The following is a 144,179-nucleotide window of genomic DNA, read 5'->3' as shown; positions in this document are numbered from 1 at the left end:
TTGATCCCGGCCAGCTGGCTACAACATCAAAAAATTCCAGGTTGGGACCAGAGACTACCTGAAATAGTTTCATTAATGGTTAAGGATGATGTGATAAAGCAGCACACTACATTGGATGCACATCACAATGATATGGATATCATTTCGCATATATGCCCATTTCATTTTACTCTTTCTTCCTACAGTGTTCATAAATCAATCATACACAGAACATATGTATAACCCTCAATGCATTGCGATAGATTTGGTGCCCGGGCAAAGTTTAGGTTCTAAAAAACTACCTGCTTATCTGGACATTAATTGAAAAGGTTCCTTTTCTGTTGCGAAATAGCTCCGCCATTTCTCCACCCGGACTTGAGATAGAAACGTGCGTGCAGTCAATGCACCCTGTTACTCCAGGGAAGCCAGCAATTGCGTGAAATCTTGATCTCACTGCTGCCATATCACTTGACTTCGAGAGCAGCACGAATCGCTGGCGCAGGTTAGCGATTGCACTTGCCATTATAGCGACGCACCGGCTCACTGTTGGTTGGCTTACATTGACGATGTCGCCATCCACAATTTGGAACGACCCTGTCGCAAAGTAGCGAAGCGCAAGCAGTAATTGCTGCATGGAAGGAAACGGGCTACCACGATTGTCTATTTGCTTCTTGAGTTCAAGCAGTTGATAGAGTTCGTGCACTGATGAGTTCGTTAGTCGGTACCTAAGTCATATGAAATCGCATTTGGAACCATTTGCTCAAGAACAGCTTTTCCAAAAAGAATCCTCAGTCACACTGGCAGAACGTGAACAATGACGGACAGAAAGGTGACCATGGGCCAGCAAATTCTCTAGCCTCTATCCTCCGCGGCATAGCTGGGCGGCCTCACTCATGAGGACGCCTCACCCTCACCTCACGACGATGAGGTGAGGGTGAGTGAGGCCAGACCACGCTGAAAGTTCCTCATGAGGACAGTCGTGAGGCATTGTCCCTCATGAGGCTCACCGTGAGGGCCCTCATGAGGCCAGTCGTCGTGAGGCCATCAATACGTGAGGGTACAACGTATTCCGGGAGTTGCCTCACCGATGAGGCCGTGAGGCCCTTTGTGAGGAGACTCACCAATGAGGCCGTGGGGCCCTTTGTGAGGAACCTCACGGATGAGGCCGTGGGGCCCTTTGTGAGGAACCTCACGGATGAGGCCGTGAGGCCTTTCGTGAGGAACCTCACGGATGAGGTCATGGGTTCATTCGTGAAGAGTCTCACGGATGAAGGGGAAGCCACTGTATCCCCTCGCTTGGAGAAGGTGTGCGTCAGATGACATCACTCTGCGCGGAGGGCCAATGGAAATTCGAAGATCTTCGAGGATCGCCATGTTCTGTTCTTAGGTTTCATTCCTCCATATACAGGGTGGTCCACCAACCATGATGGAAATTCATAGTAAAAGACGTTGGCACCGGAGAGACATGCGGTCAAGGGATTTTTTTTCTGCCAATAACTTTTGCCACATATTGGTAACATTTTTATTTCATTTTAATTGAAGGAAAGTTAATTTCTTGAATTGAACTCCGAAATTTTCCAAGGCAACATGACGTTTTCTTTGCGGAAATCGGTTCCCCGTGGTGATTTTTCTAAGTGTAGCACATAATCCCACTCGTATTGCAATGGCAACTGCTGAAATAAATTCGATTAGATGAGCCGTTTGCTCCGCCTCTTTTTTGGCGGCTCTAAGTTTGAGCGCAAAGCTGCGAAGAAAGGAGGTTACATTGACACGCAACACGAGGGGGGAAAGGGTTACAATCCTTACCCACGGAACAAACACCCGCGGTGAGTGCGGGAATCAGAGCTATCTTATCAGAAATGAGGTCATCCGACGTGTTGACAGGTAGGGAAGGAAATACATTTTTGGAGCGTTTTGCTCTCCGGTCTCAGTGAATGCAGTGAACAAGTAAACGGCAGCGATGGCAAGCACCGTGTATTCCAACCAAGAAAAAACAAGGATGATCACTGCTCTGGGGGCTGCAGGTATGGACTATGACAGAGCAGTCCTCAAATACAGTGAAATGATTCCAGCAACTAGAGTGGTGAGCTCTTGTACCATAAGGCGTGCATTTGTGAGACTGTCCATAACAGGAAGTTTCCATTCCGGTACCCAGAGCCGGTCACACCCAATCTCTGCCAGTGAGTCGACACAAACAGACCAGGCCCTGAAAGAAATCGGAGATGATCTCCACGTAAAGTCTGCGCACCCTGGTAAAGTGAGTACAGACATCAAAGTCAAGTGTGCTGGGGATACTACACAAGCACAAACTCCACCCGTACTACGTGAGCCTTCCTCAACATTTCCAGCCGGGCGACAACCAGAAAAGACTGGATTTCTGTAACCGGATCCGATGTCGGACCCAGGAAAGCAGAAACTTTGTGAACAGGGTTATTTGGGCTGATGAGGCCCACTTCTGCTAAAGCGCTCAAGTGAATCGACACAACGCGCATTATTGGAGCCAAACAAACCCACACTGGCTACGGGACTGCAAGCATCGGTACGAGAGGGGATTGAATGTATGGGTCGGGATTTATAACGGAGCCATTATTGGGCCAATCTTTTTCACGGGACCCCTAAATGCCAACCGCTACTGTAGCGAAATTTCAGATGCCCTGTTCAGCTTTATTGATGACCTGCCCCTTGATGAACAGACCCGCGTGTGGTTTCAGCACGATGAGGCTCCACCTCACAGCGCCCGGCGTGCAGTACAGCTGCTCCGTCACATGTTCCGGGAGAAGTGGGCTGGCCGATTTGGTCCAGTGTCATGGTCCGCCAGGTCTCCTGACTTAACGCCGATGGACTTTTACCTCTGGGGTCGCATCAAAGAGTAGTATACTAAAACGAACCACGATCGCCGGCTGACCACCAGGGGAAAATCACTGCTTTCTGCTCGTCGCTTTCCAGATCCGAAATAAAAAGGGCCGTGGAAGATACAATTCGGAGAGCCCACCTGTGCATTGCAGCAGATGGCGAACGCTTCGAGCGCTGTTACGCTAATGATAACCTAATCAAAGTACACAGGAAGTGTGTTGAATGTGAAGAAATCCGTAGCATGGTTGAAACAAACGAATTGAAAAAAAGAAGAGAGCTGACAGGCATACAACTCTCTCTCTCACACACACATACACAGGTTCATGACAATAAGGTGGTGCAGAAAAACTACGAGACCGCTATCAGCGGTCATAGTGAAAACAGTCGCGTACGCACCCAAAAGCAAACAAACACACTGAGCAAAACACGAATAAAAGAAAAACAGCCCGACCCTGAAACTGACGTGGGCAAACCTGGCAGCGGAACTCTTCTGTGGGTTGGGTTTGTAACCCTTTCCCCCTCGTGTGGCGTTTCAATGTAACCGCCTTTCTTCGCAGCTTTGCGCTTAAACTTAGAGCCGTCAAAAAAAGAGGCGGTGCCAAGGGCTCTCACTTCCACGATTTTCGGCGAATTTATTTCGGCAATTGCCATTGCATTACGAGTGGGGTTATACGCTATACTGAGTAAAATGACGACGGGGAACCAATTTCCGCAAAGAATACGTTAGATTGCCTTGGGAAATTTCGGAGTTGAATTCAAGAAATTAACTTTCCGTTAATTGAAATGAAATAAAAATATTACAAATATATGTGACAACAGTTACTGGCAGAAAAAAAATCCCTTCACCGCATGTCTCTCCAGGGCCTACGTCTTTTACTATGAATTTCTATCAGGGTTGGTGGACCACCCTGTATGAAGGCTACCATGAAGAATCTCACTTCAAAGGAGCATGCGACTTTTTCATTAGTGACCTTACAGATAAGTCATGACTCTCTTAGGCGGTCATTTTATGTTGTTGCATAAGATAAAACCCCGAGAATAGGGAACACGATTTCGAAGTCGTGTTTTGAGCGCCACACTACCTCTTGTGGATTCGTTTTTCTGCCTGTTTACTGGAATAGCAGCCTCGTTTGGAGAGGCCCTGTACCGCGTTTTCGAAAGGCAGCTGCTTTCCCCCGCTAATTTCGAATGATTGCAACTGGACACACGCGTGCTGTGTCGTGCCAAAGGTGCCATGTGCGGTGTTTTTGTATTTTCTTTTTAAACAAATGTTACCGCTGCTGGGAATGTAACGAGGCTTTCTTTTTATTTTAACATTTCTTGTTCTTAACAGCATAAAGCTCAATATAAAGCAGCCTTTACCGGGGTCCCCAAACTCTATGCGACAGCAATAATGAAGGAAGTACTAAGGAAGGAACTAACAAAGCAGAACAAACAGATAACAATCAAAAAGATCTAGAAGAGACGAAAAACAGACGTTGAAATTGAGAGTTTGTGTGCATCGTCTGTTTTTCGTCTTTTCCCCAGTCTCGGGTTTTTCATCATGGAGTTGTAAGAATTTTCAAAATATTTCTTTGTCTCCTCAAAACAAAGCCAGGAAAACTGGCATCTCCGTGACTGTAGCGCGCCTTTGAAATGTAAAAGAAGAAGAAAAAACAACAACAAAAAGGCACGACCTGATTGCAGGTGCGATTAAGTACCATCGTTGTGCCCAATCACTTCAGCTGTGAGCGTATCCTCCGATTCTGGCAGCAGCGTCATACGGTTCTGAGAATCGAGTACAGGATCTCTTCAAGCACTATTCCCCTCCACCACCCGATCATTTCCGTAACGGTACATCTGCACTGTAGTATTTCGGGCTCAACTTTTCTGATGCGAAACACTAACGTTAAACCTCACTGTGACAGTAACAACTGTCAGCACATTTATCCAAGCACAGCAGGAAATCCTGTAAACAGTTTAATGCCGCGCAGTATCATTAGTACCAACTACCGACACAGTAGATAAACGTCGACGTCTCATGTGAACATGGCGGAAAGTTCTTTTGAGGCTCACGTACATGTCTCCTAGTGACTTGAAGACACATGAGGCCATGTGGGTCCTCATGAGGTGAAGGTACGTGAGGCCATGAGGGCTCTCATGAGGTGAGGGCACGTGAGGATGAGGACACGCGAGGCCATGTGGGTCCTCATTCGGCGAAAGTACGTGAGGCGCCGTGAGGACATGAGGGCCCTCATGAGGTGAGGGCACATGAGGGTGTGGACTCCTGAGGCCATGAGAGCCCTCATGAGGTGAGGACAAGTGAGGATGAGGGCCCTCATGAGGTGAACATACGTGAGGCCATGAGGGTCGTGAATAGCCTCATGATGTGAAGGCACGTGAGGATGAGGATGGTGAGGCCTTTCGGGATCCCGATGCACTGAAGTGAGGTTCGTGAGGGAAAAATTTGAAATGGAATGTGAGGGTGAGGGCGACTGAGGTTAAGTTACTGGTGAGGAAAATTTGGTGAGGGTGAGTGAGGCTGATAAAGTCCGTGCTTCGTGAGGTGAGGATGAGTGAGGCCGCAGGAAAATGCCCACCTATGCTTAGGATTGTCGATGTCTGATGCGACATAACGGTGTGACACGTTCTTTTATTATTATTATTGCTAAGCCGAGGAATGTAGGAATGTTTCCGAAGTCGGATCGTCACGGAGGCATTTACGTGAATCACAAGCGAATGCGGCGGAATCACCGGAAATACTCAAACGCAGCAGTGCGTGAATATTAATTGATTAACAAAGATGTATGAATTAACAAAATGTTCCTGTGGCAGGCTACCACACGCGCTGCCGGAAACACAAGGAAGAGGTAGAGTGCAGAAACAGTACGGCGTACAAATTCTAAAACGCGTACTGAAATGTACGCAGCTTCGAGAAAAGTGAGAGCGCGCACAACATAAAGGGTATTTAATTTCGTGCCTCTGATTTTCGACAAATCGGGCACAAGGCATGGTGTTCAGATTTCACAGTATATGCTGAGTGCACCGTGCAGTTGGAAAAAGGCAAAATTTCAAAGCAAAGTCCTTCTTTAGTGCAATGTTTTCATTTACTCAAATCTGGATTTCAAAACTCCATTCAAAACAGGGAGCACATACAATGGGTTCCAAAACAGGATGCCATTAAGTTCCCAAAAAATAGTTCTTACTTAAGAAAATTATCCGGCTACTTCGAATGCACTCATACAAACTTTTGCCACTGATTGGGGCCGTTTGCATTCGTGTCACACATTAATTAGGTTAATTTTGTTAATTGAACTAGCCCAGCAAACGAAGCATTTTTCTGCATTAACCTGGAAGCGCATCCCACTAGCACAAAAATGCATTCAAAATCGCGCGATTTTTCACAAGGTTTCTACAGAAATTTGGCAGCCGCTATTGGACGAAGGGCGATCGCTGGTATTTACGTTTGCCGAATTGTTGGCTCTGGCTCCGTTCAAATACCCTTCCTCCTGTGCAAAAAAAAAAAAAAAAAAGAAGAAACCACTCCATAATCGCACGTATACCCTTGTCAATGTGTCTGTCCTCAGCCACCAGCCACTAACAATGCCGGTGACGAGACCCTCGATCGGAATAAAACTTGTCGCTCTTTTCACTTTGTCGCGATAAAGGGGGAGCCGAGAGTTCCGCAACCACAAATTACACTGACCATACTTCGCAAAGCAACGTATCTTTGACTAACAAAATTCTGTACGAATCTTGTGAAAAGCCCATTGAGTTTGACTGGGATAGTGTGCTGTGGCGACAGGCTTCCAAATCCATGCAGGAAAATGCTACCTTTCCTAGACTAATTCGCGAGTTCAATTAACAAAGTTAGATTAGTTAACGCATGACACGAATTCAAAGAACCTCATTCTGAGGCAAAAGTCTGTATGAATGTATTTCAAGTACTATTTTTGCTTTTATTTTTTGGATCGGCGCAACCGAAAAACCGAACGGTTAAATGCAGTTAATTCCCAGTGTTGCGTAACAACCACAGAAACCAATAGTGGCGGGTTACGAATTTCGAGTTCACGCAAACAATATAGATACAACATTAGAAAATTTCGGTCTGTCGGTAGAAAACCTTTAATAGGTTTTATACAGAAAAAAAAAAAAAACGGCCCAAACCCAAGCCACAACCCGGGTTCGGTAGGCCTGGTGTTAACCCGATCCACATCGACCAATGCCAGCTTCGCTTTTGGTCCGCGAACTGAAGCTGACTAGCTTGTACTGTCCTGATCAAAACCTGGGTGTTCCGGAATCCGGGACATTCCGGTTTTCTTCGGGCAGGATAAAGGCAGATCCAGCCCGGAACCAACTGGAAGAGACCTGAACGACCCCGGATTTCTCTTGATCCGGCCTGATTAAAACCAGATCCGGGCTGATCAAGTTTGATCCGGAATTTTCGTACGGGAGGTTGTTTGACAGAACTTGAACAAGATTATATAGCACACGATAAAAGTAGAGTGAACATAATGTGCAGAAAAAATGGCTTCAAGCAAGCGAGCTGGTGAAGATGATGCATATGTAAAACCCCGAGACTAGGGAACACAAAGGGACATGTTTGTGTCTGTCCCTTTTTACCTTACCTTTTTACCTTACATGTCAAGCCAGTACCACACCAGTATCCAGTGTGAAGTTGTGACAAATAAATAGTTTCCATTTTTCTTAGCTCTCAGAAAACAGACAGTGAATTAATAAGAGTAGACAATGTTAACATGAATTCTGGGCTATTCTTCAGTTAAAGATTCACAGATAGTAAAGGCACCTTCCTCAATGGACGTTGATGACCCTGAAAATTCTAAAACGTTATCAGAGGCGACATCAGCTTCGGTATGTCAAAGGATTGTATGTCTAACAGTAATCCAGCTAACAGTAACAAAAATGTGCAAAAGACAAATTATCTGAACTAATGTAACGTACCTTCTATATCAGACAGTGAAGCTTGTAACACCCCATCCACAGGAACCAGTGTCCAGACACAAAAGTGCTGGAACTGGGAAATAGCAGCTAATCGGAATGGCAACATTTGGTTTCCACCCTGAAAGCACAGGTTGTAACTTTGAGGGCAGATTTAAAAGTGGTGTCAAGATGTCTGCACATGAAAAGTTGAACATAGATGAATACTCAAATTATAACGTCACATTGTCATACCTGTTGGTGGAGGTGGACTAACGTGTCAGCGATTTCTTCATGACCAGATGCAAGCCAGATCATGCTTCATTTCCGCCTTCAGCGCGCACCTGTGATAATTCAGAAGTTAGATTATCAATAGTACTATTGTGTTGTTTATTCGTGGTTATATCAGAGTAAGCGCAGTAGGACAGCTGCACAATCGATTCATTAAGCTTGCTATTTTTTATATCTGAACCTCGACTTACCTTTTTTTGCTCTCGTTTTTTGCCTTGATCCTCCGTGGCACGTTCAAAACGTTATGCGTCGGGCACCTCAGATTTTCATCAGACGATTTCGTGCCGAGATTCCAAATTGCCGAAGGAATCGCGCGTAACCTATGATAACATTCGTGGACGAAATTCTTGCAGTGGAAATTAGCAGGCACCACTGTCAGCCAAGAGCTTCGCACTGCTTGGTCTTTTGGCAGCTTATAATAGGTAACACCTGAATGCTCCGATGAATTGTTCTAACAGCGTAGCACTGTCGCATCTTCGACAACTTCGCCGTGGCATATTCACGAATCATATCGCTCCAGCCCATAAAAGGCAAGGTCAGAACAAGGAAGTGCACTTTCCAAACGACGATGTGCCAAAAAAAAAAAAAAAACATTCACATGCTTTGTTTCCGGCTTAGCAACAACATAACAGCTGTTCGCTTATGTACGATGCACAGAGGAGGAAACGAAAGAAGCCAAGCAGCCAAGCCAAGAGTCCATGCCAAGCCAAAGACAGATAAACCGAGAGCAGTGACGTCGGTGCGCCCGTGCGCAGGGTTTGCCGACGGTCTGACGGCCGGGCGTGGGAACTAAAAAAACTGTTTTCTAAAAAACTACGAACAGTTGGAGCAAGATATTTCGCACACATATTCAGTGTTCGGTAATGAACACACAGCGCGAGTATTGCTCAGTTCTGCGGCACTTCAAAATCGGCATATCTGACCTTTAAGACTACGTACCCCTACTACACACAGCTGCAATTACAACTTTACGGCCTCAATTTGACGAGGGCATTTTTCTTTGTATATAGCTCAAAACAAACCAAGTCAATTCTTGTAACCCGGAACGACGCATTTTTAGCAGAGGTGATCCCTACTTCCTTGCGGTACTCTCTGAAATTAGGAAGTGAGATAAGAGAGGCGTCACATTTGAACGTCTGTGATTATTTAAGAGTCGTGCAAGTGCAATAAAATATTGGTGAGAGACTAACAATCAACTTTTCTATGTTCACATTACTAAGAGAGCCAGTGTGAAATACTGCCACAAAAGAAGGAAGGGAGTTGCCTCAGGACAGAAGCCGCCGATATCTCGAACAGAGACTGTTCTTCTTCTGGGCACCGTTCTCATCATTGGCATGGTATTTAAAGGGTTAGGTGTGACGTGTTTAAAGGTTCATGCGAATTGTGGGTCAACAGCCCGGAGGGAAGAAAGGTTCCGTACGGGCTTTGAGTGAATGGCTGCTTTGTTAGAGTGTGGAGGGGATTATGTGAACGTAGTGATCTAGGCTACAGACCGGTTACAGAAAAATGGAAGGTTCACGAACACGTGGACGAAACGGGACAACAGGCAAGAATTGGCAAGCATAGCGAAAGATAAGGAGGTTAGTGGTTACCTAGGGAAAATTCCAGAGCCAGCAAAGTTTTTTTATTTATTTTTTATTTAATATTTGTAATGCAAAGTTGTGACATGCAATAAAGAAAGTAGAAAGCAGTGGCCATGCAGAACATAACAGATGATAATGGAGGTAGAAGGGAGAGGCATATTTTATTTGTGAAGTGTTTCTCCCTAGGTGCCTTGTGATTTGTTGATACCGGACGGGTGAAGAGCGTTGAACTTGTATATGAGATAAGACTGCCTATCACGTCTGTCACGTGGGGATCTAAACCCGGTTTCTAGAATATATAGTTTAATGTTGTCAAAATTGTGACCAGGAACGTTAAAGTGTTCGGCGACTGCTTTGGGTAGTTTGTTGGACGTGTCGGTTCTGTGTCCGGTAAGGCGGTTGTTCATTTGTTGGCCGGTTTCATCAATGTATTGCATAGAGCAGTCGCCGCATTCAATGCAGTATATGACATTGGAGCTTGTGCATGTGAATGCGTGGTTAACGGGGTGGGTGTAATTGCTCGCAGTGCTTTTGATGAAGTTAGCGTGTTGAACGTGCTTGCATGTTTTGCAGCGCGGGAGGTTGCAGGGTCGTGGTCCCGTGTACGGGGTGCTTGTTTTGCTGATTTTGGCATTGACCAAGGAGTCTGCCAGGTTTTTTGCGCGTCGGTATGTCACCTGTATGGGATTTGTGAATATATTGCTAAGTCGGTCACTGCTTTGGAGGAGGGGCTCGTGCTTCTGTAGAATGGCTTTGATGTTTGGAAGTGCGTTGGAATATCTTGTGATGAAACTTATTTGGCACGCGTCAGGATTTTTTCGGTTTTCCAGAACCTCGTCTCGATCGAGTGTGAGTGCTTTGCGACGGAATTCGGTTAGGAGGGAGTCTGGATAGTCCCTTTGGGTAAGTGTACTGCAGGGTTCGTCAAGATTCTCAGCGTAATCTGTGTCGTTTGAACAAATTCTGCGTAGTCTTACACTCTGCCCATTAGGAATTCTAACCTTACAGTGACGCGGGTGGTGAATCTTGAAGTGAAGGTATTGTTGTTTGTCAGTTGGCTTTTTGTACAGGGTTGTGATGAGGTTGCCGTTGTCTAGTGATATTGTGGTGTCGAGGAAGTTAATTAAGTGAGTTGACGGTTGTGATGTGAACTTTGTGTTGCTATGCGCGGTGTTCAGTAGGCACTGGCATTTTTGCCGATCTCGCAATCGACAGCCTCTTTGTGGAGGTACTGCCCTTCATGTCTCATAATATACTATTTACATTAACTGTCGCTTTAACTTTTGGACTTTTCACTGAACTTTTTCCCCGCCCCTGGGACCCCTCCCGTGTTAAACGGTGGCATGACCAGCACGGCACCTTTGTCATCAAATGTGGTCTTAATGGCCGGGAATCCCTAGTCACTAAGTACGACGTCTCCCGGCAGCACATGCGCCAGAAACCCAGAGTCACGTGTGATGAAAGAATCAGAATGTCTTCCCCCATACGGCTTAGAAAGAAATGCAACTGCCCCATTTGGTATGATCCCTACAAGCCACTTCAACGTGTAGCCCCCCTTCTAGTGCGAATAGAGGTAATGTTGTTGTTCAAGGTCAGAAGGAGTCTCTGTCCTGACCTCTGCACAATCAATTATAAATGTACAGTCTGGATAGTGGCGTTGAAAGCATGGTGGCAGTGTCTCTTTGATTGTCTCACGTGGTGGCACGAAGATCCACTCTCTGGTCACTGCGCTGAGCTGGTCCAATGTTATGTGGAAGACACGGCATGCTGTCGATTTAGTCACACCAAAGAGTGCTGCTATTGCCGTTAAGCTTACTCCAAGCTTCAGTTTCATGAGGAGTATAGCCAGTCTGTCTTCGCGAGAGACATCAGAGGCACTCTGGCGTTGTTCGGGAAGGAGGTTCAGAAGAATGGAAAACACTGTCATGGTGACACCGCAGAGATCCTGCAGGGCCTTCTCTGGACTGGTGAGCGTTCGAAAGCCTTCAAAGCCGCACTTCCTTTTCCATGATCCAACTGGTGTCACCTTAAAGAAGAAAAAGAGGAACATTTCGTATAGCAGTAATTACGCAGGTCACAGAGAAGCACATCTGAGGGCCTGGCCCTTAGCAGAGAGCCGAGGCATGACCTGCAGGCTTAAATTCACTCTGTCACAAACCTGTTCAGCTCCACAGGGATCATTTTCCTCAGTATCACAACGGTCGTGGCTTTCTGAAGTATGTGTGCTTGAAGTTCTGGCAGTATGCTCATCAGCGTGCTCAACCTGGGTTTCACCATGCTGACCGTCACATATCGAGAGAAACAGCTGCAGGACTCCAGGCGTCTCTGTTTCTTTCAACGCTTCTGTCTGTGTTGCCTGCAATTAAAAAAAATGCATTAGTCGTCCTTGCCAGAGCTAGTTAGCACTATATTTACGCACTGCATCAGCATGTGTTGGTAGCTTTAAAGCTCCAGCTGCAAGGCCAGAAAGGAGAGCAAGTTCAAAATCGTCTTTAGGCATGGGCTGTTCAGTAACATCATCTGCCATTCCCGAGGCACAACTGCTTCTAACACAGATACACTATCTCCACCGTCATGTTTTCTTTCATCGCCTGGCGCTTTTGCCACCTGCGTTGAACGTACAATATTTTAAGTTCCATGAAAAAGTCACGAACAGCTACTCCATCGTGCCACTCATCAATGTAGTACATATGGTATTTACGTATCTCAAAACATTGTTGTGGTGGTGGCTAAAGAAAACAAAGAAAAAATTTGAGACTTATATCAAAACGAGCGCTGCCTGTTACCTTAAGTCTCTCGTAGCATCTGGTGTTTTCTTCCTGTACACTTCAGGAAAGATAGTTGGCGTGTACGAGGGGCTCGACTGGACGTTGCTCACATGATTTCCAGCGAAGTGGCGACTGCAAATGACGGTCCTCTTGGTTGGTTGCCATGGAGTACCGTCCGGACTTGAAAATAAACAAGGAAAACTGGCAAGTTGTTCACAGTTGTCAAGGCAGTGATGTCTGCTTTCGCAGCCGTACTTACTTTACACGACGAACCGCGACTATCCACGCTTGCCTCCTGTCCTTCTCGTACCATTTGCCAGGAAATGAATGGCATGTCACTGGAGGGCTCAGTCCTACCTTATTCTTCACACTGTTGCTACAGTTTACGACACAGCAGTAAGCCGATCCGGGCCTATGCTGTGATTTCTGAGCTTTCGACATAGGCCAGCGGGTTTGCACATACACGAACAGCCGTAAACGATACGTACCGTCCCGCCAATGTGCTCGAGAGAGGTTTGGACGCCCACCGCCAGGGGAGAAACACGGCGCTGGTATCGCCCCGACAAACTCCAGCCAAACAGGCCTATTCTCCCAATCCATACAGGAATCTGTGCTGCCGAATGATTGGAAAGTATGGAAGATTGTTCCAGTCGTTAATTCAGGCGACAGCCTAGTTGCCAGTAACTACCGTGTAAAGGAGGTGTTGTTCCTCTATATGAGTCCCGACCGGCGATGATGGTATGCCACGGAGAGGGATGACGGTGGCCTATCTCCATGGCCGCGCCGGTGGAACCACTGATCTCGATTGTAAAAGGCTGGATCGCGGATAGGGAGCGCGAGCGTGAAGAAACCGGTCGCCATCTTACGGTGCCCACAACAGTCGCCGCAGCGATCATGGCAACTTCTTGCAATTACGGTCGTACCAACCGTACTGGCAAGGTCACAGGGCCTAAATTTATACAGGTGAGTCACTCTTCATCAAGGAATAAATAGGCGTCCATTCTGTATATTTAGTTGACCATTATGAAGTGTTTTTTTTGCCCAGAACGAGCACTGGATGCAGGTTGCTTGATCGCTCTTCCGACGTTCAATCGAGCACACTTGCATTTTACCCGGCGGCAAATACAGTTTGAGTGCATAATATGCTTGAAAGAACATGTTACACTACACAGGTAGTGTTGTCATCAATATATGTGCGAGCACTCGAGCGCTTTTTTTGCATGCATTGCTAGCATGGTACACGGTGTTCTCTGCGGAAGCAAGTGCCACATTCATTTCTTTGAATTACCTTCGCGCACAAGTTCGGTATTACGTCATAATGAGACCACGATTGTCACCTTTTTTCATGTATTGGTATTGTTTTGTGCCTTGGTTTGATTTGTGACAAAGAATCCTACGTAACGATGGTGTGGCGCGACTTGAATAACGCCTTTGTCTGAGCTGTATCGTCAGCTTGTTACGATAGTAATAATTTGTAGCGTGTCGTGCTATTTGAAGCAGTTTTTAAGGCAAAAGTGGTCTCTCAATACAGGTTTCGTCATGAGGGCTACCCAGTGAATAATCTGTGTAGTGTGATACGGCTGGGTGTACAGGTAAGTATCACGTTCCTCATCCACTGGTTTCTACTTTACAGGAAGGAACAACCTCAGTGCACGCACTGTGGTTAGCCTCTCTCAGTTTTGCATATTTTCTTACATGTTCACATCAGAAACACACCTTACACTTTGGGCTCCTTCACCCAGCAATATAATAATTAGAGATTATAATTCTTTTTAGAAGAGTTCCCCATATTCTTTTTAGAATAGTTTTTCATCTTTTTAATTTTTAGAAGATACAGGGATTGTAAACCGTGTTTTAAACTGATGTTTTAACATTTGTCCAATGCATTTATTAAACAACATATTCATTTTTAACTGGTTGCACCCAAACCAATGTTCTGATGTATTATTTCCTTTGTTGTCGATGCACCATAAAAATTGGAATAATCATCATCAATGCAGGTTACTTGACAGCTGCCTCGACATACTCAAGAAATGGGTGCAGAACCTGGGTAATGCCCACAAACTTTGATTACCACAGCACCTCCAGAAAGTATGTGTCACATGGGATTTTTAAATGTATTCACAGTATATGATACCTTGTATTAACTGTTGTAGATCTAAGCCGTCTCTACAGTACACTCTCAGAAATTAAAACCGTGAGAACCGTGATAATTGTTTCAGTTAATAGGGCATGCACATATATGCTATCAGAAGAAAATTATTTCTTGAGAATGCACTTGTATGGCTACTGGTGTTGTTTACATCTACTTGAGAATGCACTTCTCTGGCTACTGGTGTTGTTTACATCTACTGTTGATCACATTCATTTATCACATATTATATTCTTATATATATATTATTATATTAACACATATTTGATCACATTAAATTCGAAATTCATCATATATAATAAAATACCAGGAGGGAAGTTGCTATTCATTGCTCATTCTAATCTAAAATTGAGTGCTACAAATTTAGAGAGAGTACCTGTTCATTGTCATTCCTAAAATATATATTGTCATAGTAGCAAGGTCATAAAACAATAAATGTAGTCTTTTGTGACCTCCCTGCACGTTCATCGTATCCTGAAACGCATAAGTGCAAGAAATGACTTGAATAAACTTGATGTTGTATAAACTTGATATAAAATGTTGAATAATATAATGTATGATATAAAATGTTGAATAAACTTGAACTTGTATATTCTCTTTACTCACCATCAGTGACCTTCTTTACAAAAGCATATCGTGTTAGATTTTTTTTGTTTACGTTTCACAGACGGGGTACACAAGGGCCAAAATGACAAAATCACAACTGTTTCAAGCTCCAAATCGTTCTGCTGCAATTATCCTGTTGCAGACCATACGTGAGTAGTGCAAGAAGGCCCTTGCACATCAAAATGTAAGATGGGAGTCACAGTTAATGCAAAGTGGTTCCTATGAGAGACTTCGATGCTGAACTAAATTGTGCAAACTGCGGAAGGTGCCATAGAAGATATTCAGAAAGCGTGCTGGTCTCACAACGGTGCTACGACGCTCTCTTTTAGATGACGATGATACTCATTGGAGTTTCAGATGTGCAGCTGCATTTTTTCGAACGTGCTCCACATAACAAGCATGACAAAGTCAGCCCTGGATAGCAGGCCCCCGTTCCTAAGCAGCTTTGCTCACGCTGTAGTTGTATTCAGCAAAAGCATGTGAGTACTCGAGAAGGACATTCAGTTTGGCACAACCGCGCCTGCAAATAATCAGAACAAATGAAGGAAGAAACAAACAAACATAGAAGGGCTGTACTTCAAAAAGAGGTAAATCTTGTGTCTCAAGGAGGTGTTACCACTTTTAAGTAACTTAATTGATTAAGCTTACATCACTACCTGATTAATTGTCCTAACGAGCGTGTTCTAATTGCGTGAAGCAATTAAATCACGCTCACAACGTATTTGGGCTGCTTCGGTGTGTCCATATTTGCGAGGCAAAGCACCGCAGTCGTTCACTAAAAGACACTTTCTGCGGCGGTGCTTGATATAAATCATACGAAACCGATACACGGCTAAAACAACGGCTGTGATTCTACAGAACGATCTCTTTCTGCCATGCGAGTATATCCTTTCCCGGACCGTTCTTTATGGAACAATTTTTGTCCAGAACGCAGCACGGGATATTACATACATGGTGGTTGTTAACCTCACATCGTTTCTTGTTGAAATATTGGCTGGGAAACGTACTGTAGTACAATCCCCAGCCCTGCACTGCTGTGACGGTCTAGTTTCGGAATGCAAAACATAACGTAATTAAGAATCGAACGGCAGGACACCTGTGAAACACTGTTAGGATACATCAGTATACTGGCACCTTACAAAATTGTGTGATGACAAGCAACGATCAACGCCTGCAGCGCTATAAATACTCACAATCTCCGTTGCCTCCCATTGTTTTCTATGGGCGCACACTGCGCTTTAGGGCCTCCCAACATGGCGGCCCGAATGCACGCCTCTCCCCCGCGAGCCCCTCTCCCATGCGCCATCCAGCTTTTATAGATAGAGATCAGTGGGTGGAACTGAGAAGCGGGTGCTCCATGCGCGTGGCCATCGTTGTCGTCGTTGTCGTCGTCCAGCGTCCGCTACAGGGGTCCCCCGGCCGTCAGATGCGTTGCGGACGCATCGCAAGAGCTGGAGTCCAGGAAACGCGTCTGGGAAAAGCTGCAGTGGAGGGCGACCGTGATGGACGTGCAGATGTGGTGACGTGTGGTCGAACAGGGGCACGGCACACGTTGGCGGGATTTCACAGAGGATGAAGACGGGAACAGCGATCCGTCAGGTAGAGACGAGCGAGAGAGAGTGAGACGCTCGGTGGCGTGGTCCTGGGGTGCCGCGACCGGCACGGGAGCCGAAGCTCGAGAGTCCCAGGTGGAGTGAGTGAGGTGCCGAGACGGGCTGAAGCGTGCCAAGGCTTTGGCTGCCGCGAGTGCCGCAACCGGCAGGTGAGCGCAAGGCTCGAGTGTCGCGGCCGGCAGTGAGAAGCGTGAGAAGAGGAGTGAAGAGTACCGAGATGCGGTAGGAGTGGAGGCGGCTCAATCTGCGAAGCGCGTGTGTGCCGGAGGTAGTGCTGCTCGATGGCGTCGTCACAAAGTTGGGATGGTGAAGGGCCGAATTGCTCCGGACATGATGTTCTTCGTCCGGGTCACCAAATGTAGAGGAGGTGGAGTTCCTCTACATTGGGTCCCGACCGGCGATGATGGTATGCCACGGAGAGGCGATGACAGTGGCCTATCTCCATAGCCGCGTTTCCATGAATACGACACTAGCGTATCGTATCCAGTTGTCGAATCGAATCCACCCATGTAAACGCGTCAATTTGCTAGGAGAGCGTATCGTATTCAATTCGCTAAACAGAGGTGGACCGAGACGGTGGATGCGCATTCAAACTGTGCATGTAAACAGACGATGCGCATCAAGGCAAGAAGAGAGGATTATGGGAAGCGGCGTTCGGCTGCGGGCTAGTTGCGTCGTCTGCTACTCCTAGTCGGGATCACAAAATGATGATATTAGGGAGTTCGCAGCCACGCTTCGTTTTGGATATGTAGCTTATAGTCTACACTAACAGAAGCAGCTGGGCTTGCAGCCGTAGTGCAGATTTCATTCTGAAGTACGCTTGAAAATGGGGCGTAGATGCTACGTTTTCGACGTTTCAGCGTTCGGTGCGAAAGTAGCGGGACACCGGAAACGGCAGTATTTGCGGAAGTGCGCCTCTAACTTTCCGATATGACACGGCGTGGCGCCACCTCCGGTCTGGGCTCGATGCGCATTCATGTAAACGGTGGCGTATTGTCTTCTCTCCGGTTTCGACTCGATTCGATACGCTTGTGTCGTATTCATGTAAACACGGCTCATGGCCACGCCGGTGGAACTGAGAAGCGGGTGCTCCATGCGCGTGGCCATCGTTGTCGTCGTCCAGCGTCCACTACAACCGGCCGATCTCGCTGACCAGTGTCTGTTGTAAATTATTGGAGCACATTATTTACTCTCACGTTGTGCAGTTTTTAGATGAGAGCAACTTTTTTTACCCGCTACAACATGGCTTCCGCAGACAACAGTCTTGCGAGACACAGCTTGCATGCTTTCTTCACGACCTCTTCATGAATGCGGATATCCGCTCACAAACTGGCGCCATTTTTTTCGATTTTCGTAAGGCGTTCGACAATGTACCTCACCATTACCTTCTCGAAAAGCTCCGCGCGACACATATCGACTCTAAGTCTTACAACTGGATCCGATAGTTCCTCACTAACCGTTCCTCCTTTGTAATGTGCAACGACTGTCCTTCTTCGTCCTTTGCTGTGACGTCTGATATCCCCCAGGGCTCGGTACTTGGTCCCCTTCTTTTTCTAATCTTCATCAATAATCTCCCTAAGAACATTTCCGCCACTATACGTCTTATCGCCGATGACTGTGTAATCTATAGGAAAATCTCATCACCTGCCGACCAGATTGTATTACAAAATGACATCTCTCTAATTCACTCCTGGTGCCTGACTTGGGACAGGCCTCTTAATCTTGATAAATGTAACCTCATATCTTTTCTTCGTCACAGTCCTAACCAAATGTTTTCATTTCCTTATTCGCTTGACAGAAACTTTAGTTTTCTTCAGCGGAAGTTGACCTGCGATGTTCTTGTCAGGGTCGACTCTTACAAATATCTCGGTATTCATCTTTCGCATGTTTTGTCTTGGAACAAACACATCGAATCAATAATTAAGAATGCTAATCGCTCCCTAGGGTACATTAGACGTCACCTTAAAGGGACTATGAAATTTCCCGAACCCCCATACTTTTTTTCGATGGAAACTGTTCTTCCCGCAGAGAAACTAATATGCCACAAATTTTTCCGGACGAAATCGCTCCACTCTGCGAGGAGCGCGCGCTGGAAATGTCTCCTCCGCGTTCCTCCTCTCTCGCGCATATTTCCCTGCCGATGGTGTAACTGTACGGACCGCTCTTCGGTTCCCCGTTCTGTCACCGGTGTTGCACAATGGCAAGTAATGCCGCGAGCTCGCGCTGTGGCTGCCGCCACTGCCGAAATCTGCCGATCGCGCGAAAGCTGCTGTCATAGAGATTTCCACTCCCGATGAACGCATACGCGGGATCCTACGGCGCATGCTCCTGGCGGGATTCCTCGGCTCGGCAACACGTCACGATGACGTGTTGCTGAGCCGGCCGTGGTCGCGTCAAGTTACCCGTTGTGTCTCCACTCGGCAGCTCGTCACGGCGCGGCGCCAGCTGTCCTCCCTTCGCCGCTCCGTTTAAATTCGCTCCCGAGAAATCCGCTCGCACGACGAAAGTAAAATTTCGGTTCTAGGCTCAGAAAAATGTCTTCTTTCGAACGAAACGAAGAAAAAAATCGTTTCATAGTCCCTTTAAGTCGGCCCCACAGGGTATCCGAAAAATAGCACACGTTTCTCTAGTTAGGTCCAAATTGGAGTATGGTTCAGCTATCTGGGATCCCTCTCAGCGGTACTTGTGCTCTGCTTTAGAGGCTGTCCAGAACAGAGCAGCTCGTTTTATTGTCAGCGACTACTCGCGAAGTTCCTCGGTAACGGCAATTAAACAGCTACTTGAGCTCCCTAGCCTGGACAGTCGCCGAACCGTCGCAAGGTTATCACTTTTTCACAGATTCGTCCACAGTATCCCACCTAACATTTCTCCGCTTACCCGCTCTACAGTTATATTCCCACGTTTCGACCATCGATGCGAAGTAAATCGTTTTCAATGTCGAACAGACATCCTTGCGAAATCATTTTTTGTCGAACCGCAATTAACTGGAACGATCTTCTCTCTGACCTAGCTGAGCTCGTTGACTACGATAATTTCCGTGGCCAACTTTCCGTTTGATGTTTGTATTCTTTTTATAATGTACTATTATGTTTTTCTATTGTATGCTCTACTTTTCGTGCCAGCCAGGCAATATGACTGGTTCAGTGTTGTGTACTTTTTTTTTCTCTCTCATCGTTTTTGTGTTGCTGACATGCATGTACCATCATACTCCCCCATGTAGCGCTCTGGTGAGCCTTTGGGGTACTTTAAATAAATAAATAAATATGGGAGCAGCAGTGACTAACATTTTTATTATAAACGCATCCGCCACACCAGCAAAGTTGGATGACTGGTGCTGATGACATGTAGCGGTCGCCGGACCCGAATTTCGCGTTAGCGGTGATCGCCGTGGTAACAATATATGCTTCGGGGATGTGACATGGCGACGACAAGCACGAACAGCAATCCTTAACGTGATTTCACAAGCAGGAGTTGGCATTGCACTAGTTCTAGTTTTAGTCCTAGCTTGTTGAGATAGTTATATGGGAGCCAATCCTTGTGACTGGTCTTCCGCCTCGATGCCAATACACTCCGGGGATGACAATCCTCTCCGGGTGACTAGTCCCCCGTTCCCCGTCCATGGGCTGGCTAGATGCCCGCCGCGCCAGTTTTCAGCGGAAGTTGACCTGCGATGTTCTTCCTCTTCGTGAGCGACTACACCGTTTTCACATCTCTCGCTCTGATGGTTGCCCGTCCTGCGGGATGTGTGAAACCGCAGAGCACTGTTTCAGGCGTTGTCGTGTTCCTCTTTTGCTGTGGCGCAGAGTAACCGAGACATTTCAGCTGTCGACTGCCGCCTGAGCCACCGTACAGTTCCTGGGACCGTTGCCTGTTCCGCGTAAACAATTGGTTTCATTAATTACCGAGATCAACTTTCAAATCTGGATCCGTCGTTGCCGGCTCGCTTTCGGCGGCCCAGACGCAGCCATATTTCAGGCTGTCAGGGCAGGGCTTCGTAGCCACATTGTCCGTGAGCAAGCACTGTATGGTGTTGTGGAGAGCTCTCGCCGCTGGCTGACGTCTACTAGTCTTTTCCACCACGTTCAGGGTGAGTGGCAAATCATGTTATAGCCAGCTCGTTCGGACCGTACTGAACTCTGCAGCGGCTCTCCCGTGTTTGGATCGTTCGCTTGGTATGGTCAGTACGAAAAGCAAACTCTCCAAGAGTGTTGTTATCTAGCTTGTAGGACTGTAAACTAAATTAGTGTCTGTCCAAAGGGGACTACCTCCATAGGTAGCTCTCCCGCTTGATGACAATACAATGGTACAGGAAGACGACGAGGCGGTAAGATGATGTGCATTGCTCTTCGTTTTAGGGCGAGAGCAGTAGTATTTTTGAAATGTGATGTGGGCAAGCTTTCGTTTGTCCCATCCTACAGTTGGCAATACGAAGACGTGCTCTACTGTTAGGCCTAGCGGAATTTTTTCTTTCACAATTTGTTTAACTTTTCGTTGCTTGTAGCTGCAACTTTTTTATTGAATAACTGGGTGCGAAGCCGTGTCTTCCTGTTGGGACACCGGCTAAGCTAAAATGTGCTACAACCAATATGATCGCATGTTGCTGTTCAAAGTGCGAGTACCGCAGGGTTACTTTGGAAAAGATGTGTTGCATGCTTGTAAACGCGTCGAGCCTGAGCCAAAAAGCACAGCATGGAATGAGTGTTTCATCTTTCGAAAGCAGAGGTGCACCCACAACAATCCTGCGCCATATCAATGCTTCAGAGCAGCACAGCCTAGTAAGAAGCCTCAGAAAGGTTACATCAAGTGTAACTGGGTTCATGAAGCTGAGGGCTCTGTGGGTTGAGTAAGAAAGCATACGTGTTACACAATAGCTACGAGAATGATCGGATGCACTTGCATGGTTTTCAGTGCGTAGACTTAAAACTGAAAAATAAATGTGCTAACCTTGTTTAAAGAACTTTTCCGTCAGAAACACAGGAAAGCGCACTTGGTTTCTTTAGATGAAGATTCGAAGAATTCAACTGCAGCATTTGCAGTACATTATCAGGTCCCAAAACTCCTTTGATATCCAGAATTTCGCAGAGGCGAGTGACTGCCCTTGCGGCTCGTTGCTTCGCGGCTGATCAAGAACAGTACGCTTCAATGACAGGTAAAACGTTCAGAATATGGCGAAGAACTGCAACACCAACCGATGACCTGACTAAGGCAGGGTGAGCCGTGAATCACACAAGTTCGCAAGGTCGTCATATGGCATCCATTACAGCTGACCAGATACGGAACCATATGGAACGCCGTACACAGATTGAAAATACAATCGTAGAACCTACTGCAGGTGTTAAATGCATGGTATATTTTTCTTTATGGGACTGTAACGAAAAACATATTATCATATATATGCCATTTCACGAAGGAAATGGACAGGGCATAGCGTGAACACGTGATGAGTTTAAGCCAATTGTGAGTGTACCTAGTGGCCCTCATGTCGACGTCATTTTGAGGGTGGACTGAGGTGGATACATACACGTGTGTTTTCTCACTTTCACGTTAGGCATGCTGCACTCGAATGAAGTCGAATGTTTAAAATTCGAGTTTAGAGAAACCGCAGGGTTTCAATGCGCGAAGTTTCGCCTGGAGTGTCCTTGTTTGGTATTTTATCGACTGCGAGCACGAAAGAGCTCTCACAACTTCTGGTCGGAGTCCCTTTAACGGAATGCGGTACACCACATTCTGCCAGGCGTTTTCTTGTTCTTCATGGTCATTCACATGAAGTATTCGATTTGTCGGATATGGCTCTTAAAGGTCATCCTGACCCTCTGCAGGGTATACTTCTCGGAGGTGGCTTGGCCTTCCATGGTTAAGTTCCAGGAAGAGGGCTGAGGGCTCCCACACAGTCCGCGCCTATGGTTGCAGGTTCGGTGATTGTCATTTCCCTGCAGTCCCAAACATTTCGTGCCTCGAGTATAAATGTTTCGTATCAATCGAACGAGAAACTGACCCAGAAGCGAACGCACTCAGTAAAAATGTAATTTGACTAAAGCGCGAAATACGCGTTGATACACATCGAGGTAAAACTGGGCTGGCATCCTGCCTCCCAGAAGGAGAGTTAACGCGCCATAACTGCCGACACAGAAAGGGGCGACGCGTCTCGAAGACTCCAGTACATTCCGTTGCATAAGGGTGTAATGAGAAAATGTCATTGCTATTAAGATAGCGTTCTAAAAATTGTATATTTGCGAAGCAGACATTTAGCGGACCAATGCAGTGTGGCAATAGCAGTGATGGCCAGTAGTTAACTACATGTAGTTAAACTACTAGTTAAACCACCAGATTGTAGTTAGAAAGTAGTTATCAACTACTTGCAGAAATGTAGTGGCAACTACTAGTCAAACTACTATTTCAAGTAGTTAACTACAGTAGTTAGGTTATTGAAGGCGGAAACTATACTTCCGATTTTGCCGCAAGCTTTGCGGCACGGTTGTGGTTCCGACTTTTACCTTTAGCTACTTGTTTGATGAGAACGGAGGTGCAGAGCATTTGTGTCGTGCATATGTACTAAGTCGTCACTTTTAATGCTTGTCCAGCAGTGTTGCGGATTTAATGAGTCAAATCGGATTTAAATCAAATCCATGTTTTTCGGAACACCGCAAATCAAATCCAAATCAAGTCCGAATTTAAACTTGAGGCGACAAATCAAATCATTTTAAATCCGGATTTGTTTTTGGTGTGCTAAATCAAATCCGGTTTTAAATCAGGATTCATCAAATCCGTCAACGAATCCGGGGGCTAAAGTTCCCGAAATAACTGTAGCATGCAGCTGACCATGTCCACAAGGTCGTACGATTACTGCATGCATTCGCTGGATAAGACCGTGACATGGTATAAACCCCTATAAATCTCACCTGCAGCGAAGAGTATGAACAGCCAACATAGCGATGCCAACGTTGACACTGACATTTTATTTTCACGTGGATATCGGAATAACATATTTGTCAAATACGCTTACTCGGTACATATTATAAAGCCAACTGCCGGAAATTATGTTGTGTTAAATGTGACGGCTACGTGCTGCGCACCGCAGTTGTGTTATAACAAACTCAATAATACATCCGCCCAACACGCGTAAGCAGTCTTATTCTCTCAGGTTCTTGTTTAGAAAGACCAGCTGCTCCAATGTAGCTGGCTGCAGCTTGTTCCTTTTCGCGGTCTTGATCAGGCTGGCTGCAGAGAGCACTCGTTCAACTGCTCCAGAACTTGCAGGTACTGCAAATACATGTTTCGCTACTTCCGAAAGCAGCGGGTAGCGGGCCACTACGGACAATAAATAGCAGAGAGGGGAAACAACATCATCCTTTACTGTACACTCGCTTAAATAGAGGATTATTCCGTCGTTCGTTCTTGCGGTACGAGTTCTGGGGTGGCACCAAGTTGGCCATAACCCAGCAAACCACTAATATCCCATGGACGTCCAGAATAGGTCGCGAACGTCTCGAATGTCGCAATGTTGTCCGCACGTCCAGTGGACATCCATGACATGATCCCAAATACGTCGCAGACGTTCCAAAATTTCAACATCCTATGAACATCCCTGGGACATCCCGGACTATGTTAATTATGAATAAGAATTGTTTATTTTGCATTACGTACGGTGAATTTCTTCCTTGATCCTAGTGTTATGCGTGAGTACATGTGCAGCAGTGGTGATAGATATTTCTGGACTTGGTCGAGAAAGGGAATGTGGCATCACATACTCTTCTGAGAATCGCCGATATATTCCTGATATTTTTTTCAGACCAACTCTCTGATCGTTTTGTACACAACATGACTGAAGATGGCCTCCGTAGTCCATTCTTCGTTCGTAAAAGTCCCATTTGCACTTAACCACTAAAACCTTCGGTTCATTCGGGTTTGCTTGAAGACGGCGATAGTGCGATATGCGTCGATTACGTGATCGCAAAATGTGTTGGTAGGTTTATTACATACGAGTACACAAAAGTCATCAGTTTCCACCGCTTACCTAACGCTTTATTAGGCAAGGGGGCGCAAGCTACCGCCGCCACAATCCACTCTACCGCTTTGGAGCGGGATGTACGATGTGTATATATTGGTGCTCGTGGTTGTGCTTCTCAAGAATCCATTTCCGTTTGTGCCAAACAAGAATGAATCCTGCAGCAAACAATGTAAATGTTCCTCTCCACAGTTGTGTGTAAAACAAACTAGGAATTGTGTGTGAGCTATGCAGATGAATTGTAATCCGAAACTTTAGGCCTAACGAACGTCCCCGCAATCCTGCTTCCATATTTTCAAAATCTTACGTGAAGTGTGTTATTAGTTCTGTTATAGTTACGCTTTATTGCAACAAAAGTGGAAGGGAACGGGAAGTGAATCGGGAACAGGGCAATTCTCGTTCCGAGCGGACAGTGAGAAGCTGAGCGTGACAGGATTTTGAGTTTCTGCACCCGTAACTATGTTAAAAAATGTTATACGATACACTGCAAAAAATTATGTTTGTGGTACAATAAAAAATATGTTACAGCATATTCTTGTTTCATTTTGGGTGAATGTCAGCATAAACAACTATAAATATTCCAAACGACAAGAAGCATGCAAACGGGAATATCCTCTGAACGTCCGAATATCCCGTCGCGATATTTATAGGACGTTCTTGGAACGTACAAAAGCGGGTCTTTTGCTAGTCCTATGGATGTACAAAGGACTTCTACGGGCTTTCTGGGCAAATCCCTGGGATATCCGAACATCCACGCCGGGATGTTACTGGGATATCGCTGGGATATCTGTGGCTTGCTTAAGCAAGCCACTATGAAAAAGGGCAACCAACATTCATATTCCTGTTCCTGGACACAATGACCTCATGCGACTGGTTCTCATGTGGACATTTCGGGACTTATTTTAGGAATCTCTGGGACACCAGAACAAATAAAACAGACAAAATACGTGTATGGTAGTCCTTTTCTCGAACGCACATTTCCTGAGCTCAGTGCACCAGTGGTGTGCTTTCTCCAATGCGTTCCATTTCTAAGAAATTATAGAAAGCTGTGATACCGTTGTGAATTAGGCATCGAACTACCCATGTGATTATGTGTGAGAGTATTGCATGACGTACCTTTAGTGCTCGGAAGGGAAGATGGCTATAGGCCCTCCGAGGTGGTCTATCTGACAGACAAACCAGCTCTTAAACTTGAAACAGTCTGTACAAACAGTGTCCGTAGACTGCTTCACGCAATCAAAAAATCATGGGATTTCTTTTTAAACGAAACACAACTTTTGGCGGGACATTGGGAACCGACATGGCGGGATGTAAGGCAAGCCATCTCAAATCCAAACATTTTTTAGAACTTCTCGTCACTAAGAGTTGCATTGCATCATGTGTAAACATATGTGAAATGCAATTCAGCCAAATGTCTTGTAAAAACGTAATTACAGAGACGGCCTCAGATACGACTGACAAAGAATCTGCCCGCCCGTCAACGTCAAATTTCGCAGCAGTCAAAATCCAACTATTTTCCTTCAGGAGCTTGACAAAATACACATCAAATTCCGTCGAAAAACACGTGATTCAATCCAAATCCAAATCGTCGCCATATTTTCCTCGTAAACCAAATCCCAAATCAAATCCCTGAGCCCTTTGATGGATTTAATTCAAATCCCCGGATTTAAATCCGCAACACTGTTGTCAAGCCTCATTTGCTGTGAAATAATTATGCAACTTAGTTTATCGCGTAGGCATAGAAAGAATCCCGCCGCAAGCTTTGTATTTGACGATCGTAGCAGTGGCTTGAGCTAAAGTTTATCATTGCGTGTGATTCATATTTAGGTGTCCAAGAACACTACAAGGGATTGGTGTTGATGGATAACGTTAAGTAGTTATATGTGTAGTTAAACTACATTGCAGTAGTTAAAGAAGTAGTTTTAACTACTCCCCTGAAAAGTAGTTGGACTACTAGTTAAACTACTCCATCTCGAAGTAGTTAGTAGTTATAGATAAACTACTGTAGAAGTAGTTGGTGGCCATCACTGGGCAATAGTTCTTCATTGTCAGTTTACCTGCTTGTCTTCACGTTTAGGGCTTCTGTTCAGATCAGAATAACAACGCATTCCTGTGACTCTGCACTCTCAAATTTTATACACCTTCTTGGGTGTAATTGGATGATGCCATAACTGATTACTTTGTTGGTGTAAATCAACACCTTAAGATGGAAGTACACCTCTCAGGACATGTGCTAATTTGACACCATCTGGGGCGTAACTAAAGTGGTACCGTAACTGATTCTATTTTCGGTGTAAATCAACACTCTTAAACAATGACGTAAAGTGTGCAGCTTTGTTTCCAGAGAGAGTGCATCATGCGAACCAACCAAAGTAAATGCATAACATGAAAATTTAACGCATTGTGGACAAATTCTCCCTATAGCAATTCCGTACAGGAGACATATTGGACCAATATACGGTCTCCTATGCAGATAAGGGTGTACGCGCTTAAAATTAGTGATAAATTTGGAACATCACATAAATGGCATAACTAACCAAAAGCACGCTTAGAAAGGCATTCACTTTCAAAAAGAAAACATATATTATGTACATTGTTGGTCATACGCGCGTCTGCAAGTTTGATAGCCCTGCTCGCCTTCCAGTCAAACTGAAGGGGGAGGTGTCGATGTTTAATTTGGTTATATGCACAAAAAAACACTGAAGTGAGGAATTCATTGGAGTATCAACTCAGCATCAAGATAATGTCTGTTTTTCTTACTGGTTTTGGTATGAGGGAAAATTTAAACTCAGCGTACACGACATTCATATTCCAGGACAATGTTAAACAGTTTCCTCAGTTACACCCTTTTCACACCAGTAGCCACAGATACACCCTCACGGTCAGGCTCCGTAACTACTACACCCATATAACGCCCCCATGCAAACTTTTTTTTTGCCCAGAAGGGTGTAACAGGGGTGTTCACTGAACCGTTCAAAAGATTCGTTTTTTCGTTCATCTTTCCGTGACGTCATAACATCATGTGACCGATCTCAACGGCGAACCGGCATCTACTTATGTGCAGCGTTGTAGGTTGTAGACAGTAACTGAGTAAGTTCTGTTTTGTGGGCGAGTGTGTTCCATGATGGGGGGGGAGGGGGGTGTTCGTACAACACATTACCGCGTTAAATCTGACAGTCACCTGCCGGCCATATTGGTCATATGTTGCGATAAGCGAAAGCATGTTTATGGGACCGTCTTTCGCTGTCATGAAGAAAATAAACAATTCATTCTGCCGCACTGTAATTCTCTCGTAGTTTACATTTTCTTCAGTCCATTTTCAGCTTGCTTCCGCCTCTTGGCAGGGCTTTCTTTGGTCACGCAAATTCACTTTCATAGTTACTTTTTGGTCCCCTTCATAGTAGGTCCATTCTTTTGTGACCAGTTTTGTGTTTGTTTTCCTCTTTGTTCTTTTGTTTTTTCTTTTTGTTTATTTGTTTTTCCTTTTGTTTATTTGTTTTCCTATGTTTGTTTGTTTCCCCTTTTTCTTTGTTTTTCTTTTTGTTTGCCTTTATTTTTTTTTCCTTCCTGGGAATAGCAAGCCGCCATAGCGGTGGCTAACCTTTCCCTCTTAATTTTTTTTGTATAATAAACATATCCCCCCCCCCCATTCTTTTCGCCTGCACCCCGGCCCTGAACTAGTTCAAGCAGTGCAACCCTTTCACATTCTTTTCGCCGTGGACCTCTCATGTATTTAAGAACTGGTGATGGACCTGTGCAGCACTTTTCTTTCGAAAAGAATGAACTTAGTCTACGGGAAACAGCGAGACTCACTGCGACCTGCTAGTAAGAATCGAAAGCCACCCACGATCGAGCTTACTTCCGCTCGAGGTAGTGCTAGAGTAACTGTACCGGGTACAGTGACTCTAGGTAGTGCCGATGCGGGCGCCATCTGTTGGCATCCCTCTGAAGCTTGAATATGACAGGCCACGAGCTCGATTGGCCACACTGAGAGCTTACCGGTTTGTGATTGGCAAAGCCCCACGATCTGGGATGAATCGGAGAGCACTGAAGGCGAATCGCAAAGCCGGGGATCGAAGAACGATAGAGAACCTGTTCTTCACTCATGATTAAGGCTATTCGGAGTTTATTTCAAGGCCAATTCCAAGTGTAATCGTCAATTATTTCTTGCACATGAGTTAATATTCAAAATACATATATTGAAAATAGCCGCGACTGTGATCGGAAACGGCATTGCAAGAACGTGCGCATGTTAAGCGGCACGATGTGCGGAGGCTGATAGTGCTATGTTTCCTTGCAACCCGTCTGGAATGTTCATTAGGGAATGTAGATAATATCGTAACAGATTAATAATTAAACGAGTGTTTTCTTTTTTTGGTCCGTTGAATACGACATGCAACATGTTATTTCTTTTACCTCGTCGGGTCTCAACTTTGCCGGAAACCTCTGAACTCGACCGACATGAACGCGTTGGAGAATATGAGACAAAATGAGATAAGTTACTTAACGCTTGCCAAGTCGCTAATTAATTAATCGGACTCGAGGCTGGGCTCTTCGCACAAGCCTCGCTTGTGGTACTAAGTATCTGAGTGATCTATATCCTCTCAGCATAATAAGCAAACTTAGATTTTTTGCGGATGTCTTCGTGTACTAGCTGTCTGGATGTCTGTTTAATTGAGGCGCGTGTACTTCGATACCGTAACCTATGACTGCACATGTTGCCCACTGTACCCTAGATCGCTTCTTGTTGATTTGACGTGCGACGGTTTGAAATTAAATATCTAGAGGGTGCATTTTCTGAAAGTGAAAAATAAAATGTCACCCGTTGCTTCTAATTGGGTCATTCCACGCCAAGTGATCCAGGGATTGTGCTCGACCAGCGCCGATCTGTATGATGAAAAAAGGAAAAAAGAAAAGAAGAATGAAAAGAAGAAAAGAAAATACTGGTTTATTAAGGTGTTACATGTATACCAATTCCGAAACCTTAAAGCAGCACAGAAGTCATTTTTAACACCCTGTTTTCTTCTTATAAAACTGTTTAGTAGGCCAGTAAGATGCACCGTGCGAAGTAATTTACACTACAGAGTCATAATTATCGCAGAAATTGAATTTAAAATACGCAGCAAGAAGCGACCGTGCGCAACTGTGGTGAAGAGCAGTACCAGCCTGTGATCTGCCTGGAACCTCGCGCTGACACCATAAGGAGAACGCTCGCTGATTGGCCTAGAGAAATGTTGTCTGCTACTCGGCTGTTCGGGGTTCTGATAAAGCCTTTCTCCTTGTTCGGTAATGCTTCGGCTGCTCTTCCTATCTCCAATTCTCCGGGAGAACTGGCAAAACAGGTTTACGGCGGCAAAGGGACAAAGGGACAAGGCGCTGACCCCCACTGACCGGTGAACCAGAACAAGTTCTCCTTATACCGTCATCGGTGACGTGGCATCATACCTCCTCATCCTCGTTATAGCTGGAGTGGCGAGTTAAGGGAGAACGCACGGAGCTATGTTCATGTGAGTTTTTTTCTGAGACACAAATTGCACACATCAAGACATTTCGCGCTATCTGGTATAATGACACACACACTTTCATCAGATGTCTTAATCTGAAATTTTTTTGGATGGCCCTCTGTACCCCTTTAAGTCGAAATACCGAAACGTTGTGACGCTCGAGGACGTTGAGGTTTGTGCTCTGAAGGAAAACCATGCTCCATTTGGTGGAGCGTAGTGGGCGTTCTACTGAACAGAAAAAGTGCGAAACGTTAAATGGGTTTTCTAAAATGTTATAACGCAACAGAATGACTGATTATCGTGGCTCCTTCGCAACATGTAGGATTTGCCAAAGTCCAAAATATGCGCAAGTCTGAGATTTTTCTGAAAATAACTACAATATTTACAAAAGTAACTCTTTTCAGCTCGTGAGCCCATCAGTACTACTTCGTAATAAGAAAATATTAACTTTCTCGTCCGCGACTTGGGTGAGGAAAAAATCGTATAACGGCAGGAATCCTCGAAAAGTGCAGCGCATATCAGGGCAGAAAGATGCGCTTCACACAGAACTATAGAACAACACCTCATTTCTGGGAGAGGAAAAGATTGGCATGTCGTGTTCATACAATTAATTTTTTAAAGCAATACTTGCGACGCAACCTTTGTAGCTAAGTCACGGAGTACGAGCGAACGCTACTCCTGGAGGTGAAAGCGAAATTTGTGCGAAACGCAAACTGGAATTTGTTCTCCAAGTGAATGGAGACAAAACTAAAAATGCGCATTTCGCTATAGAGCTGTGTCGGCCATATCGACACCGGGGCTCAGGTGACTCGCCTTTAGATGCTTTCGCACGGCGGGATCAAGGCTCACACGTCGCGTCTCATGTTCGCTGGCGCGTTTCTTTCCGGGTGTGGTCGCACTTAGTACTCGTACACGGAACACATATTTTATTGCAGCAGCTCCACTGGGTCTCTGCCCCGTTTTGGAGTCAGTCCCACAATGTAACACCTTATGAGACATGCAGACCTGCAGACGTATAATTTGTGTTCGCGGTTTATTAAACCGCTTCTTTTTGGTGGTGGTCACCATTGCGCTACCGGGTGTACCCTGTTACCCACTCTTAATAATAAAACTTTTGAAATCCACGCTAAGAAATCCACCTTTCAAATTCCAATCCTTTGAAATTCAAGCTGTCAAAATAAATCACAATGGGTTTATGCAGTCCAGTGTTAAGCATGGTTTTACGTGAGAAAATCGGTGTTTAAGAGGGTCACACTCCAGAAGAACGAGTCTTTATGCAATTCTGTGTCGTATTCAGCATGTATCTCTCAGTTATTCATTAATTTAATTAAGTTACAGGCGTAAATAACTACGCGTATGAGTACTAGGAAAACAATGCTTCAGTGGTTCGGCCGTTCGGCTACCATTGAGGACGAGGCTATCTGAGAAGATGGAGTAAAGACGGAGCCGTATGGTGTTGCGCGATGTGCTGCATAAAAAGGATAATCACTGCAAGCTCTAATAAAGCATATGTTTCTTCTGCCGATTTCGTCAGGTATATATTGTTCAGACGTGTAGCGACTTGGTGTGCCAACTCGTGCGTGCAACTCATGAAGGAATTCATGGGTGAAGTGACATTGATGCAGTCGTAGCTGTTTTGGACAGGAAATCGGGTAGCGAAAAATGTCCAGGATGAGCAACATATACAACGTACCGCAAAACTGCTGTGTCGACCATTTGCCATGCCGGTAATCACATCATGTAAACGTCTCTTGCTTTCCTGGGCCTCAGCCTACGAAGAACTGCTAATGTTATGTTTGATAAGAGCCGCGAAAAGTGGTTCAGCAAGGTAAAACTGTGCCGGGAACACCGTCACATGAGGGAGGTGTTTAATTAAACCACAGTGAAAGATAGCAAAGGACTGTTACTGGTCATCTAGACAGCAGATCTCGTTCACCAACACATCAATAGATTGTATAAATAGTTCTCCTGTCAATGGACAACTGACATTTTCCTCCCGTCTATACTGAGCAATGTTGACCCAGAGCTTGGTTTTTGGATACCACAAAACACTTCTCGCCAAGATAGTGCACTGTGACTCATGGACTGTGACTCAGTGGGGCATTTACAGCTCAGTGTCATTACCATCTGAGGCAAGTTGACTCTCTCAGATACTGTCACTGCAGTGCTGTAGAAGATCCAGAGTATATTCTGTGTCACTGCCCACACTACCAAGCTTTCCAAACAGCCATCTTCAGATAAACTTGCTTGACTTATGGCTAAATCGAGCATACGAATGCCTGCTTTCAAAGCTCTTTTGGCAATTTTGGACTCCATGGGACATTATTTCCTTCCTCACACCACAAGCAGGTATGGGGTAGAGTATCGCCCGAGGCAATGAAACTCCCTGTCCATCTCAAAATAAAGTTGATGAACAACATCTGCAACTTCTGCGAGGTGGTTGAAACCACTCTTATAACTACATGTTATATAAACAAAATTCCTAGGTTACACATAACATGCAGTTGAAGTGTATACGAAGAAGGGAGTCAAGTCCTGTAGATCACATAAACAACATACAGAAACCGACACTGAAGATTTTTGTTTAAGTTTAATTTGTACAAGCTTTCGCATGGAGGTCCATGCTTCCTCAGCCTCCATGCGAAAGCTTGTACAAATTAAACTTAAATAAAAATCTTCAGTGTCGGTTTCTCTATGTTGTTTATGTGATCTACAGGACTTGACTCCCCTCTTCGTATACACTTCAACTACAAGTCATGTGTAACCTAGGAATGCTGGTATATGGGTGGAGTGGCTAGTTTGCCACAGAACCACAAATAGGGACACAAATGGCTGATAAATCTGCTACAGAATCTGGGCCAAGAGGATGAGCACTTGGAATCATCACGGTTTTTAGTACCATGCAGAGGAAGATAGAGTAGAGCACGCTCAAATTTTGTACTACTTTTTCTGAATTACTCGTAATTATGCTGCAGCTACATAGGTAGCAGTGCAAATGCTACTCACAATTGCCAAAACTTCATGCTTGCACTCAATTCTTTTTACAAACTTTGGCTTGTGATGTGATGAATGTTTCGGTGAATTCCATAGGCCTGGTTTCACCAACTCTGGTTAACTGAACCAATATCAAGGGTTGCCAATTCTTGAACTTAACAGACACTTCTTTTTTTCCATCGGTGATGTGGTGAATATTTCAGTAATAACTCCCTTAGTGAAGCAGATTGTTTAATGACCGTTGATCTTAGCTCAGATGCTGAAAAGGTTGGTGAAACTGGGTCATTATGTAGCCTTTGTGTTCTGGTGCTGCGCAATGGTTTTTCGAGGGATTCAAACTACAAAAAAGGTTAATAATAAAAAAATGTCTTGGCATACCTACCTACATACATGTCCCGGACAGCACGTAAGAAACTCAACAGAATATAAATGTCATCATGACATTAGTAGACAGAGTGATACCGAAACAAATCGGAAGGTGAGGGCTGGGATCCACGAATGGGCATTTGTTTGCTGCCTCCTCTTGAAAGAAAAGTAGGACCGAAAGTCACGTGCTCTCTCAGAGACCACCGTAATCCCCCCAAGACCATGCCTTTTAGATGCGAACTCGTCCCCCCTAACTTTGAGCGTAGCTCAACTGTACAAAATTGGTGTCTCTGTTGAACAGTGCGATGTCATTTGTTTTTATGATGAACAGTATGATGTCATTTGTACCGTTTCTAAGGCACTTTGTACAAGGGTTTTGTATGCCAGCAGCGTAGTGTCTACGAAGGTAGTTTTCGTGTCCACTGCAAGAAGACTTTTTTTTTCAGAGGAGAGGATGTGTAACTACTGTGTGATTTCCACTAAATATCACAAGAGAGGTGCACACCTAAATACCTGAAACCCTCAACTTAGTTAATTGTAGGATCAAAATTACATGGCAATATATATTGAGGTTTGTCTTGTTCACAAAAGATATCATTGCACACTCTGCAATGTTCATTCGTAGCTGCCATGGCCTACATCAATCATAAACACTGCAAACCACTCATTGAGCATAGTCAGTCCGCGGTACGCAAAGTGAAAAGCGTCATTGCTCATTGTGAAAATGGCCATGCAACAGTGCTTGCGGCTTCGTATTTCTCACTAGTTTCTTTTATGAGATGACTAATGCTTTGCCAATTCAACACGAACATCCTTTGTAACAACTACTTGGAACTTTGGAACAACTTTGCAAAGAATATGTACTCGTATGCACTTCCTTTAATCGCTTCAGGAGTATTTCTCCCGTAACATATCCGGACAGATGTAGTATGTCATGTAGGTAACACAATTTTGGCGCAGTATTTGCTTGATATGTCCAACAAGCAGAGCTATCAAATCTTTGTGCCAAAATGGTGTGCCACGAGCCCGTGTAAAGACGAGTCGCTTAGATGGAATAGGTATAGCATCTTAATGTTAAATGCAAGAAGTTAATGTTTGACAACATAAATAGAGCAGTATATCATACACATCAGAAGAATGCCAACACTTCAGTGCTTTACATTTACCTGTTGTCCCAATGTTTACTCTCCCTTCTATTGGAATTATGTATTTCAGAATCATTTTTGTATTACTGAATTTTAACTTTGCAATCCTTTCCAGGGGTGGAAACCGGAACTGAACCGTAACCGAAAACCGCAAAAAAAAAAAACGTTATTTTTCGCCGAACCGAACCCGAGCCGTAAACATTTTTTGTCTCTGCTTGAACGAACCGGAACTGAACCGAAAAAATATGATGCGGTAACCGGTTCGCCAGACGGTACAAACGCCTATACCTGCCGTCGACTGCCGCGCACCAGCTCCCTGCATCACTCGAAATCTTGCCGAATTTATAGAGCGGAGAAATTGATAAACCAAGAAGTGGTGCGCCCATGCACCTCCTACAACCTCACCTCCGAAAGGTTCACGACATCCCTGTACATTTTTGCGATTCGAGGTGTAAAAAGAAAGATGTGCTGCACGACAACTACACTTTGCATTGTTGCCTCGGCTGCTTCCTTTCATTCAACGTCACATTGTGAAGGCGACGTAAATTTTAATAGTCCACAGTGATATCCACAAGCAATGCAGATCTCTAGCGACGAAGGGAAAGGGGTTGGCGTGTGGTCCAGAGCATGGAGGAAGAAAACACAGGAGCGGCCTCTCTCCCTCTTTTCAACGGGGATCAACGTGCCGGCCTGCTCATGGGACTCTGGGGTACTCCTATCTACCATGAGACTGCTTTCTTCCCTGTTTTCCTTTGGAAATTAGTGATAGCCTTTTGCAATGGAGTTTAGTGGTACGCTGTGTGCCATTTCCCAGCACTTTTCGCTACAGTAAAGGATGATCTGCTGTCGTGAACTGCATCATGGCTCTTCGTACCTGTGAAGTGTAGAGGTGAGGGAGTAAGAGGATGGAAGGAGGAGCAAGCCATCGCCGGAACCTGATATTACCACTCACATGTCGTACACTGATTAGCACAGCACACGTAAACCGGTTCGAACCAATTAATATCGGTTCAAACCGTTATTTTGGTTGCTCTGAACCCAAACCCGAGCCGAACCGATAACCTCGAACCGGAACTTCAACCGAACCACAAAAAATAACGGTTCCGAGCCCTGATCCTTTCACATGTCTTGTGATAGACAGGTTAGCAATGTAAGCAGTGTTTATGTGCCTTTCATAACCTGCATCTTTATGCAAAAATACTCCAAAAGCCGGGAGACGACATGCCTAGACAAAAAAGTAGAGAACTCTGACTTAACATAACAACATAACAAGGTTTACTCCGACGTTTCATCCGTCATGCGACGGACATCATCAGTGCCAAACTGAATGAGGGATTGTACAACCGGTCGCTATTTAAGGAGATGGGAGTTCAGGGGAGGGGCAACGGTTTTTGTTACAAACCGAGGGGTCACTGTGTATGTGCCTAGACTCTAGAAGCTTCCTTTGTCCCCATCTTTGTTCTCTCTTGTTATGTTAAGTTGGAGTTCTCTACTTTGTTGTCTGCATTTTTATGTCTGAGGGTGTTTTTGTGACAAGAGGGCAAGGGTGCCGGCAACATATGGCACATGTTCACAAAAATGCAGAGCCAGAGAGACACACACAAAAAAATGTATAGCATAACACAGTCCCAATCATTTTGTCGTGTCCTTTTTGATGTGTCGTCTGTTCTACATTTGTTTTTTGTTTTGTTTTTCGTGTGTAGTTTCGGGATTTTAAGCCCAGGAGCAGTTGCTGTAGAGGACGCTGAGAACATGTGAAGCATACATTTTCTCATTCTCACATTATGCTGTAAGCAGTGTGAAATACAACTCAAAAGGAATTTAATGAGAGACAACTTGTCACCAAGATCAGTGTGGGAACATTGCAAAGGAAAAATAATTCTAAACCATAATGGATTCCTATCCTATTTAAAGGAGTACAAAGGGCCTTCCAAAAAAATGTCAGATTAAGACGTTGGATGAAAGTGTGTGTGTCATTTTAGCTAATAGCGCGAAAGGTTTTGATGTGTGCAATTTGTTTCCCAGAAAAAAACTCACATAAACATAGCTCCGCGCGTTCACGCTTAACTCGCTACTCCGGGTGAAACGAGGATGAGGAGGTGATGATGACGTGAAAGAGGGGGCTCGTTCTGATTCGTTGGTCAATGGGGGTCAGCGCCCTGTCCCTTTGCCGGCGTAAACAAGTTTTGACAGTTCCTTTGGAGAATCGGGGATGGAAGGAGCGGCCGCAGCAATGGACGACTTCGAGGTCCCGCCAGAGTACCGGTATCTAATGCCTCTTTCCCCTTGGGAAATTCGCAAGATTCGCGGTGTTCGCGGTGTGCGGCACAAAAAACACGGCCGTACGGCGATACCCCTGTGATGCCGGCACAGGTTCAGATTGCCGGCGTCCGCGACAGCGACCGCGCGGCCGCCGCTACGAAGCGAAAACGCCGAGACAGCGCGGCCGAGTGGTAAGTCGACGTGACATACGTGCATTTTATACTGGCTTATATGCAATTTCTCATCTCCGTCACAGGTGCACATGCGGTTCGTGCCGCTCAATGGACACGGGACGTGAAGACGTCTGCTGTCGGGACGTGCCGGCAGCAATGCGAAAAATGCCCGTGGGGTAAAACAGCCGCAGAATTTCAGGCGTCGTGCCTCACAGAAATTGTGGTGCAATTAGCACTGCAGATGCTTGAAAACCAGGGAGTTTTCAGGAACACCCCACTGCATGAGTAAGTTCTCAATGTAAAGTAGGTTGCTCATCTTGCCATTATGATAGGATACTTATGTTGTGCTGCTGTCAACATCGTTTTCGCTTGTTTAGATGCATAAAGTCAGATCAAATTTCCCTCTAAACATAATGCCATGAATTATATGAAGGTTCATAGATATTTAGCTCGTAGTTTGAGCACAAGAGACTATTGACTTTTATTTTTTTATTATTGCTCCTAAAGCCTACTTTGGCTTTGTTACACTATCAACAAACAAAATGTACCATCATAAGGTATGTTTTACATCAAGCACATTAGAATAAATTCAACTCCAGGTGATAGTGCAGGTGATGCCTTGCTGGAAGACTGCAATGTCAGGGATGTTATGATAGAGAAAAGTGGAAAACAAAATTAGCAGTTTCCAATATTTGCCTGATGGGGGGAAATGCCATTGAGTTACCTTTGAGTAAAGTTTGCTCTTTGCTCCTCATCGGTGGCAGTATGCCTTTCTCCAGGCAATGCAATGCTCTTCCTTAGTTGCAGCGACACCTGATGAAATCTGGTATTGATAATCATAAGTCTAGGGACATATAGTTGCACTGCCAAGAGGAAGCGTAACAAGCAACTTGGATGCCTACCCCAAAATAATTTGGCACAAATTTGGCACTGATGCCTTGCTGGAATTCTGGGACTCTTACGCTCGAGGAAAGTGAAAAACAAAATTAGCAGTTTCCAATATTTGCCTGAGGGAGGAAATGCCATTGAGTTACCTTTGAGTAAAGTTTGCTCTTTGCGCCTCATCGATGGCTGTATGCCTTTCTCCAGGCAATGAAATGCTGTTCCTTAGTTGCAGTGACACCTGATGAAATCTGGTATTGATAATCGTAAGTCTAGGGACATATAGTTGCACTGCCAAGAGGAAGCGTAACAAGCAACGTGGTTGAAAAGTGCCTACCCCAAAATAATTTGGCACAAATTTGGTACTGATGCCTTGCTGGAATTCTGGGGCTCTTACGCTCGAGGAAAGTGACTGGGAAAGGAAAAGACTGCAATGTCAGGGATGTTATGCTAGAGAAAAGTGGAAAACAAAATTAGCAGTTTCCAATATTTGCCTGAGGGAGGAAATGCCATTGAGTTACCTTTGAGTAAAGTTTGCTCTTTGCTCCTCATTGGTGACTGTATTTATTCTTTGAGTTGGTCACTATGCAGTCTTTTTCTTGAGTTGGTTCTTGAAGAGTGAGTGTGTCAGCATGAAGTACAATTTCCCTCTTCACTGAGTATCCGACTACCGAAGCGATCACTCACCTTACATGTCTTATCTCAAATTGTGCTGCTTCTTGTGTGATTGTCAAGCACTTTCCTTGCTATAAAGGAAACAAATTTGTTGTTCACCTAATGATATGGCTTTTTCTTCATTACAGGAGATACCGCCATGTTGCCTACAAACAATGCACATCGTGGCTTTGGGGGCGCCTCGAAGAGGGAGATAGGCGTGTGCTGCCATCCTGCGTAGTGTGGGCCATACGGGACAAGTTTCCGTCTACATTTTATACCGGGTTCAAACCTGCACAATAGTAGCTAGGATGTATATATAAATATATACTCTAAACCTATTCAGTACAATGTTGCTTGTTTTTGGCTCATACCTGGAGTTTCGCAGCACAGGCAGCATGCACAAGGCCGTAAGCGGTGTTGCCTGGCCTCTATCAGTGCCTGCTTATCCATGGGGGGCTGGCTGCTTGTCAGGCTGGGGAGCTCCTCAGGAGGGTTTGCAGCCCATGCTGCATCAAACGTAGGCCACCTATCGCACAGCTCTACCACTTTCTTGAGAAGCTTGTGCACATAGTCTGAAAGCAACAAGAATGCATGGTTATGTATGGTTTACATACTGAAGGTAGGCTCCTCCTTGATGGGCAGTACAACATACTCTCCAGAGTACACCTTGGACCGTTTCAGAAGCTAGCGTAGTTCCTCGTCCTCCGTGAAAGCATGCGCCCTGGCAGAGTTCTCATTGAAATGTAGGATTGCGAGATATGTCCTACACATTAACAACCAATAAACATTCTCTGATGATGCCTACATACCTGCACTTCATGGTTTTGGGGCCATACCCAACAGACTTTGGAGCAAACCTGATGAGGAGGCTGTGGAATGCCTCCAAGCTTGAAGTCTGCACATCAGGAGAAGGCTCGGGATGTCCTTGAGGAGGTACTTTGACAATGTTATACTGGCTAGCTTTTTCTGCGGCTGTGATCCTTCAAAAGAGCATACACTATATTATGGCTACTGCAGAAAGGAATAAATAGTGCCAATGCGCAGTAATTTGATAGCAAAATACTCACCAGGAATCGCTTGGTCGCTTCGTGTCGCCGAGGAGAGGGCGCAAACAGCGTGTATAAGAACACTCGTGACCCTCATGGACATTGCAAACATGGTTGTTGAGGCTCTTCCACATTGAGAGAGCTTGCTCTGTGTCCCCTTCACAGTGAGTGACACAGAAGTAAAGGTGGTTGACAACGGGCTTTGTCCACAGCTCAAGTGCTTCACACCCCTTTGTCTTGCTCGCACTCATGAGCTTCTTGCGGATGCCTATATTTCAAAACTAACAGAAAATACACTGATCTCTCAGCACCATTTCAGTACACCAGTACCCTAAGCACCTACCTTTGGAGACATGCCAAACATCAAACTGATGCTTCAGAGTTGGATATGATGTGCGCATGTCTCACACTGGCATGCCTGTCTGTTGTTAGGGTGTCTACCGCAACATTGAAGTTTTTCAGCCCTTCCAGCCCACGTTTCAATGCTTCCAGCTCCATGTGGTAACTTGACGCCACTTCATTTGACTGTTGATTATTTTGTCATTAGCTACTTGTCACACCAAATACTCCAGACAGATATTTACAAAGCAGCCACACACCTGGACCTGGACAGTGTGCATGACTTTGTTTAACTCGCAGTTGTAGAAGTTGTAGGAAAGGTATTTTGCATTATGTCCAGGTGAATCACACCGTCCGTCAGCAGCTAAGTTGATTCTCCTGCCCTGCATCTCAACCAGGAGTGTGGCTTGGTGTTGTATCCATACCTGCAGCAGGTAGAAAGCACATTAGTAATGGGGCTACTTTTCATGATATACAAAATCCGTGAAAGAACAAATATTAACAGCGCATACCTCTGTTATTGCGGGAAGAAGGTAGCCTCGATGGTAGCAGAAAAATTAGTTGTCACAGATGGCCTAAAGGGTAAAAATAACCGCTAAACTTTGTCTAGATACATCTAGTTCCTAGGGGCAGAGTATGGACATACCTTGACATTTATCAGTTGAAGCATACGCAGTGTTGGTATTGGGCTGGCTCTACTGAATAGAATGGCAGCTGACAAAAGCACATTCCCAGCAGGCTTATTGGCTATGTACGGCTGGCTTTCCCAACAGAAAATGTGGCCATCTGGACAGTAGCACTTCACTCGAAGCAGGGATCCGACACCGCTGAATGACGAAGTGCATGGACTCAAACATGTGGTACATACACGAAAGAGTTCCTTCAGTTTGCTTTCAAACACTATGTATTTTGGCTCCTCCTGTGGATCCACAGACCGGTATTGAAGGCGGTCACTGCAACAAGTTGGCATGTAACATATATAAATATACCCAGAGAGAAACCCAAGATATTGAAGTACAACTGTAATTACCTGAAAACACTGTCGTTACTGAGTACATATGTAGTGTCTGCTGGGTTTTCGGTATCACCGACACTGTCTCTGTCACGTCCATAACTGGTGTGGAACAACGCTTTGGTTCCCATTGCACTGCGGTGTCTTGTTGGTTAGCTTGATGGAGCTCCTCACTTGTCCGGTTGCACGATGTTTGCATCGACTGCCAAGGAAGTCCACTGTCCTGTAGCTGAGTTTGACAAAGCTCTTCACTTGTCTGAGTACATGATGTCTGCAGCGCCGCAACATTACGATTTGCTTGTGTGCCTAGAGGTACAAAATCCTATGAGCCACATGTTACACTTATGTCGTTATGTTGCTCATACCAGTTGTCCTAGTCTTCATAAGTACTTTTTGGGTCCATCTTGACTCCTTCGGTGGAGAATACTGTGCGCCTTTCTCTTCGGTTGAACGTGTGCTTTTGAGCTGCTTGCACCCACAGTTCATGCACTCCAGGGTGTTTGGAGGGGTCGTGTCGAGCTACATTGAAGAAATGTTGAAGAAACACAATGGCAGAAACCGTGCTAATGTACATTACTCGGAACTTCCAACCAATCTTCCATTACCATGATCTCACTCCGATAAGGCCCGACTGGCGGTGAACATCACAGACTGTATCGGGTCTGACACAGTTCTTTCGAGGGCTGGGTGTTGACATGGTGTTGCTTGTTGTCAAGACATGTGGAGGCAGACTCAACAGACAGATTCAGCACAGGCGTCCCGAAGATTGCCCCAGATTTTATTTTCTGTTGAGATTATTTCCACACACAATGACAACAAGCTACAGCATGTCAACATCCTGCCACTCCTCGAAAGAACATGGGTCAGATTCGGTACTGACTGCAGTGTTCTCCGCCAGTTTTGTGCTGGTGCTAGCATTGGAGCTAGGTCATGGTAATAGGAGATTGGTTGGAAGGTTTGAGCCCTGTACATTATGGTATGACATCTCCATGGTAAACCAGATTATTCCTTCCCGAATCAGGATAGGAGTAATTGGGGTTGAACCTGATTTCTCTTTGGAAACCATGTATCACATAGAGTCACATGTTATTTGCAGTACTTTGTGACAATTTGCATGCATATGTCATATATAAGTAGTATTGCAATGTAAGAGTCGACACTCACATCGGGAGACAGAAATGCAGGGGAACAACAACAACATAGATGAATGGATGATGATGATGTGGGATGTTTCCCTGCGTTGAGTGCAGGACCCTACCCCATTCCAAAAGGGTTCACATGAAAGGATGACGAGGGAAGGAAACCCCTACAGTTCGTGAAGGAGGCCGGTGGCCCTCAGAAAGGAAAGAAGAGCGCCAAGTGCACGGCACTGGTGTCCAGGGTTACTCCATGGGCCGAGAACTTTGCAGGGGAAGCACGCACTGTTTCAGATGCGTGGCTGCTTTCTTCGTTACCATGTTGGGAAGCCTGTAAATAATATTGCGAGTCGCAGTGCAGCATCAATAAATGTTACTGTAAAAGGCATGTGTACCTGCACATACACACAACATGCACTCTTAGATCAGGTAACGTCTTGCACACGGGTCTTGCAGAATACCGTTCAGTTACCGAACAGTGTATAGGTTATAACTGAGCACGCTGGAGCACCGTAAACTTGATAAGTTGGTTACATTGGCAGACAGAAGTGCAGGGGAAGCACACACTGTTTCAGATGCGTGGCTGCTTTCTTCGTTACCAGGTTGGGAAGCCTGTAAACAACATTGTGAGGCAGTGCAACATCAATAAATGTTACCGTAAAATCATGTCTCCTACAAAACCCAATGCCACCATATACTCACAAGAACCATGGAGCCAGTCCATGCAGTCTTACCATCACTAGCTTGGCTGTCACATCCTTCTGGGATACACAGGCTGGCCTGCATTAGAGAAAGTGACTGACACAAAGAAGGCTCAAACCCGCAAGACAGAAAACATCCGTATGTGCATATACGTACATATACGTATGGGGTATGGGTGTGTATATTACACGACACGTTGTAATACGTACCTTGTTTTTCTGTTGCACTGCATGCTGATTGCCCGTCGGCAGGTTCAGCGACGGCGTCGCGCCAGACGTCAGTCTACCTCGGAATCTCCCAACTCCGGACTCGTCCGCGAGTGCCATGTTCAATACGTAATCGTCCGATCGGAAGTGCAAATAACAGAAGGAGATTTCGAAGTTCTGTGGGACGGCATCACGTCCTATCAACCTCAGCCATGTGGTCCGTGCGGGTTCGTTCCTTGGAACCTTGTGGTAGCGAATACCCGGTCCCTTCGTCCACCAGAGCGGGATTCTTTGGTGTTTACACAGCCAGGAACGCCGCACACACCACATCAGGGTTCAGAAAGGCTGCTAAATGCCGAAGGCCGGCACAAGAAAAACGTGTTTGTAATGTTTTTTGTCCCGTTTCGGTTCAAGCGGATATACTTTTTTGTGCTTCCTTCCTCTCTTTTTTTTCTTTTTTCTTTATTGTTTTCTACTGTTGTCGGTTCGTTCCGGAGCCCTAGCTTGGAAAGCTGCTCCTGTTTAGTTTCGGTATAAATGAGAATGTGGGGGCAGAGTGAACAGTCCACCGCTCCTCGAGTTTTCACGGTGCTGGCACGGTGCAGGTTTTCCTCCACTCGCATACGCGTAAGTGCGAAACTAATGTACACGTAGTCCTAGTTGTTTTATTTAAAAAAATCTCTATTAAAAATGGCTACGACCACGAAGTACGCGTTTGTGGCACCCCGTTTATTTTGTGTGTGTGTTTCAGCTTGGACAAATTTTTATAAAAAAGTCACGAGAGCACGTCATTTTCACAGTTGAGTTCTACAGGCGTGTATCTTTTCCAAGAAAGACTATAATGACTAATAAGGATGACTAATAAATTAAGTTCATTAATTAACTACAATAAGGACGTCTTGAACAAAAGCCAGATACCGATATAACAGACTGTCCTAGTTAAAATCCACACCATGTTTAAAAATTTTGAAATACGTACGTGTATTAAAATAAACATACCTGAATTTTGACATGCAAATGGACCAAAACCGAAACCGTGGCAACCACGTTTGGGGTGGTGGTCTTCACGGTACGGGATACTTCTGTATGTCGACTGCGCTCGCAACCAGTGGCGTAGCCAGACCTCCAGGGTGGGGGAGGCTCGATACGACCCCCCCCCCCCCGCTGATCCTGTGTCGACAAACAACACACACGTGAGACAACACAACACAACGCAAACTGAGGATTACAAAAAGGAACGAAAATAGTTGATTTAGACGTTCACGATACGATTACATGTATAGGCTGTCATGACCAATGAGGTGGTGTCTCGAGATTGGAAGTATTTTGAAAAGCTCATACTTTGAAAGCCATTCAAGAGTCCTTCTTAGATAGACGCCATGAACCGCAAAAACTTTCGCGATCGTCACACTGGTCCCCCCACCCCACCCCATACATTATGTTCTCGGATTTGCACTATTTGTGTGGGTCGGTCCGTGGCAGGTAGTGGGGGGGGGGGGGCTCGTGCCCCCCTAGCCCCCACGTGGCTACGCCACTGCTCGCAACTATAGTGTCTTGGCTCAGAAACCGTATGTTTCTGGAACGTAGAGAGGGACAAAGGAATCACAAAACACGAATATACTTCAAGTACACTTCTCCTTAGGGAAGCGAGAGATTTATTGACTCTACGTTGCACTAGTGTCAGCGCGCTGAACAGTTGAGCTGGAATTGGAATTAGAATTGGAAACGAATCAAAAATAATAATAAGTAATATTAAAAAGAAAAATAATGAAAAAAGCGTTATCTGAGCTCATCGAGCTTGGTTCACTCTGGAAATTGTTGCGCCGACGACTGGCCCCACGTTCGAACTTACCTAAAATTGCTCCTCTGTTGAAATGTCCTTCTCGGCTCGCATGGCCGCGCCCATGAAATCAGCAATCAGCTGTTCTCGTTTTGTGGAGTGTGCACCAAACTGTTTGTAGTTCAAGCTACAGGTACTTAATACGAGTGGGAGAGCTTCGGCAGTCTTCCTGTGGATTCGTGGGTGCATCAACAAAGATGGGCATAGCCTTCGGGATGTCTGTATGTGTGACAGCCGGTGTCTTTCTCCGTCTGCTACGTCGCGAGACAACTGAGATCACCGTCTGTGCGCGTTCAGGAAGCTTGAAATATGCCCTGATACATATACAGTAATATATACCTTCAATATACGCCGATACAAGTAGTATATGATCAGCTCAACTAGCCCACAACTCACACAGTGGCCTGGACGCCATTAATGAGCAATTAGAGCTAATTGGGACCCCCCACATTAATCAGGATAATTCAGGGAGTCATTACACTAATTGGGGACAATCTAGGACGTGTCCAGACCACTGTGTGAGTTGTGGGCTAGTTGAGCTGATAAAAATAAAAAAATAGATAGAGATAGAGTGGAGAGAAGGAGTTTAGTTGAAGATCAACGACGCCATCTTGAAGGAAGCCGTCCGGAACGGCCGCTGACTGTCGCTGGGCGACGGAGCACGAGGGCAGGTTTCAAAGCATCGCAGCTGTGAACACCAGTTCCGGACATCCTGTGACGTCAGCTGTGACGTCATCATGGCATGTCTGGGCAAGTTAGGACAGCTCTGGACATGCAAGGAGAAAAACACTCGTAATACAGAGGCTGGGAAAGCAAGAGTATGCAAACCATCAATAGCTAACAACAAAAAGAATTAGTTACACAACAAACGAGCCCACCAGAACAGGAGCGCAGAACCATGCGACTGCTCCATCCGAGAGGCAGGCAGAAACTGACTCGTAATGCTTTTTTTTTTCTGCTGTATATAGCCCCACAGCTGCACCCCCTAGCGGTTACTTTCTCAACTAATCTCACAACAAAATTATTAAGAATCACGCCAGCGCTACTCCCGGTCCCAAGGCAGAAGATGATAGAAAATGGCAGGAATGCCCGGACAACAGCAACCAGCACCCGACGTGCACGGGCACGAAAATCGCAAACAAAGCGGGAACAAAGTTGGCGAAGCATTAGTTACACAACAAATCACCTCACCACAGTAGGAGCGCACACCGATGCGACTGCTCTCCGTGACAGCCAGCCAGAAACTGAGCGAGCGCGGGGAGCGCACGTCTGCTTTCCGCGACAGCCGGAGAGAAACTGACTGGGGCGCCGCTCCGCGGCCGCTACGCATACGCGCTCCTAGCGCCCTCTGGGGCGACCACCTCCGAGAGGCTAAGAGTGAAGAGCATTCCTGCGCCCCCTGCTGGCCATTCTCATTGGTCGTGAGGCTAAGAGAGAAGAGCATTCCTGCGCCCCCTGCTGGCAGTTCACATTGGTCCAGACATCATCCTATTGTCTCAGGGCTACACTGTTCTTTTCCACTAATGCTCCTTTGGTCAATCTGCAGTGAAGCCACGGTATGACGTCATCATGCACCTGCGTGGCTCAAGGACGCGTGCGCTCTAGACAGGGGACCTATTATTTATTGAGTCACTACCCCAAGGTTATTTCCTTTATTCTTCTATAACGATTGCATAGGAAACTATTGCAGAAGAGCACCATGCATGAAAACTGATCGTAGGAATTCCAAAGTCTTACTAAATGAGACTTGCAAAAGAACAAAATATCCTAACATGTAACTCCATCAATGGCTAATAAGAGGACTAGGCACTCACAAATCAACGCGCGCAGAACTCAGGGCAGCACTATCGTCAAGACGACAATGTTCCTTGTCAAAAAAGAAAAAATACAAAGCATTAACACAGGAAAGCATGCATATCGGAGCACGTCAGGACAAATTCGCACGACTGTTGGGCAACAGAGGAAAACGAACACTTGAACAGAGTGAAAAGATGCTCACCATCATTTTTCCCGTTCACAGCATTCCCTCATTGTAAATCCGCTCGTCACAAAATCCACCTGCATCGTCGAACACCATTCACCAGTGACGAACCACAGATCCGCACCCCATCAGAGGCAGACAGAACCCCACCTAAGCTATGCTCTTCTACTGACGATCAACGCAATTGCCAGGATCATAATTACCGTGTCTACACCCGCCAGTGTCCAAGAGAGAAGTGAATCCTTGCGCCCCCTGCAGGCCAGTCTCATTGGTCGTGACAGCATCCTATTGTCTCAGGGCTACCCTGTTTTTTTCCACTAATGCTCCTCTAGACAAGGTCAACCTGCAGTGAAGCCATGGTATGACGTCATCTTGCAGGTGCGTGGCTCAAGAACGCGTACGCTCTAGACATGGGACCTGTTATTTATTGAATCACTATCCCAAGATTATTTCCTTTATTCTTCTATAACGATTGCATAGGGAACTATTGCAGAAGAGCACCATAGAAAAGAGGAGATTATAGCATTTCATTCCCAAAGTCTTACTGTACAGGGAAAAAATGGTGCAGCAAGACATGTTCATCCCACCCGAGAGCCAGGTAGATAATTGAATAATGATGCTTTGTTCCTCCTGAATAAAGTCACACACCTGTCCCCCTCGCGGTTACTCTCTGAACTAAATGAATCGCAAAAGTATTAAGAATAGCACTATTCCCATTCAAGGCAGCACTATCGTCAAGAATATTCCTTGTACAAAAAGAAAAAAACTACATGTAGAAGGAAAGCATGTCAGAACAAGCCCAGGCATGTCAGCGCATGTTTGTCAGACAACAAGGGGGAAAAAGCGAAAAGAAACAAAGAAGGAAACCAGCATCAAACTATTTCCAAGCACACGCACTCCTCTTGTTCAAAAACAGTGCTCATCATAAATCTGTCCAGGGGAATACACACCATTTTGCTACACTTTTTTCAGTAACAGTCAACGCATTGCTACAGACTGCGTGACATCATCACATCCTGTCTGAAGAAGACACCGGCAAAGACTCCTATTAATTATTGAATCGCAAGATTATTTCCTTTGTCCTACTCTGAATGACATTGATTCTCTCATTAAAATTCAACAAAAAAGCACCCTGCATATTAACTATTTTCACCCCAAAGGCTCATCATGGTCATTAGAATTACAGTAAACTACCACTGCTCCTTAAAATAATAAGTGAGACCACTCAACGTCACCTCCAGGCTTATGTAATACATGACCCTTTCTATGCTCATACATTCGTTGTCTGAGGCTACACCTGCGAGCAAAAACGCGCGGAAGCCGGGTGGGCAAAGTTCCATTCGCGCATCGCGAGCATAAAGGCGGGAAAGCCTGGGAGCAAAGTTCTATTCGCGCACTCCAAAGCACAAGACAGAACGCCTTTACGGGAACATGATGGCATTCCTATACTATATTAATGATTATTGCATTGCAGTTTCGAAAAGCTTCTACAAAACTATAATTTTAGGAGCCCATTAAAATTCAACTTTCTATGGAAACTATAATTGCCCTATTACTTGGATCGCTACTAATGAAGCGCTCCAATTTTTTCTCTCTTCCCATTTCAGCCTTGTCATGCAGTGAAGCCGACTCATATCCAAAATAATTAATTTACACTGAGGGTGCCGTGCTTCAGGAATTCCTATCCTGCGTTCAGATGCAAGCATTTCTTCACGGATACCTTTAACAGCTGACTTCCTCAACATACCGAGCTCCTAACAACATCTAACAAACAATCAGAGAAACCCACTTCTCAGCTGCACCATGCGACTTTCTTCTGCGTAAAATCGGTGATTTGAGGAAGAGAGCAGCAAAAATTGCGCGCACTTGTGCTTGACTTAAAAAACCTGAAGCATATGCCAATAAACTAAGAAAAAGACACTCAGGTCTGGTATGTGATAGTGCCACATACGCAGACGCATTGCCCTTGCGTAAAGAAAGCACAGGACAGGGATACACAAATTTCCTTAGGTGAGCAGGGAAAAGGCTTAAGACCTCAGGTCACCACACATCGCCACGCGGCTAGCACAACATGACACCAACAAGATACTAGCAGCGGGAAGAACTGCAACACTGCTAAACAAGTCCAGACATGCCACGATGACGTCACAAATCAGGAGAAAAAAAGCACACGCATGCACGCACAGAGGACAACGCATTAAACACACGGAGCGCTCAGGAATAATCGTAGCGTTACCGCACATCGCTACGAAGCTCAACATCTAACACAAGACGACAACAACAACAAGATATTAACGAAGGGTAAAAATTGCAACACTGATCAAGTCCAGACATGCGACATCGCATACAAAACACTGCTCATCGGGGAAAGGGCCTAAGCCCGCGGCGGATCATCATAGAGCATACACAACTTCATTTTTCTACTTCGCGTAAACTAAACGCGGTCTGCTTGGAAAACGACGTACACATTTTCTTAAGGAGCAGAGAAATATAGAAATTTCTACTCCGTGCTCAGATACCAGCATTTCTGCTCAAAAACCTGCAAAATTAAGCACTGCTTACTTCGTCAAGATATCGAACACCCAACAAAATCAAACAAACAACCCCACTTCCACTGGTAGAACACTATTCAGCTTTTACGCAGGAGGCTTTCTTCTACATAAAAGTAGAGAAAATAAGAAAAAGTGCAGCGAAATATTACACGCACTTTTGCTTGACTTAAAAAACCTGAAGCATATGCCAATAAACCAAGAAAAAGACACTCATGTCTGGTATATGATAGTGCCACATACACAGACGCATTACCCTTGCGTAAAGAAAGCACAGAATAGGGATACACAAATTTCCTTCAGTGAGCAGGGAAAAGGCTTAAGCCGTACCGCCTAGGAATAATCGGAGAATCACCGCTTATCGCTACGCGGCTAGCACAACATGACAGCAACAAGATATCAGCGAAGGGTAAAAATTGCAGCAAGAAAGACACTACTGAACAAGTCTAGACATGCGACATCGAATGCCAAAACACTGGTGATCGGGGAAAAGGGCTAAGCCTGCGGCGGATCATCATAGAGCATACATAAGATCATTTCGCGTAAACTAAACGCGGTCTGCTTGGAAAACGACGTACAAAGTTTCTTAGGGAGCAGAGAAATATAGCAATTTCCACTCCGTGCTCAGATACCAGCATTTCTGCTCAAAACCCTGCAAAATTAAGCACTGCTTACTTCATCAAGATATCGAACACCCAACAAAATCAAACAAACAACCCCACTTCCACTGATAGAACATTATTCAGCTTTTACGCAGGAGGCTTTCTTCTACATAAAAGTAGAGAAAATAAGAAAAGAGCAGCGAAAATTACACGCACTTTTGCTCGAATAGCAATAAGAGAAAAAAATAAATTAAAATATCGACACACACGCTAATAAACTGTGACAAAGACACCCATTTCTGCTATCAGATAATTATTGCATAATGCTAAATACTCATTTGCATTGTCCCTGCGTGAAGAAAGCACAGGGCAGGGATACACAATTTATCTTAAGCGAGCAGGGAAAGTCACTTCTACTCGAACAGCTTAATACAATAAAGTCTGAATTTTTGCAAAGCAAATAAAGCTTGAACAGCGCTACGAACGTGACAGACACAAACAAACAAACAAACAAACAAACAAACAAACAAACAAACAAACAAACAAACAAACAAACAAACAAACAAACAAACAAACAAACAAACAAACAAACAAACAAACAAACAAACAAACAAACAAACAAACAAACAAACAAACAAACAAACAAACAAACAAACAAACAAACAAACAAACAAACAAACAAACAAACAAACAAACAAACAAACAAACAAACAAACACTTCTATTCATTTCTATTGATAAAGGCGTAAACCACACTACAAGAACAAAGCACGCGGCTTCAGGAAAGCGTATCAAATGCATCGCAACAGGACCGGCTCTCATAAAATAGCCTGCCCAAAACGAAGACTTCACCAGGTTCGCGAGGTAATTCCATTAAAAACGCTCTCGGTCTATCCTACAGATAGCAATGCAAGCGCTGCTTCCCTTATTTTTTAAGCCACTATTCCACGCAATGGTACATAAATGTATCACTCGTGTCACATGGGTCATCACTTACTTGTCAAGTGGGATCCCTGGTTCACACATACACAGACACACACTCATATTTTCACACTCACAAACACAAAGTCTATTCTCACAACCACATAAATCCATATTATTCCTCAGGTCAATAATTATCCTACCATCGTCAAAAGATGGCTCACTCTTGTATGCGATCGCAAAGCGATAGGTCCTCGTTCCGGATGCAATAGGATATCGCCACTCGGCCGACGCGAACCAAAAAAGAAAGAAAGGAATGCGCGTTCGCTATACCTCCACAAAGAAAACGGTGCCGTGCTTCTACGCAGCGCTCATCATACAGGAGTGAATTGTCTTCTTCGTTTTCCTTTTATTTTCTTGCACCCATATATTTTGCAAGAATACTATAGAGCAGAACGGACAAATGTGAACATCATTCGCTACACACTGTAGCTCTCACCATTTTTAAACCAAACCACTTAACATGTGTTCATAGGTCTTCACTAAATAGGTGAGCCGATAATGACTCAAAATGAAATGAAATCAAATAAAATAATCATTCCAGCATCGCTGGCTGCAAGCTTGGGTACCCTGCTTGGGTCTGCTGGCGCTATGAGAGCCGGTCCTGTTGCGATGCATTTGATACGCTTTCCTGAAGCCGCGTGCTTTGTTCTTGTAGTGTGGTTTACGCCTTTATCAATAGAAATGAATAGAAGTGTTTGTTTGTTTGTTTGTTTGTTTGTGTCTGTCACGTTCGTAGCGCTGTTCAAGCTTTATTTGCTTTGCAAAAATTCAGACTTTATTGTATTAAGCTGTTCGAGTAGAAGTGACTTTCCCTGCTCGCTTAAGATAAATTGTGTATCCCTGCCCTGTGCTTTCTTCACGCAGGGACAATGCAAATGAGTATTTAGCATTATGCAATAATTATCTGATAGCAGAAATGGGTGTCTTTGTCACAGTTTATTAGCGTGTGTGTCGATATTTTATTTTATTTTTTTCTCTTATTGCTATTCGAGCAAAAGTGCGTGTAATTTTCGCTGCTCTTTTCTTATTTTCTCTACTTTTATGTAGAAGAAAGCCTCCTGCGTAAAAGCTGAATAATGTTCTATCAGTGGAAGTGGGGTTGTTTGTTTGATTTTGTTGGGTGTTCGATATCTTGATGAAGTAAGCAGTGCTTAATTTTGCAGGGTTTTGAGCAGAAATGCTGGTATCTGAGCACGGAGTAGAAATTGCTATATTTCTCTGCTCCCTAAGAAACTTTGTACGTCGTTTTCCAAGCAGACCGCGTTTAGTTTACGCGAAATGAACTTATGTATGCTCTATGATGATCCGCCGCAGGCTTAGCCCTTTTCCCCGATCACCAGTGTTTTGGCATTCGATGTCGCATGTCTAGACTTGTTCAGTAGTGTCTTTCTTGCTGCAATTTTTACCCTTCGCTGATATCTTGTTGCTGTCATGTTGTGCTAGCCGCGTAGCGATAAGCGGTGATTCTCCGATTATTCCTAGGCGGTACGGCTTAAGCCTTTTCCCTGCTCACTGAAGGAAATTTGTGTATCCCTATCCTGTGCTTTCTTTACGCAAGGGTAATGCGTCTGTGTATGTGGCACTATCATATACCAGACATGAGTGTCTTTTTCTTGGTTTATTGGCATATGCTTCAGGTTTTTTAAGTCAAGCAAAAGTGCGTGTAATATTTCGCTGCTCTTTTTCTTATTTTCTCTACTTTTATGTAGAAGAAAGCCTCCTGCGTAAAAGCTGAATAAAAGCTGCGTAAAAGCTGAAGTTGTGCCAATATATAAGGCAGGCGATAAGGAAAAGGTCGAAAGCTATAGACCGATATCTGTGCTTAGTGTTATTAATACGTTATTTGAAAAGCTGTTGTGTAAACAGATCAGCCGATATCTGAAGAAATATAACATACTTTGTGATGCCCAGCACGGATTTCGAGCTGGTTTGTCAACTGCATCTGCAGTCTTGGCTGTTAGTGATGTGATACATCAGGCCTTGAATGATTCACATGTGGCTGTTGGTCTTTTTGTCGATCTGCGGAGAGCGTTCGACACTGTTGATCATTATATCCTTCTTTATAAGCTTTATTGTTACGGCTTTCGTGGTTGTGTATGGCGTTTCTTGAAAAGTTATCTTTCTTCACGCACTATGTATACGAGTATTGACGACGAGTATTCTGTTCCTATGCCAATTGACATTGGCGTGCCCCAGGGCTCTGTTTTGGGCCCTGTCTTGTTCTCTCTGTATATCAATGACCTTCCACAGGTGTCCGATATTTTGTCAACCTACATGTATGCCGACGACACATGCTTTTTGTATAGTTCCTCAAACACTTCTGATATAGGCCCTGCAATGTCCTATGAGGCCAACAAAATCGCTCAGTGGTTCGAAGCGAATCGTTTATCTTTAAACACGAGTAAGACGAAGTTTGTAATCTTCTCTAGATCATCATCTATCAGTAGTACTCAGATTAATATTACCGTTCAGAATCAAGCTGTGGAACAAGTGCATGAAATTAAATATTTGGGAGTGTTGCTGGACTCATCTTTTTCTTGGAGGCCACATATTGACAAAGTCGCAAAAAATATATCGCAGTCCTGTCACGCTTTATTCCTTGCTAGACAGTACTTCCCCCTGTATGTGCTGCGTCAACTGTACTTTGCTCTGGTCCAGTGTCACTTGACTTACTGTGTTACCTCATGGGGCAATGCATTTACAACATACCTTGAGCGTCTATTTAAACTACAAAAGAGAGCTGTCAGATTAATAACATTCTCTAATAGTCGAACCTCATGCGTTGGGTTGTTCAGTGAATTGAATATTTTGCCTTTTCCCGATCTGATTCGTGAAAGATGTACCTTGCTTGTCTTTTCTATTGTAACGACAAATGTGCCCTACAATAGCTCTATATTTAAAAAATGCAACAGGAGCAATCGAAGTGTTGCTTTACAAGATTACATTTTGTATAGGCCAAAGAATGCATATGGAACCCGTTTGACTGTGTGCTTTGGTACGAGCCTGTGGAATGCCTTACCGTTCGATGTGAAAACTAGTCATTGTTTCGCCGCGAAGTTGAGACAGCATATACTTGCCTCATCAAAATACTTGAAAATTGTTTAGTATTTCAGTTACCGCTTCAACGTTGATGTTTTTTAACTGTGTGTCGATGATGTTTTACACTGTGTGTCGCAGGAGTCTCCACTAGCATGCGCTACTGACCCTGTACCGCAGTATTTCCTTTGGCTGCAATGCCTTGTGTTTTTTTAAATAAATACAAATAGTGTTCTACCAGTGGAAGTGGGGTTGTTTGTTTGATTTTGTTGGGTGTTCGATATCTTGACGAAGTAAGCAGTGCTTAATTTTGCAGGTTTTTGAGCATAAATGCTGGTATCTGAGCACAGAGTAGAAATTTCTATATTTCTCTGCTCCTTAAGAAAATTTGTACGTCGTTTTCCAAGCAGACCGCGTTTAGTTTACGCGAAGTAGAAAAATGAAGTTGTGTATGCTCTATGATGATCCGCCGCGGGCTTAGGCCCTTTCCCCGATGAGCAGTGTTTTGTATGCGATGTCGCATGTCTGGACTTGATCAGTGTTGCAATTTTTACCCTTCGTTAATATCTTGTTGTTGTTGTCGTCTTGTGTTAGATGTTGAGCTTCGTAGCGATGTGCGGTAACGCTACGATTATTCCTGAGCGCTCCGTGTGTTTAATGCGTTGTCCTCTGTGCGTGCATGCGTGTGCTTTTTTTCTCCTGATTTGTGACGTCATCGTGGCATGTCTGGACTTGTTTAGCAGTGTTGCAGTTCTTCCCGCTGCTAGTATCTTGTTGGTGTCATGTTGTGCTAGCCGCGTGGCGATGTGTGGTGACCTGAGGTCTTAAGCCTTTTCCCTGCTCACCTAAGGAAATTTGTGTATCCCTGTCCTGTGCTTTCTTTACGCAAGGGCAATGCGTCTGCGTATGTGGCTCTATCACATACCAGACCTGAGTGTCTTTTTCTTAGTTTATTAGCATATGCTTCAGGTTTTTTAAGTCAAGCACAAGTGCGCGCAATTTTTGCTGCTCTCTTCCTCAAATCACCGATTTTACGCAGAAGAAAGTCGCATGGTGCAGCTGAGAAGTGGGTTTCTCTGATTGTTTGTCAGATGTTGTTAGGAGCTCGGTATGTTGAGGAAGTCAGCTGTTAAAGGTATCCGTGAAGAAATGCTTGCATCTGAACGCAGGATAGGAATTCCTGAAGCACGGCACCCTCAGTGTAAATTAATTATTTTGGATATGAGTCGGCTTCACTGCATGACAAGGCTGAAATGGGAAGAGAGAAAAAATTGGAGCGCTTCATTAGTAGCGATCCAAGTAATAGGGCAATTATAGTTTCCATAGAAAGTTGAATTTTAATGGGCTCCTAAAATTATAGTTTTGTAGAAGCTTTTCGAAACTGCAATGCAATAATCATTAATATAGTATAGGAATGCCATCATGTTCCCGTAAAGGCGTTCTGTCTTGTGCTTTGGAGTGCGCGAATAGAACTTTGCTCCCAGGCTTTCCCGCCTTTATGCTCGCAATGCGCGAATGGAACTTTGCACACCCGGCTTCCGCGCGTTTTTGCTCGCAGGTGTAGCCTCAGACAACGAATGTATGAGCATAGAAAGGGTCATGTATTACATAAGCCTGGAGGTGACGTTGAGTGGTCTCACTTATTATTTTAAGGAGCAGTGGTAGTTTACTGTAATTCTAATGACCATGATGAGCCTTTGGGGTGAAAATAGTTAATATGCAGGGTGCTTTTTTGTTGAATTTTAATGAGAGAATCAATGTCATTCAGAGTAGGACAAAGGAAATAATCTTGCGATTCAATAATTAATAGGAGTCTTTGCCGGTGTCTTCTTCAGACAGGATGTGATGATGTCACGCAGTCTGTAGCAATGCGTTGACTGTTACTGAAAAAAGTGTAGCAAAATGGTGTGTATTCCCCTGGACAGATTTATGATGAGCACTGTTTTTGAACAAGAGGAGTGCGTGTGCTTGGAAATAGTTTGATGCTGGTTTCCTTCTTTGTTTCTTTTCGCTTTTTCCCCCTTGTTGTCTGACAAACATGCGCTGACATGCCTGGGCTTGTTCTGACATGCTTTCCTTCTACATGTAGTTTTTTTCTTTTTGTACAAGGAATATTCTTGACGATAGTGCTGCCTTGAATGGGAATAGTGCTATTCTTAATACTTTTGCGATTCATTTAGTTCAGAGAGTAACCGCGAGGGGGACAGGTGTGTGACTTTATTCAGGAGGAACAAAGCATCATTATTCAATTATCTACCTGGCTCTCGGGTGGGATGAACATGTCTTGCTGCACCATTTTTTCCCTGTACAGTAAGACTTTGGGAATGAAATGCTATAATCTCCTCTTTTCTATGGTGCTCTTCTGCAATAGTTCCCTATGCAATCGTTATAGAAGAATAAAGGAAATAATCTTGGGATAGTGATTCAATAAATAACAGGTCCCATGTCTAGAGCGTACGCGTTCTTGAGCCACGCACCTGCAAGATGACGTCATACCGTGGCTTTACTGCAGGTTGACCTTGTCTAGAGGAGCATTAGTGAAAAAAAAAACAGGGTAGCCCTGAGACAATAGGATGCCGTCACGACCAATGAGACTGGCCTGCAGGGGGCGCAAGGATTCACTTCTCTCTTGGACACTGGCGGGTGTAGACACGGTAATTATGATCCTGGCAATTGCGTTGATCGTCAGTAGAAGAGCGTAGCTTAGGTGGGGTTCTGTCTGCCTCTGATGGGGTGCGGATCTGTGGTTCGTCACTGGTGAATGGTGTTCGACGATGCAGGTGGATTTTGTGACGAGCGGATTTACAATGAGGGAATGCTGTGAACGGGAAAAATGATGGTGAGCGTCTTTTCACTCTGTTCAAGTGTTCGTTTTCCTCTGTTGCCCAACAGTCGTGCGAATTTGTCCTGACATGCTCCGATATGCATGCTTTCCTGTGTTAATGCTTTGTATTTTTTCTTTTTTGACAAGGAACATTGTCGTCTTGACGATAGTGCTGCCCTGAGTTCTGCGCGCGTTGATTTGTTGAGTGCCTAGTCCTCTTATTAGCCGTTGATGGAGTTACATGTTAGGATATTTTGTTCTTTTGCAAGTCTCATTTAGTAAGACTTTGGAATTCCTACGATCAGTTTTCATGCATGGTGCTCTTCTGCAATAGTTTCCTATGCAATCGTTATAGAAGAATAAAGGAAATAATCTTGGGGTAGTGATTCAATAAATAATAGGTCCCCTGTCTAGAGCGCACGCGTCCTTGAGCCACGCAGGTGCATGATGACGTCATACCGTGGCTTCACTGCAGATTGACCAAAGGAGCATTAGTGGAAAAGAACAGTGTAGCCCTGAGACAATAGGATGATGTCTGGACCAATGAGAACTGCCAGCAGGGGGCGCAGGAATGCTCTTCTCTCTTAGCCTCACGACCAATGAGAATGGCCAGCAGGGGGCGCAGGAATGCTCTTCACTCTTAGCCTCTCGGAGGTGGTCGCCCCAGAGGGCGCTAGGAGCGCGTATGCGTAGCGGCCGCGGCATCCGCCGGAAGCTGCCGTTTACGCAATGGTCCAGGGAAAATGGCGGGCGCCCAAACCACGTGATCCCCAGGAGCCACTCACAGCGTCTCCGCTGGCCAGCGCGGGAAAAAAGCTGGGGCCCAGTGCGCATGCGCAGATCGACCTCCTTTCCCAACCTCCTTCCCCTTCTCTCCTCGGGTTTTTCGTCTCTCCTCTCGTCCCCCTTATCCCCCCAGCCTCGTCCGTTTGTCTTCGGCGCTTGCTGTCTTGCTGTAGAGCAACGATCATGCTGTCCCAAAGCAGACAATCCCAAAGTCCCAAAAAGCGATGGTGTATGACAAATCAACTTTATTTGTCCTCGGAAACTGCCTCTAAAAAGCTACAGTACATATCTTTTTACATCTTGTAACAGGCTTCACTGGAGCTTTAGGTGCTTCGACATCGAAGGGCAGTTCAAAAGCCAATGCTGGGCTATGTGCGTCGTTTTTGCCGATGGCTGCGGGATAACTAAAACAAAACAAAAAATATTTTGATGGTCCGTAACTCTGCACGAAAATCACTGCTATGATAAGCAATCGATCTTGATTTCGTATTTGAACACCGAGGCATTTGTCACGAATGTTCGTAGATCACAGTGAATGAACGGCAGCGACGTGCATGAGGGGCAACTAGCATAACCACACATAATTTGATTAACGGCATATCAGAAACGTACAAGTTACGGCAATGCACTGCACAATGAAACGCCGCTAACGTACCGAGTGACTCGTAAATGTTGTACGTAATGCACTTAACGTGATAAACCTGCATTACTTCCTTCAGTCACAAAAAAGTAATCAAACTTGTCTTACCGTTTACCTGCAGTACGTCGGAAAGAGTGCAGACTTCCTCTCTGACGATTTCTGCGTCCTTTGGAGGTGCAGGGATTCCATCACATGTTCGTCTTCCCGCTGTTGTGATGATGAGGTGGATGTGCCATCCGTTCTCACATTAGCAGTTCGCCACAATCTAAATCTAAAGCATTAAAAACCCTCAAACTACCCCCTAGCGTCTGCGTGCACAACGGTTGCAGTCCGAGAGAACACGCGTGGCCGAAGTCGAACAGACGTGATGCTCCGATTCTCCTCCGTTCAACTGCTTCCGTTGAGCGGTTCGCGCGTTCGGATGCTCGCTCCTCAGTCAAATGACTCTCGCCCAATCAGCGCAAAGGAAACTGACGCCAGTTTTTTAAACCAATGAGCATCCAAATATTTATACATATATTGCGCAGCCAATCAGAGATCGTTAGCGTACGCGCGCCGGTGGCGACATTATTTTGGAGGCGGTGCGTTTCGCTTTAGAGCCGGCGGCTGGCCGCGGAGCGGCGCCCCAGTCAGTTTCTCTCCGGCTGTCGCGGAAAGCAGACGTGCGATCCCCGCGCTCGCTCAGTTTCTGGCTGGCTGTCACGGAGAGCAGTCGCATCGGTCTGCGCTCCTACTGTGGTGAGGTGATTTGTTGTGTAACTAATGCTTTCGCCAACTTTGTTCCCGCTTTGTTTGCGATTTTCGTGCCCGTGCACGTCGGGTGCTGATTGCTGTTGTCCGGGCATTCCTGCCATTTTCTATCATCTTCTGCCTTGGGACCGGGAGTAGCGCTGGCGTGATTCTTAATAATTTTGTTGTGAGATTAGTTGAGAAAGTAACCGCTAGGGGGTGCAGCTGTGGGGCTATATACAGCAGAAAAAAAAAAAGCATTACGAGTCAGTTTCTGCCTGCCTCTCGGATGGAGCAGTCGCATGGTTCTGCGCTCCTGTTCTGGTGGGCTCGTTTGCTGTGTAACTAATTCTTTTTGTTGTTAGCCATTGATGCAGCATTACGTTTATGATGCGGCATGATGTTAGCATTACATTTAATCTATCGCATGTCGTTCCACATCTTTCACGACTAACTCATGCCACGCAGCCAATCCTTGACTTGGTTTTAACCTCCCATCCTGAGCACATCACTTCTTTGCATGTCACTGATGGTCCCAGTGACCACAAGGCCATTTTCTAAGATATCTCTTCAAGTAGTCCAAATGTTCATAACTTCAACTATAAAACCATATACGACTACGCTCGAGCTAACTTCCAAGCCCTCAACGAGGGTCTTGAAGCTCTGTATGAAAATTCCTTTCATGTCACCTCGCCTGACTCCATTGGGGATAACTGGTCCCTCTTTCGTGACAACATAAATTACCTTACCGAGTACAATGTTCCAAGGATAAGAGTGAAATCTTATGATCACAATCCTTGGTTCACGAAAAGTCTTAAAATCTTGCTAACCAAGGAAAAGCGTTTATTCAGGAAGGCAAAGCGTCTTGGCGACGACGTATCATGGGCTAAATTTCACTACTGTGAACGGGAATACAGGCGCTCGATCAAGGAAGTGAAACATAAGTTCTTTACCATCGACCTCCCGTCTCTCTTGACGAATAAACCAAAACAATTTTGGAAAATTTGATCTCCGCCAAATTCCCACCTTATCAGTCTAACTGACACCCGCCGACAACAACTGCGCCAACGCTTTCGCTTCCTTGTTTTCATCCGTTTTCAACACCGATAACGGGTACACCCAAACTCCATTATCAGTAATCGCCTCCTCACCTATGGTCCCCATCCATATCAGCACTCATGTCATTTGTAAAATCATTGTGTTACTTAAGCTGTCGTCAAGTGCTGGTCCGGACTCTATTAACCCGAAGGTTCTATACAACACGAGATCTATTTCCAGCAAGATTCTATGTTGCATATTTACTCAGTCACTCCAAGATTCTGCTTTACCGCAGGACTGGAAGACGGCGAAGATTGTCCCTATTCACAAATCAGGCAACTGCCACATCGTTAATAACTACCACCCCATTTCACTCACTTCTATAGTATGTAAAATTCTCGAACGCATACTCCAACGTAGTTAAGTACCTTGAAGAAAAATGCTTCTTCTATCCCTTGCAGCACGGGTTTCGAAAGCTCTTTTCGTGTGAAACTCAAGTAGCCATGAAAGATGAGAGTCACTGAAAAGGTTAGCCAGCTGTAGGACTCGAACCCACATCTTCTGGATTGCCGGCAATCCAGAAGATGTGGGTTCGACTCCTACAGCTGGCTAACCTTTTCAGTGACTCTCATCTTTCATCGTTAATTTCTTAGGCAAATTGAGGCTTTGTATGTATTTGTCCCTTCTATGTTGTTCCAGCCTCAGTACCTCAGTTCTTTCATGTTCAAGTAGCCAGTTTTGTTCACGACATTTTTCTCCACGCGGACAATAATCATCAGACTGACGCCGCTTTCTTAGACTTTCGCAAGGCCTTCGATATGGTGCCGCACTCTAAGCTTCTATACAAACTCTATCTGCTTAACCTCGACCCGTATGTCGTCCGTTGAATAGCTCAACTTCTGACTAATTGTACGTTATTTGTTACTTGCAACAACCACCTATCTCCAGATGTACTTGCGCTTTCTGGTGTCCCTCAGGGATCAGTCCTCGGCCCTCTCCTTTTCCTTATCTATATAAACGACCTTCCTTCAGGCATATCTTCCACGATTCGTCTCTTTGCTGATGACTGTGTAGTGTACAAGCAAATCCTCTCTCCTTCTGACCAACTAACCTTACAGAGCGACCTTTCACTAATCTGGCGTTGGTGCAATGAGTGGCAAATGCCTCTGAACATTGCAAAGTGTCGCATTTTGTCGTTTTCGCGAAGATGGGTCTCCTGTCTTCCTGCCTTCCCCTACATTCTAAGTGATATCACATTAACCCGAGCAGATTCTTACAAATATCTTGGAATCCACCTTTCCTCCAACCTAGCTTGGAACGAGCACATCAACCACATAATAACCAGAGTTCGAGGTAACTAAGTTCCTTTTATTGGAAACTTGTAACTTAACTCGGTACTTTTGTGCCGTGGTAACTTTCAGAGGAACTCGTTCCTTTTTCAGGTAACTTTGCCAAAGTAAGTTAAGTTAAGTTCCAAGTTACTTTTAACTCGCTTTCCACTCACGCCCACATATTTTCTTGCTTTCTCTCCGGTTCCTTCGTGGCATGTTTTTTGCCATAAAACGTGATATTCAATCAATGACAGTATTTTATTCAGGAAGTAAGAACCGCTGCCACTGAAATGAAGCTGTACCATTGTGCGCCCACAGGGAGTAAGATGCAAAGTGTTCGAATAGACCTCTACCAGGGAAACGTCATCATGACATTGGTAGACAGACTGAAACCGAAACAAATCGGAAGGAGAGGGCTGGGGTTCCACGAACGGGCACTTGTTCGCTGCTTCCCATTGAATGAAAAGCAGAAGCGAGGGTCGCATCCCTTTAAGAGATCATATCGTAATCCCTTCAAGACCTTGGCTTTCGGGCGCGACCTTGTTCACCTCTAGCTTCGAACGTACTTCAATTCTACCAAATTTGTGGCGCTGTCAAATACTACCACGCCATTTGTTTACAGACCGCGAGAGTTTTATTATTACATAAATGAAAACGATCTAAGCGTGTTGCACTCCTCCGCAGGCAACCCAAGGTCGAACTCAACTGCTCACGTGCGCTGCACCTGCGTAATGCTATTTTGTGTCCGAAGTAACTTGTAAGTAACTCGTGTAACTCGTTCTTTTTTTAAGTAACTCAGTAACTGTGAGTTACATTTCAGCCTGAAGAACTTTGTTATTAACTTAGTTACATTTTGCACACGGTAACTTGTAACGAGTTCTTTTTGACGGGTAACTTCTCAATCTATGATAATAACTAACGCTTTTCACACCCTAGGCTTTGTTAGACGCACCCTCAGGTTGGCGTCCTCCATCTTAAGCTCCTAACCTTCACGGCTCTTGTACGAAGCTAGCTGGAATATGCATCACCTGTTTGGGACCCTCCCCATAAGTATCTCTGCGATGCCATAGAAGCCATCCAGAATCTGGCTGCCCGTTTCATTTCCAACGACTACTAATTCCATACCTCTGTAACCGCATTAAAATCAAATCTTAATCACGACTCACTCGAACGTCGTCGCCGTCTTGCCAAGTTAGCCCTCTTCCATTGGTTCTTTTTCATCTTGCCCCCGCACCAATCGCCCATCACCTGCCCGAGTGTCAGTTTTCCTTGCATCGACCACGCTAATAAGGTCGCACGCTTTCATTGTAATACCAATGCATTATCCAGATCATTCTTTTGTTCAACTGCCATCGAATGGAACAACCTCCCATCATCTCTCGCAACTATTATCGAGCATACAGTATTTTGTAACAGCCTCTCTCCCGTTCACTCCACCCACAAGACCACCACGCTTGTATGTCAGTTGCTATGAAATTTTTCACCTCCCCCTTATCATATTTGTTAATCATCTGTACTTATGTGAACAAACTCCCTGTTTCACACTTTAATACTTGTTTTCATATAAGTTTGTCCTGTCGTCGTTTCTTTATTTTCCTGTTTACTTACTGCTAATTGTGTTGTTCCTTTTTGCTTGCTTGTTTGTTTCTATCAAGTTGCTGTAAACGTATCTTACGCTCCAGTTTCCACCCCCCATGTAATGTCCTCCGGACCCTTGGGGTTCTCGAAATAAATAAATATGAATGTTATACTAGTGCGTGCAAGTAGCGTCTGATGTAGGTCCACGGTCTCGTCATGATACAGTGAGGAATACTGCGACACACTTGATTGAAAGCATTGCTGCGAGTTAGCTTGTTTCCCGACTGATTGTGCGCTGAACTGAACTTGCATTTTTGTAAAACAACTTCAATATAATGCAGTCGTAGAGAGATAGTTTCCTTGGTTTTGTGGCATATTGCGCTCACTTCATCTGCTTTCTCTTGGGCCCCGTTTGGGCTATCGCGGCCCCAATGGGGGTCCTGACACATGGTTTGGGAAACACTGAGGCATACTGTAGATTGTTACATGTGACATGTTGAGTGTACTGAAGCCAGCTTCACTGTTGTATTGTTTCTTCGCATGGTTACTTCTTCAACTTTACTTGAATGAGGAATGCGGAGAATGAGGAAATGTATGCCTTGCATGTCCTGGATGTTCTCTAATTGCTGACCCTGCTGTTGGGCTAAAATCAAGCAACTACACAAAAAGATTAACAAATGCAGAACAGGAGACACAATGACATGATTGAGATAATGATATGCTGTCAATTTTTTTCTGTGTCTCTGGTTCTACATCTTATGAACATGCGCCACATTGCCAGCACCCTTTCCCTCTAGCTACGAAGAGAGCCTCTCAGTAATAAAAATGCAGGTTGTCAAATGCACGTAAACAGTGCCTACATTTTTGGGGGTCTTCGCTCATATAATGTTTATGGCAGAAAATGCTCCTCTAGTTCACATGGCATACTGAATATGAGTGTGCTCCACAGCCACAAACTACATTGTAAATTAGCACTACAGTATGTTAATCGGTGCATCATAAGTGCATCATGCAAGCTCATTGATTCTGATGCTAATTGCTCACAAAATAACCTGGGGTGGGGTGAAAGACACTGGAATCACATGTTGTGTCACTAGCAGTGCCGTGCTCACTCAGCACTGACATCACAAGCAGTGATTTTTCACTGAAGCCTGCAACTCAACGATGTAATTCGCATCTTGATTGCAGAAAAAGTAAGCACATGTTTGTTATTACTTGTTATTATTGTTATACAGTTGAAACTTGTTAATGTGATGATGGTAATTCTCGTTGATTTTGGCAATGAAAACATTTTTGGATAAAAAAAAAACACCTGTCAAGGTGTAAGCTATGAAAAGTAGTAAATTGAGTGAGGAATTTTAAATTGCCTTTTTTTCCTTTATATTTTCAATGCTGACATACATCAGCTTGTGTAACCGTCAACCTGGGCTATTCCAGCCAAAACCTGCCAGAGATGTAGCTTGAGACCCTCTTAAATATCACTGAAAAAAACTGTGTGCATTTTTTAGACGATGCATATATCGAATGTAAATCATCGTTTTGTTTTCGTGAACAATGGGGGCGCATTAAACTGTGCCGAAATATGAAGTTGTCCCTTGCGAGCTTCCTTCTGACATCTACATATACATCATTTGTGCGCTTTCCTTGCCTGGTGTTAGAGGGGAAGCACGGGTCTGCCATCCCAAAGGGTATGTAGGCCATCCCAAATGCAACGTCGGTTTCCCTATGTGCCCCTATTGTTTTCAAAAGTATGCTCGTGACCATTTAGTGCGAGCACGTGGCCCCGAAATAATGGTTGTCTGAGAGTAAGTCTTGGAGCGTTCTTTTTGCCTTGTCACTTGAACGTGAGAATTAAAACAACGCTACAGAACTGCAAGCAGCACATTTAATGTAATGGCGCGGGATGCAAGTTTTACAGTGATTTCATATTTCAGCACAATATCTATAAGCTGTAAAAATAGGTGCAAGGGTACCATACAGTGAAGTAGCTGGTACCGTAAATTTTAGACCTCTTCTTGGCGTGGGTGCTTGGCATAAAGAGTGACCTGCTAATAAACGTACTTCGGGATTGTGAAGATCATAGGAGAGAAAGGAAGGCAAACAAATACAACATAGGGTGCCATTCATTTCTCGCACTTCTGATTTCAGTTACTTATTGCGCTTGGTTTTCTTCAGTTCCGACATTTGATAACCAGAATTTGTACTGTATATCCACGTGAATAAGAAAGATGCAAAAATTTCTGTGAGAAAATTTCACGGTATTTAAGAAAATGGCATTCTTAGGTTCCAGGGTATTCAAAGAGCAGTGAAAACAAAGTGCTTGAAGTATTACGTCTAGATCATCTTTTGCAGCTTTTGCATGGCAAATCGTTGTCTAGGAAGGTGCGCCAGTCAATGTGGGTGTTCCTGATATTAGAATCTTATTTCGTTACACTTTGAGACTACCGTAAGCTGGCTACAAAAAATTAGGGCACCACTGCTGACTCAAGTTATTCATCCGAGAGAAAATAGTTTTTTCTTGCAAGCAAACAAACAATTTCTTCACATTCATATGCAGCTTATTTGCAAAAACGCATTTCGAGAGTCTGTCCAGTACCTGTTCCCTGGGTTTATCAGAACGTAGGCTCACAAGGAAAACCACAGGGAGGTTCCGATTTCACGATTCTACGGTTCTGAGGCTGGAACACACACAAACACATACAGACGGTATCGGAATCAGGCTTTTTCGTCGATCGTCACTTTTCAACGCTACGACTTCACAACCAAGGCAGCTGCAGGAGAATGGCGATGTTCGCGACAATGTTCATAAAATAGCAGGTGTCCACCATAGCTGGGACCAACACCGGGAACTCATTTGGTGACACTACACGAATTCAGAGTTCGACATACTCAAATTTGACAGGCGAGCAGCAGAAGAAATCATTAACTGCAGTGTCAACAGAATCCTGATAGCCGGCGGAGAATACAGTAAACGATTCGTCCAGACTCAGTACTCTCGTTCCCAGCCCACCTCACCCTGCGAGGAACTATTTTGAGACGCGGGAGCCAAAAGCCTTCGCTGCTCTGAGGCTGCCATGCCTGTCGACCAATCGGAGACGATTTATTTTGAAAGTTTGAATCTGAAGCGTTTGTATCGCAAAAGTTGATTTTTACGGCTTTATCTTTACACCGTGGATTTTTTCGTGATTTATTTCGAGGAGTTTATTCTCGAAGTTTATTTTGCGAAGTGTAAACCAGAGTGATCCCGAGAATGTGACTCTCCAAACTGAACCAAATACTGAAACCGACACTGAAGATTTTTGTTTCTGTTTCGGTTTCTGTATCTTGTTTATGTGATCTACACACAGGGGTGGCATCCAATGTATTGCTCCGTAGACGAAAGCGTGCTGGGCGAACGCAATGCATCCTGGACAGGTCCTGGTCGCACGTCACAGCAAATGTCAAGGCACACGTGACCTTAAAGATGGCGGTGCCCGTGATCGGCGGCCAACAACAACAACTTTATTTTCGGCCTTGGAGAGTGGGGAGTTTCATCGCAACAGGCGATACTCTACCCCAGTGCTTGGTGGAATGGGGAGAATAAAATAACGAGCCCCTTTACAATAACGATCGAAGTCCGATGGTGTCCAGAAATGTCAGAAGAGCTTTGAGCGCAGAGCGTTGCTGGGCTGGATTGGGCCAGGGACCAAGCAATTTCGGTAGCCAAACAGTTTGTAAACAATGCGGTTGTTGTTTCTGGACGATGTTTTGGATGTTTTTTGATCACGGTAATTATCTTTATCCGATAATCTCGCAATAAAACGCGCAGTTTGACACATAAAGCCTCGTATTGTTGACAACTTCCAAAGGTGTGATGACGATTGCGCGTTAAGACTTACCGAGCCGATGCGATGTACTTAAACTAAGGTGAAATGGGCAACCATGTTGCGGAAGAAGCACCGCATAGTTTACGCTGGCAAAATACGGTCATCTCTTGGTGTTATGACGGCGAAAACATGTCTGTAAGTGGCAAAACGACCTGTAAACAAAGTCACATGACCTCAAAATGACGTTTTCTATGACGTGCGACCAGGACAAGATGGCAGTTTTGCCAAAAACACCCGCTTGAGGGTAGTTACAACAATGGCGGGTTTGTGTCACCCCTGTGGATCTACAGGACTTGACTCCCCTCTTCGTATACTCTCCAAACTGAAACGTAAGTTAAGAAGTAGGAAATGCATGGTTCACCCCGCGTGCACTTAGTTGAACTGTGGGGTACTACGTTGCGACCCGCGAATGTGCCGTTTGATGGAAAAAAGGGTTCCCTTCTTGCGTAGGTCGTTCCACGTAGTTCAACGCTGATATTCTGAACGAAATCGACGAAAATGGTGACCGAATATCAGTGTGGTGGGGGTCTCCCGACAGCGGTTTTTGTATCTTGTGCAACCAGAGCATCAGCTGCAGGCAACAGGGCGTTGCAGCCGTCAAACGCCACACAGGCTCGAAGCGACACGTCGAATGTGCCAAGCAGCACTGGGACGACTCTGGACGGCCGAAGAATGTGCAGCATGGCTTGGACTTCACGTGCAACAGAGGCGCCCTGTCTGCGTGTGACCGCGTCGCGCAGGTGAGACCCTCTTCGTGTTGGCAATGACGCTAAAAGGGGCATTCCTTTAATAGGCGTCACCATTTGAAAGTTGGCTTCACCTAACACTTCCCTGTACTGCGGGCCAGCCCACTGCAACGAACGTTGAGTGTTGCTGAACTCTTCCTTTCCTCGTTGTTCAGCGTGATTTTGCTGACTGTTTCCCCAATTTTGGTACTAACCAAGTTGATGATGTCTTGGGTTTGTTTAGTGAAGTTAGGTTTGATTAATTTGGCCATGGCAGCTTGCTTTGCCCCCCCCCCCCCCCTTCTCTCTCTCTCTGTATTGGCATCAGAGCGAAATACCAGCCACACAGACTGGCTCCCTCTAACGTTTCACACGGACTAAACTAAGGCTACGTAGATGCCAACTCTAGAGCAATATGATCTCTAGATTAATATGTGTGCTGGACGTCACCATGCAACGAACGAATACTCGCGGAAAGCTGCGAACGTGACAACGGCACACTGTACTTGGCCACCTAAAAGTGAAGCACATACGTATCTCTATCATCTTCAAAGAGGACCGAAGATGTCTGCCACCGTCTTGCAAAGTGCACAGCTCCCAGCACAGCTCTCTCTCTACGAAGAGCGCGACGAACCCCTGCTCGAACAAGATTTAGCACTTCTGCTACACTACGGATGCGGCCACCTTGTGCTGCAATGCAGCGAGAAATCCACACCTGGTAGTTAATCTCAATTGCCAGAAGGAGGAACTGTTTCCTATCGCGATGCGGGACGGGAGGCTGAAAGAGCGTTTGAATGACAGCCCACCGAATGCGTGACACACCGAACAGGACTTCAACTTTGTGCCATAGCGTATCGGGCACAAGGCAATGATGAAACGCATGTTCCGCAGTTTCGTGACAAGCACAGAATGGACAGAAAGGGGTGGTGACTCCGTACCGAGACAGACGGTCCCGAAGCGGTAAAACGCCGTGTGCCAAGCGCCATTGCAGGCTAGCCCGACGTGCGTCGAACCAGCCCGCGGTGACAAGACGCCAAGCAACCTGCCGGGGCACACCAAGGGCCACAGCCGCCGGAGGCATGGGAAGAAGCTCCAAGAGAGATTTGTACAGTCGCTTCACAGTCCAGGTAGAAATGCGTTCACCTGGGTAGGACTCGCGCAGGCGCCGCATGGAGGAGGCACACTCCCTGAGGTGGGGTGCGACAAACTCAGACCGAGGCCTACTCAGCGAAAAAGCCGAAAAAAACCTGACATCAGGACCCAGGAGGAACTGTAACAGATCATGGGCAGGGTGGCACGGCTCCATGAGCGCATCAAAAATACCTTTAAGACCAAGGGCGAGACACTTGGTCTTCATATGTGGAACCCATAGGCCACCTAACTCCCGCTGCAAGCACATGCGGGCGCGTGACACCCATTCCACGCTGCCACCCCAGATGAAACGAAAAGCTGTGCGAGTAGCAGCTACCAAGATCTGACGAGGGGGAATAAGGACACTGCCATGGTACCAGTACTTACTGAAAAACCATGAGGCGGCAAGACGGGCTCGACACGTGATAGGGAGCACCAAACCTCTGAGGTCAGCGAGAACGGGGACACTGCGCTGGTGCACCCTCAGCCATGAGGACGGCGACAGTCCGCAACTATTAAAGTTATATCCTAGTATGCGAACATCGTCTTTAACAGGAATGCCAAAGGGCGCAGGGCACGAAGGAGTAGCATTAAGGAAGAGCAAAACACTCTTCGCCCGATTAATGCGCGGCCATGGCAGCTTGCTTTGCCCCCAAATCCGCTTCGATAATGAAGTCGGGAGGTCGAGGCAAGCTGCAATAGCCCCACTAACCTAACCTAACTGATCACTAAACAAAGCCTATGGTGTCCTAGGTTAGCTCAGTGAAGTTAGGTTAGTTTAACAGGGCCATGGCGGCTTGCTCTGCCCCCAAAGCAGCTTCGATAATGCAGTTGGGAGGGCGAGGCAAGCTGCAATAGCCGCAATAACCTAACCTAACTGATCACTAAACAAAGCCTATGATGTCTTAGGTTAGTTCAGTGAAGCTAGGTTAGATTAATAGGACCATGGCAGCTTGCTTTGCCCCCAAATCCGCTTCGATAATGAAGTCAGGAGGTCGAGGCAAGCTGCAATAGCCCCACTAACCTAACCTAACTGATCACTAAACAAAGCCTATGGTGTCCTAGGTTAGCTCAGTGAAGTTAGGTTAGTTTAACAGGGCCATGGCGGCTTGCTCTGCCCCCAAAGCAGCTTCGATAATGCAGTTGGGAGGGCGAGGCAAGCTGCAATAGCCGCACTAACCTAACCTAACTGATCACTAAACAAAGCCTATGATGTCTTAGGTTAGTTCAGTGAAGTTAGGATAGATTAATAGGGCCATGGCAGCTTGCTTTGCCCACAAAGTTGCTTCGATAATGAGGTTCGGAAGGAGATTCAAGCTGCCACAGCCGCACTGACCTAACCTAATTTATTACTGAACAATGTCTATTATGTCAGGTTGAAGTTTTCTTTCCCGCAACACAAATAAAAGAATCGAGAAGTTCCACAAAATTTACAGACATAATTCCGCAACAATAAGGGTTTGTTGAAGTCTGCTTTCCCGCAGTACACCGAAGTATTAGGTGAAGCCAACTTTCAAATGGTGACGCCTACCAAAGGAACGCCCTAAAAGGAATTCCGTACTCTTGGACCGATACCGCCTCGTCCCTTTATCCGCTAATGTTTCCGGACTCGGAGATCGCCAGGCAACTTTCGGGTAAACAGAGTAAGGCGTCGTACATTGTGTCTGATGGCCTCGGGCCTCACTTTAAGAAGCTTGTTGTGCAAGAGCTCAACAGACCATCTATCTTCTACGCAATCGCCGTGGACGAAACACCCGTAGTGGAGCAGCCGTGCCAATAGCTAGATGTTGTTGCAAGGTTTTATTATGATATGAAAGAGGTGGTTGTTGGACATTTGGAGTCCTTTCTGCTGGGTTCCGCGACGTCTAATATAGTGCTCAACGAAATCGCCAAGGCGACTTGGCGGTTTTAAGAATCATCGGCAGTCCATGAGTAGAGAACACTTCACTGCACACACGAACTAAGTCCTTTGCAGTCGTACGGTGCAGGGGGCGAAGTCCATAGAAATACGAGTAAGAGTCCACCATAACGACGTATTGAGTCCCGTTGTGATGGCAAAGGTCAATGCTTACAAGTTGCCAAGGGTAATCAGGAATGTCGTGGCTAAGCATTGGTTCTCTAGGGTTCCGTGGCATGTCACGTTGGCATTCAGCACAAGCCTTAACATAGTCAATAACATCGGAATGCATATAGGGCCAATAGAATACCTCCCTCGCCCTATACAACATTTTCTCGGTAGCAGTCTGCGGCTCGTGCAAAGAACGAAGTACCTCTTTTCGCATGGAGGGTGGAACGATGATCCGATTGCTGCGTAGGACGGTGCCACCTTCGGTGTGTATCTCTTCCCCGAAGGGCCAGAAATGCCTGAGTGCTTCGGGGACCTGTATCTTACCTTCCGGCCAGTCAGTAGCTGCAAATGCACGAAGAGTAACAAAAATTGCATCACTGTCTGTTGCAACCTTGATCTGTTGCAGGCGTTCATCACTTGCCGAGACATATTTGACCGCGCTGATAACGCATGTCTCCTCTTCGAGCTTGTCTTTACTTGGAGACCGTGACAGAGCGTCGGCGATAGGAATGTATTTTCCTGGTCGATAGCTAACGACGATGTCGTATTTTTGAAGAAACAGACGCATCCTCTGCAGTCTTAGGGGGCACTGTAGCAAGGGCTTCTTAAAGATGGTTTCCAGAGGCCTGTGGTCCGTTAATACCTTGACCCTCGGCTTCCCTAGGATGAAATCATGAAACTTGTTGCAGCCGAAAAGTATAGCCAGCATTTCTTTCTCGATTTGAGAGTAATTAAATTGGGACTGCGTGAATGATTTGGACGAGTAGGCTACAGGATGGCCTTCTTGGGTCAAAACCGCTCCTACTCTTCTCTGCTAGTGTCGACATACAAAACTATAGGCTTCGTTTCATCATAAAACGCCAGTACTGGTGCTTTTGTCAAGCAGGCCCTAAGTTCTTCGAAACTCTGTTGTTGCTCATCTGACCACCCCAAACTAGTATATGCTTTCTAAGTAGTTTTCGCAGCTGCGCGCTGAGGGTTGACATATTCGGAATGAACTTTGAGACGAATGTCACCATACCAAGGAAAGTCTGTAATTGCTTCTTGCTGGTGGGCACGAGGAAATTAACGACGTCGCTGACTCACGAAGGATCCAGCTTGAGCTCATTGTGTGTAAGTGTGAAGCCCAAGTATTGCACTTCTCTTTGACGAAAGGCACACTTGTCGCGATTAAGTTTCAAATTGACGTCACGGCACGTTTGTAGAACCTTGCGAAGAAGAACCTTGCATCGTGCTCAGCCAGGTCCGATCCTCAAATCAAGATGTCGTGCATAACGACCACAACATTTTTGTGATTTTCAAAAGTCTGGTGCATAATCCTTTGGAATACCTCTGGGGCTGTTTTGATACGAAAAGGCATTCGTAGAAATCGGTACCGGCCAAACGGAGTGTTCATAACACAAAGCATCGAACTGTCGCGATCTAGCATCACTTGCCAAAACCCATGCGCAGCGTCCAATTTAGAAAAACACTTCGCACCACAAAGTTTGTGCGCCACGTCATCAAGCGTGGACATTGGATAGTGTTCGCGCTGAAGAATTTTGTTGAGTTCTTGTGGGTCGAGGCAGATCCGAATCTTATCTCCTTTCTGAACGACGACCATGTGGCTGGCCCAGTCTGTTGGCTCGGTAACTTTGTCGATTATACCGTCGCGCACCATTCTGTCTAGCTCTTCCTTTATCCTTTTCTTCAATGCTATTGGGACTGTTCTTGCCGGCCTAACGACTCCTTTACCTCCAGGCATTATCTTCATCGAGTATACATCTTTTATTGCGCCTATTCCCGTGAAGACGTCCTTGAACTCACTGTCCACATCACAAGCGACATTTTCAACCCTGTACAGTCGCTTTAGCAGTCCTAACTCTTCAGACGCTGCACCACTCAACGTTAAGGGAACCGCTTCTTTCACCACGAAAAATAGCCGTTCCGTCTTTGCTCCTTGGAAACCTAGCTTCAGCTTAGGTTTTTCCGATTGCCTTTGCGCGGTCTCAAAAAAATCCTTGCCGGGTTGCTGAACAAGGGTGCATTTTGCGATGAGGGCTCGTCAGGTCTTGGAGTGAAATGACGCAGCAGTCCGTGCCGGAATCCACTCTCGCTTCTTTATATTGCCCTCGCAGGTTATTCCAGCACTCCAATATGAAGATTCACGACTCGCTGTATTTACATGGAGAGCGTTAAAACGGTAGTCGTCCTCGTCTTGGGTCTCTGAAGATACTTCACAGTCTAACCCTTGAACTCTTTTAGCTCTTTGACCCTTATTACGAGCTCCAAATTTGCGCCTTCTCTTTTGGACCTTACTAATGCCAGTCCAGCACACGGCAGCGAAATGGTCCTTTCGGCCACATTTTGTACAAGTCTTTCCTTTCGCGGGGCACCACTCGTTGCGATGACTGTCATAGCTACATAGCTTGCAAGGCTTGCCTCTTGAACTACCTGGTTTCTGTACAGCTCGAATTTCGTACAGGTCCCGACAAAAGTTTACGGAACGCGCGAGCGATGTATTTTCTCCTCGGTACGACACCCTAGCGGCAAGCGGAAGCTGGCGAAATCAGGCCAGTCCACTGCCTCAGAGGGGTGGGCGACTGCGCTCCTAGCGACACACCGTGGTAGTTTCGGTATGGCTACTCTTGTATGGGCCCGCGAAATAAGTTGGATTTCAGTGTCGCGCCCGCCAACAACACGTGATTCAATGATTGTGTTGACAGAGCTCGCCGCTGTCATCGTGATAGCGAGGATGAATCATGGTAGCAACACTTTACGGCGTATTGCTGCTATTGGAAAGCCGGGATATGTAGACAACCGAAAGAAAGAAATTTTCTAGAGAGTTGCTTTTTTATGGAACTCAGTGGTGACCAGGTGATAAACAAATGACGCTTTTGTGACACAAAGGAACAAAATTAAACGAGGAATTGCATATTTATTCAGTACTTAGTGGCTTCCCCTTCAACAGAAATAAGAGCACTCATTCTCTCTGGTAAAGACGCGTACAGCCGGTGGACGCGTGAGTTACCTTCGCGGAGCGCGGTCCACTCAGCCAGAATCGCCTCCCATAGCGCGTCCTTACTTGTGAGATGCCGACGTCTAGCACTCATCCTATATTTCATTATTCCCCAAACATTTTCAATTATGTTCAAATCTGGGCTCTTCGCAGGCCATTGCAGCTACATAATGGAGAGCTCGTCGAGGCGGCGTTGAACGGTTCTACACCTGTGCACGGAGCTGCCATCGTGTTGAAATATATAGCAGCCGTCAGGGAACGGGCCGTCGAGGACATAGGGTAGCAGGGTGCCCTCAATGACGTCCAAGTAGGCGCCGCCGTTAAACCTTCCATCCAGGCGCACTAGGGGACCAAGTCCCTGGTAGGAGAGCGCGCCCCACACGCTGACGATCTGCCGGCCACTTGATAGCACTCTATTAACATAGGCGGGCATGTACCTTCAAATGAACAAAAATACAAGTCACGTTATAGGTGCTCCTTAAATCAAGGTGAATTAAGACTATGTAAGTGTACCTGCAATTTGGAGGCCGCCAAACCCGTTTCGACTGAGACCACCGAGTACTAAAGGCGGCCTCGTCGCTGAAGACAACTGTGCTCCAGTGGCCGACGTCCCAGTCGCTGTGGTGGACCGCAAACTCTAGCCGTGCTGCTCTATGCTCCGCTGTCAAAAGTGGTATCTCTACGGCGACGCCGCACTTCAGGCCGCCAAGAGACGTGAGGCGCCGTTGAATGGTCCTTGTTGACGCGCTCACGCCAAGTTCCCTCTTTATGTCCGTTGCCGTTGCAAAGGGGTCGACGGCGCTGGCGGCGATGATGACCCTGTCCTCTTCCATAGTGGTAACTGGTGGTCTGCCTGCTCTTGGTGCGTCTTCTACACTACCTTCATCCCTGTAAGTTTGGACGACGCGGTTTACCGTGGAAAGGGAGCATCCAATTCGCCGGGCAATCTCCCGTTGTGACATCCCAGCCTGCGACAAGCCGACGATGTTGTGCCTCGTGTCGGTGCTGACCCGTCTACTCATCTTGACAAGTGATCAAGATTGACAATTTCACTTGCTTTTTATGCAGTTCCGTGATACCTGATTTATCAGTTTAGGACGGACTCACACAGCTGTTGGGGGGTCGGTATGTTCCAAGGAAGATTACATGTAGCCAGTAGAGACAGATATTAAGGCAAGAAGAACATTGTGCAGGACTATGCAACCACCCTTTCTGATGGTTGGACCCTTCCAAAACCTCCTCAGCATATGTATAAAAAGCAAGTGAAATTGTCAATCTTGATCACTTGTCAAGATGAGTAGACGGGTGAGCACCGACACGAGGCACAACATCGTCGGCTTGTCGCAGGCTGGGATGTCACAATGGGAGATTGCCCGGCGAATTGGATGCTCCCTTTCCACGGTAAACCGCGTCGTCCAAACTTACAGGGATGAAGGTAGTGTAGAAGACGCACCAAGGGCAGGCAGACCACCAGTTACCACTATGGAAGAGGACAGGGTCATCATCGCCGCCAGCGCCGTCGACCCCTTTGCAACGGCAACGGACATAAAGAGGGAACTTGGCGTGAGCGCGTCAACAAGGACCATTCAACGGCGCCTCACGTCTCTTGGCGGCCTGAAGTGCGGCGTCGCCGTAGAGAAACCACTTTTGACAGCGGAGCACAGAGCAGCACGGCTAGAGTTTGCGGTCCACCACAGCGACTGGGACGTCGGCCACTGGAGCACAGTTGTCTTCAGCGACGAGGCCGCCTTTAGTACTCGGTGGTCTCAGTCGAAACGGGTTTGGCGGCCTCCAAATTGCAGGTACACTTACATAGTCTTAATTCACCTTGATTTAAGGAGCACCTATAACATGACTTGTATTTTTGTTCATTTGGAGGTACATGCCCGCCTATGTTAACAGAGTGCTATCAAGTGGCCGGCAGACCGTCAGCGTGTGGGGCGCGCTCTCCTACCAGGGACTTGGTCCCCTAGTGCGCCTGGATGGAAGGTTTAACGGCGGCGCCTACTTGGACGTCATCGAGGGCACCCTGCTACCCTATGTCCTCGACGGCCCGTTCCCTGACGGCTGCTATATATTTCAACACGATGGCAGCTCCGTGCACAGGTGTAGAACCGTTCAACGCCGCCTCGACGAGCTCTCCATTATGCAGCTGCAATGGCCTGCGAAGAGCCCAGATTTGAACATAATTGAAAATGTTTGGGGAATAATGAAATATAGGATGGGTGCTAGACGTCGGCCTCTCAGGAGTAAGGACGCGCTATGGGAGGCGATTCTGGCTGAGTGGACCGCGCTCCGCGAAGATAACTCCCTCGTCCACCGGCTGTACGCGTCTTTACCAGAGAGAATGAGTGCTGTTATTTCTGTTGAAGGGGAAGCCACTAAGTACTGAATAAATATGCAATGCCTCGTTTAATTTTGTTCCTTTGTGTCACAAAAGCGTCATTTGTTTATCACCTGGTCACCACTGAGTTCCATAAAAAAGCAACTGTCTAGAAAATTTCTTTCTTTCGGTTGTCTACATATCCCGGCTTTCCAATAGCAGCAATACGCCGTAAAGTGTTGCTACCATGATTCATCCTCGCTATCACGATGATAGCGGCGAGCTCTGTCAACACAATCATTGAATCACGTGTTGTTGGCGGACGCGACACTGAAATCCAACTTATTTCGCGGGCCCATACAAGAGTAGCCATACCGAAACTACCACGGTGTGTCGCTAGGAGCGCAGTCGCCCACCCCTCTGAGGCAGTGGACTGGCCTGATTTCGCCAGCTTCCGCTTGCCGCTAGGGTGTCGTACCGCGGAGAAAATACATCGCTCGCGCGTTCCGTAAACTTTTGTCGGGACCTGTACTCGTACGTGGCCGTGGCGTCTGATTTTCTCGCACTGTTCTTTACTTTTCTCACGTGTCCGACAAGCTGTGACGACTCTGTCATAGCTTGCATCATCCTTTATCAATTGCCTCTGCAAGTCTTTCTCCTTGGTACCAAGAATAATTCTCGAGCGTAGCATTCGGCTTTCCATGTCTCCAAAATTACACTGCTTCGCTAGGAGCCGTAATTCAGTCAGCCAATCATCGAACCGCTCGTCCGGTTTCTGGTCTCTGGAGCCGAACAAATAATAAGTTGACGGCGGGTTTGCATCTCTCTTCGAACTTCTTTTTTAGAACTTCTACATCTTGTTTTTCTTCTTCAGTCTCGAACGTTAGTGACTCAAAGATTTTCCGTCCCTCCTCGCCAATAACAACCACAAACGTTGCCGCTTGTATTTCTTTTGCCTGAGACTTGAGATTCGTTGCAGTTGCAAAAAGCGTAAACTCACTTGACCAGCTCTTCCATGCTGTGGCGAGGTCGTTGTTCGTTAAATCCAGTGGCTTTGGCGGTGGAAGCAAACAGCTGAACGTTGCGGTTGACATTGCTGCTGCAACGTCGGTGTCACCGGCATCAAGGCCGTCGGCGTTCATAGCTTTCTGACATCATGTGGAAGGCACGGACACTCAGGCGAGCAGAACAAGACTGATCCGATTTATTCGTTGATAGCCGTTTAAGTACAACACCGCCGGGGGGCGTGAGCATGACAGGCGATAGCTTATCGCCAAACTGACATGCGTTACAATTGGTAACGGTCGTCAATTATTTTCTGCGTAGAAGTAACGGTAACGGTAGCAAATTACCTTTTTGGAGTGACTGTGTCTGTCCTCGTCTGGCTGTCCCAATTTCTAGACTGACGTCAAGCTCTTCCTAAAAGCATGGGGCACCCTGCTTCAGTCCCCGAGCGGGTGTCATGGGGATTGGCGACGTCGTTTCTGAATCCACTTTATCGCGAAAATGCCGCACGCCAGCTGATTGGAAATCTTTCACGTTTCCCCGTAGTCTGCATCATAATTAGAGCTGAGCGCGAGTGCGGGTATACCCGCGTCTACCCGCAGTCACCTGCACATCGTCACGATTTGCGGGTAGGAATTCGCGATCGCTGCGGGTGGCGGGTAAAATGCGAATGTACTCGCAATGCGACCGCGGGTAATGCGGGTATACCCGCATTACCCGCACTCCATGGCCAACGACGTGTTCCATCTATGTCACACGCGAGCTCAGCGGCGCCCTATGTCGTTGGCCGTATAAATTCATGTGCCAGACTGCAGCGGCAAGTGCTGGCGGGCGAGTTCGATTATTAATGCAGACATGTAGATGTCTCTCTGCTGAATTGTAGTTTTATTAGCATACGATTGCAGCCGTCCGAAATACGTAGCCAACACTCAGATTTTTCATTGTTTTAAAATAGAAACAACGGTAAAGTGGACGAGGAACACTTACCCCAGCTGGTCCTAATGCTGGTATACAGAGAGCACTGCTGGTGAGGGTGCGTGTCACACAGGCGCGGATACTGTGCGGGTCCAAGTTTGCTTACCCGCACTCACCTATAATCATAACCTTCCTTCACCTGCTGGATGGACACGTTCTGAGACGCATTTCGATATTTCATCTCGTAGTGTCACGCAATGGATAGATTGCAACTTCCTGGGAAAATGGCGTAACCGAAGTTGCAATGTCATGTGGATATACATTTCCCGTCCGAAGTTCCACTGGCTTCGCACAGCGTCACCTGCAACTGGAACATTTCCCACAGCAAAAGAGCGCGGTTTCCAGGTGCACGCCGAACGGTGCCGAAACATGCAGGAAGTGTCTCGAACCCTGAACTTTGCCACACGAAAATTGCATGGCAAGTATGTCTTAAGGTAACCTACTTGTTTGGAATGTAGGCGTTCTCAGCCATACTTATCTGGGTTGTCAAAACAAACGACAACAACTCTATTACAAGATGATGAGTGGAGTGTTTCATTGCCAGGGGCGATACCCTACACCATTGCTGGTGGTGATGCTGGGAATGAAATAATGAGCTCCTTCACAATAAGTCCTATGGTATCCAGAAAGGTGAATCTGGGATGTCGTTTCAGCCGGAGTTTATAAACAATTGTTCAGCTCCAATTGAGTGAAATTAAAATTTCTGAGCGTCCCAGCGTGCATAGCGCCACCTCTCAACTTGAAAGTCACTCATAAAGCTGGCAACCCATGACCTAAGGAAACCACGGGAGATAGCAAAAATAAACTAACTCGTTCCGCATCTGGATAAGTGTCGTACGTTCTTCAAGGTTCTAACAAAACTGAAATAACGGCATGGACTCGTACACTTGAAAGGGGGGGGGCGTGCCTCATGCTCAGAGGGGGGGGGGGTATATGTTTATTCACACGAAGGAGATGTCAGCCAGGCAAGTGCCGGCTTGCTTAAAAAAAGAAAGAGAGCAAAGAGGAAAAAACAGGTGCGGGAGAAGCCGCGATGGGAACGATGTGCTGCGGGCGGTGAGGCTTGCCGCCTGTGCTTCAGAGGGCGGTCATCATTTCTGTGGCCTTGGGGTACTCGAAGAGTGCCTTGGTAACATCCCATTGCCCAGGGCGCGGGACAGGCCCGAGGAGTGTAGCGAGCAGGGATTTCCCTACACCCTACACCCTCCCTGCATTTTTGCAACACCCCCCCCCCCCCGTGAAATTTCTCAGATGACCCCACCCAGCTCAGCTACCAGCACGTTCTGGTAGTGAGTCCAGCGCAGCGAATTACATCCGTACTGTCAAACTAGGGCTGTAGGACCAGTCATGCAGATGATCGTACCATGCATTTGTCTAAAATCATTTGTAAGTGACTGTTCAATGCATATATTGCGCGCATATAGGAGCAAAAATGCGTGCGGGCACGCAAACTCAATGTGGATCATCAAGAACCATTTGCGCAAGGTATTCTGCTTTTTTCGTCTAAGGTTTTCACCGTTGGTTGCTAGGTATTCATTGAGCTTCGTGAGACGAGGTGCTAGTCTTTTTTCTTTGTCGGTCGTGTGATTATGCATCTTAATGTTGAAATGCCGTTCATAATGAATTTGTATTATACTGTACTGTGTTCTAACGTAATAACATGTACAAGTAAACCGGGAAAGCTGTACAGATATGTCACCATTGTGCCACGATTCTTTCCGTGTCTAAGAAAAATTCCGTAAGTGGAACCTTCACCAAACATACCCCCCCCCCTTGAAAGCTGAGCACCCCCCCAGAAGTGAATTTCTGGGGAAATCACTGGTAGCGAGCGAGAGGGGGTGGTGGCCCAAGGCTTGGAGGCGCCGTGCGAGGGCGGCACTGGGCGCCGAGAACGTCGGGCACGTTCGCAGGAGGTGGGCTACGTCAGCGGTGGCGCCGCAGGCATCGTAATTTGCGTTGCCGCGTCTGCCATCTTGTGCAGGAGTGTCGGAGTGTAGGCGACGTTAAGGCGGAGGCGATGAAGGAGGGTTTCCTCGACCCTGGTAAGGTGTTGGGATGGGTAAAGTTGCATCGCGGGGTCGATTGCTCGAAGAAATGTGTTGCATCGAATAGCGTCTGCAATGAAGTGGCGGGTTTCAGAGGCAGACCATCGACGGATTTTAAGGTGGCAAGCTGATGCCGTGAGCGGTAGGTTTGCGATGGGGCTGTCACAGCTATGTGCGCGCCTTGCAGCAGCGTCGGCATGGGTATTCCCAGGGAGGCCTATGTAGCTGGGAACCCACTGGAGCCAGACGGTATGACCGGAGGCGAGAACGGAGTTGTATGACGAGATAGTCATTGCGTGGAGGTCGTTGGTCGTCTGGGATCCGTGTGAGCTGATGATCTCCAACGCTGCCTTACTATCTGTAAAGATAGACCAGTTTCCCTGTGGCGAGATGGAAGTGTGCTCCAGCGCCGCGTACACGGCAAAGAGTTCAGCCTCCGTGGATGACGTCTCGTTTGCAAGTTTAAAGGTGCGCTCGATGTCCTCTTTGTGCACATAAAATGCTGCGCTCGCTCTGTCAGGTACGACGGACCCGTCGGTGTAAACTGCTAGCCGCTGGTCATGTGGCGTGGAGAGGTGCTCCAGGGCAAGCTGACGTGCGACAACGGAAAGAGTGTCATTCTTTCGCCCAAGGCCGGGGATAGTGGAGCACACGAAGGGCCGGTCGAGGGCCCACAAAGGAGGGGCAAAGGACACGGTAGAAGAGAGCTGGGGCACAACCACCCGCAGGCGGTCGACAGCGCCACCAAAGGCAGAGTAGGGGCAGTCACTTCCTATGAGTCGGAAATAGTGGAAGGGGTGCCGCGTTAGGATCCGCGTGTAGACTCGAAGGGTCTCCCTGTCACGCAGGATGTTTGCAGGTGGTTCACGTGCCTCCGCAAGGACTGAGTATGTTTCGGTCGTCTTAGGCAAGCCCAGACACACTCGAAGGCTGCGGGCCTGGATATTGAGGAGCTCACGCTCGCCAGTCCTACTCAGGCCGTGCAACACCGGGAGGCTGTAGCGCAGCAGGCCTAACACGAGGGAGTGGTGTACTCGGCGCAGGTCGTCACAAGACGGGCCCCACGACAGTCCAGAGACCCGTCGCAGGACGTTCGCAAAGTTGGACGTCTTGGCCGAGAGTGCCTTGATGTGGTGGGACCATGAAAGGCGTTTGTCAATGATTACGCCGAGATATTTGCAGTGCGGCACAAATTGAAGAGGGGTTCCAGAGACATGAAGAGGGTGGCGGGCGAATGACCGCCCGGTAAACGTCATACCGACTGTCTTGCTCGGGGAGACACGTAGTCCCCTATCGGCAAGGTATAACACGATGGTGTTGAGGGCGTGTGTAGGCGATGTTGAATGGCGTCACGTCGCATGGCAGAGGTCCATATGCAAATATCGTCAGCGTAAATTGTAATGTTGGTATGCTCAGAGGAACAGCCTGGTGTCAGTTGAGAAATGGTGACAGAGATAGGGGGATGCGAAAAAGCGGCCGGAAGCCTCGTGGAATGCGCTTGTGAATTTTCGCATCGTTCTTGCCAGAGAGTAGCAAACCCCTGCGGTTTCGATCAATGCGGGCGGGTTAGACCTCCCTGGGCTGCGCTGCACAACTTTGCAGTTAGGTATAATGAAAGCTAGTTAACGGCTACACAAATTGCTTATACACAACCATATTTGAGTAGGCTCCATCGAAAATAAATGATGTATTCAACAAGTTTTCCCAAAACAAAAAAAGAAAAAAAAGCAAGAAAAAGGAAGCATAGAAATGAATCGCGTGTTTAAAGAAATTCTGGTTCAGTTTACATGACGCACCCGCTATAGTGAGAAATAGGTGATAGTACCACATGCTAATCGAATTTTACAGCACGGCAAGTGCGGAAATGCCCCTCCTGTTTTATGTGTTTGTTTTATGGAATTTGTATTCCTGGTATTGTTGTATTGGCTCTAGAGGACGGATGTAATACTAAGGAAAGTTCAGATTTCTATGAACTGAGAGAAAGAGGAATTCCGGAAGGAATTCAAGATGTACAAAGTATAGATCTGTAGACAACTTTGAGCGCCATGGCGACAGAGGCCAAAAGGGGACAAGGAAAAATGCATTCAAGCGAACCTGAATTGTGCTTTGGGGCCGGTCCAAAGAGCCTTCTAGGCAGTGACATTTTTAATACGAACATAATTCTGTTGTAGAACAAATTCCAACATCGATTTTGCCAAAATTGTTTTTTACCACGTACGCTTTTCGAGGCCATCAGGAGCAGTGTACGCTCATGCTCGGTTACCGTCCTGCAGAGCCTACGTCCAGAGTATCGCTAAAAAAATGAAAAAAAAAAAACTCTAAACGCGAACATCGAAAAAAAAAAGAAATATATTCTGGTCAATTAAAACAGCGAGCATTCTCAATTTGTAACCCTACCGCATAAACGAGGTGCTGTTACACTGCTCTGATTCAGGCGCGTCTTTCCAGCTTCGTATAGCCATTGCAACTTCTGACCCTGGAATGTGCACATTTTAAAAACTTCCGTGATTTTGCAATATTTTTTTTTTTAAATCTAGCGATATCGTTCACGATACAGTTCCAGAATCTCTTTATAGTGTTCCACAATATCGATCATGACTCCTCCCGGACTGGGGCATTGGGAGAGGGTGTTACCTCTGTAGAACTTTTTTGTTCTCCCCCATCACTCTCTCTCCCAGCTTTTCTTCCAGCCTCTCTCTTTATGATTTCTATGCTCCTGGCTGGCACACTTGTGCGCGGTGGTTATTCCGAGGAATGGTAAGGGTAATGGTAACGGAAACAGAAACGGTATATTACCGAAATTGGAAATGGTAACGATTAAGTAAACGGAAACGTATACCACGGTCCTCCATTACCGGAAACAGAAACGGAATGCAATATTATATCGTCCGTTATTGAATTTGGGTAATGGCTGTTACTGTTATGTGATGACATTTGAGTGACTTTTCATATTATTTTTGTATTTTGTTGACTCCATTTCCCGTAATGCTGTAAGTACAACACGAGAGCATGGAAACAAGGCGCAATATTGGATCTCGCTTACCTCGTCACAGTCCTCATAACTCCATTACATCAACGCACGATTATACTCCACCATAGCACGAGGATGGCATACCCAGTTTTTAGTTATGTGCTTTTTTTTTTGATAGCTTCTGTTTGTTAACGAACATCCGTGACGTCGGTCACTTTGATTAAGCGCTACTCACCTGCCGTCTGGAAGATGGCGACGCAGTTTCCGAGGTTTTGGCGTAACGGCCCATAGTTTATGCTGGCACTCCTAGCTTTCACTTGTGAGACGCCCACAATAAATAAGGAGGCATTACTTTCGGAGCGAGCTATATCAAAGCATCAGTTGGCCTCGGTTTGTGGTCAACAACTCCCTGACGGAATTAATAAGAGGATCGCATTAATACCATGTCAGTGCTAAAGGGTGGTTTACTACGGAGTCAAAAAACAAAAGAAAAAAGAAAAGCAGTGGAGGATCTGTTCATCTATAATGCCGGTTACGGGACCCCTTGGCGCATGTAAAACCCTGTTGCGGTGTATGAAAGGAATTGCCTCAAGACGAGGGCCGCCGATATTTTGAACGCGGACTGTTCTTCTGGGCACCGTCCTTATCGATGGCCTGTTATTTAAATGAATTGTGGATCAACAGCCCAGGGGGACGAAAGGGGTCCGTTAAGACTGCCGAGGCTAATGGCCGCTTTGTTGGGGTGTGGAGGGGATTACGTGAATGAAGGCATCTTTGCGCCAGACCGATTACAGAAATACGAAGTTCACGAACATCGGGGGCATCGTGGAGAAATTTTTAGAGCATGCAAAATTTTTCTCTCGTTTTTTAACTAGACAAGAAAGTAGAGAACTCCGACTTAACAAGAAAAAAAGACAAGGTTTACTCAGACGTTTCGTCCGTCATGCGGCGGACACCATCAGTGCCAAACTGAATGAGAGATTCAGTTTGGCACTGATGATGTCTGTCGGAGACGTCTGAGCAAACGGTTTTTTCTTTGTTATGTTAAGTTGGAGTTCTCTACTTGTTTGTCTTGTTATGTCGTCTCCCGGCTTTTGGAGTATTTTTGCTCTCGTTTTTTGTAACATACATATTTGTAACAGAGAGTCGTGGCAAGCAACAAAGAAAGTAAAAGGTAGTGGCCACGCAGAACATAAGAGTGGCGATACATGATAAAGGCGATAAAATAGAAGGCTTGTGGGTATTTTATTTGTGAAGCGTTGGTATATAGGATGCCTTATGATTTGTTCATACCGAACGGGTGACGGGCGTAGAACTCGTATATGCCCTGCCACTTCTGACATGTGTAGATCTGAACCAGGTTTCTAGAATATATACAGTTTAATGTTGTCATCGAGGGAACAACACGTATCTGCAGCTTTTATGTTACGGGTGTAATCGATTAAATATTGCTGTTCTACACTTCGTGATTCTACTTACCAAGTTCCGGTTCAGTAGTTCTCCTTCATAATGGGTGCAGGGTTAATACAAAAACGCACTTTGTTTTTCGATACGGGCGATTGGACATATACCGCCATCCGGATACCTCTATCCATTGTTACGTCTTTGAAGAATTGTAGCACCCAATCAGGCGCCAACGCGGGCACACAACGTCGTCTGCTCTATAGTCTGCCGGAGAGCAGTGTAGAAGCAGCAAGACAAAGTGACGAACTGACGCGGGTCGGTATTATGACCTAAAATGCTGAACAGGAAATGTGGAACCGTGCAATATACTTTGGCGCGTCATTCGTTTGACGCGCATATTTTTCTACAGCGTGGTACAATTCACTTTCCTTCTGGCTCTGACGACGACGACGACAGCACGCAGCACAGGCAGAGGTGGGCGTTTTTCCTCACTAGCCTCGCCCTCACCTCAATTTTCTGGGAGAAAAATTTTCCTCACCTCACCTCACCTAAAAAAATTGAAAATTTTCCCTCACCTCATTTCAATTTTGTATTGAAAATTTTTCTCACCTCACCTCAAAAATTTTTTGAAAATGTTTCCTCACCTCAAAGGAATTTCTTAGACTTTTCCTCACCTCACCTCAAAATCTTTTTTCGAAATTTTTCTCACCTCACCTCACCTCAAATTTTTAAAGCTATTTGTGTATTCGATGTGAAGATTGTGTATTCGATGCGCGTTGGCTTTGAGTGACTGCCAATGTAAATGCATATACCTCAAGCGTGAGTGCATACAGGGTGCGGCACGAAACGTGACATTTCACCATTATAAGAAAACGGCTTAACGGAAAAATATGTGGTAAACAACTTTCTTCTGGACATTTAGTTTGTCACCAAATACAAATAGTTTCCTCAATTAATACATTTTCCAAATTGAACCCATGAAATTGCTTAGTTAATGTAACGTTCCTTTTTTTTTGCTGGAGGATTTGGCCTAGTCAATTACAGAAAACGCTTCGTGGAACGATTGTTATACCCGTAAAAGTTGCGCGGAAATTGAGGTTCAGTTGCGGGTATGCGAATGACGCGCAAAGTCGGGCGTCAGATCAGCGGCGAGAGAGGATGGCAGTCCCCGCCCAGATGAGGGACAGAAGTTGCGGAAAGAAAGATATCCCGTGTCGCGCGGGAAAAGTTTTCATAAAGTTCGCGTTCATAATTTTTTCCTCGTCTCACCTCAGAGAATTTTCACATAGTTTTCCTCAGCTCACCTCAAAATGTTTTTGAAATTTTTCCTCACCTCACCTTAAAAAATTGAAAATTTCCTCACCTCACCTCAAGAATATTTTAAGATTTTGCTCACCTCACCTCAAAAACTTTTTGAAAATTTTGCTCACCTCATCTCACCTCAATTTTTTTTAGATTTTGCTCACCTCACCTCACCTCAAAAATTTTCTTGAAAATTTTCCTCACCTCACCTCAAACATCACCAGAAAAATTGGCCCTCACCTCACCTCAAATATTGTGAGGTGAGGGTGAGGAAACCCTCACCCTCGCACGCCCTCGTGAGGGTGCCCACCTCTGAGCACAGGTAGGCATTTCGTCCATAAAGCACGCAGACTTCTTTCTTTCTCATTGCACATGCTTTCTGTGGTAAAGACTAAAACGTGAAGATAAAAAGTAATGCCCGCTCACGTTTGAAAACAGTGTCGGACAGACCGACCGCTGAGAACCGAGCCGAGCTAACCGTGATCGCGTTGGTTGGATATGGGCATAGGTCCAGTATCTATACAAAAGGTGTCACAGCCAAAAAGTTAAATTGCCGTTTGGTGCCGACACAATCGGCGGGCTAGCTTGGTAGAGTTCATAGCTCCTTTAAAGTGTTCGCCGACTGCTTTGTGGAGTTTGTTGTGTGAGAGCCAAGCTGTTCCATTCACCCTCAGCGTCATTGTCATCAGTAGAGCCCGGATTCCTAGGCGAATGCCTATTTTTTTCGTGTAATCCTAATAGTGCCTTTTCAATACAGGAGTACGAATTGGATGTTGGGGAACTTCCTATGGGGTTTCGATAGTGCCTATAAATGCCTATTCCGACTTTGGTGCCTATTCTGTTGTAGGTGCCTAAAACTCCGATTAAACATAGAAAAATGCCTATGATGGGGGAGTAGTATTATAGATTAACTCTACAGCCAGGAAATGACGTCATCAAGGACATAGGACGTCGCTCCTGGCCGCAGCCGCTCCGCCCTCATATCAGTGACGTCAGTGGGTAAGATAGTTAATCAGTGGATACACTATCAGTGACATCACATAGTTAATCTTAGTGATATGATATCAATGATAAGATTAAGTAACAATAATGACGTCATGGTGAAACAAACTAGGAATCGAACTTGGGTCCTGTAGGTTGTCAGACGAGCAGATTAAGCCACTGGGCCATGCGCTCTACATGTTTACTTGCGTCGCTAATCAGAATAGAATTGTGTGGGGTGGAGACGTCGTTTGATTTCTTTTACGCCAGGCGGCGTCATGGGGAGTTGAGTTCCTTCATCTAGAGATGGCAGCACTTCCAGCAAATTTACCGCCGTTCAACAGATGGCGCTACTTGCGCCCCCAAATTTTTAATTTCGCGCCCATTTGACTTCGCTCTTGGTTTAAAAGAACTCCTCACGATCATGTTGTTTTCATTTTAGAAAAAAGAAAAACAATGGCGAGTCAGTTCTATGTCAACTTACTGTCAAACGCCTCGAGTGATGTATTTCCTAGTAACACAATGAGCAAGTTCAGAGTTAAACTAGCTCAGCCAGTGCAATTAGATGGAAAGTGGGAGGTTGCTCTGGCGGAGGTGAATATCCCATTTGCAATTAATAATGTCACAGATATCGTTAATGGTATATCGGAGACTAGCCTCTTCGGCGGCGTAAGCACGACAGAGCAAGTTAAGTTTCTTGCGGGAGAAAACATTGTTGTACCTTTTCGTCAGCTTCTAACGAAACACTTCAAAAACCAAGCCAAAATAATACGAGTCAGTGGTCATTATGAAATACAACTTCCACTAAATACTGGTCTGGAATTAAGTTCAACTTTCTCTGCTAAGCTTGGCCTTCCTGAAAAGATTATCGGTTCTTCGGAATTGGATGAAGGCCAGCCAGTAAAAGTATTGAAATATCAGGTGGACACTGAAGAGGAAGTCACCCTAATCACATATCGTTCACGTACAACCAAATACGAAGTTCCAGAAGGGTATTATGAGCCAGGGAAGGACCTCGCCGATGCGATAAATCACGTATATCGAGCAAACTTACACCTACCACAAGATGCTCGTCTCATATTCTACAATCCCTATAATGGAGTTTGTCAACTGGAACGTCGCAATGAGGGTTACGTTACATTTCACCCATATTTAGCTCTGATGCTTGGATTTGGAAAACGAACAACCTTCGCCAGTTTCACAGTTGCTCAGCGTGATGTCTGCCTCTTCCCAGGTCAAAATTACATTTTCGTTTACAGCGATATCATCGAAAGTGAAGCTGTAGGTGATATAACCGCACCCCTTCTTCGACTTCTCCCATTTAGACTGCAGAGTCGGAATGAGGTTATGTCCTACTCTTTCACAAATCTTTACTATAAATATGTGACTGTCAAGGAGCTGACTAGCATTCAAATCGAACTGGCAAACGAGATAGGTGATTTCATTCCCTTCATTGCTGGTTCTGGTCGTGTGGGAGTAACATTACGTTTTCGAAAATGCATATAACTCAGACACCCTGTTGTATATCACATTTTGGCAGCGGTAAACGAGATCAACCATTGCCACACTACTCAGCTCCTCTTTATCAAGTTGGATCTGGCTTTTTTTCTGAGTTGGTGCAGCGGTTTATACCTATACTGACTACACAAGTAGCGCCCTATGTAGGTCGGAAACTTCTTGACACAGGACGTCACATAGCGGAGGAAGTGAAACAGGGAACAACATTTGGAGAGGCACTAAAGAAAGGGGTTGGTCGCACCATCCATTCAACTCGTGAGGAGTTGCTGCATAGACTCAGAGGGAAGGGCAGGAAACGTAATAAAAGCAAGGCCAACAGAATTGATCGATCAGTAAAACCAACGAAGAAAGGTTGACTTTTTCACCTAAGGAAAAAAAAAGATGTCTACCATCGCCTTAGTACATAAAAATTCTTGCTTCTGCACAACGAATCAGTTGGACCTGTTTTCTGTTCCACCGACAAACTTTTCTCTTGAGAATTCAGAATATGTGGAGGTTTTCCCCATTTCTGCACCTACCTCGAGCGGTATGATTGGATATAATGTTCCAGGTCTCGGTGGCGGCTTCTTTGATCTCCAGTCGAGTTTCTTACACATTCAATGTAGAGTTGTGCATAAAAATGGAGACGCAGCATTGACTACAACTGGCAGTACAGTGACAACTGACAACGTTATTCCTGTACAAGCATTTGCATCTTCTCTCTTTCATCATGTCCACATTTATCTTAATTCGACACTGGTATCTAATTTAGAACATTATGCCTATCGTTCTTACTTGGACATTGTTACAAATGCAAACAATGTTACTCAAACTCACACCCTGTCTGCAATGCTTTACGAACCAGATCCAGTGGGAGAATCTGAAAATTTTGCTATCCCCAACGAAGCAAAATGACTTTTCGCACGCTATAAATGCACCAAAGGATCAACTCTCTGTGATCTTTATTCTCCTATCTTTAGCGACATCTGTCAGCAACAGAAATTTGTCCTTAATAACATCGACATACGAGTGGTGCCAAGACAAGCCATTGACGAATTTAGGCTCCTCTCTGGTCCCAGCGAGACTGAAAAGCATACAATAGAGTTTTCTCGAATTGTGCTCTACCTCCGACGTGTGCAGGTTTCTCCAAGCGTACTCGTTGGCATTGAAAGAAGACTTCAAACGACACCCGCCACATACCTCCTTCGAGGTTTAGAGATTAAGTATAGGACAATCGCTCCAAACCAATCTCAGGTGATATTTGATGATCTCTATAGTGAACGAGTTCCTTCTAAGTTGACCATATTGATGGTCAAGAGTGAAGCATATCAGGGTCATAGAGAACAGAACCTTTTTAAGCTTGAAAATTTTAAACTCAAAAGAGCAGTGCTCGACGTTGGCGGCCAACACTACACCGACGACTTCGACTTTCAACGAGACATCTATGCAAAGGGATACATGAATTTGCTTCACAAGCTTAAGAGCAAGGATATACCTATAGCTCCGGCTGCATATGCAAAAGAGACATTTATGCTTTATTATCACCTCACACCGGATGTGGAACTACAGTCACTAAGTCCAGTGCTTCAAGCTAATGTTCGTCTCACATTGACATTTGCTGCTAACCTCACAGAAGCTGTCACGGTGCTCTTTGTTTCCGAGACACCTCGTGTTCTGGAAATCAACAAAGACAGACGCCTTAAATTCGTATAAACGAATCAAAATGGAAGAATGGGAATTTTATGCAGCTTTTGCTCGGCACCTTAAGTGGCGAATTTCCCCATTCATTATCATTAACTTATTTGTTGTTGTTGTTGCTCAGAACCATTGCACAAGGACATGCTTTCGTGGAACTTTCGCCCGCGATGAAATTGCATTGCAAAAAGCTGGACCTGGTCTTTATGTGGTGAATACAGCTCCAAGATCTTCCCCGGGAGAACACTGGACTCTATTCCATATCTCTAGCGATAGGAGCATTTCTTATTTCGATAGCTACGGAATGCGACCACTATACAAGGAGTTCTACAAATTCATACACCCAGCATCTTCATTTCACTACAACAGGAAACGACTTCAGGGATACGGCTCGGCCACATGTGGACTTTAATGTCTCTAGTAGTCTTCTCTGCTGTGGGTTTCTACTTGAAGAGTGTACTCGGAGGTTCTCACACACCAACTTTAAACTCAATGATAGGTTGATAGCAATACTTGTGCGGAAACAGATACCACGAAAAACAGATAACATGTCATGTTGTAGTGTACTCTAAAAGTGAATAAATTTGTTTTTAAAAAGAAAAGAGTCTTTATTTAGTCATCTTAGCAAGAAAGTAGGATACATTACATCAGACAGCTCACAAAATGGCGAAAAGTATTATACAGTCACAATTTCATCATCACTTTGAAAACAAGAGAACTGAAACAAGCTGTTTTGCAAAGTACATACTCCACTTTTTTTTTTTGCAAACACTTTGAAAAGTTTCATTACTTAAGGAAGTGGCAACTCTCTCATTCACATAAAAAAAAACTGAGGAAAAAAAGGTGCACTGAATAAGTCAAATGAAGATATGTACAATCAACACTCCTTTAGTGTTAAACACTTGTTAGAGAAAAAAAAACACAAGAATAAAGAAAGGGCAACATCTATATTGATGGTAATTGGCTTTTCCATCATTTACCATCTTGATGCTTCCATCTTTGTTTACACTTGTCCGATGCATACATATGATTAGGTGTGAAAACCAAAAGGGAACGTTTCAATTCCATCTGCACAAATGTAACGCTTTGTATCCAAAGGGTTGAGAGCAATCTTTGTCAGTGAGACACTTTTGTTTACATTGTCTTTGTGTACGATCAGGTTCTGTTTAATAGAGTGTATTCTGCCATGCTCAAGAGCGTCGGTGTACAGGGAATAAAGAAGGGCTTCTGTGCTTCAGAATGTTTCACACCTTTCGCACGGTTGTATTGCTTTTTGCTACTCAGTTTGAGAGCGTACAGTTTTGGTTTTAGACAACAGAAACCGAGAATGTGATCACGAGGCATCTCGTTTTTAAACATTCCCAGTACTATCTTATTTTTCGCGGAATATAACGGATGATCGGTGTCATAGCTAGAGTTATCCAGATGCTTGTCAGCAAGTTCGAGAAGCGCTTTCTCTTCACTCAACTTTATGATGAAGGAATCTGTGTCCATATACAACAGTCTAGTATCTGGAGCTACACGAAGAAGGTGGTTGTGGTAAAAATCAAACATCTTGAGCTTGGACAGTTCTAGTATCGTGAATCCTAGGTACAGTGGCTGTCTCATGCGGAGCACAGATTGAGAGAATTGGAAGAGGATGACATGAGAGCTCAGCGGTCGGAACTCCTTTAGGTTTGGTTTGCGTAGGAGTCTGAGCACTTGTTCGTCGGTTACTGTGAGACGACAGTTGACAAACTTTCTAACCTGCATACACGAACGTCCGTACGCGCTATTAATTGCAATTTTAGCTTGGGAGCTTTCGAAGGCATTCGTAGCTCGTTTTCGAAGGTCGTGATTGAAGTCCACATAGGATCGGAGAAAGGGCTTTTGATTGAACTTTAGAACTCTGTGAACTTTGGTGAGACGCAAGCCCAAATGCATATACAACTGCAGATTGCGATAGTGTAGAAAATATCTCTCTTTGTCGAATAATGTCAGTAATAACAGTAATTTTGCATCGGTAGCCTTCTCAGGAAGGTGAAACTTCTTCATCAATTCCTTTTGATACTCTGACAGCAGATCATAGGGAACTGACATTTTCTCGGGGGCAACTGGCAGATCTCTGTGACGTTGGTGGATTTCTTTGTCATACGCTAGATCTACCTCGAGGAAGTAACCCATTGGTGCGTCATGTGGGAGGTGTGTTATATCCAAGTTCGCGATTTCATCCTCTGTGAGCCACTCGAAACCTCCGTAAGGTAGTGGTTCTCTCATTACTGAACCGTAAAGCCCATTAACGTCTATGTTGTGGATCAAGCTACTTGGGCTTTTGGGGTCAAACTGCTCTGTTCCTGGTACATTTGCAGTCGCTTTCCTCAGCGAACACTGTGTAATACCTCCTCGTATGCCATTTTCAATCAGCAGGTATGCGTCAGGGTCGTGAATCAACTCTAGCTCTACCTTACTCATTTTTAGGGCGCAAGACATGCTTAATCCAGGCAGAGACACAAAGTGAAAAGGTTCAATCTTGTGAAAGTCAAGTGTCCACTTGCGAAAGCTCTGAAACACGTCTGCTAAAAGCAGCGCGTCTGTGAGTAAGTATAGGTCTGAATACTCTCCAAGATTACGGAGTTGAAATTTTTCAAAGACCCTCTGTGCATGACAATAATCTTCTTCACTTACTTCTGTCCCATTCAAGGTGTTGAAGAATTGATCCCGAGGAGGTAGAGAAAGCTCATTGTAGGCTTCGAAAGTGGTGACAAAATTGTAACAAAACATTCCTTTGCGAACAACTAGTTGAAAATGTTCTTCGTTTGGAAAAAAATTGACGCAGACAACGAAAGTTGTCTTCGCCTTTCTCATGTAGATTTTTCACTAATGTTTCGAGACTTGCATTCAGGAAGTTTAACCTATCTAGGAATCGATAAGAGCCAACGTCTATAGCCTTGAATTTTTGGGAGCTACTGGCAATCACCTTTTTGTCGACTTTCTTAAGCAAATGCAAGTGAGAGAAAAGAAAACTCAAGTCATAGTTGGCATTGTGTGCAATGATTAGAATCTTAGGAGGCACTCTCAGTTTTAAGTTACAGGTGTTACACAAAGTTTGTCAAAATTTTCCACTTACATGGTCATGGTCACGAACTTTTTGCTTCTTTGCAAAAGATTCCTGGCAAACATTGCAGTGACTTGCTGTGGCATGCTGCTGCTCATTTTCTGCGGTCATTTCTAGAGGGGCAATTGCACGTATCCATTCCAAAATATCGTCATGGAGTCTGTGCAGTAGCTCCATAAAGACAGTGACACACTTAGGTCCACGATACAGATGCTTTTGGAGGACATATGAGTCGGATGCGCGTATCACTAACAGACAAAATCAAGAGGGGATGTGATCTTCATACACATTTCCTGAATCCAGACATGGTGACAGCACACTTTCAAAGTCATACACACAGTAGAAAGGAACTTCTGACATGAGATGTTCCCCTGCAAATGCTAATGTCTCTCCCTTCTTTGGGTAAATGGTCTTGGCTAGTTTTTGTTGCTTACACATACTTAAATGACACTTCAGACTTCCCTCTGAGCAGAAGCCCATTGTACATCTTTTACAATGAAATTGTCCACTTGGAACAAACAATCCATTAAAATTTGCGATGAGCACAAAATGAGAGTCAACTAGTAACAAGTCCACATGTTTCTGACGCTCCTCATCAACAACTTTGATGGGGTAAATGCAGTTTCCTTCCTTTTCGTATGCGTACACATTAATGCTAATTTCATTACGTTTCTCAAATATCTCTACATCTTTTGGGAAAGCTACGGGAAATGTATCGGGAAATACATACTGTGTTATGTATGGTCTGTAGGAAGATGCCCTCCGCCTGTGATGCGAGGCAGGATGTAGTCCAGCAACCACCCCAACAACACAGAAACGTCCTGCGATCGTCCCCAGGATGTCAACCCCGGACGACGATGACATCCTCAGGAAGTTATCAACTGGTCCTCCCAGTGTTACCTCCGTGTTAAAGTGGGACTCCCGGTCATATCACCTGCACATCCTCAGGGTGTCAACCTGGAACACGCGCAGGACCTTATGAGGACGACTTCACCTGCACCTCATTTTTCTGCGTATAATTTATACGAAACCAGACGCAGTCCTGATAACTTCTCTTTTTCCATACATCTTGATTAACTTCCGCAATACAATCTCGCTGTTTGTTTCTAGTACAATTCATAACGGACAACGAGCGCAGCGGTTTAAAGAGAAATATAAAAGACGCAAAAAAAATACTGTCAGGGGCACGAAGTCCGAGAAACCCACTCCGAAAGGTACTAGAATTCTCTTCCGAAGCCAAAACAGACACTGTTCATTGCTTATAACGCGATCCTCCGTACATTTGAGAGTCCTGCTCGCCTGTGACACAAAACGAAGGGTGTGCTATCCATGTTTCTTTCGATTACGCAAAGAAAGAATAATTAAAGTGAGGAATTCATTGAAGTATTAGGTCCAGATCAATGCAAAGTCTATGTTTCTTACTCCTTTTGGTTTGAGACGTTCAGGTAGGAGCTTTGAAAGTCAAAAGCAGTGCGACAGAATCGCGCGTTTCTCTCCATTCCACGAGTAATGCGCTCCATTTATCATAGACAGTCATCCTTTTTAGATGCAGATAATGTTACCCTGGACCACCCTTTATTTGAGAAAAATGTCAGTCAGGTCCCAGGTTCGGCCCAAAAAGAAAACAAATGTGTTTTGGAAGTCTGAACAGGTAAACTGCACAAAGTAATATTTCCCGTCCCACTAGCTACCCACAGCGACGGGCACAGGACGTACCTGAATGACTCTTCACGGACAGTCCGAGAGTGTTACCCTCAGGACGTCCTGAGGACAACCTCAAAGGACGAGGACACGATGACACTGTGGGGACGTCCTGAGGACCGCGTGTGTTCTTTGGGCACGGAGAAGACAAAACACATGTTCTCTTCATCTTCATGTAGTCCGTAATCCACATTCAACAGGGAACGATACTTTCGTTTCAATTCACCCGGTAACTCAAATTGGGAACATCCAATTAGTTGAGGAGCCAAACGTCCAATGTTTAGAATACAAGCAAGAATGCGAAAGAGAAAAAAACCGGAGCCTTGAATTTCTAAGTTTTCTAATGTTTGTGCTATCTCACTACTCGACTGTGCAATCGAAGGCAGTACATCTCCTTCTGACCAAACAGTTCTCACTTTAGAAGGTACAAAATGAATCTCAAGTCGTAACTCCTCCTCGGGCGTATGTCGCCCAAGTTCTACTTTAAGAAATGTGAAGCAGCGCAGTGGGAATCCAAAGTGTCGCAATACATTAGCAAGATAGTGTTCATACTCATGCAAAACGTTGTCACTTCACGCCCCGCCTCGTCTCTGTCATGTAGATGCAACTCAAAGCGTTTCGTGTAATTCCGTAGTGTGCAGAGAGTCTCACAAAATGGTATGCAGGGTGTCTGGAGTTCGTGAACGTTTGCCAGATGAATTTGGAGTCCCTCTATTGTTGCATAGTACTGACGTTCGTGTTGAGGACATAAGTGACAGGTCACCATGATGTGCAGAGAGAAGTGTCTCAGGATGAGAGCTGCCGATATGTCGATGTATCATCACTTTTTCTTCCCATGAGTGAACAGAATGTCGGGGAAACAACTCTCTTGCCATCTTTGAATCTCTCCTTTTTCTCAATTTTAAGATTTGGCAGTTGTCTCATCTCCTCTAGATCAGCCTCTGTCAAACGCTTAAAGCGACTAGGAAGGTAGAACTTTACACGTTTGTCATTCTCCATCAACACTTCTACATAGACCGCTTCGCCGTACACCGTGTCAATCTTTCGCAAATCCAAGACCTCCAGCTTTTCATTCTTCGGTAGGCTACTCATTTTCTGAATATCTCCATCTCCAGTTTTCTTGAGTTTATCGAGCTTATCCAAAATAGATGTCATACCTTATCTTGTGGTGACTTCTCACTCTGACTCACTTATTCTTTTCTACACATAGACTGAAGCTGAAAATAAGAATAAATATAAGCACACTTTCCCACATATCAGAGCGAAAGGAAAAAAATGTAACGTACCCTTCCTCCTGTGAGGATCTGTGCGAAGAATCGTCATGGAGGGCAGACTTATATAGCGCTTTGCGAACAGTGCATGCATAGACATGTTTGACTTTGTTGGTTACCTTCTCTGACGTAACCAATCACATGCTCATCACATGTCTAGACAAGTTTGAACATGAAAAAGTAAGAAAAAAAAAGCCCGCCTAGAACAGACTCGTTCTGAAGAAGAAAAAAAAAGATAGTCATATTGCGTGTTTGCACAAACTGAAAGTGCTAGGACTTGAGAATTCTACACTGACTTGCTGTGCAAGATATACAGATATGAGTTTCTCAGCTCCCATATCCAACGTTGACAAACTAAAGGAGTGCATAAAGGTTAAGTGTTGTTTGCCATTTATCGTTTTCATAAAAAAAACACACATGCTTGAAAAAAAAAAAGAGTAAAAGTCTTATGTAAGGTGCTATTTATACCAGTCTTCATTTACTTGGAAAAGATGACTGAGGTTAGACCTTATAGGTTTATCACTCCTGTCTCAATGACTATACCTGGACAAAGTCAAAGTGGAAAGACGACACTCGTTACACGTTTGATCAAGCATAGAGCCACTGTCTTCGATAAACCTTTCGATCGTATACTGTACATATACTTGTACAAGCTACCTATTTTTGACGATTTACCCGAGGTAACTTTCAGTCAAGGTATTCCCACTAACCTGGAGGATGTTAGAAATTCTTTAATCATATTTGACGATTGCTTAGCTGACAAGAAAAGGCTGAAAGAAATCTGTAACTTCTATGTAGCTGGATGCCACCATCTCAACTGTTCGGCCATCTTCATTACTCAATATTTATTTGTTAATGATCCTCTGTATAGATGTATTCAGTTCAATAGCAGTGCCCTAATTCTGTGTTGTTCTGCTCGAACTGTGGATCAATTACAAATACTTTCACGACAATTGTTTGGACAGAACAAAAGCGACTTATTGACAAGCATATATAAGGATGCTTGTAAGAAACCGTATTCATACATCGTAATTGACTTGTCTCAAAATTGTCCAGACCACTATCGAGTGTGGACGAACATATTTCCCGACGATCATCGCCAAATAGTATATAAAACATGAAATGTGTAAAGAAGAATATTCATTTTCTTCACTTGCTCGCAGAAACTACGTCACCCAAGCAACGTTATTATCTTTTGGAGCATGCTACAAAAGATCAGTTGAATACGATCAGAGAAATTTGTCTGAACCTTTGTGAAGGAAAAGTCACAGTAACTCCGAGAGTAAGAAAGCCATTAAAACCTTACGCAGCATCAATTAGCATTTTGGCAAAATGAGACGCAACGGGGGTCAAGAAAGCTAAAAAGGTCTTGGAACAATCAGGGGGTTTTCTGCAGTTTCTATTACCACCTTTGTTGGGTCTCATCTCCTCATTGGGTGGAAGAGCGATTGCAAAAGCAATCGCAGTATAATCGATGCAGAAATACGAACTTGTACCTTACCGAGAATATCACATCCCAAATATATTGAAGAAAGATGAACCAGATGACATCAAGGCAAAAGAGATAATTCAGTATCTTCACTCTTTGCTACATCCAAGTAGAGCTGCAAAACAACATACAAGCGAAACACTTCCTGGATCGCGAGAAGAAGGAACACAGACCGAGGAGGGGGAGAAAAGTGACACAATTGTTGGTTTTATGAGTAGTGGTTATAAGATCAGAGCAAACCAACTTCTGCAACTTCTACAACCAACAATCTCCTGGAATGCGCAAACCTTCGAAGTAATCGTTGACGGTCAAACGTTGGAGAATAGTAATATAATTGATCTCGTTTATTATCTTGTCTCAAGAGCGAGAAATGTTCCAACTCCTCCTTACTTCGATCGCATCTTGCCGCTATTGGTCAAACTGAATCTACCAACACTTATTGTGCATCCAAATCGTTTAAAAAAAACACAGAGTAACGGGAGCATCGAGCAGTCGAGCATCGCCTGTTACAAGTGAAGCAAGCACTCCTGAAGGTGCCTCGCCAGCAATCACACGTGCTGCGAAGCGTGCCCGCCGAAACCTAACATGGAGCCCATATTGAAGCCTGTGCAGGAGGAACAGAAAGACTACTTTCAAGATGAAACCATATTGTCGCACTTCCCTCCAAGGCATCATAAAAAGGTATTAGCAATACTCAAACTGATAACAACTGTTCTAGCTTACGACGAGTACGGAAGAGTTATATGTCACGGGAAGGTAGTGCCACACTCGTCCATTGTCGAATTGCTGAAGTATGAATTTCACAACAGACAACCTTCCTGTATGAGAGGAGATGTGTCAGCTACAATAAATGCCTATCTATCCCTTGACGCTCTTCGAGTTCGCAGTAGAAGAAAGCACTAATGGCCGCCTATTACGACCCACAACATGTCGGCAGTTTTGGTGGAGTGCAGAGACTCGCTCAAGCCATCGGTGAAAAGAAGGGCCAAGTTGCTAAATATCTGGAGACAAGTGATGTTTACAGCTTACATAAGGAGTACAAGCGACCCAAGACTTTTCGGAAAATAATTGCACTCTGAAAGCAGGAAATGTTCGAAATCGACCTAAAGGACATGCAGTCTCTAAAAGGGCAAAATGATGGTTTTCGCTATTTGTTTTTCTGTATAGATGCTTTTTACCGGCTCCTCGCTGTTGTACCCATTCGCAATAAAAAATCTCCTGACATTCTGCGAGCATTTAAAGTTGCATTTAAGAGGATCGGTACTCCACGGCTGATACATAGTGATCGAGGAACAGAGTTTACGAACAAGGTAGTGCGAGAGTTCTTGAAAAGAAAAGGCATAACGTTATATCATTCTATGTCTATTTATAAATGTGCGATCGTTGAGAGTGCACAGGACTCTCTCCGCGAGACCTGTGGATGTAACCAAAGAAAACGAGCACGTTTTCCGAGAAAGACTTTACCCCACCCCAACCGAAGTCCCAAAGAAACCACGTTACAATCTTGGTGATCTCGTTAGAATTGCCAAATATAGACACCAGTTAACAAAGAGACATTTACAGTCATTTACGAAAGAGATTTTTTCGGTGAGAGCAATCAAAATAGGTCATCCTAATACATACCTACTGCGTGACCTTAACAATGAAGATATCATTGGTAGTTTCTACGAGAGTGAAATGGTAAGAGTGAGAGAAGTACCGAAAGTAGAAAAGATTATAAAAAGACGAGTTAGAAATGGAAAGCTCCAGTATTTAGTTAGATTCAGTGGAGCTGCGGACAAGCAGTGGATAGCAGAAAATTACCTCGGTTGAAAAAAAAATGACCAGTACAGCATGGTCCGACGTTGAAACCCAGCCTGGCGATTCATGGTCCACAGACGACGAAACAGAGCAATCGGAAAAAGGAGAAGATGAATGCGGTAAATGGAATAGGAAGTCCCACATATTTCAACTCCATCTGCCATGTAATGAGAAACATACCTCTTGGAAGCAGCTATCAAATTGTGGGTTAACAACGGTCAAGAGGACGCCATTAGCGGAAGCTTTTCAAATTGTGACGAACATTGTGCTGTTTCGAGCTCTACCGAATAATCCTCCAAATCAAGTCATTTGGGAAACTGCAAAGGAAATGTATTCCATGCTTCATACAGACGATTCGTTTTTAACAAGTTGATCCTTCGTTTTACTAACCGAATGGTCACGGCAAATGAGTGAGCTATTTGACTATTCGGCTCGTTTCGATGCCATGCAACTTGCTACAAAGAGTCTGTGTTTTATCGACACTGCCATAAAGCATGGATTCCATTCAACTGCCAAGTACATAACTTTATTTACTCTGGACCTTTTGAAAAATCGACTTGTTTGTGAATAAGAAAAATGTATCGTCAATAAGAAATAAATTCATCCTCAATACTAAGACTTTCTCACTTCATCATAAAAGAGCGAAATGGATAGGGTGTGTTTTCTATTTTGTCTTCTGTGTCACATATTCTTTCTCGTCATAGTAACTTTTGAGTTAACGAAGTCATCATCTTCACTTCGACAAGGTAACTGTAGCAAAGAAGTTGAGCTGGAAGAATACGTTTATGCCCATACGTGTCCTCCTAATGCATCACTGCTGGCGTTACGACTTTGGGCCAAGACTGGTCATCCAACACGCTATGGAGTTACTCTCACACACAATGAAACACAACAGCTACAGATGTGCTTGAGATTGGTGAATGTCAGTCATAGCTTTTATGATCAGGAATGTGTAGAAGTATGTTGTTTGTGTGAGGATCGGGAGCTAAAACTTCACCGCTGCCCACAAAATGTATACACACTCGGTCGAACACATGGCCAACATCATTCTGGATATGGAATTACGCTGTCGAAGAGGGCTGTTATATTGTTGTTAAAGTACCTCAATAAAAAGATTTAATCGGAGAATCACTAGTTTATTTTATTTTGTTTTTATGTGAGTAGAAATATGTACATAATAATCAAGCACTTTTTGAAGACATTACTCTTTCGTTTCAACTTGTTTTTTTTTAGTTCTTAACATGTGTCGCTATCATTCCATGCTCGCCTCTCTTCGGAAAAGTGATGAAAAGCAGACGACACTGGATCTCTTCCTTCGCGAAAGCAGATTTCGAAAGTGCTACCCACGCTCTACTTTGCAAAGGAAAAAAGAAAAAAAAAGGTTAACGAAGAGTTTGCGGACCGTGAGTAACGAGGATGTTGACTGCAACGATGTAACACGAAGACATATGCATGGAGCGATCACGTGGAAGGAAAAGATGTAACACGATGTCGAATGCGCAAAAGTTGTCAAGCGGAACGAAGTGAGATTAGGCTAGCGATCAGTTTGCGGAAAGAGGTGATTAGTGTCTATGACGTCTACAAGGCATGATGTTGTCACGTGGAAGTTGTCAATAAAAGTATGGGAAAGAAAACCTTAACATAAAGATGGCTGAAACATTCAACAGAACTCCTAGCACAGCGTCGAATCCAGAGAGGGGGGCAGTCATGTGGCCTGTCTGTCAAATCCTGATGTTCTCGCCGTCACTGCGACCCCCTCTCTGGTGAGACTGAGCTTTGCTCAATGTTCATAGCATCCGAGTTCACTGTAGCATTCACGGAAATGCAGTACGAACGGTTCATGATTGTCTCCGTCACTTCCCCATACCGTCTGGCTCACTGTAGAAACTTCAGCGGCTCGTCGGCATCATGTGTAGAGCGACTTTGCTCCTCATCGGAGCGAGACAGCCTTTCTAAGACTCTCTCATGCAACGGGAAAGTCGTCCTACAACTTCATCAGTCAAGACTTGAGTGTGATGACCTCCTTTTGTCGGAAAATCTCCACAAACAGACCAGTGATCTGTTGGACTTTCTGTTCGCTTTGGATATCACCAACACAAAATCAACATTGCCTCATCGTCGTCCTCACACGGTATGTGGATCGACTTAATTTAAATGTCGATTCGATGCTGTGTTAGGTTGACTGTGTCATGTAACGTCAATAGAAGGAATATTTATCCCTACAGCGAGACATGTGTGTAATTTTCTTACAATATGTCCGTTACTTACTTTGCATAACACAGTGAATTAGAGTATGAAAATCCAAATGTCAACGAAGCTCAACTGTTTTGTAAACTAGAGTAGCACTATGCTTTGCTCATTCTTTGAAATGACTATAGACTTGAAAGATAACTGTGATCTAACTGTTATAATAAAAATAAGTCATGAAAAAGCGAATGAATTTGTTGGTTTTTTTTATACTCGTTATTTTTTACTGTTTCGTTAGGGGTGGAGGAAAATTTACAATAATGTTTTCTCCCACATTTTGCTTGCTCTCTCATGCTTACAGTATCGAGGAGGGGGTCTCCTCGTGTTATTGTTAATTGCAAATGGAATATTCATCTCAGTCAGAACAACCTGCCACTTTCGATCTAATTGCACTGAGTGAGCGAGTTTCATTCTAAACTTGCTCCTTCCCAGTAAACAATATATGTCTCAGAAACGTCCACACGATATCCCACTTGGGATTTTGGGATATCCCAGGGACTAGGCTGAATAGCCCGTTGACGTCTCTGGGACAGACAGAGGACCCGTATTTCTTCCACATTTGCTGATCCAGGGAAGGTTCCAGGAATGTCTGTCAGGGATATTTGGACATATGGAGGACATATACAGGACGTATTATTATTATTGTATTTTGTAGCTTTTTTGCAATTTTTACTTATTCTACGGAAAATACTACTTTGCAACAGAGAACATCGTACCAACGAACTCTTGTTTATTGAAGACAAACCAAGTACAGTGATGTTACATGCACTGTAAGAAACGCTCTTTCTAATAGTACAAAATATTATATTACAACATAAATAGGCTAATTATTAACAATATAGGGTGACACGGATAAGACGCATAATAAGACAATAATGGTCATAATAATAATAATCACGTGATTGCTACGCCACTTCGCAACCGTCATCCCTGAAAGATAATCAATAACATAGTTAATTCCATCTATTGGGATAGCCGCTCAAACACTGCCATAAATAGGAGTGAAGAACAGACACTCTGCAAAAAGTGGGAACAAATGCAAGACAGTGACTTACCGCAGCTTCTCTTGCAGTATAGATGGTTACATGCGGAAGCAGCCTAATCACTGGCAGACCCAAGCGACGTCTTCCGGTTTATGCCTGGCTCTTCAGTGTTGTAGAGACACCAGTAACTTTACACATGTGTGAGGCTATCCATGGTTGTGTGTGGATACTGTAAAACAGTCATGTTTTATTAATCTAGAGTCACATCGCGTCCATGTGACATTTAAGAAAGATAAGCGGTCATGCAAAAAACAAGGAACTTTGAAAAACAGTGCAGTCGAACGTGAAAACATAACTGCTATCCTGAGCTGAGCCAAGTTTATCTACTAGCAGGCTGCGCATAGTTAATAGAATTTGCTTCACCATTGCTTTCATCATTCCCAATCAAATAGTGAACCAAAGAGATGTGAAGAATTGGACTTGCACTTTGTAGCTGTACACACACAATCTCACACAGTTCCGTCGTTCGCATGAGTTCGTCAGTGATACGCACCAGACTCTGCAGGTAAAGCAATCTACAGCTGTTTACTCAGATACAAAGCTGTCATTGCTCCACACATCTACAACATGTGATTGTTGAAAAAAACAACAACGCACAAATCTTAAGTGAAGCAAAAGGAAGAACGAACTCACCTTAACTGCAAAGCCGGAGAACAAAGGAACGCTAGCTCTCGCACACCACGGCAATCGTTGTTATGCACAACGTAGTTGTTCGACGTACTGGCCAGTACTGCCTCAATGCTCCCGAGATTCCAGTACAAAATACGCATGATGCTGAGGTTCCAAAGACCCTTCCGTGTAACATGTCATATCCTACCGAACCGCTACGACGACGCGTCTCGCCTGTTTGAAACGGCGGTTGGGGAATGTCGATGGCGATGAGGCAGACGTCGTTACGCTTCAGCTCGCGCTTGTTGGGAACTTCATTCTTGTTATATCCCTCAACATACGTGACCGATCATTATAATTCCCGTGGAAAATGTAAAATATGTTTTTTTCTCTCTCTTTTGTTTAGTGACTATGGTGCAATACGTGATGAGTCGTTACAAATATGATTAGAAAAGGTATGGATATGAGGGTATAAAATCAATACTGTCATTATAAGGAAAGAGTGAGAAATTGCCACGTCTGAGAATGCTGGAAATGGCTGTTATCGACACAATAAATCCTTGTAAGGTAAAGAAATGTCATTGTTGTGATATTCGTAGTATATCCACAGAATATTCACTGGGGGATATTTGTGACATCTCATGGTGGATATACAGCGGACGTTGTGAGGATACGCGTGATATCTGTGACGTGTGAGACCAATTTGGGAGATCTGTGGGATATTGATGGTTTGCTGGGTTGTGTTACTAAGAAATACATCACTCGAGCCGTTTGACAGTAAACTGACGTAGAAGTGCTTCGTAATTTTTTTTTTAACGAAATCATCGTGAGGAGTCTAATGGACTTATGGCGGGATTTTTTTAAAATTCATCATAGCTTCATCTGTTGAGGCAAAAGTGAATTCGCCATCTGTTTAAAATGTCAGAAAAGGCGGGCAAATTTAAAATATGCTGTAAGCTGTTGAACATGACACAAAAATCTGCGGGCGCGAAGGGGGCGCAAGTAGCGCCATCTGTTGAACGGCGGTAAATTTGCTGGAAGTGCTGCCATCTCTAGATGAACGAACTCAACTCCCCATGACGCCACCTGGCGTAAAAGAAATCAAACGACGTCTCCACCCCACACAAGTCTATTCTGATTAGCGACGCAAGTAAACATGTAGAGCCCATGGCCCAGTGGCTTAACCTGCTCGTCTGACAACCTAAAGGACCCATGTTCGATTCCTAGTTTGTTTCACCATGATGTCATTATTGTTACTTAATCTTATCATTGATATCATATCACGAAGATTAACTATGTGATGTCACTGATAGTGTTTCCACTGACCTCACTGATATGAGGGCGGAGCGACTGCGGCCTGGAGTGCTTGATCCTGATACGTCCTTGATGACGTCATTTCCTTTTTGACGTCATTTCCTGGCTGTAGAGTTAATCTATAGTACTACTTGGGGGTAAAGAAGTGGCGACAGTCCGTTTTGCAGGCGAAATTGACATCGGTCACCTCGCACGACGTTTTGGAACCATCGACATCGCTTCGAAGAAGCGATTATCTTGAAGGTACTGGAATGTAAGGAAAGAATTGAAAATCAGTTACTCAGTACACTCACTTACTCGTTCTTTCTCTCTCTTCCAGAATTGCGTTTTTGTTCCTTGGGTCGCTATTATAAAATGTAGGCACGTTTCGTAAACGTTGTGTCGAAATCTAGAGCTTTCAGCGCTGTTGCGTGCTTATACATCTAAAAGAGCTTTTTAATTTCCATGTTTCCTTTTTTTTCAACTAATTTGACACATGGTCAAATGCTGGGGCTGTGACGTGCGAAAGTAGGTACAATATCCCTGCAGTTTCGCAACCTTTGGGGATGTCGCCCCCCTTTCCTGCAGTCAGTGCCAGCAAGGCACAGAGCGAAAATGACGTTCCGGCCAGTGTGAGGAGACTTGATCACCCATATTTGCTAGCGGTTGCTAGCCATGTGGTAATGCCGAAAACGAAATCTAGAAGGCGGGGCTTAAGGGGGAATCACTTCTGCGCAAGACAATAGAGAAAGCTTGTTCGCACACCGCTCAGAAACGGCCTAAAATATCGTAAAAACAGAAGTACTGGCGTGTTCTCCTTGCTTTACAGTCAATGCAGTCAATGGCACATTTTGTAGAATTCCAGGACTATCCGTTGATTTGTATTGAGCCCGAATTCGCAAATATTTTAGTGTGCGACACTTTATCGAGATGGCAGCACATGTTCGAGACGCACCAAACTTTAATTTATTAAAAATCAACGGCTCAACCTTGCCCCCTAAAAAATACGTCATTGACTAGAGAAAAACTAAGTGAAACACGCCACACACACCCACACACACATGCATTGGATGGTGATGAGATGGGCCACTCACCGCCGCTGAGGCGGTACACTGCCCTATTTCGCGTTGGGAGAGGATGAAGGGATGATGATGAGCCGTCGCCAGACCGGTGGAGCACAAGTACTCCGCCAGAAGACGAAGGCCCTGCGTCTGGTGGGCAGCGTTCGAACACGGACCGAGGATCTTCGCCACGCCAGTACCAATTTAGAGCGCTCACGTGTATTGTGCGAACATAAATCGCCCATAGATTTCTGAAGAAGTGATTCCCCCTTTTAAAATTCTAATGGCGAAATTTGCGACTGAAGCTTTCGATGCTCGAAGCCCATCTCGCATATTGTCCGTATGGGGGGGAGGGGGGAGGGGATATACTTTTATTAGAGGGAAAGGTCTGCCAAGGTCGTCCGTATGCTGGCCGCGACAAGTCTTTCTAAAGTGCCGTGGAATGGAGGCAGTGGTTGGCAGCCTTGTGGCCGTAGTAGGATGGACAAGTTTTCCATTTCGTGCTGCAAAAAGACTTAGACAAACAGTCAAAGTCCCATTTACGGTATTGTTCTTATGGAACTGATTTATTCACTGTTTTTGCACTTTCAGTACTGTAGATGAAAAAAATCGACAAGTTGTAGTGCCTATAATGCCCTTTTTAGTGCCTAAATCGGAGTTTTTAGGGCTTTTTATAGGCGCCTAAAACAAGGTTTCTTCGTGCCTATAAATCCGGGCTCTAGTCATCAGCAAGCAATGGAGCCGCTACAATGCACACAAGCGCGCGCGCCACGTACTGTTCTAGGCGTGCGTCTATAGGTGTGCTGTTCTAGGTTGTTCATCCTACGTCGTCATTGGATCATGATGTTGGATCTTTGCTTTAGCTCATTCCGCCCTTCATCACCGAAATTGTTATGTATATCTGTTTATTCAGTAGCCGCGTTTATCGCTTTTTTTAATAGCAAACGCAAACATACATCGAATAACAGATACTTTTTCGACTATTCTCTAGAGAGCTGGCCTGAGATTTTCCCTCTCCCTCGCGCGCCCCGCCCACCCGGAGCGCGCCAATGGGAGGACGCGTGGGCGGGGCGGTGTCGGCTGAGTGCCATTTGGGGGCAGAGGTTCGAACGTAGACGGCGACGTGCTTTTGGCGATGCTACATCCACTGGGTCGTTCCATCCACCACGGCCCTGAGCTGGCCCGTGAGACGGCGCTTCTCGACCTGTGAATCTAGGGACGCGCGTTCCTTGGGACCGCGAAAATGGTCGGCGATAAGTACTGAGTCATTTCTGTCTCTCTTTTTTTTTCTTCTTTTTTTGTCTGTTTTCGTGGAATGAAATGACCGATTTTGACGGCTCCTGTGTTCGCTTGTTTTTGCTTTTAATAAACGTTTCATGATCGGCGTCCTTGAGCGATGCCCGCATTTGTTTGTTTGTTTTTGCTTTTAATGAACGTTTCATGATGGCTTGTTTTTGCTTTTGATAAACGTTTTATGATAGGCGTCCTTGAGCGATGCCCGCATTTGTTTGTTTTTGCTTCTAATGAACGTTTCATGATGGCTTGTTTTTGCTTTTAACAAACGTTTTATGATAGGCGTCCTTGAGCGATGACCACGTTTGTTTGTTTGTTTTTGCTTTTAATGAACGTTTTATGAGGGCTTGATTCATTGCCTGTTAGGCGCGGACTTCAAATGGCGCGTTTGCGGCGTCCTTGGGCGATGCCCGCGTTTGTTTGTTTTATTAAATATATGGAACACGCGTTGTTAGAGTGATCTTGATAAGACGTCCGCAGAATCATTGCGCCTGTGTTTGGGTGATATTAGGGCGTTTTTTGGCGCGTGTGTGTGTGTGTCTTCCCTTTTATTGAGCATGTCATGCGATTCGTGTGCGACGCGCTGTGGACCGGGACATGGGCGGTCAGAGGCATACCCCGTTTTTGTTTCTTTGTCCTTTCGCGGGACAATGCGTCATTACGGACTGTTTCCCTCTGCGTTTTTTTTTCTCGGTTTCATACCCCCTTTTTGTCTTCACTGCGCCATGCGACACGTGTTGTTACGAAAGGAATTTGATGAGATGCCATGCCCGTGCCATTTTTGTGCGTATGTTTAGATAATGCCGACAGAAGACTCGGGTTCTTTTCCCCTTTAGTGCCACACATGTTGTTACAGAAGGACTTTGACGAGACGCCCAGGCCATTTTTGTGCGTATGTTTTGTAATGGCTAATGACGAAAGAAGACTACTTTTTTGGTGGTGTCTTTCATTAAACTTTTGGTGGCACCGTACCGCTGTCAATCGACTGGGTACTCAAACCGGACAACAACGATACTCTTTGCTGGACGAGAACTCTTTCAACATGAAAGAACTGATGTTCTGAGGCTGGAACAACATAGAAGGGACAAATACATACAAAGCCTCAATTCCAGATCCAGAAAGGCAATCCAGAAGATGTGGGTTCGAGTCCTACACCTGGCTAACCTTTTCAGTGACTTTCATCTTTCAACTCTTTCAAGAGTGCTGCGTACAAGTTCAGCAGCGGTTTTTATGACAGTCTAACCCAAGAGTCGTCGACCTCTCGAGACGAGTCCACTTGTTTTAGGTACAGGCACCCATTTTAAGACCTTCCATTGCAGGGCCAGGGCAATGGCCTGACATTCCTTTCTTTCGACTGTGTGGGACGGAATGTTCAAGAACATTGCGGGGCATATACGCCATTGCAAGTCACCAGTTCAGACCGGAAACGATGGACTACAATTCGCTACGCTGCCAAGGTCTAGAAGCTGAAGAGATACTGAAACAAAGAAAGCGCAGGTTCCGCGTAAACCACCCACCATTTTCGGCGTTTTGACCACTTCGTCCTCTGTCACTCACTTATCCGCCGACAAAGCACTGATTTCCAGCATCGTGATATCGGTGCTAAGCCGGTGATTATAAAATGGTTGGAGGGTTCGGCTTACGGGATATCGGCATGCGACGCGTGATCCATATCGGGCCATTCCGTGTAACCACTCCGGTGTCCGCTCATTTGTTCGAACGCCGCTTGGTCGACGCCGTTTGTTCGAAAGACATTTGTTCGAAGGGAGTTCAAAGCTCGCGGCGTGTCCTTAGCACCTCTTTTCTGTAACTTTTGACTCGAGCATACGGAAACAGGCAATCAGTGTCGTCTGCTTCTTCTTTATTTTCTTTTTTCTTAACTAAACAGGGGAGACCTCTGGTTATCTGCAGACCTTTGTCATTCACGAACAGCACAGCTGAATAGAACAATGCGGAAGAATCCGGCGAACCGTAGGACACATATTGAAGCAAATGGCCCCAGGTGGCGAGCAGCCGATAGTCTGTGCCTCTTCTGGGCACCCTTTTCATTGCTGGCGACAAATTTAAAGGGGACCATCTGAAATGGGATAGCCATATGTGCGCGAAAGCCACTCGAAGTCTGTGGATTCTAAGAAGGAAGTTTCGTCATGGTACAGAATAATGATATTAAATTAACAGCCATATAAAGCCTTAGTTCAACCTTGGTTAGAGTATGCACCTGCAGTCTGGGAACCCTACACATACTCGCAAAAGAAAAAAGAAGAAGAAGGAAACAGTAGACAAAGCACAAAGCTCAGCTCTCCGGCTTATATTGTCTGGGTTTCGAGGGACTTCTTCGGTTCCATGTATATTGCAAGAACCAAATTTCGATTCACTTGCACATAGGCGCAAAGTAAATAAACTGAAACTGTTCTTTCTCCTATAAAATGTCAGTTATTGACTACAAACATTAATAAGACATTGTTAAAATTTGTCCACGTTCGACGCGAATAAACCATTCAAGGATGTCATTTATTTATTTATTTGTCAAAGTCTTTTATTGTTTGGCAATTGACGTCAATTATTAGTTGACAAAGTGTTGGGGGACTAGGGGTGAGATGCATGTATGCCATGTTTAGTCACTCTCTGTCAGAGAGGAAAAACTTATCAAGTTGTCGAACGGGAGAGGGTGAACAACCCAGGCCCTTGGACCGCTTTCTGGATGCGAAGAAGTGGGTTAGGATGAGGAATGTGTTTATGGGCAAGCGTATTACACAGAGTTAAATACTCCTTAGGATAACAGCATCTAGGACTGACGCTTCCTTTTGTTTTTCGTCTTGTTTTTTGTTACATCAACGCTACAAGCGAACCAATAAAAAAAATTGATCAAACGACGGCTGCCGTTTCGATCAAGCGGCGTTCGATCAAATGGCTTTCGACCAAACGTCCCGCGTTCGATCAAATGGCTTCTTTTATTATTATTATTATTTTCCGTTTCCATCAAAAGATGGCGGTGGTCCCAAACAAAAAGCTGCCACGATGGAGCTTGAAAACGCCTGGGGACCGCGACGTCAATAGCAGTGCTGACACATACCAAACAAAAGAAAAGAACTGGCATTCACATACGCTACACTTCAGTAACAACGAAATAAGCACATGTGGAATGATTACGAGCGTCAATAAATTCAAACATAAACAATCTTGCAAAAAGCACCACAATAACACAGACAGTAACAGCTTTGCCGTAATTACACACACGCATGTCTCTCCTATCATCAATAACGATTTGAACTCGCGACAAAAAACACAGCTACTTAATAATCGATCAGCAAAAACAAGAGCGCAGGAAAAGCCCTCGTAATAACCCAAAACGAAATGGAGTAATAAAAAGAAAAAAAAAACATTCTAATGTGATTCAAGGATATTTAGGTAGTGTGCACGGAGAGCTTTTTCGAGACCTTTTTGAAGTCAGGGTGTTCGAACAGGTAAGAGTATTTGTTTAATAACGTTGGTAACTGGTAGTGTATCATTTGTGTTCCGTATGTGGTCCGGCATCGCGGAGTCAGCCAAACTTCCCTGGCCCGTGTACGAGCAACTGTGTCATTCTTTGTTAAGTGTGACAAACATTCCCAGCTTTCGTGGACAGCGACGCCTTGCGCCCTCTCGCGGCCATTGAGTGAAACTTGCCACCAAGACAATAGAAAAGTGCTGTAGCAGCTGTTCTATCCAAGGTATCGTAATATTCGCGAGGATACACGTTCTGACACCTATTCTAAGCTTATACAAACGAAAAATATCATTATACATGAAATACCTTTGGTTCCCCAGACATCCCGCTTTTCGGACCGTGAATACATGGGAGGTATGGGTATTTTCACGCAGGAGGCGATTTCATCGCTTAATATCTCTGGTAATGTAGGATGCACTGTAATATTCCCGTGGATATGCATTGTAGGGTACCACGAGATTCAACATTTGGAAGGAGTGCCAGAGTCACTCAATCGTCTGCGGTTCCCTTGTGCAGAAAACTTGGCAACAGATGCCAAATTTAGGAAACAGTCAAAGTGGCTTCTCCGCGTTGCAGCGGTGTGTAGAAGGGAAGTTACCTTTACGCATCCGTTGAACTTTTTGCTGCATATTTAGATTTAATAACTTCTTTTGACTTCAGTTCTTGAGTTAGATAGACTTTTGAAAGCATGATTGATACATTATGCGCCCGCGGGTGGAACACGAATTTTGAAGTGTAATCTCTTGTCATATTAATTACTAAGATATCGCTGTTCGATGAATTCGTTTGTGTTAACGTATTTGAGAAAATTTTGAGCAGTAGACTTTTTGTGTATCGACAATTGCCATTCGGTTTTAAGAACATCTGACAACACAACAGTGCGTGTTCACGTAATTATACTGCAAGCACTGATGATAACTTCCCAAAGCATTCCCAGAAGTGCAGGGCACAGCTTCTTAAAGTTGGCTTGACCGGCGTACTCGCTGCGTACTGCCCTCAATTGAAGCAATGCATTCCATCTGGTTTTGTTAGAATATCTGTTGATACTAAGCCTTAGAAAGAAATGCCCACACATGGGTGTTGCTGAGAGAGGTCCTTCGATGGCGGAGAAGTGGAGTGGAAGCGCAAGAACGTCACAGTTTTGATCCTGGAGGACTTATTTTCGCCGTGCTGGCTTCGTGGTAGAATGCATTGGTGTGCTATTTTTCTCGTACTTGGCCAAAACAATGGGTTCTGCAGAAAATGCCCATGTCAGACATGAAAGGCGAAGTTGTCTGTTACGCTTTGCAACTGTGTGCGCAACTGTGGGCCGCTCCAATGTTGTTCCCACGACAAAAGAAGTGTTGAGAAGCTCAGTGTGGCCTGCGAAGCGTCTGTATCTTCATTGCTCAAGGTGATAGCAACGGGCGGTGTTGGCCCACTGGTGGGGATGTTCGTTATAGCTTTTGAGGTCTGTGGTTCGATCCGCGGACTGCTTAGTTTTTTTATATTATTTTATTTATTTATTTGCTATTTCTTTATTTTTTTGTAGTGGGAGTTATGAGAATAACGGCAGGGCAAGAGCGTCAGAGTTTTGGCTTAATAATGCCGTACTGGCTCTATGTCATATTGCATGCTGTTCGGTCTGATTTAGTTGCGGTAATAATCTGCGATCGCCTGTGCACTTAATGTGTGAATAGCAAATGAATTTCCATTGCACTCCGACTTAGTTCACAGTTACAGGAATCCCTGCTTTGCACAGTGCCGCGCGTGTTTGTTGCAATGTAGATGATTGTCAATCCTCTAACATGAATTTCGAACTTGTAGCTTGAGCGTCCTTTGTTCCCTGTGAAGGCGCAACTCATCAAATTTTCATTCGAGGTCGATGTGACGACGGAACCAATGTTGCGGGTCAACTTCAACGCGCTCTAATGGTAAAGGAAACTAAGATGAACTGCCACGCGTGTTTCTTGCAGTGTAAATACATGTCAATCATTTAGCATAAATTTCGGACATGTGTCTTCAACTTCCTTTATTTCCTAACTCACCAAAACTTTCGTTCTCAGCATTGTGCAAGGCCGTGATCTCCTTACGGGATAACTCGTTCTAGGTACCAAAATATATGAATATATTTAAAATACCATGCGAGGTTATTGTCATTAATACAGGCTACATGACGTAAGACCGACGAAATTTTATTAAATCCGCTATTGACTTTTTGTTCGCAAAAGTCGTTGAATATATCTATTCCGGACGAGATCTACTCAATGGTAGTGGTGTATCAGTAAATAGCGCAGCCATTAATTAATTTTCGTAATTAATCTTTGTGATTAGTGAGAATCCGTTCACCGCGTAATTGCAAAGATGGAGAGTACGACCCTGGGGTGTCTACCCCACAACAACCGAAACCACAGCGCCTTTTTGTGCACTAGTAAAAAATGTGCGAAAATACAAAATAATTGAGCATTGTGCGGATTTTGCGGCCAATTTCTCCTCTCCCCGTCTCGGTGTCACTCCTTTTCAACTGACATCAGGTTGTTCCTGAAATCATGGAACAGCCCGCTTTCTCCCCAGAAGTAAGCGTGAGGAGAATTAGTGATGCCGTTTCTCAGTCTACTTTATCATAAAACATGCTGTCTTTGATTTTCTTTCCGTCATTATCTCGTTCGATCCGCTCAACAATGCCCAAGGCAGTTTGCGATTTGATGTGATAAATGTTAGGCAATAAAACTACCAATGTATTACCTCGGAGATAACAACAATACAACAACAATAGATAGATAACAAAAATAAAATCACCGATTCAGCTGCTCGATAAGTGTGTACGTTCTACCAGATTTTAACACAAGAAAACAACGATATCTACCAGGACGCTAGGAAGCGGGGGCGCCTCATGTTTTTATGAACGTCGTGATGTCAGTGTTGTCAGAGGTTGACAGTGAGAGAGCGACAAGAAAAAGCGGCTGCCGAACTCGCGCAACGCTCGACGATAGTGGATTTTCGCATATTTTTTAAGGGCACAGCAAAGTGCTACTGTTTCGATTCTTGCTGACTAGACTTCTCAGGGTTGTGCTCTACAAATCTGGAATTGCGCGTTCAACTTGTTTTCAGGAATTGTGAAGATTCATTATAAACGTAATCAACGGTTGCACTAATTAGTGATACAGCACCATCATTGAGTAGACCCCGTCTGGAATAGATATATTCAACGACTTTTTGGAAAGAAAAGCAAACCACGAATTTAATAAAATTCTGGTCAGTCTCAAGTGACACCCCTTGTACATATATATTAGTATATCACTAACTCTAGTTTCATCGCAATACAGGTCGTCATTTTGAATTGGAAGCGCTGCGGATTACCCTCGCCATATGAACAGATTTTTTAGTGATTCTGATATTTCAATCATTTCCAGAATTGCACGACACACCCTCCTCAAGTTGACTTGAACGGCGTACACGCTACCCTTCAATGAAGCTATGCATTTCACTTGGAATATTCGTTGGCCCTGAGCTTTAGAAAGACGTGTCAACAGTAGGTACTTCTATGAGAGGTCCCACGATGGTGTACAACTGGAATGAAGCGCAAGGGCGTCAGTTTCTTCTTTTTTTTGTGTGTGTGTGTGTGATACTAATTTTCGCCGTTTCAAATACATTGGCGTGCCTTTGTGCTTGTATTTCGAGAAATTTGTTCCCCACCAAGTATCGTCCTCTTCGAAAGCGTTCATGTCAGGCATGAAAGGCGAACTTGTCTTCTACGGTTCTTTCCGTGGCACTTGTAGTATGCCCCAGCTTTTCTTATTTGTTTTTGTTCTTCTTCTTTTTTTTACACGACCAAAGAAGTAACGGCTGCTGAGTGTGCGTTCCAAAGCGGTTGCGTCTTGGTCCCTCACGATGACAGCATTCTGGCAGCATTCATTCATTCATTCAGCATTCATAACTATAACTACTAACTACTTCGGGATGGAGTAGTTTAAGTAGTAATTCAACTACTTTTCAGGCGAGGTAGTTAAAACTACTTCTTTAACTACTGCAATGTATTTTAACTACATCGATAACTACTTATTAACGTTGTCCATCAACACCAATCCCATTCTATAGTGTTCACGGACACCTAAATATCGACCTCAAGCAGTGATAAAAGTGAATATATAGTACGCATGCGCGGCACAATTGCACCTCCGTTCTCATCAAACAAGTAGCTCAAGGCAAAAGTTGGAAGCACAGTCGTGCCGTAAAGCTTGTGGCAAAATCGGAAGTAGGTGGCGCCTGCAGTAACCTAACTACTGTAGTTAACTACTCGAAATAGTAGTTTAACTAGTAGTTGCCACTACTTTTCTGCAAGTAGTTGATAACTACTTTTTAACTACAAACAGGTAGTGTAACTAGTAGTTTAACTACTAGCCATCACTGGTTTTGAGATTACGGCAAGGCAAGAGCGTCAAAATTTTCTTCCTGGATGGCCTGTTGTTAGGCACTATGACATAACATGACTAATATGTGAAAGGTAGACCACTTTTCATTGCATCCAGATCTACTACCTATAGGTACTACTACTACTACCTATAGTTATAGGAAGTACCTGCTTTGCAGAATGCCAAGGTGTTAACATTGCAAAACAACAGCAGAGAGAGCATCTTCAACCGCTATCTTTGCAACAGCAAGGCGCGAGGGGTCGAAATTCTTGTTTCTCTTTTTAAATTTTATTTGTTCATTCTTAACAATGTGCTCTTGTTCGCACTCACAAGGCTTCCCATTTTAATGAAACTGTCATGTCAAGTCATGCACGTCCCACGGAGACTGCGGGTTAAGCGTCACAGTGCTTCCGACGGGCGAGAAAACTTGTACTTGCATCCGTGTTTTTGTTTACGGCTTCTCGATTATTACAAAGTGTCTTCATATGAGACTGCGAGGACTGTCGTTGCTTGCTAGTCGAAGTCTCTTATTTCACGTTATCAATAACAAGCGAAATATCAGTTTTAGCAGACCGTTAGTAAGGTTATCATACTTGCCGGTGTCAATTTGTAGTTATGTAAGACTCAGAACCTTATCCACTGATTGGTTCAGGCAAGCCAAGAAGGAAGTCACTGAAACGCTTGGCCAGCTGCAGGACTCGAACCGACATCTTCTTGATTGCCGGTCCAGGAAGTCATTGGAGAGGCGTGTTAGCTTAGCTCAATTGGTAGAGCCCTGGACCGGCAATCCAGAAGATGTGGGTTCGATTCCTGCAACTGGCTAACCTTTTCAGTGACTTCCTTGTTTCTTCATTCATTGTTCTTAGGCACTTGAGGCTTTGTATGTATTTGTCCCTTCTATGCGTTCCAGCCTGGGAACATCAATTTCCATTGTCTATCATGTTCACAATAAAGCGAATTAGACGCCCGCAAAAATTCCAGAAGAATGGCGATTATCTACGGGAAACATCACGATTACGTTTGCGCGACTCTACACTTGGTGCGATGAAAGGAAACTTTGATATGACGTCCGTTGCTCCCTACCATCTTATCACCACAGTTTGAGATTGCACCTTTCTTCCCTTTTCTCGGTTTCTCAGACTTATTTGAGCAGAGTTTACCCAATAGCTCCAAGATAAGGAGAAGGCCCGCGCCCTGCGTCACACAGGAAGGCCCGATCTTTCTATTGCGGATGCTGCTATGAAGTAAATGAAAGAGCGAACGAGAAGAAAGCTCGAAGCAGATAGCATAGCTGGACAGGCCTCCAAAGGTGACGTAAGCGCGTAGGTCAGCCGCTATCTATGAGGTGTTGGTTTACCAATCACTTTTTGTGTCGAACGTGACTCTGCTGCCACCTATACATGTTATGAAAATAAGCACTTTTCTGCTTGTTTGTTTGTTTGTCTATTTTTATTTTTTAGGACAAACTCTCGATGGTGGTGGAAAGAGACTATATGATACAGTGATAACGGAGTAACAAGGTGCAAGTAACAAAGTGAACAGCAGTTACTGAACCGTCTTCGTAGCTTATAGAGCATAATTTTTTGTCATCATAATGTAGGGTAATTTCTCAGGTTTTCTTCCGACGCTGTCACACATATACCGGCAGTTCCCTTAGAAGTCGCCCCAGGACGCACATTTCTCATCGTCGACGGCATCCCCATTCCCCACAGAGAGAACAAAAACAGATATTGACCAGCCTTACGAGTGCCAATCATCCCGTTCCACACGCTACGAGTAGCAACCCAAAATTCTGAGCAGCAGTACGGCAAAGAAAAGCTTGGCAAGAGTTATCAGAGCTGATTCATCACGTTTTCATTCTGCGTTATGCAATCGCTGCTGATATCCAGGCTCCGCGCACGATATCTGATGTACAAATTCCCTTTCTCGTCTGCCCACGCCTCTTTCCATCTTCCTTCCTCCTCACCTCGTACTTTTCTTTCAAGTTGGCTTTCTTACATGTTCTTCTGCTATCAGGCAGAACCTGCATCAAAGGAGGTGTCCCTGAATTCTGGTCATGGTGTGCAATTCGTGAATAACGGCTCGACCAAATCTTGACATTACTAAGACTCTGTATTCATATAAATATGTGACTGAAATTATGCCCAGCTTAAGGGAAATGGGCTTGGTATGTGCAAGGAAGTGTTTGTTACAAATAGCACGAGCTGCTCGTTTTTGGATTAGTGTCAATTTATTGAGGTTCGCCTTTGTGGTAGTTCCCCAACTCAAGTGTCCGTAACAAAGGAGAGAAGAGAAGAGCGCGTTATAACGGCATAGCTTAACTTGCGTAGGTAGTATTGCCTTACACTTCCACAAAGTACCAGACACCTGCGACAGTCTACTAGATAATTTATCGACGTGGATATCCCAGCTCAAGTCATAAGAAAAAAAGACACCGAGTATCTTGATGTTATTCACTAGCTCTATTTCATTGCCAGATATAGTCAAAGGAATATTTGCTATGACACGTTTGTTCTTTGGTCTGAACAAAACGCCCTTTTGTCTTTGTTGTATTAATCTGTAGGCAGTTATTGCGTGACCACTCATCTAGTGTCTTGAGTGTCATATTAGCAGTGCGGGTTATTTCATCTGCATCAGTGCCAGAAAAGAAAAGACTGGCGTCATCGGCGTAAATTACAAAATGTGCACGAGGGCAGATGTTTACAATATCGTTAATGTAGATATTAAATAACAATGGCCCCAATATACTGCCCTGAGGCACGCCAGAAGTGATCTCAAGAACGGAAGATAAGTGACCATTAATTTCAACTGACTGCCTTCGACTGCCAAGATAAGACTCTATTAGAGTGAGTGGGGTACCACGTACACTATAAGAGTGCAGTTTTTTTAACAATACACTGTGATTTAAAGAATCGAAAGCTTTTTTGAAATCTACATATACGCCTAATGTTAACCGCTTATTTTCGAAGTCAGAATAATTTCCTTTTTGCCTTAGTAAGGCGAGCTCTGTGGATCGACCTTTACGAAAGCCATACTGCGAGTCAACTATAACCGAATGTTTTATGAAGAAGGAATCCAACTGAATAAATATCAGCTTTTCCACTAGCTTGTAGAAAACTGGTAAAAGTGATATAGGCCGATAATTTTCGACCAAACGTCCCGCGTTCGATCAAACGGCTTTCGACCAATTGCATGAGCACGCATCATGGTATGCTACAGCATATAAAAACAGCAGTGTACTCCACTGCCGAGGCAGTACGGCACGGGTTTCAGAGGACCGCCCTCGACCACATGTACTGTTGTCACCGCCAACGAAAGCCTGCCCATGCAGTTCCTTGCAATAAATGTCAAATGCGTTAATTTCGCAGCCTGCTGTGGTCAGTTGCATGCGTCTCCTGGTTTCACATAGAAAGATGATGCGCGCCCAGTCGATTGACAGCGGTACGGTGCCACCAAAAGTTTAATGAAAGAAACCGCCACAAATATAGTCTTTTTCGTCATTAGCCAGCATTACCAAACATACGCACAAAAACGGCCTGAGAGTCTCGTCAAAGTTCTTCTGTAACAACATGTGTGGTATCATGTTCAGTAAAAGGGGGAAAAGAACCAGAGTCCCAAGCAGCACAATGTACTGAAAGTCGAGTGCAATAGGGGCGGACGGTATGTGTCTTATCAATGTTCTTTAGTTTCACCAGTCAGTTCAAGGCCTTTTACCTACCCGTCCACCCCTATTGCACTCGACTTTCAGTACATTGTGCTGTTTGGGCGTCTTCTGCCGGCATTATCTAAACGTACGCACAAAAACGGCACGGGCTTGGCATCTCATCAAATTCCTTACGTAACAACACGTGTCACATGGCGCAGTGAAGACAAAAAGGGGGTATGAAACAGAAAAAAAAAACGCAGAGGGAAACAGTCCATAATAGAGAGTTTTAGCAGACCGTTGTTAACGTGGCTTGCGTCGAACCGTATCAACCGGATCCAATGAGTGGATAAGATTCTGAGTCACGCGCGACTACGATTGGTTCCGATAGACACGATAACCGTATCAACGGTATACTAAAACTCGTTAATGACGCATTGTTCTGCGAAACGACAAAGAAACAAAAGCGGGGTATACCTCTCACAGCCCGTGTCCCGGTCCACAGCGCGTCGCACACGAATGGCATGACATGCTCAATAAAAGGGAAGACACACACACACGCGCCAGAAAACGCCCTACTATCACCCAAACACAGGCGCAACGATTCCGCGGACGTCTTATCAAGATCACTCTAACAACGCGTGTTCCATATATTTAATAAAACAAACAAACGCGGGCATCGCCCAAGGACGCCGCAAACGCGCCATTCGAAGTCCGCGCCTAACAGGCAATGAATCACGCCCTCATAAAACGTTCATTAAAAGCAAAAACAAACAAACAAACGCGGGCATCGCTCAAGGACGCCGATCATTAAACGTTTATTAAAAGCAAAAACAAGCGAACACAGGAGCCGTCAAAATCCATCAATTCATTCCACGAAAACAGAAAAAAAAGAGAGAGAGACAGAAATGACTCAGTATTTATCGCCGACCATTTTCACGGTGCCCAGGAACGCGCGTCCCTAGATTCACATAGGGAGCCTCCATGTGCGTCCACAGCAACCCATATAGGCTCCCTAGATTCACACAGAGCCGTATATTAAAGGGAGTCTGGCCATTGGGAGGAGTCACAAAAAAGGGCTCGACCTGTCAATCACAGTTTCGCTCCTCTGATTGGTTTGCTTTTTACCAAGGGGGTCGCCATGACACCATACTGCCACCCAAAATGGCGACGAAAACAAACACAATGAAGCGGGGATTTCGTGACAAAAAATTTCACAGACTAACCTGAGTTTACGCTGCAAATGTACATCCTAATATAGATTTCTCGGAAATCAGTTTCAACTTATGCTCATCCATCGATATCTAACTGAAAATAATACGTTTTGTCGCAGGTGTTAGGCCTAGTGAACACGGCGATCACAACGAAATCATAACAAAAACGGCGCTGTGCTGTACAATCTTATTTTTAACAGCTGGATTTCATGGATATAAACATTCTTGCCTCTTATATTCCAAATATTCATGTAGATTTGTTTAAAAATCATACCGACAACAGAATGTGTCCCAGCAGGTGGTTCTGCCGGCAGCGGTACAACGACGGAAGCAGACGACGATTCCCGACGTGCCTTACGCTCCCTAGGTGGCGCTTATCAAATTTGCACCAACAATCCACTACTTTTGCAGATTGCGAGAGGTATCCATTTCAATCCCATCCAATCCACTTGCCACCCAAAATGGCGCTGCCCATGTTGGATAAGGGGGCAAATAGTGAGGATAGGCTGATTGATAGCGCCCCATATTTCAAGACTTCATTGGTCGGAAAGCTGGAAAAGTGGGTGGACCTTCAGGTATAGGCATGACCCATTAATGGCCAGACTCCCTTTTAATATACGGCTCTGGATTCACAGCTCGAGCAGCGCCACCTCACGGGCCAACTCAGCGCCGTGGTGGATGGAACGACCCAGTGGATGTAGCGTCGCCAAAAGCACGTCCCCGTCTACGTTCGAACCTCTGCCTCCAGATGACACTCAGCCGACGCCGCCCCGCCCACGCGTCCTCCCATTGGCGCGCTCCGGGTGGGCGGGGCGCGCGAGGGAGAGGGAAAATCTCAGGCCAGCTCTCTAGAGAATAGTCATTCCGAGCTCGAAGCAGAGGGGTAATAATAATAGACTATTGGGGAATAATAATAAAACACGTAGTCTAGAGAACCGGGTCGCTACACAGACAGACTGCGTTATCCAACGTTTTATTACATCCACATACCGCACATACCTTGAATGATATCCAGCAGCAAACACACGGTAGCCGCGCACAACACAACGCAGTTACTGTGGAGTCTGGAGTCATACAACAGGCAAGAACAAAACGAACAAGCGTTCAGTGCAAGGCAGGCCACACGTCGCTAAGTCACTGTACATTGACGGCAAACTGTGTCCGGGTGCGGGTTGTGAAGTAATTCCGTAGCGCATGTCAAGAAGTGACAGTTAGGCTGGATGACTGCTTGGACCAGCAGTCTCACTGAATGGAAAAAAATAGTTAACATTCCAACTCTGTATAGCAAGCTGCTTCGCCCATCCGCTTACCGTTCTTTTTGCCATCACTCTGCAAATACACATAGAAGTTCGCATTGCTTTAACTCGCACAATCTGCTACGTCAATAACTTACCTCTGTCCGAAACTGCAGTATGCTGTGGGTATCACAGTATTTGAAGTTGATTTTCATACGCTCAGTGAAAAAAGTTACAACGGCAACAATGTTTTGTCCTTACCTTGGTTCCTGAACTGCCGCTTACCTAACTCGCCGATCTTGTACGCTCAGTGAAACGTCGTCCAGTCACGACGGTACCCAATTGTGTGCTTAACTCGGTTCCCGGACTGCGACTTAACTAACACGCCTCTGTGGGTATAATATAGATAGTGGAGGTCAATTTTCGTACGGTCAATAAATCGTCGACTCACAACAATCATATTTCGTCCTAACCTCGGTTCCCGAACTGCCACCCACTTAACGTGCCGACCTGCGGGGTGCTACAACAGTAGAAGTTAATTTCCATATGCTCAATGACACATCGAGTCACAATGGTACCCAGTTTTGTCCTTACCAGTTCCCGAACTGAGCTGACACAGCGAGCCTTGCTCCTTTGTCCGCTTGTGACGATGATCATGATGATCATGATTACCGACCGCCGCTGGAGTGTTTAGGTGTTTATTCCTGGAGAGAGAGCGCTTCACAAAGAGCAATAAATGGAAACCAGAGGCTGTCTTTGTGGTAAACTTCAGTTACAAACCTGTTACGGTTGATGTAGTGCCTGTTTGTAACTCATGTACCAGGAAAGAGGCGCCCTGTATCCTTTTATTGCTCTCCTTGTGGAGCGCGCATTTTCCAAAAATAAACACCCAGTATATACGAAGGTCAATGTGTTCAGCATGTCTCTGCTACTACATATTAACGACTGGGGCTGGGAGGGGGAAAGAAAAAAAGTATTGGCGTGACTTCTTCCTTGCCAAAAATACTCAAACCCTGCCCTGGTGTGCACAAATCTTGTGTTGTCAATAAACCAAAGCATGACGCCTTAGTGGACCCTCACGTTGCTTACAGACTATGGCAAATGCAAGCGTAGAAAAAAAGACAAAAAAACTTGAAAGGATGCCTTGGTGACTTCCACAACAGTTATGTTTCCTCAGCCACTTAATTCCCTTGTGTTTCTGATAGCGAAATGACTGAGGCAGCTCCACAAAGTAGGAGAAAGCTTCAAGCACACACAAACAACACTGGACAGTGTGATCATTTATTTTGTGTACTGTTTACAGTGAGAGCTTTGCACGAGTTGACTACAATGTAACAAGAATGAATTGAACTTCAATGAACTTCAATCCTATGGAACATCCAAGACATCAATGCAATATCTTAGCCGCGAACCTCAAGTGATATCAATGCCACAAATTATCCCCAAAAGAGAGTGCCATATAGGTGGAGCTTAACTGCACTCACCTAGACTTTGTTGGCTACAAACATATTTGAAAATATTGCACTACACCTTGCGCAACAATAAATGACGGGCTGCCTTGTGCACAGCCACAAATATATTAACCGTAACATTTGTATCAAACGACACTGTTACACCAAATGCGAGGGTCATTTCATAACTAATGTAACATAATTTGCTACTTGCTGGGAATGTTTCACCCGAGCAATACCTTTTCACAGTCCAAATTTGTAATCCCTGGATGCTATGCGACTGCTGCGTCTCAACGTCGAAGATGCATTTCTATCCCAATGAGAGTTGCACTTTTGTTGGGTGCTCTTATATCTTGGGTACACACTCTGTTAGGCTCCACCAGCGAACAAAAACGTTGCCCACACATTGATTCTTTCAACTTGGGGAACAGGCCGAAGTCTGGTCGACTTGCGTCTTGGCTGCAGTCCAGGTGAGGTAACAGCCCCCACTCGTACTTACTCAGCAACTAGATAACAGATAACCTCATGCTCACCTCAACCCAAGCCCACGAAGTTTCGGCCTGCTCCCCAAAGTTGAGGGAGCTGATAAGTGGACGTTTTCCACCCCTGGAGGGCCCTACAGCATAGGAAGCGAGTGTTTACTTGAGGTGTAAGGACACCGAACAAATGCTCCCCTCTCAGCGGAATAGAAAAAGTTCCTCTATTTTGGGACACAGTAATCGCACAGCAGGAATGCTATATAGACTGACTCGGAAAAGGAAGTACTCAAGTGAAAAACTGCCTGCCGTTAAGAAATTACTGTGCGTTATTTATGAAATGACCCTCATATATATATATATATATATATATATATATATAGTTGAAATAATTGGGAGACAGAAGACGAAAGTAGGGGAAGTAACAAAAAAGGGGTTTATTAAAACTTAAAAATCATAAAAGTTTATGATTTTTAAGTTTTTTAAGTGAACTTTTATGATTTTTAAGTTTTATTTTAAAAGTAAAATGGGCAAGCGGTCGACGTTTCGACAGTGGCACTGTCGGTTTGTAAGGTGGACGAAGACAGTGCCACTGTCGAAACGTCGACCGCTTGCCCATTTTACTTTTTAACGTCTCCCCATGTAATAAACGAGTGTTTGTAACTTCCCTACAATCTGTTTCCGCGTCTTTTTTTGAACTCCTGTAAAACCTCGTGGCCGTTTGACAATCCTTTTACCTCACTATATATATATATATATCAGTTACATTAAACAAATGAGCTAAACGGGACACAAGGAACAGGCACTTTGATGAGCAGACCAGAAGCTGTGAACCGAAAATTGCAGTCTTTGGTTTGTCACTGTGGGCGTAAAATACGACGAATGTTTGAGATTACAAGATGAGATCTACTAACCGTCCCTGACGCTGCGAGAAAAAACAGAGTGGTTGACAGGTATTTAAGCCAATGTGACAGCGCATAAAACAGCTGCTGAAAGCGTGCCCTGTTGTTTATGCCCCTCTTGGCTTTAACACTTTCAACGAATATGCATTCATGGTAAAATGAAATGTCGCCAGCAGCTTCTAGTGATGTCAGTAAGACAGCTGTTACGAGGACTTGTTGGCTTTGTACTACGCTTATACCAGCGGGAAAACCACAAGAAGCCCAGTCATCCACTACGTCATCTCTATGCTATGGCAATGTGGGAAGACTAGCGGATAAGTGAAAGCAGGCTTTGAGCTTTTTGCGGTTCCTGACGGGACACACCGAGATGCTTCAGCAACATACCAAGGCGTCTTGTCTGCAGAGCAGCCTTGAAATAAGAGTCCTTCACTAGCACGGTTTGAAGGAGACCCAGCGTTTGGCCACAAGCCTGAGGATAGCTGAGGTTTTTCACATAGTACACACAGAGTACAAGAACGAGTGCTTTCTCCATACTGCAGCTACTGCTGAGGCCGATCACTTCATGCCTTGTGCGGATTTCCTTCTTCGCAGTGAAGGATAGGCTGGGACCTGGCACACGCTGACCTTCATTTAGGTCCTCCTGCGTGATGGTAAATGTGAATTAACCAATCATGCAAATGTACAGTCACCACAGTAGCTACCACATCGGCTTACCTGGCTATGGCCAACTACGTACGGGCTATCCAGAGTAACTATAGAAGAGGTTTGTCTGAAACAGAGCTGTCAAAGAAAAACTGGTGCCTTTGTCACAAGGACTCTGTTGCAAACAGGTGCTCCATTGTGAGACATGACTCTTTGCAAGACAAGTGTTGTAGAAAAGACATTAGTTTCCTTTCGATCGCTCTGTTTACGACATGTCACTTTTATAGTTATGCCGGACACCCTGTATATCGGAAATAGAGCCCGAGGTTTTTGGGTTTTATTTTCTTAGAAATTCATAGCATAAAACTAAAGTCTCTGAATACTAAAAGTAGCGACAACTCCTCCTTCCCTCTCCCCCCGCACACGCTTCTCTCCCTTCACGTCGACAGTGGCACTGCCTGGATTACTGCACCGTAGCAGACGACAGCCATGTTATAGCCGTGTTCAGGCAAGCAGAACATTACTGTTTGCTGTTTGCGCGTTCTGGATATGTCTTCATTGAATGACCTCGTGAAATTTAGTCCCTCTATGAAAAATGAAGCGTCAAGGGAAAAATAATTAAACGCATGAAATAAAGCACTAACTTGTCTGTGGCAGTGAGCAGATACCTTGTAGTGAGGCACCACTCGCGTTGTAGGTGATGACCGTTAGGGGATTACTTATCAATTTTTACAAACTTCTCATTGAAAAATACGACTGATAGGACGCCCTTCACCCCTCTGCATGTTCTATTTTGCTTCTCAGTTTGTTGTTTCAGAAAGCACATTACTCTGAAAAATAAAACCTCTCTTTCCCATAGTAGGGACCTATCGATGGAATAAGAATAGATGTAGGAGTAGCGGTCGTAGAACATTGCTTAGGTAAGTTAGGTTGTACTTTATTAAAGCTCCGATAAGCCATACTTTGGGTTAATTCGAACCATATTCCGAATTCGAACCATATTCCGACAACACTGCCATCGCATGTACAAGACACACCCCACCTCCTCAGAGTAATCAGAGATATAAACAACACTCGTACATTTGGTAGGGACACAACTAGCCACGCCGGATGTGACATCACTGTATACCAACATCCCACACAACGACGGAATCACAGCCCTCTGCAATACCCTTTCTACAACAAACACCAGAAAAGACACGGAAACCATACTCGCTCTAATGGACTTGGTCCTTAAACTGAACTACTTCGAGTTCAATGGCGAACACTACCTACAAGTACACGGTACAAGTATGGGCACACCTGTTGCACCCACATACGCAAATATCTTCATGGGGTTCTTAGAAAACAAAGTTCTCAGCGCCCTCTCATTGAAACCCACGGTGTACCTTCGATACATCGATGATATACTGATAATATGGGAACACGGGGAACATGAATTTCAAAAGTTCATAGATCTACTGAACACCGCGCATAGCAACATAAAGTTCACATCACAACAGTCAACTCACTTAATTAACTTCCTCGACACCACAATATCACTAGACAACGGCAACCTCATCACAACCCTGTACAAAAAGCCAACTGACAAACAACAATACCTTCACTTCAAGAGTCACCACCCGCGTCACTGTAAGGTTGGAATTCCTAATGGGCAGAGTGTAAGACTACGCAGAATTTGTTCAAACGACACAGATTACGCTGAGAAGCTTGACGAACTCTGCAGTACACTTGCCCAAAGGGACTATCCAGACTCCCTCCTAACCGAATTCCGTCGCAAGGCACTCACACTCGATCGAGACGAGGTTCTGGAAAACCGAAAAAATCCTGACGCGTGCCAAATAAGCTTCATCACAAGATATTCCAACGCACTTCCAAACATCAAAGCCATTCTACAGAAGCACGAGCCCCTCCTCCAAAGCAGTGACCGACTTAGCAATATATTCACAAATCCCATACAGGTGACATACCGACGCGCAAAAAACCTGGCAGACTCCTTGGTCAATGCCAAAATCAGCAAAACAAGCACCCCGTACACGGGAACACGACCCTGCAACCTCCCGCGCTGCAAAACATGCAAGCACGTTCAACACGCTAACTCCATCAAAAGCACTGCGAGCAATTACACCCACCCCGTTAACCACGCATTCACATGCGCAAGCTCCAATGTCATATACTGCATTGAATGCGGTGACTGCTCTATGCAATACATTGGTGAAACCGGCCAACAAATGAACAACCGCCTTACCGGACACAGAACCGACACGTCCAACAAACTCCCCAAAGCAGTCGCCGAACACTTTAACGTTCCTGGCCACAATTTTGACAACATTAAACTATATATTCTAGAAACCGGGTTTAGATCCACACGTGACAGACGTGATAGGGAGTCTTATCTCATATACAAGTTCAACGCTCTTCACCCGTCCGGTATCAACAAATCACAAGGCACCCTAGAAACACTTCACAAATAAAATATGCTTTTCCCTTCTACCTCCATTATCATCTGTTATGTTCTGCATGGCCACTGCTTTCTACTTTCTTTATTGCATGCCACAACTTTGCATTACAAATATAAAAAAAAAAACCTTTGCTGGTTCTGGAATTTTCCCCACGTAACCACTACCATCCTTATCTTTCGCTAGATGGGTAGAAATCCAGCGAACCGGTAGAGATGTAGGAAGGGAGTTGCCTCAGGACAGAAGCCGCCGATATTTCGAACAGAGACTGTTCTTCTTCTGGGCACCATCCTCATCATTGGCATGGTATTTGGCATTGGCATGCAATAACTTTATTGCATGCCACAACTTTGTATTACAAATATATATTAAAAAAATTGCTCGTTCTGGAATTTTCCCCACGTAACCACTAACCTCCTTATCTTTCGCTATGCTTGCGAATTCTTGCCTGTTGTCCCGTTTCGTCCACGTGTTCGTGAACCTTCCATTTTTCTGCAACCGGTCTATAGTCTAGATCACTACGTTCACATAATCCCCTCCACACTCTAACAAAGCAGCCATTCACTCCCGCCGTAAAAACCCGTACGGACCTTCTTCCCTCCGGGCTGTTGACCCACAATTCGCATGAACCTTTAAACACGTCACACCTAACCCTTTAAATACCATGCCAATGATGAGGACGGTGCCCAGAAGAAGAACAGTCTCTGTTCGAAATATCGGCGGCTTCTGTCCTGAGGCAACTCCTTTCCTATCTCAAAATTTTGTACGGCCTGCCAAGCTTTAACGTATTGAAAAGCCGCTCAATCCACACAGCATGAGAGTACTGAAGTTCTGAGGCTGGAACAACATAGAATAGACAAATATACATACAAGGCCCCGAATTGCCTAAGAAATTAACGATGAAAGATGGAAGTCAAGAGTGAAAGGGGAATGAGTGAGAGAGAGTGGTTGATTTGCCCCTCAGATGACGTGCCCTTAGAAGTCGCTGGGGAGGTGTGTTAGCTTAGCTCAATTGGTAGAGCCCTGGACCGGTACTCCCTACGCCTTTCTGCAGCAGGAATGGCGGCCCCGAAGTAGGTTCCGCACCACGTGATAGCGAAAGGCCAATGAAAGAGGCGAGACGCAGCAGACCACATGAGGGAGGAGAAAAGCGGCGATCCTCAAAGGTATGCGCTACTTTTACGAAGTATAGGGGCTTTAGGTAAAACTGGGGAAATCAGTTCATGTTTGAAATACATGCTAATTTGGGTGGAATATTTTGGTACATTTCTTCACAGATCTTTAGCAATTTTTCATGGTCTCAAATTTTTAAAGTTTCTGTATACCAATATTATTCCCATCCGACAAACAATGCTGAGAAGCAAACTTAAAAAAACGCAATCCAGGGGATAAGAAATTAGAACATGAAAATTTCCTGCCCTATTTTTGTCATGATGGTGGATTTCGTCGCGACAATACTAACCGACAAATATTTTCTGCAATGACCTGAATGCATTAATGCTTACTTTCTTAAATTGCCCTTTTTGCACCTGTACCACTATTGCCAGTGAGGCTTTGATTATGGTGGCCCCATACAAATTCAGGAAAAAGTAACATACAAGTGTGATGAGTGCAGTTTTGCACTTCCTGGACCGTAGGTAGCAGTCTATGTCTGCAAAGCTTTCTCCACCATGCTTCGTAATGAACTCTTGACAATTTCTTTGATCGAGTGCTGGAACCTTAGTTCAGCTTCAACGCAGAGCTGAAAGCGGGGGACCATAAGCTTCGACCTCATATGCAAATTCACCACACTTTGTGTGCATTCAATATGTGCTCAAGATAAGATTTTCCCGTGTGTAATTTTGCAAGGTATTTTCAAGTTCCAGTTGGCTGAGGCACATACCGCGTCCTCGTTTAAGAAGTACACCGGCAGTCTCTCAGGGTACTCAAGTCTTCTCACTTCATAGGATAGACGCAACAGTTGTTACAAGCGTGCCAGGTTGAAGCTTACTTTTCCGTGTTCGAAGCTTGCCAGTACCTGCAAAAAATAATGCGGCCATCGATTGTGGGAACAGTCACCCAAGCAACATATACACATCCATAGAAAAGGACTAGTCCCAAATTAGGAGCAAGATGGTATTTTTAGATGGAATGGAATTAGGAAGAGGAAGACGGGATTACTGCCACATCATCTGGCTTGTAATGTTCTATTCTGTGTTTCCACCTGCCGTAGGGGAAATTGATTATATCAATAGTAATTAGTAGATCTAAGCTCCCGCATTGATATTCGACCCGATGCCATCACGTCTGCGTCACTGTCACAAAAATAAAACAAAGATCATCCAATTCCCATCATGAAGATCTTTACAGCACTCACATTCAGACTCATTCTGTGCCTCGTTACAGCTCATGGCTGTCCCAAGAATTTCTACAGCATGCATGCTGTTCTCTGTCGAAGGGCACTGGGTATCTACCCCAGCCATGTTCTTGCTCCACTTTGCCCTTAACCGCCGTATCTTTCGCTTGAGCGATAGCCGGTGCATGAATACACTCTAGAAGAAAACAGCGTACATTAAAGGGGGCAAGACAGCAGAGGACAATATGTAGCATTTGGAAACATTGATGATGCTCTGAAAGAGGGGTTTCAAACGCAGGGCCCGAGGGGAACCATATAGCCTCAATACCTGCCGTGCGGCCCGTGAGCCCACTGCCCTCCCCCAAAGACGTCTACTTAGTTATAAATAAATTAACCTTACAACTGCACTGAACTTCCTTCATTTCTTACTTCCGATACATTGTTTAATCGGCGAAACCTCCCCACCTCACTTCATATAGACTTTTGGCCTGCTGGTAGGAACAAGGAAGTTCGATTATTGTTACAGTAATGACAAAGGACCGTATGTACAGGGTGCATCACTAGAAACGGTTTCTTCCCAGTCCGGCTATTCCCATTTTTCATGATCCTGATTGATGTGTAAAAAGTGGGGGACGGGGGAGCACCATTTGGCAAAGTGAGGCTACTGTGGAATCACATTATGCGGAATAATAACCCTGATACACTAGCCGTTTCGATCACGGTTGACCTGAACGCAGTTGAGTTCCACCATGGTTGGTGCTGTTACGCCACTGCGCCAACCGTGGACGAGTTGCCAACCGTTGTTGGTTCTTGACTGAGCTCGCTGTCCGTAGTTCAGTGCTGAACTGGCCAACAAGATGGCCGCCTCCCATCTCTCACTCTACTAGTTCGAGTTACTCCAAACTGAGCAGTGTGCAACGATAGTATACAAAAAAAAAACGAAAAAAAAAACGAACAAAATGCAAGGCAGAGAAGCGGTGTAAAGCGCAAAACACGAGACTGTGGTACGATTTGTCCCACATGTAACCACGGGAAAGAGGGAAGCAACAACCTCTGCTGATTTGTAATGTTATGTATTTGAGGCAGTAATTTAGCAGATAACATAAATGCTTCAGCCATTATTGCATCGAGGTGACCAATAAAGAGCTACAGATCTTCCAAGGAAATTTCTAGCCCCGCGGCAGGACGGCACCGATCACCCGAACGTTGGGATCCAGCCAGTGAACGGTCCCTTATACCCGTCAGACCGGTAGGTTATACACAGTTAGAATTCGACGCAGTGTACACATGCGGGCTTGACCCTATCCCAGGACGAAGCTAAAGCAACGGTAATCTCACAACTATGTCCCTAGAGCTCACATTCAACACCTGTTCCTACTGCTCTCCCTTCGTGGTCATCCCTATGAAAACCGAACGTGTTACGGTTGTAGCGTAGTGGTACAGCGCGACTGTTTTTTGGTGGTGTGAACGTTCATGGGTTCGAATCCTACGGCCATTTTTTTTTCGTTGTATCCTTCTTTTTTAATTTTTTTGGTTGCGTTACATTAATGTGGATCATAGTGAGCCGGAATTAGGAAACACACGGACCCGTGAGAGACCGCGGTAAGTTGCCTCTGGTCCGTTTTGTAGTCCCATCTGCAACGGGACCTCATAGCAGAAGGCTCTGTGGTATGCCTTTTTCCAACTAAAGCCTCATTTCGAGAATGCTTCTGCAATGCTGTTTTGTTGTTGTAGAAGCTGCATGTTTCCTGCCGAACATAGCTGGCGTCGAACGCTGACACAGCAGAACAAAAGCAGTGTTTGCAGATATATCGGGATCACACCAAGCCGAACCTTGCAAAAAAAAAAAAAAAAGAGCGGAGAGAAAGATGTTGCATGATCTGATGCACACTGCATTCCACTTGAAAGGTCTGTAATCAGGAGCAGCATGATGACTTTGTTCCGTTGCGGTGCTGCAGTATCACGAGTCTTCTCGCCCCTCTCATTAGATGGCGCTATTTCCAACTGAGTTGTACCGCTGCTGTGTAACACATCTGACCCTCTGGCTCAGCCTCATATATTTGCTGCGCGACAGTCCAGCTTGCATTCATGAAAGGCAAAGGAAGGGGGCGAGTGAGGAGGGCCACAGGGGCCTCTTGCATCTGGGTGCCGCGGACATAGTTATACCACTGCTCTTCTGTCCCAAAACACTTTTGTGAGACTGCCCATTCCTGTGCAACTCTACTCTGGTATTGATTAGCTGCGCTGCAGAAATGAAGACTCACCCAACAGTACTTTGCATTCCTCTCCGCTTTCGAGCCAGGTTTGGCGCTAGGCCACAGTATGCATGGGTGACACTTCAGCAGGCACCGCCCAAGTGCTTTATATTGCTCTCTCAACTGCCATGGTGCTTCGTTTATTATGAGTTTATTCTCACTGGGATGAAAGAGTATCACAACGTATGCCCACATTATTCACATGTCAGTCTAATCCCAAAAATTTTATCCCACAATCTTGCTCTAATATTGTGCCTCATGCATACTGGCGGAAGTCACAGCACAGCCACTTACTCATATAAGAAGCTGAAAAACAAGAACACAAAGGCAGAAGGGTTTGTTTCTATCTCAAACACTGACAGATATCTTCAAGCTCTTCAATATTGTTAATCTGGTGCAAGCAGGTAACTTTTCTAATTCATACTCACTCTAGGTATTCTATAAGCTCATCTTGGAGTTGCTGCTGAAGCATTTTTTCCATCTTCTCGGACAGAGATTTTCCTTTAAGAAGGAGTTGCACCATGGGTGAAAACTATGGCAACGTAAACTGTGGGCGGCAATAAAGAGAAAAGAAGAAAAAAGAAACAGTCAAACACGTAAAACAGACTACCCAGTGATATTTTAATATGAGTATAGTATATTCTTAACTGTTGCCAAAATTGTCAACCACTCACAGGGTGGCTTAAGGCGCAAAATGTAAACATCTGGGTATGCATATGACGTCAAGGTTCCGGTTGTAAGAAAAACACGGCCAGGGGTACAGAAGCTTGCCAGGATGCACGATTATATTGTGTTCTGTGAGTTGAAGAACAAACGCATTGATTTTACGTTTAAACTCCTTTTACACCATCAGTTTTGTGAGGAGGTACTGATCTCTGTCACCATGTAACACCTGCACTACTTTCACAAACCGGATTTCTGCTGTTGGGGAACTAGCAATCAGAATATCTCCTACTCTGATATCAACGTTGCTGATCACTGTGCTAAACCCATCACATCGGCACCAAGTAACTCAGCTGGCGTGCCTGCTGAGACCATCTGCTCATTTACAGACACAGGAACGGTCAGCTGCTCAACATCTTGCTTGATACAGTAACCCTTCTTTGGTGCACCAAAACTATTCCACAGAGCCACAGATGAGTGCACTTGGTAAAGCTCACTAACAGAGTATGGCAGGTTCTTAAAGTTACTGAACTTCTTGGATTTTGGGATAGAATTTGTCGTCTCACAGCTCACTGTTGAGTGATGCTTTAGTGGTCCAAATTGTCTGACTTGCTCTACTAGGTGCACCAGCATGTGCATCTTTGGGATAAAATTGGATGCACCATAACACTCAATGAACAGATTACTGTGATCTGCCACTGCTGTTTCTAAATCACTTAAGCAGTCGACGGTCATGAGTGGTGAGAAGCACACCTGAACGATCTGACACAGCAGCACAAGACATGACGCATGTGTACCTTCAGGTGCAAGGTCATGTAGCAAAAAGGGAAGATGCAAAATGAGCACCAAGGCTGCACTTGCTGAAAGGTCAGCCTCAAGTGTACGTGGGTGATCGCTAGAGCTAACACTAGAATGAAACTTGAACTTCTGCAGACAGTCATTTAGAGTCCTACGCGTGAACAGGCAAGCAGTTCGTACACAAAATCTGAAGACGAAAGACACTTCCTTGATGACAATTCCTTCTAACAGGATGTGCATGGGATCGAACAAAAGGTCACCTGTCAGGGAAAAGTGCTGAAACCTGTTGAAAACAGAGTCACCGTTTAGACCAAATGTGGCAGAAAGCTTTTTGCGTTCACCTTCTGTTGATGCACTTTTGAGCTGGTCAACTTGTTGATGCACCTCACTGTCTGTCCTTAGTGGACATTGTGTGTGGTAGCTGTACCCCATAATTTGAGAAGAGGGCACTTTGCATCGTCGACAACTTAACTGCACATTTGGCCCAAAAGACTCCTTAAAGCCTGCAATATTATGATAGGCCAGGCTGTCGCCCATCAGTGCAAGAACAGTTCCGCACCTCTCACGGTAACAAAAGTCATTCCCTCTGATGGCAAACAGTTTACGGTCTCAATGCATTCCGCAAGAAGCACTTCCTTAGCCGCTGTGGATTTCAAGCTTTTCGCATTGCCAATAGCAAGCAGGAATATATTTGACACTTGGGACCACACAAAAGGTGGCATATTTGCAAAAATTATGTAAAATATTGTCAGTTTTCCTCTGTTTCCTCTTTTCATTCATAATGGATTTGCTACTTCAATGTCGTCACAGTACGGCAGCATCTTGAGGGTGTTACGTTCTTTCCCCAGCAGGGCGGGATGAGACTTCACTCGCAAGCCATCATGAGAGTCTTTCAGAATACCAGTAGGACTAATTTCGCTATTTTGCGACAACCAACCATACAAATCAGGATGCTTTAACAAGTTACAAAGCAGCTGGCTGACAGGGACATAATACGCTTTTTTCCCATCCGGTAAAATAACCTGTTCTGGTTGAACATAGATGCCACGTCTGATGTACTCACGTTTTCTATGCTTGTCACAAGACAGTGAAGACAGCTCACAAGGAATACTACAAAAAGCCATAATACTTGCTACAGATTCTACAACTGCATCAATGGCTTTCTTTGATGAACGATGGTTCCCCTCTAAGTTGCGACAGAGGTCTAGAAGAAGTGACTCAACGTCATCACATAGAATATTCTCAGCAGTGTTTGAGCTGTCATCATGACCTGGAGGGCTACTTTGGCTGCCACATACATCAGATGTGCCGAATTCTAAATTTAAGACTGGAGCATCAGTCCTTGCGGGTAGGGGCGATGCAGGCACCATCGCACGGCACACAGCTACATGTTCCTTAAAACGTTTAGCGCACCGCATGCTGCTACGGCAGTGCGAGCAAATAAATGAGGTGCGACTACACTCTGAGCAATTTTTGGAGTGCACCCTGAAACGCTGATAGTTTGTCGTAGAGAATTCACAGTATCCACAAGTGTTCAGCACCTTTTCTCTGGAGGACTGTTCTACCGTGGCACGACAAACATTTTCAACCGCCTGCAGTATCGATGATGTTCCAAGGGGATGCTCCTGAGAAGTGCTTGGCATTTCTGCAAGTACGACAAGCTTATGTTGTAAGTATATAGCACTGATGTTTGCTTGTGAAAGCAGGTAGCAAAAGTTCACATGCACACCTGCCATACTTGAGCTGTCATCCACTATCTCATTACCACCACTAGTTCTGATAGCAGATGTGCAACCTGCAGTTCCTGAGAAGTAGACCACTCATTAGAGCACCATCTACGCACCAAAGTCAGCCGCCGGCTAACTGTGGCGCAGTTCTTTTCTTTTTTTACTTCGAAAACATGTCTGAAAAATTTCACACAAATGGTATGGCTGTGATACCTTGACATCACTTATCGGTAAAAAAAAAAAAAAGCTACTCAGGCCTTGGCAAATTTTTGAAGCGGTGGAATATTACTCCTTGTCGTAAGGAAACTAAACGCCTATTTATCTACAGAATGCTGGACAAACCTGCTGCAGCCGTTGGACCCAGATATGGTTCTTCTGTGGTGGAACCCAGACTTCCTGCAAAAACAGATGTAACCTCAGCAGAGGCTAAATTTGTGTTTAGTTTAATTTTCACAGAACAAAACAGTTATGATATATCACTCCTTTACCTGAAGTGTTTAGAACAGAGTGAGCAGAAAAAGGCAGGTCTGGTTGTCTTCGCCCTGAAGTGATCAACTCTAATGTGGACTCTGTCCGCTGGGTGCGTTCTGTGCTTGCAAATATGTCTGAAAGAGATACTTTAATTATGCAGTCGCGGGTGTGATCATCATACACAGTCTGCAGCTGTAGCAGAAACATACTTATTACCCACTGTTGATATGTGGCTTAAAACTACCAACTTAATTTCAACTTAATTTGAAAGCAATTGAAACTACTTTTTCATTATAAAATAATGAAATAGCACAAACCCAGTAATTAGATTACAGTATTTAACAAGCTTTCATTTACTTTCGATAGTAGGTGCTACCATGTACAGTCGACCCCCGTTTATCCGGACTTCATTTATCCGGATCCCGCGGTATCCGGACAAAAGGCACGGGAACGGATTTTCCTCGATGTATTTAGTTCTCGTTTATCCGGACTTCAGCTTCCGGACTCGGACAAGGATTCCAGGGAACTAAAGTCGAAAATTCTTGTAATCCAGCTTCAGTTATCCGGACTACCGTGAGTAAGAGGAGACGCTGACCCCGCTTCGTCACCCTTTTCGCTGTGTTGAGGATATTCCCGTCACAAGTCAGGGACCTACATTCCTCCGTAGGGGAGACAACCGTGCACGATGACCCCCTTTTCTATTTGTGTGCGTTGGGTCACGTTGACCAGTCGAGTCATTTGGAAATATCTCGAGCAACTGTCCGGTTCTAGAGAGGAAAACTCCAACCCGAGGGCCTGCTGCTTACGGCCCGTTGGCCAATGAAGACATTCCCCTATCTGACCTGCGATCCCTGATGCAGAGGCTCACTGCGACTACCGTAGATGATGCTGCGGTTTCTGACTACGTTGACGTTGATAAGGATGATGACGCGTGTGCAGCTATGACTGATGACGGTGTGATTGCTGCTGTTGCCTCCGATGATGTGCAGCAAGACGGTGCCGATGGCGCCAGTGAGAAACAAGGCTCCGACTTTGACACTTTGCGTCCACACTGACATTCTTCGAGCAGCGCAACAGCGTGGCTCAACTCTATGCAATTAGCTAAAGTTTGCAGGAATCGAGTGCCTACACTACTATGTAACAGCTGATATTGACGAGATTTGTGTGTTTTAATTAAATCTTGCTCTGTAGGACGTTTCTATTCGGTCGTTTCATTTATCCGGATGCCCCGGTATCCGGACGATTTCGCCGGGAACGGCACCGTCCGGATAAACGGGGGTCGACTGTAATTACCTCAAGAGTATTCTAACTAGTAGTTTAACTACATGCAGTTGAACTGCTGCTCATCACTGTTTATAACCTCGAACCCCCACTTTGAGGTCTTCTCTACGACAATTCACTTTCAAGACTGTGCTCACCAACCGCGACCAGTGTTGCCAACATTCTAGATGAATGATCCGCCAAAGTAGCCAACTGATTTCGCCAGAATCCGCTAAATTTTGCGAAGAAGCCGCTAAAATCCGCTTAACGCTGAAAAGTGCATGAACACGTTGAGATTTATGTATATTTCACCTCAGTTTATGGTGTTCAGGAGCATGCTTCGCATTCTCGTTCATTTCTTTTTCGTCGTACCGAGGACGTCGTACTCGAAGCAGCTCCTCGCGTGCCGTATCTTGACCACCAGGCCCGACCATGTCCGGCTTCATTTTATTGCACAAATTGCCCTTTATCAAGTTCAGCTGGCTGAAGATGCGATGAAGATCATCCTTGAAGTGCCTATAAAGCACGTTCGTCAAGATAGCTGAACATTTGGAGCGATACATCTTTTATTCCTTTGTCTGGAATTTTCGCACTGTCCGGGAAAGACTTCTTGTACAGTTCCCCGACATGATCGGCGGTCAGCACTGAACTGTGTTCAGCAATAAAGTGCTCTGTCCCGCCTTCAGCCTCTTGCGCTGGATCGACTTTCTCCGGGGCGATGCGAACTTGCTGTTGACCGGACGTGAAATGTCCCAATGCCTCTCTGTGCTTTGCACTGTCTCCATGTGCCTTCAGATCTGAGTACTTCGTACCTAGCACAGACTCACACCAGCACTACACCGAAGAACAAGAACCAGCACTATACCGTTTCGTCCAATCTGCCGCCGTTCTGAACCGTTCCTTAGCACAGGGTCCCGAAGCCAATCCTTTCAAAGTTTCTGTTTGTAGCTCACTTTTGGCATTTCAACAAACTAGAAGAGTGCACACCGCCATAGACGCTAGTGAAGAAGAGAAACGAAGCCACCTCGCATTGGGAACAGCAATCGGCGGACTTTGTGGGCTACTGCAAGAGGGAGCAAGATGTCCAGACAAACTTTAATTCGTGTTCTGTTGCAAAATCTCGGATTATGTGTCATCATTTCCCCTAGTCAACAATGCTGTGCTGGGTGAGAGCAGCATTTAAGGCCTTAGTAGTTAAGGCCTTAATTTCGCGCCCTAAGGACAGAGCAAAGTCGCTTCTGTCCGGCGCAAGATTACTGCCCTAACATATAAGACATTAAATGTTGTGGTCTGACCGAGGTACTGGTGGTGTGTTCTCCAAAACAGATCGAAAAGGTTCTAGCACAAAGGAAAGAGAGCGAATCGGAAGCGAGCTTCTTGCACGCAAACAGCCGTGCAGATACCAAATTTCAAACAACAACTTTATTTTTGACCTTGGAGAGTGGGGAGTTTACCAAATTTCAGGTGACTGGTTTCGGTTCGGAAGTTAGCATACTGTAGGGAATAAATTGATTTTTCGGGCTTTTCAGCCAAAATGGGGCGAAAGTCTGAATCCGCTAGAATCCCGTAGAATCCCCTAAATTCAGCCAGGACCCCGTCAGAAATTCCGCTAGCCGCTAAAGAAATTTTTTTCCCGCTAGATGCAAGTCGAATCCGCCAGATCTGGCGGGAAATCCGCTAAATTGGCAACACTCGACGTGAGACACAGGGGAGTGTACACAATATTCGCCTGGCGGGAAAGGCCCTGACGTCCACAGCTCAGTGCTCCTCATGAATGATGTGCACTCACAGGTTGTGCACGCACCCCGGACGGTGCCTCTTACGTCCTTGCTCGTGCTCATCGTATGAGGTCCAGGGTGTCTCGGACGTAAGATGCGTCACGAACGCTCAATGGAAACTATGTATCCCGAAAATGCTCCTAGGAATCCCTCATGGCGTAGATAAGCTTTACACTCACTCACCTGAATACCATTCACATGTGTGGGCTACGACTGCCGATGGGGGAAGCCAAGGCAGATCCTCTGCTTCACACAAAGCAAAACGACGGCAGACGAAACCAGGGGTCGGAACCGGAACTGAACCGTAACCGAAAACCGCAAAAAAAAAAAAAACGTTATTTTTTGCCCAACCGAACCCGAACCGAACCGTAAACATTTTTTTCTCTCCTCTTGAACGAACCGGAACTGAACCGAAAAAATATGATGCGGTAACCGGTTCGCGAGACGGTAAAAACGCCTATACCTTTCCTCTCGGCTGCCGCGCATAAGCTCCCTGCATCGCTCGGAATCTTGGCGAATTTATAGACCAGACAAATTAATAAACTAAGAATTGGTTAGTCCATTGGTTTTTCGAAGAACGAAGTTTTTAGGAGTGCATGATTTACAGCTCAGTTAATATCCGAAATTTGGAGAAAACTTGACGGCGCACCACAAGCTTAAAAATACATTTCGTGCGATGGACACTGAAGTGTTCCGCAATTCCAAATGCACCCTTTCTGTGTACTGTGATCACTGTTATAGCTGTGCTTACATACGACAATCTCTACATTGAGATCTCGGGATGATGTGAACTCATCGAAATCAGTCGTAGACTCAGTGCAGCTTTCTTTTCCGTCCCATCTTCTCGTCGGCACTGCAACTAGTTGCCCTTCCAAAAAGATCACTCCGTATGACCTCGGTTCGATGCTCATTTTAGTGCTCAGGTCAATGTAGGACAAGGAAATAGGGAAACAGACTGGAGAAAAACTGGCTGTGCATCCTCAAAGTGGTCGGTATGACTGCGGAAGAAAACGCTAGGTCGCGGAGACCATTATCATGTTCCGGCGGGGCCGGTATCCGAGGTCAGAAGAAACCCAGGACACAAAAGGAGGCCAAGAACAATAACACGGTTATCCGAAAAAAACATCTGCCAAGAGGAGTTTTTCGGATTAATCCGTATTGCTTAAAATTTCACCCAGCTACATGTTTTTCGGATTTTTTCGAATAAATCCGACAACCCGGAACTCTAGTAAAGTCACTAACAAAATGAACTTAGTTACAGTAGCGATCTATCTCGAACTCTGTTGATTAGTACAGCATACGTAAACCGGTTCGAACCGATAAATATCGGTTCAGACCCTTAGTTTGGCTGCGCTGAACCCGGACCCGAACCGAACCGATAACCTTGAACCGGAACTTGAACCGAACCCCAAAAAATAACGGTTCCGAGCCCTGGACGAAACCGCGGAACGCATGCGAAACGTGAAACCACGACAGACGCACGGACGTGAGACGATAAGCCGCATAAACGATTTTATTACTTTCGACGCAGTCAACATACGTCGTCAGGCAATTCCAGAAAAACAAATTAGAAAAGTAATGTCGGAGTATAAAAAGGTTTGTGGGATCCGTGGAGGTAGGAAAGCCAGGAAAGCTTTCCTACTCCGCAGTCGTCATCCGGTTCCGCCGAGAAAATCTAATCCGAAACCGCACGCAGTTCACACGTTGTTTCTTTGTTTGTAGGCCGTGTCACTCGCGCATTACAGATCGACGAAAATTTTGTCATCTTCATCAGGTACAGAAGGGCCGCTCTCCCGTTTCATTTAGCAGGTACATGCCTCACTCAGCGGGTACAACGCCCGGTACCTGACTTGTACCCCATTGACTTAGAAGCTTGGAAACTTCTTTTGTACATGCGGCTCTGTACCCGTTGCAAAGTTCCCTTCGTGTTCGCGTGCCAATTGTGTACCTCTTGCGGTGGCGCCTGGTACTACAGGGCCGGTACACGTGGGGTACCCGACGGGGGGCCGATTTAGAGTGTATACATAGTGAGTTCTAGTGCGAGGGCACTAAGAACTTTGTCTTCCAGAAACACCATATTTGCGTACATGGGTGCAGCAGTTGTGCCCGTACTTACAGCATGTACTTATGGCCGTATTGTCCATAGAACTCCAAGTAGCTCGATTTAACGACAAAGCTCATTCGAGCGAGGACGGCTTCCGCGTCTTCCTTGGTTTCCGTGGCGGACTTCATTCACGTAATCCTAACAGAGCGACCATTCACCTTTTGCAAGCCTGAACGGACACTTTCGGTCCGTTCAGGCTTGACTCACAATTTGCGTGAACATTTAACATCTCATACCTATAACCCTTTAAATAGAATGCCAATGATGAGGACGGTGCACAGGAGAAGAATTGTCTCTTTTGGAAATATGGCCGGCTGTCGTCTTGAGGCAATTCCCTTCATACTTCGCTGGAGCGGGCTCGCTGGATTTCTACCCTTTTGTGTTGTGTACGACATGAAACGAGGGTAGCAAAAAAAAAAGAAAAACGTTGGCATGGTGTGGGCGTGTCGGTATCGGGCCCTGTGACAGGATCGACTTGTCCGCTCGCAGTTTTTGCCAGCACTGGCCGCAATGGACGCAAAAGATAAGTTTCGGGTTACAAATACCTATTCGTACACAATTAACCTTCATCTTTTATACCGAACGGGCACTCTCCATGCCTATTGAGACCGGTGACCTTTGAATATGGGCCATAGCGCCACCGAACGTGTAATACGACAACTTCGCAAAGAGAATTTGATTGAATGCTCTCTGACCAGAGTCCCGTAGTTGGAATAATTCCGGAATCATTCCAGGCATATCAGAGTCCGGTATATGGAATTAGGCGCGTCCCCCCCCCCCCTAGGAATGGGGTTTGAATAGAATGATTTGGTAGCCCCGGGGGTGATTTTAGTTTCAACCAGCTGGTTTCTGTTGTCGCGCCCCTTCCGCTCACGCACAGCACCTGTATACGGTCAAGAGCGACATAACTTTGTATTTGGACTTTTTCCGTGCAGTGTAATGTCAACCTCCTCTAGCGATGTCTGACTAGCCGGTACGAGTCCCGGTCGCTTTCCGGTTATTGATAGAGTTAAAGGAATTTAATAGGGTCGCCAAGTCATTCCAGCGGTGGGAATTGACCATACCTGCTCATTTCGAAGAATCGAAAGGAATTGAATTATCACACATCTTACATTCGTCGGAATTGAATTGGAATGGAATGGGTGATCCCCTTCGGCCACCCTGTCTCGAACAAGTTGACATGTCACATGCTCATTCCACATTCAATGTCCACTGGTTCCAACGACTATTGAGCTGTGGGCGTAATACTGGGGTATTACGCCCAGTATTAAACGCTTCCGTAAAATATTCATCTTTATGTCTTCCCAGGCCAGACCGCCTTCGGCGAGGAGCTGCACAAGATGGAAGAACTGCATGCTCTGCAGCACGAGTTAGATTCCTGGAAATGTTGCGCACATGGAACAAGGGGGGAATGCATCCTGGTGACCAAACCGGTCGTCTGCAACAAGGTGCTTTCGCGCTTGCGTCTCTCTCTGGCTGAGACTGACCCGGATGTGCTGACGCTCTTCTCAACCTGTAACGTTGCCCTGGATTCCGAAAATGATGACGACACTGCGTTTGTGGAGACAGTGTTAAGGTTCATACGCGAACACGAGAGTATAAAATATTTCTGCTTCCGTCGGGTGCATATCGATATTCTAGGTCCCATCCTGAGATCCTTGGCAGCACGGTCGGATGTGCGTGGGTTCATCTTAAACGATACATGTTACGACGGAGGCGATTACGCTTTTACGCAACCATATGAAGGTATCGCTACATTTCCTTCGGCCACTGAGGACTACGAAATCGGGACACCAATGAGGACAGCCGCCATGATATTAAAAGTGGTGCGTCAGGCACAATCGTTGGAAGTGTTCCAGTCCAAACATGAGGTTATTCAGGACGTAGCCATTCAACTGGGCAGAGAGCTGGCAAAGAAACGATCTCTTAAAACACTTTCTCTTGGTCCTTGCTGTAGAGACGTTTTTTTGTCGTACGTATCTACGCTTGATGATATGCTGCCAGCTGATAAAGTATGCAACCTTAAATCTGTGACATTGTGCGGCGGTGTTTATTGTGACACCGTTTGCGATTTCTTATTATGGAATGCGTCGATCACCTACTTAGATCTCTATGGATGCACGTATCGAGCTCACTCAATGTACCTTGATGGAAGTCTTCTCAACTATGGGCTAGAAAAGCTGGCTAACGCGCTATCCCGCAACAGCAGCGTTAAGGTACTCATTCTGCCATTCTGCAAAACGAAGGGCTCAAGCATGAAGGGGCAGAGGCACTGGGCCAACTGATGGTCTCGAACACGACGATACGCACGTTGGACATCAGCTGCAATGACCTGGGGACGGGCGAGTGCACTGCATTAGCAGGCGGATTGCGTATGGCAAGGGGTCTTCAACAAGTGATCATGAAAGATTGTCATGTCACACCTACGGGAGCAATGGTTATCTGTGAAGCCCTGCGAGAAAATCAATTCAACATAAGCGTGATCTTTGGCACAAGCTTTGAGTTGACCAAGCACACGCTCGAATTAGAAATGCTCAACACTCGAAGCCGTAGGAAATTTTGTAGGAACCCCGATGGGATGGTGAGCGGTTGCGGTCTCCTCATGCAGCCGCAGCATTTGAAGGAAATAACCCTGGAATGGAACAACGGCAATTATTTCCCACTGGACAAATTCTGTACTTTTCTTCAACAAGACGGGGTCCTGGTTGAGTCAATGTCCCTCGATTTATCGAATCTGTCTCACAACTTAGTGCAGCAGGTGGCTGGATGTCTTCAGCGCAGAAATGGCATTCAGGCTGTGTCGTTATACAGTTACGGAGAAACAGACGAAGGAGTGTCGGAAATACTACACTTACTAGCACAGGTTTTGCAGAAGAACACGACGCTCTGTGGATTAGAGCTTCACATCCAAGTCAGCGACGTAATTCACCTGTTTGCGGACGTAATAAGTAAAAACAAGGCTTTGCATTCTATTCACATAGAATGTCCTCTAAAGTCCAGCGCGGTGCACGAGCTGGAGCAACGCATGATGCGCAACTACACTATAACAGAGTTTCAACTTCGTTATCAAGGGCCATATGATGAAGGAGTGGGCATGGAGACCCTGACTGAACGGAACCGAGTCTTGCAAGTTCGATCCCTGCATTTCATGTCGCAGGATACCGTCGTCAAGAAGCGCTGGGTGGAGGCCTTTGAACTGACACGTGACACGGGGACGCTCAGGAGAGCCATCGTGTCCAAGTTAAAGAAATCCGAAGAAGAAGCGCATTTACTGATCGACAGTAAGCAACGCTACATTCGCGACCACTACTTCGAAATCACTGCAGTCAGCAAGGACAGGATTGTGTGCAATGCATCGTCCACGGGTGCTACTCAGCTGGACAGCCTCAGCGCAGAATGCCTCTCTCATATAATTAGTTATCTGAGTGTCAGTGATGTTGTGTGATCCGCTCTGTGTATGACTGAAACTGACCTCTAAAAGGGACGCTGCTGTTACGATAACTGCGATATATAAGCGCTATACGTGTTTCTTTTTCTTCTTGTTCAGTTGTTCAGCTTTGCAGCACGAGGCAGACACCTTTCTGTGACTGAATCGAACGCAATGTTCCGAAACATTACAAGCGTGTGTTTATTCGTCTCTACAGGAAACTTGTAGCTTATAATTGCTCGTGTGAACAGTGTATAAACGGAGATATCTGAACTTTTCGTTCAATCCCGTACAATGTGCACCTCAAAGTAACATAGGGCAGGCCGGTACAGCTTGGGCCAAAAGTTTACGGAACACGACACTGGCGTATTTCTTGGAGCGGCCCCCTGGTAGATAACAGGAAGAGCTGTACGTGACTATTTTATTCATCTTTCAGTATGTGTGCCCACTGCAGTTTTTAGCTAGG

General features: G+C 45.1%; 5 long non-coding RNA genes across 5 annotated transcripts; 1 reads left to right on the top strand and 4 right to left on the bottom strand.

Moving 5' to 3' along the window:
• Window positions 1-37,718: 37,718 nt before the first annotated feature.
• LOC135369189 (uncharacterized) lies at window positions 37,719-39,409 on the bottom strand. Its single transcript, XR_010414963.1, has 8 exons — window positions 39,365-39,409; window positions 39,122-39,322; window positions 38,895-39,039; window positions 38,781-38,839; window positions 38,615-38,703; window positions 38,431-38,505; window positions 38,114-38,344; window positions 37,719-38,024 (listed from the first exon to the last, which is right to left on the bottom strand). It is a non-coding gene; the product is annotated as an uncharacterized LOC135369189 (long non-coding RNA).
• A 2,797-nt stretch (window positions 39,410-42,206) lies between these two features.
• Window positions 42,207-44,667, bottom strand: LOC135369190 (uncharacterized). Its single transcript, XR_010414964.1, has 3 exons — window positions 42,986-44,667; window positions 42,679-42,895; window positions 42,207-42,614 (listed from the first exon to the last, which is right to left on the bottom strand). It is a non-coding gene; the product is annotated as an uncharacterized LOC135369190 (long non-coding RNA).
• An 82-nt stretch (window positions 44,668-44,749) lies between these two features.
• Window positions 44,750-51,295, bottom strand: LOC135369188 (uncharacterized). The gene is made up of 5 exons (XR_010414962.1): window positions 51,160-51,295; window positions 47,216-47,355; window positions 47,031-47,089; window positions 46,846-46,898; window positions 44,750-45,797 (listed from the first exon to the last, which is right to left on the bottom strand). It is a non-coding gene; the product is annotated as an uncharacterized LOC135369188 (long non-coding RNA).
• A 7,787-nt stretch (window positions 51,296-59,082) lies between these two features.
• On the top strand, window positions 59,083-94,641 carry LOC135369187 (uncharacterized). Its single transcript, XR_010414961.1, has 3 exons — window positions 59,083-59,170; window positions 92,552-92,670; window positions 93,940-94,641. It is a non-coding gene; the product is annotated as an uncharacterized LOC135369187 (long non-coding RNA).
• A 7,767-nt stretch (window positions 94,642-102,408) lies between these two features.
• Window positions 102,409-103,540, bottom strand: LOC135369186 (uncharacterized). Its single transcript, XR_010414960.1, has 3 exons — window positions 103,373-103,540; window positions 102,752-102,908; window positions 102,409-102,626 (listed from the first exon to the last, which is right to left on the bottom strand). It is a non-coding gene; the product is annotated as an uncharacterized LOC135369186 (long non-coding RNA).
• Window positions 103,541-144,179: the final 40,639 nt, after the last annotated feature.

The sequence above is a fragment of the Ornithodoros turicata genome, chromosome 9, assembly GCF_037126465.1.
Source record: "Ornithodoros turicata isolate Travis chromosome 9, ASM3712646v1, whole genome shotgun sequence".
NCBI classification, from domain to species: domain Eukaryota; kingdom Metazoa; phylum Arthropoda; class Arachnida; order Ixodida; family Argasidae; genus Ornithodoros; species Ornithodoros turicata.
This window is presented reverse-complemented; position numbering and strand designations above follow the sequence as displayed.